The sequence below is a fragment of the Schistocerca gregaria genome, chromosome 6, assembly GCF_023897955.1.
Source record: "Schistocerca gregaria isolate iqSchGreg1 chromosome 6, iqSchGreg1.2, whole genome shotgun sequence".
In the NCBI taxonomy this organism is placed as follows: Eukaryota; Metazoa; Arthropoda; class Insecta; order Orthoptera; family Acrididae; genus Schistocerca; species Schistocerca gregaria.
The window spans coordinates 378,556,369-378,700,547 of record NC_064925.1 but is presented as its reverse complement, the minus strand read 5'-3'; the positions used below and the strand labels follow the sequence as shown (position 1 = coordinate 378,700,547).

General features: G+C 39.8%; 1 protein-coding gene across 1 annotated transcript; it reads left to right on the top strand.

Annotated features, from left to right (window-relative positions):
- The first annotated feature begins 44,952 nt into the window (after window positions 1–44,952).
- On the top strand, window positions 44,953–142,235 carry LOC126278031 (activin receptor type-1). The gene is made up of 9 exons (XM_049977765.1): window positions 44,953–45,628; window positions 45,760–45,971; window positions 60,976–61,189; window positions 74,147–74,373; window positions 87,270–87,484; window positions 122,135–122,357; window positions 128,529–128,716; window positions 128,800–129,025; window positions 135,345–142,235. The coding sequence occupies exons 1-9, from the start codon at window positions 45,568–45,570 to the stop codon at window positions 135,483–135,485; spliced, it is 1,707 nt and encodes a 568-aa protein (XP_049833722.1). The 5' UTR covers window positions 44,953–45,567; the 3' UTR covers window positions 135,486–142,235.
- The last annotated feature ends 1,944 nt before the right edge of the window (window positions 142,236–144,179 follow it).

The following is a 144,179-nucleotide window of genomic DNA, read 5'->3' as shown; positions in this document are numbered from 1 at the left end:
GAACATTTAGCTATTTTTCGTCATAATCACCATTTCTGTCGATGCATGTTTGTAGATGCTGTGGCAGTTTTTGTATGCCGATATCATACCAGCTCGCCGCCATGCTGTTATGACCCTCTTCTTTCACCTCGTAGTCGGAACTGAATCGCTTTCCGGCCAAATGTTCTTTCAACCTAGGAAACAGGTGATAGTCACTGGGCGCCAAGTCAGGACTGTAGGGTGGGTGGGTGATTATGTTCCACTGAAAGTGTTGCATGAGAGCAACGGTCTGCCGGGCGATGTGTGGGCGAGCGTTGTCATGGAGAATGTGTACGACCTTGCTCAACATTCCTCTTCTCCAGTTCTGAATTGCCCGTTTGAGTTTTTTCAGAGTCTCACAATACCTGTCAGCGTTAATTGTGATCCCAGCGATTCAGCGTCCTGAGTTGAAGGATCGCATCAGAACTGCCGTCAGCAATGTCCCAGGGAATAAATTACGCCGAGAAGGAAAGCTTCCAACGCCGCCTAGATGAATGTGTTGTGCCGAGTGGGCATCATTTGAGAGGAGTCATATTCAAAAAGTAGTCCACGTAATGAACAATGACTTACACATTAGCAAGTGGCATACCTTTAACTATTAATTGGCATAAGAGGTAATAAATAAATTACAGTTACTGTCTGATGGTGTGTTTTTAATATCCTACTATGAACGCTGCCGCACCCTGTGTTTTCGCATTCGCAGGAGAAAGTTGGTGATTGAAATTTCTTGAAAAAATCTCGCCGCAACGAAAAACTTCTTTGTTTCAATGATTACCATTCCAGCATGCGTATCATAGACACTATGTCCCCAAATTTGCGATAATACAAAGCGCGCTGTCCCTTGTAATCCTACCCTCCCACACATCACTATTAAAATTGTCTTAGGCTCTTCACTGTTTTCAAAAACTTCGAGAGGCGTAAGATATACAAAAGAAAAACTTCTTACTTGCCTTCATTATTTCGTTATTGTTGTTGTTGGCTCCAAGTCTTGTGTCTGCTACATTCTCGAAGCTGTAATTTTTTAACGTTTCGGCTTCTTGTTGAACTTAATATCTGATGAAGAATTACCTGTTGCTACGAATATCTTTTTATTTTATCCCATTCTTTTGTATCACACCGACTTTACAATTCCATTTCAGAACATGAATTCACATTGTTGTTGACAAGTTTAGAAATTCGTCTACTTCCATCACAGGCATACGCACCACTACTGACATTCTGCGGTACTCACACAATTCCAAATAGTTTACAAAGCAAAATAGTTTACAAAATTTCTTGACAAGGAAGAATATTTACTAAAATATATCATTATTTTGTAAATGAGTCCAGAAATAAATTTAATAATTAGCATTACATGTTCAATTAATAATATGAAATTTAAGTATGCCAGAAATTTCGTAGTTTCAAATCTTTTTAAAAGAAGAGTAATTTTAACTGTCCATACAGAGTACTAACATATTAATTTCTTTTTACACGCTTTCGCCGGAAACATAACTCATCGTATACAAAATCATATGAAGTTCATTCAGTTAGACAGATGATATAACGTTCACCTACACAAGAATCGATAGTATACATGGTATCGATTACTTCTATATAAAAAAGGTAATGTCAGAGGAGTGTGACCCATTACACCCTCTTTAAACTCTTTTGATCTCCGCCGTCAATCCTGTCTGGTAAATGAAAATGTCGTGCGACAAGGGCCTTCCGTTGGGTAGACCATTCGCCGGGTGCAAGTCTTTCCATCTGACGCCACTTCGGCAACTTGAGCGTCGATGGGGATGAAATGATGATGATTAGGACAACACTACAGCCGACCGAAGTGACCGTGCGGTTCTAGGCGCTGCTGTCTGGAACCGCGAGACCGCTACAGTCGCAATTTCGAATCCTGCCTCGGGCATGGATGTGTGTGCTGTCCTTAGGTAAGTTAGGTTTAAGTAGTTCTAAGTTCTAGGGGACTGATGACCTCAGATGTTAAGTCCCATAGTGCTCAGCGCCATTTGAACAACACTACACCCAGTCCCTGAGCGGAGAAAATCTCCGACCTAGCCGGGAATCGAGCCCGGCCCCTTGGGATTGGACATTCTGTCGCGCTGACCACTCAGCTACCGGGGACGGACATCCTGCCCGGTACAGATCCCACAATACATAGCAGTACCGTAGTAGCGGACGGTCATGCGTAACTTGGCAGTCTCTTTAATGGATCTGTTGCATCTTCTAAGTGTTCTGCCAGCAAAACGCAGTCTGTGGTTCATCTTCCTCACAACATTATCTATGTGATCACTCAAATTAACTTGTTCGTAACTGTTATTCCCAGGTATTTAGTTCAATTGACAGCCTCTAAATTGTGTGATTTATCGTGTAATCGAAATTTAACAGATTCTTTTTAGTGTGGAAGACACCACACTTTTCATTATTGAGGTTCAGTTGGCATAGATATCTTGTCCAAATCACTTTGCAGTTCTTTTGATGCTCTGATAACTTTACCATATGGTAAATAACAGCATCAAGTGCAAACAGAAACTAGAACTTTATTCTTGGGAATTAAGAGGAATCCGGGAAACGAGAGATTCTTCAAGTACAGCAGACACGTTTTTTAATGAACTTGCATTTAGCTCGTCACTTTATGTAATCAAAAGAAGGATGTTTACCTTACAGATGCTACAGAGCTATAGTTATGGTGTCGTAAACAACGGTAAATTCGTGTAACATTATTAATAGACGTTAAGTCATGGGCTGCCCGTCACTGTAACCTCAAGATTAGGGATAGATTTTATTAATAATATTCCGTCTTCAGTCACAATATTTTTTTTTCTAATTACTGTCCAGCGCGTTTCGGAGTTACAACAATATTTTCAAGGACTGCATAGACATAGTAGGTGTTACGTCTGCTTCAGTTTTTCACCTAGCAATAACAGAGCGAAACAGTTGATAATTTTAACGAGTAAAATTTCTCAGGTGGGGTTAATGAGAGAAATGCTATAGAAATGAGAGAAATGAAGTATTGTAATATAGCTACTTCCTGCGTCTAGCAACATAGCATTCAGCTTCTGCACTGGTGGAAAGCTTCCACATTTGCACTTACATTTGAACGATTTAACACAGGTATGGCCAAGAATTCTGCTCACGTGTTTATGCACACATTCCAATCTCTCTCTCGACCGAGTGCACACTTCCACGTCTGTCACATCGTGTTTACTGAGTCGGAAGAGGTGGAAACGGGGCAAACTCCGAAAGCTCTACATGTGACATGCGGCTTTGTTTCATATTTCATATGTGGTATAGCTACGATGCCACACCGTAGGTGCCCGTTCTTAGGTTGGCACTACGAGAGCAGTAGATCTTCGCCGACGACAGCGCCCTCTAAGCGGCGCCGTGCAGCTCTACAAGCGCCGCTCCAGATTCAGTCCATTTCGTTCATGAGCAGAAGACCAACTAACATTGATTCATTTTCTTAGTGGGCGAACCACTACAGATTTCGCCTATGTTGGCTTTGGTACATCCGGCTTCGCACCTACATGCTCCTCAGTACAAAGTTATGTAATCACTTATATGTGTTGAATTATAGTAAAACCACTTTTACTTTCCTGGCAGTACCGAGATTTTTACCTCACCTGCTCCTATTCACTTCCTACATTCGGTCTACCCTTCAGTTTACAGGTGCAGACTCACGCTCCGCCTTCCATGCGGGATACAAAACCATATTTCTCAACAACATAGATCACAAACAAACAAATTTTTAGTATCATTTAATTATTATGTCGAGCTGAAGACACAAAGAATTTGTATTTGGCCCATACTGCCGGAGTATGGACAGGCGCACATAGTACCGCATATTTTCGTCACTCATGTTGCTAAGTAATCGTGTCTTAACTTAGGTACATAATCGAAAAAAGGTTTTCACGCTCTTATGTTGATCAAAACATTAATATCACGTTTGCAACATCATGACGGACACGTGGTAACTCTTCCCAAGGAACACAAGGAAGGATTCCTGGACAGCTTTAATGTAAAAGAATTTTTCTTTTAAACGAGAATTACACAGCAGATCGAACAATTCTATCTGGATATACACAGCGTCGCTTTCAGCGTTCTTGAAATCAGCTGAAAAACAAATGTAAGACTCGTAATGTTTCAAAACATTTAGAAAGCTATCCTTATAATTCTTTCAACGCTAAATGAATTTTCCAAAATCCGTTTTTTCTTTAACAGCAGTGAGCATAGGGAAATGGTCGGCGGGTTCTGTCGGAATTTGTCCCTTCCAAAATGCGATTTTCTTTTTAAATGCATCCCCATCAAATCAGAAACAAGCTGTTTCTCATCGGGCAACGTCTTACTGAGGGCAGCCTGCAGTCAACTCTATTCAAAGTGCAACATCTGTAATCCATTCAGAATCTTCTAATTTTCGCTCTTGCTTTTCTTTTTCCTTCAGAAATCGAACAAGAGAGGTCTAAACTGCTTCCTGGCATGTCCTTGAAGTTAACCAATGTACTTTACAGCAATATAAAAAGGCTCCATACTCTTCGTTCAGTTCCATCAAAAACTACTGCAACTAGCGATATAATAATGCGTGCAATTTCAGAAAAATTACTATTCGCACTTCCAATTCCAACACGTGTCCCATGCCTGCGTATTTAACACTAACTGCTTCTTGGTGTACAGAACAATTAATCCTGTACAAGCTCGAGCGATGGGACACAGAATCTCCGAGGTCCCGTACGAGTGTACCGTGAATATCAGGAGTCAGGTAAAAATCAAATGTCCGACATCACTGCGGCTGGAAAAAGATCCTGCCAGAACGGGACCAACGGCGACTGAAGAGAATCGCTCAACGTGAAAGAAGTGCAACTCTTTCGCAAACTGCTGCAGATTTAAATGCTGTGCCATCAACAAGTGTTGGCGTGTGAACCATTCAACGAAACATCATCGATATGGGCTTTCGGAGCCGAAGCCCCTCTTGTGCACCATTGATGACTGCACGACACAAAGCTTTACACCTCGCCTGGGCCCATCAACACCGACATTGGGCTGTTGATGACTGGAAACATGTTGCCTAGTCGGATACGTCTCGTTTCAAATTGTATTGAGCGGGTGGACATGTATGGGTATAGAGACAACCTCATAAATTCATGTGATATATTTTTACGAGTGATTCTAGGCACAACCTTTTATTTTTATTTTAATAACAGCGTAGCGTACAGTACTGCCGTTGTTATCGACCCTCGTACCATATAGGCTTTTCTTTGTTCTGGTAGTGTAGTTCAGTGTTGGATAGACTGTCAGACATGGAGCACCTGCTGCTAATAAGTGGAGGACAACATTCGTCTGTTACGTATTTTTACAATCTTCAAACAGCGACTGCAGTAATGGATAGGAACTGTGACTGCTGTGTACAGATGCTAGCTGAGTTGGCGGCCGCTCCAGGCTGCGTTGGCTTCCGTCACACAGCTTGATACTGCTGACAATGAGTATCACTGTGGATGGTCGGACGCGGGGATGCGAGGGACATCGAGCACGTCCCACATGTCCTCCAATCGGTCCACTGCTGCCGCCACCCCTGTACTAAGGTTGACCACTCACACGCAGTCGAGAGGGAGACCATCCCAAAGTCTGGCAAGCAGCAAAAAACTTTCTGAGGGGCTAATCGTAAGAGCCTCCCCAGTTCGTTTGACGAAAAGGTTTCACGCGTTATCTGTGGCTGACGATGTCTTTAAGCCGGATGCAGCCGTCCACCCTGTTCCAGAGGAAGCTTCTCGGCCTGCAAGGTCTGGGCATTCACAGAGGGTGGGTCTGCTAACAGTTGGGAACTTCAACGTTAGGCGTGTAATGGGGCCCCTTAGGAACTTGGCTGCCACGGAGGGGGGCGGAAGTCAGTGTGAACTCCGTGTGCATTCCGGGGGGAGCCATTCCGGATGTGGAAAGGGTGCTTCCGGATGCCATGAAGAGTACAGGTTGCAGCCAACTGCAGGTGGTAAATCATGTTAGTACCATTGACATGTTTCGCTTTGGATTGGAGGAGATTCTCTCCAGTTTCGGGAGACTAGCGCAGATGGTAGAGACTGCCAGCCTTGCTTCCGAGATTAAGACTGAGCTCACCATCAGCAGCATCGTCGATAGAACCGACTGTGGTACTTTAGAGCAGCGCCGCGTGGAGGGTCTGAATCAGAGGCTCAGGCGGCTCTGTGACCGTGTAGGCTGCATATTCCTTGACGTGCGCCATCGAGTGGTTTCGCTTAGTAGGTCAGGAATCCGCTACACACAGGGAGCGGCTACACGGGTAGCGTGGGCTGTGTGGAAGGGACTGGGCGGTTTTGTATGTTAGTCTCAGGGAACCACAGAAAGGGCGTCCGTCTAAAAGGGGACAGGTTAAACACAATAAGGTAGCTGTAGAAACGATCGGTATTGTAATTGTAAATTGTCGTAGCTGTGTTGGGAAGGAACCAGAGCTCCAAGCCCTAATAGAAAGCACTGAAGCTCAAATAGTTATAGGTACAAAAAGCTGGCTAAAGCCGCAAATAAGTTCAGATGACTTTTTTTCAAACGATCTAACAGTGTTCAGAAATGACAGATTCAACACAGTTGGTGGTGGAGTATTTATTGCTGTCAGAAGTAGTTTACCTTGTAGTGAAATTGAATTAGATAGTTCATGCAAAATAGTATGGGTAGAGGTTATACCTGACAATGGGACTAAACTATTAATCGGATCGTTTTACCGACCGCCCGACTCAGAAGATATAGTTGCTGAAGAGATCAAAGAAAACTTGAATCTCATTCCAAATAGGTACCCCACTCATACAATTATGGTCATTGGTGACTTCAATCTACCCTCGATATGCTGGAAAAATTATACGGTTAAAGCCGGCGGCAGGCATAAAACGTCATCCGAAATTGTAATAAATGCTTTCTCAGAAAATTATTTTGAACAATTAGTTCATGAGCCCACTCGAAACGTAAATGGCTGCGAAAGCATACTTGATCTCTCAGCAACAAATAATCCTGGACAATAGTGAGTGTCGTGACGAATACAGGGATTAGCGACCACAAGGCATTGACTGCTAGGCTGAATACCATTACACCTACAACCATCAAAAAGAAACGCAAAGTATATCTATTTTTTTTAAAAAAGCTGATAAAAATGCTCATGACTCCGTTTTAAGATAAAGTCTCCACTCCGTCCTATCTGATCATATGAGCGTAGAAAAGATGTGGAATGATTTCAAAGAGATAGTATTGACGGCAATTGAGAGATATATACCACATAAATTAATAAGTAATGATACTGATCCCCCATGGAACACAAAACGAGTCAGATCGCTGTTGCTGAAGCAGCGAAGAAAAGCATGCCAAATTTAAAAGAACGCAAAATCCCCAAGATTGGCAAAGTTTCACAGAAGTTCGAAATATGGGGCGCACTTCAATTCGAGATGCTTTTAATAATTTTCACAACGAAATTCTGTCTCGAAATCTGCCAGAAAACCTATAGATATACATAAAGCACACCAGTGGCAAGACGCAATCAATACCTTCACTGCGCTATAACAACGATGAAGTTACTGATGACAGTGTCACTAAAGCAGTTATTAAACACGGGTTTCCGAAACTCCTTCACCAAAGAAGATGAGGTAAATATTCCTGAATTCCAATCAAGAGCTATTGCCAAGATGACAAACATAGAAGTAGATATCCTCGGTGTAACAAAGCAGCTTAAATCACTTAATAAAGCCAAGGCCTCCGGTTCAAATAGCTCTGAGCTCTATGGGACTTAACTTCTGAGGTCATCAGTCCCCCAGAACTTAGAACTACTTAAACCTAACTAACCTAAGAACATTACACACATCTATGCCCGAGGCAGGATTCGAACCTGCGACCGTAGCGGTTGCGCCGTTCCAGACTGAAGCGCCTACAACTGCTCGGCCACCCCGGCCGGCAAGGCCTCCGGTACAGATTGTATACTGGTCAGGTTCTTCTCAGAGTATGCTGATACAATAGCTCCATATTTAACAATTAAATACAACCGCTCGCTCACAGAAAGTTCCGTATCTAAAGACTGGAAAATTGTTCAAGTCGCATCAATACCCAAAAAGGGATGTAGTAGTAATCTGCTGAATTACAGGCCCATATCACTAACGTCGATTTGCAGTAGGGTTTTGGAACATATACTGTATTCGAACGTTATGAAGTACCTCGAAGAAAACGGTTTATCGACACATAGTCAACACGAATTCAGAAAATATCGTTCAACTAGCTCTTTATACTCATGAAGTAATGAGTGCTATCGACAGGGGATGTCAAATTAATTTCATATTTTTAGATTTCCAGAAGGCTTTCGACACCGTTCCTCACAAGCGTCTTCTAACCAAACTGCGTGCATACGGAGTATCGCCTCAGTTGTGCTATTGGATTCGTGATATCCTGTCAGAAAGGTCACAGTTCGTGGTAATAGACGAAAAGTCATCTACTAAAACAGAAGTAATATCCGTCGTTCCCCAATGAAGTGTTAGAGGCCCTCTATTGTTCCTGATCTATATTAACGACGTAGGAGACAAGCTGAATAGCCGTCTTAGATTGTTTGCAGATTATGCTGTCATTTACCATCTTGTAAAGCCATCAGATGACCAAAATTAATTGCAAAATGATTTAGATTAGATATCTGTATGGTGCGAAAAGTGGCAATCGACCCAGAATAAAGAAAAGTATGAAGTTGTTCACGTGAGTACTAAAAGAAATTTCGATTAGGCGGTAAGTCACACAAATCTGAAGGTCGCAAATTCAACCAAATATTTAGAGATTACAATTACAAGTAACCTAAATTGGAACGATCACATAGTAATATTGTGGGTGGAGCAAACCAAAGACTGCGATTCATTGGCAGAACACTTAGAAGGTGCAACAGGTCTACTGAAGAGAGTGCTTACGCCACGCTTGTCCGCCCCTGGTAATCCGCATCAGGTGGAACTGACGGATGACATCGAAAAAGTACAAAGAAGGGCAGCTCGTTTTGTATTATCGTGAAATAGGGGAGATAGTGCCACAGACATGATACGTGAATTGGAGCGGCAATCATTAAAACAAAGGCGTTTTTCATTGCAACGGGATCTTCTCATAAAATTTCAATGACCAATTTTCTCCTCCGATTGCGAAAACATTCTGTTGGCACCCACCTACATGGGGAGAAGTGATCATCACGATAAAATAAGCGAAATCAGGGTTCGCACAGAAAAATGTAAGTGCTCATTTTTCCCGCGCGCAGTTCGAGAGTAGAACGGTAGAGAGAGAGAGCTTGAAGATGGTTCATTGAACCCTCTGTCAGGCACTTTATTGTGAGTAGCAGAGCAAACACGTAGACGTAGATGTAGATGCATGTCAGCAGGGGACTGTCAAGCTGGTGGTGGCTCTTAATAATGTGGCGCGTGTGCTGTTGGAGTGATATGGGCCCCTGATACGTCTAGATACGACTCTTACAGTTGACACGCGCGTAAGCATCCTGTCTGACCACCTGCATCCATTCATGTCTATAGTGCATTTCGCAGGATAATGCGACACCCCACATGTCCAGAACTGCTAGACAGTGACTCCAGAGGCCAGTTTAAACACTTCCGCTGGCCACCAGCAGGAACATGAACATTATTGATTCCCGTACTGCAGCGAACGACCGTCGCAGGCAGCAAGAGGAGAACCGCACCGGAAATGACCGCGGAGAAGCCCTCGGACGTTGGCGCGCCAGGTACATATAGTCTGCGGCCGCGAGCTCGGCTCCAGTTCACCACCGGCAATGGAGGGTGAAGCTTTGACAATGCCAGCCACTCGTGCTGGGTCGGACGAAGAACCCGAGACAGAAGCCAATAGGCAGTTTGTCAACAAGTGGCCACGAAAGCCTTAACAATTTTGTATATTAGGGATAACTTGCAGCTAGCTGTTAAGAAGAGATTTCCACCCTCTGGTACTCCTACGGACTTTTGGACAGTCCTGCAGTGTTCATGATGTCTATTCCTTCCTGCTCTAAGTCCATGCCACGTCGTGTAGCGGCACATCTGCGTGCTCTCGTGGACCCTACACGATATTACGCAGGTATACCAGTTTCTTTGGCTCTAACCTAACCTGGTCATTCAATAATTAAAGAGACAAATTGGCCTGGAGAAGAAAGCGTGTATTTTTACAAAACAATACTTTTTCTATTTCTCAACATAATCCCCTTGAACATCTATGCACTTGTTCCAACGGGCTACAGCTTTTTTTATTCCGGCTGCAAAGAACTCTTTATCTTGATGTTTGAACCAATTTCCCACAAACTTTTTCACGTCCTCATTGTTCTCGAATCTCTTCCCACGTAATGCCTCCTTCGGTACATCAAAGAAATGGAAATCACTAGGTGCTAAATCAGGACTGTAAGGGGGATGAGGCAGTACTCTCCAGCCTATTTTGTCGATGGTTTCACGGGTTAGTTGAGCAATATGACAACGTGAGTTGTCTTGATGGAGAATCATACCTCTCCTCTGAGATTCACGACGTCTCTCTCTCACGGCTGGCTTCACCTTGTTTAAAAGCAAATCCGAATAGTACTGGCCGTTCATTGTACGGTGCTCTTCGAGATAATCACAAAAAACTAGACCTTCGGCATCCCAAAACACCGTCAGCATGATTTTTCCTGCTCATGCTTGTGTTTTGAATTTTTTCTTGACAGGTACGTTGGTGTGTTCCACTCCATGCTTTGTCTTTTTGAATCTGGGTCATAATAGTGAAACCAAGTTAAAATTTTGTTGAGGAAGTGCTCACCTTCTCCTTCATAACGCTCCTTTAGCTCTGTGCACACACTCAAGCTTGTTTCCTTGTGTCCTTGTATAGCCTTGTTAACTCCTTTGGGACCAATCTTGCACATGAATTTCAGTACTTCAGCTTGTTAAAGATAACGTTATGAACTCTACCAGTACTAACTTGAACCTTATAAACTACCACTTCAGCAGTCACACGGCGGTCTGTACGAATAATGTCATCAGTTCGACTTTCAAATGAGGGAGTTGAAACTGCAACTGATCGGCCAGAAAGGTGTTCGTCAGTCACTGGTTGCTCGCCTTCAGTAAGTATAAAAACGAATGACAGAACGTTCAACTTATGTGGACGTTTCAAGCGACTCGCCATCTTGATATGTATTTTTTTGAGGTTATAAACAAACCGATGTCGATATATCAGCTGCTCAGGGCTCATTCCAGGGATACCAACTTAAAGGCATAAAAGTGCCAAATTTGCCCCACTAATAGTTTTTGCCAAGACCAATTTGTCTCTTTAATTATTGAATGACCATATATATATATATATATATATATATATATATATATATATATATATATATATATATAGAGAGAGAGAGAGAGAGAGAGAGAGAGAGAGAGAGAGAGAGAGAAAGGAAGCGTCGTCACGGAAGATATCGAAAGGTTCTTGCCAATTTACTTCAAATTTATAACCGACACTCTAATAAACTTACGGATAGACATAGTCTAAATATTTTTGTGATATACATATGTGTTCAATATATCAAGGAGAAGCATAGTTACAACAATTCTCGAAAATTTCTTGACCGATTTACTTCCAGTTTTTACAAGACACTTACACGATACTCTAATGAACATTTTGATGGACATGGACTATCCATTTCAATAAAATATTACGTACATAAATATGTATGTTATATAGAAAGGCGAAAGGTTGTTGCCAAAAATCTCAAAGACGTCCTGACGGATTTACTTCAAATTTTTATACGACCCTCTACTGAACATTCAGATTGAAATTATACATAGAAGGGGAGAGGAGAAGATGGATGGAGAGAGAGCGGGAGAATGTTATGCACAGAGAGAGGGCAGGAAGAGAAGATGAACATAGAAGGGGGAAGAAGGAGATGGAGAGATAGGGGCGGGGGGGGGGGGGGGGGGGGGAGAGCAGGTTATGCACAGAGACATGGCGAAAAGAGAAGATGAACATAATAGAGAGGAGTGAGTAGGGGAATGAGAGAGGGGGGAGTAGGTTATGCACAGAGAGGTGGCGGGAACAGAAGATGAACATAGAGAGAGGGAATGAGGAGATGGAGAGAGGGGGGAAAAGTTTATGCACAGGGAGGTGGAGGGCGGAGAAGATGTGTGGGACTATTGAACGTTCAGACAGAAACGGACGTAGAGGGGGAGGAGGAGGAGGAGATAGACGCAGAGGAGAGGTAGGAGAAGGATACACAGGAAGATGGGCGGAACAGGAGATGTGCAGAGAGAGATGGAGGATGAGAAGATGAGAAGATGGGCAGAGAGAGGGAGAGGGGCAAGGAATTTAGGATGTATGAGGGTTGGAACTTTAATAGTGGCAACTATTTATTTACAGCTCTTACAAAATAGATAGGTGTTTCAAAGTTTTACTGACCTTCAAAGTAGTCACCAGCATAGTGTATAACCCATTGCCAGCGAAGTGGAAATCGTAGGATGCTGTTAGCAGTGCCAGTTGTGTTTACTGTTCGAGCGGCTCGGTCTCTTGCCCGGCGAATTTGTAGCAGTTCTGAAGCGAATGCCGTGAAGTGTTTCCTTCAATTAAGAAATCGAGTTGAATTCCCGAGCGCTTAAGTCAGGGGAGTGCAGTAGGTTGTATAGCACTTAGCAACCCCATCAGTCAAACAAATCAGTAGCACCTTGCACTGTACGTGCTTGAGCATTGTCCTGCAAAATGATGGTCAGCTTCTGCAGAAAGTATCAGCACTTCTGCCTCTACGCTGTTCATTTTTGGAACACAACCTAAGACCAGCTTAGAGACAGAAAACTTACGCGGAAACTTCACCCACTAGCCATCCAACAGACAGCCCTTAGACTAAGCCAATAGACTAAAACTTTTACTAAAACTACTAACTGCCCGAACATGGAGACTACACCCATTCACTGTCCCTCACACGTACAAATCCTTGATCAGGCCCGTCCTTTGCTACGCAAACGTTGCATGGATGTCCACCCCACTCAAGTTCTGTAAGTCCCTCAAGGTCCTCGAATGCCATACTCTACGCCTCGCTTTCTGCATCCGTTTACCTTCCGCCACAAGGGTCCTTTACCAACTCATCAAATTTCCACCTCTCCTCACTCACACTGAACACCTCCAAATAACCTACACTGTCCGTAAACTCGACCCCAACAGTCCTACTGTGTCCCCTCTCCTTTCCAATCATAGTGTGCTGCCTGGCCTCTACCTGCACATCCCACCAACTTTTTGCCTGCACACTCTCCACGTCCTCTCCCAACGAAATTTCAACCGTTTCTTCTTCCAGACCACGAACTTGGCCCCAACGTACACCAATCCTACCAACTCTGGATCCATCCTACCCTAACCACCCCCTCCCCAGGTCTCTCTCCTCCTCCTCGCCCCCTGCCACACCTCCTTCTTTACTGCTTCCCTGTTGTCCCCTACCCTCCTTTCCTCTCCAGTTTACAGCTCCCAGTACCAGTTGCCTCTCTCTCCTTATCCCACACAGCCATCTGTGCCTCGTCACCACGTCTTACCAGTCTTCCATCCTAATCACCATCATTCCCCTACCTCTCCATAACTTCTCTTCTTTTCATCTACAATACAGGGCAGGTACCTTTCCCGTTTTAGTGAATGTGCACGGTGCTCCATTTTTAGGGGTCAGTGAATCGTCTGTCATGTTCGGTGGTATTTAAGTGGTTTTTCAAGTGTTTAATGTTCTTCAAGTGTCGTTCAGTTGATTTTGTCACTGTTTTTACACAATTCGTGGAGATAGCATTATATTTATTTATATTTCTCCCATTCACGACACATTTTCAAATTATTTTAAATTCATAGTATATATGTCTCCTTGTTTCTTTCCTCAGCATCGAAGTTAACATTAAGTTCTTCTGGCTGAAGGGTGGGTTATTTTTACCGTTGCCAGCCCACGCTGCTGCCTACATGGAGCGAGGGGGGAAGAAATAACAATAAAGGGAAAAAAAGGAAAGAATATGCATTATCATGAATCAACGGAATTTAATAAACACATGTCTATTAACTCAAGCTTAGTACTGAATGAGCAGACACTGTTCCCTTACTCGCTATTTCTAGCTGCAGATACTAGTAATAATACCATCCCGGCCATGTTGTAAATTACCCCTCTTACTCACATTCCCCATTTTCCTTTATTTAGGTTACTATAATTTCTCTCACTGTGTTAAAAAGTTACTGTGTCAGCTGCTTTACTCACCTGCTTAATATCACTACTGTATCTTATCTGTTTGTAATTTAGAAGCTATTAAAGACAAGCTTTTTTGTTCAGCCACATCTTTGGAATATGTCACCAAAGTTTATTCTTCAATTATTTTCTTCTATATACAACTGTTGTTATTTGTCTACAGTTTGTTAGCTAATGTGTCACATATTTTATCTTAATTAAACCATCTTACATCGCATTTACACTGAAATAAACCCTCTTGTTTTATTAATAATTGTAACATTAACGCTTTAATCTCTGGAATTGAAGGTACTCTGTAAATGCACTAGTTTAAGATCTTTAAGCCACAAAAATTTCGCCGCACCGCATACTTATCCTTGTATCTGATGATGGCGTAACAGACAAAACCGTTTCGTGTAACAACTAATAAATATTGTAGAATATTACACCAGTGTTGTGTGTTTCATGCATAAAAAAGTTACTTTCGTTCCTAAGAACAGTACTGTTCTGTTAGACTAAACTTTGAGATAAATGTCACTAGGCCCGTCATCACTTAGCCTACCTACGACCAAAATTGTGGCTATACCACTAACATCAGTCGTTTTCGATACATGCAACCCTGTACCTACTGCAGGGCTTAATTTCGGCCGGTGCGCTCCGGTACGGCGTTACGACATCTCCAAGGGAATTTTTTTGAACATACTTGAATAAATCAGCATCGAAGATTTAAAATTGGTACACAAGTATTAAATCGCAACGTAACTGTAACATGACGTTGCATCGGGACCACTGCACCCGACAATGGGTGACCTACGTGGTGTGACGGGCAGGAGTGTGTGACGACTTACTGTGTGTGTGTGTGTGTGTGTGTGTGTGTGTGTGTGTGACTGAGTGTACCCAAGATAAGTTGAGCTTCGTTCAGAAGTTTTGACCTGTACAGGCTCAGAAGTTGTGACCCGTACATATCTGTAACTTTCGTGTCGACTGTCTTTTATTTATGACTGCCAGCGATCTAGTAGCATGGCGGCGTCCCCTGTTACGTGCGTGGAAGAGGAACAAATAAAGTCAGGAGTGTTTGAATACGAGCGTATGTATAATGTGCTTTCAAGAAATCTTGTTTCTTCCGTGTCGTAATTTATGCCGTAGCTGCTGATCAACTGCGCGTACGGCGCACGCATGGCTAATAATGTTGGCAGCCTTTCAAGCCGATACGTAAACATCCTTGCCCCGACATACCTCTGCCCGTGGTGCTCAAGATCGCTTCCTCTTTCCCTGCCCCGCAGTCTTGTTAGGACATAGTCGGCGCTCAACTTATCTTGGATTCCTCACACAGCTCCCAGCGGAGGCTACTCTTAACTCCCGATACACCTGTTGCTTGTATTAAACATTGTGGTTTTATTGTTTTGATTGTATGAAATTGTGTCTTAAAAACCTGAGTTTTAGAAGAATATTCTGAAAAAATAATTTCTCATTTTAAATGATACTACAAGTTTTTAAAAATCGAAACTTGCGATTTGCACATGGTAGTGGTAGTGGTAGTGATGGGAGAGGGGGGAGGAGGGGGATGGGTCAGTTGTATGTTGTCACAAATTACTAAATATGCAGAAAAAAATGTCGAATTAAAAAAAATCCACGCAGGAATTGAACATGGGCCAAGGCGTGGTAGGCTAATGCCTTCAACGCTCGACCGTCGATCTCGCTGTGCTAGGCGCCGTGAATTGAAAGATAGCCAAGTTACAGCATGAAAATACAAAAACTTTAATATCTCGAACATTATTAACTTTGGCCGTCATATTGTATTAATTAAAAAAGGTTTTTAGACATTCCTTCCATGTATAGCACTGAAAATGCTATTTTACAGAATCAGCTTAGAACACTACAGGCTAGTGCTAGATCAGCAGTACACCGAAAAAGTTATTTTTGTGAAAGGACGCTTATTTGACCACGATCGTGCGTAATACAAAGACATCGGACAATGTTTGTTTATTTAACGATGTCTATTGAAGGCAAGCAGCAGCCGAACAACCGGGAATTAAACCCAGGTTCTATTACTAATAAATTAAAAAAAAAGGAGTAGGTCACCAACCTTAAACTCAGAATAGTGTTCCTAGAGCCACTCTGTAGCAAGTCTGGACGTGTGGGGTGTCGCACTGTCCTGCTCGAATTGCCCAAGTCTGTCGGGATGTCCAATCGACATGAATGGATACAGGTCTCAGACAGAATGCATACGTACGTGTCACCTATCAGAGTCGTATCCAGACGTATCAGGGATCCCATATCACTTCAACTGCACACGCTCCACACCATTACAAAAGTCCCCACCAGCTTGAAGAGTCCCCTGCTGACATGCTGGGTCTATGGATTCGTGAGGTAGACTCCATACTCACATACGTCCATCCGCTCGATACAATGTGAATCGAGGCTCGTCCGACCAGGCAACGTGTTTCCAGTCATCAACAGTACAATTTCGATGTTGACGGGCCCAGTCATCAAGGGTGCACTAGAGGGCCTTCGGCTCCGAAAGCCCATATCGATGATGTTTCGTTGAATGGTTCGCACGCTGACAGTTGTCGATGGTCCAGCATTTAAATCTGCAGCAAGCTGCGGAAGAACTGCACTTCTATCACGTTGAACGATTCTCTTCAGTCGTCGTTGGTGCCGTCCATGGATGATCTTGTTCCGGACGCAGCGACGTCGGAGATTTGATGTTTTATCGGACTCCTGATGTTCACGGTACACTCGTGAAATGGTCACACGGCACCTCGGAGATACTGTGTCCCATCGCTCGTGCGCCTACCATAACACCACATTCAAACTCACCTAACTCTTGATAAACTACCGTTGTAGCAGCAGTAATCGATCTAACAACTGCGCCAGACACTTGTTGTCCTACATAGGTGTTGCCGACCGCAGTACCGCATTCTCCCTATTTGCATGTCTCCTTATTTGTACACGCATGCCTTTACCAATTTTTTTGACAAAAGTTCTATTCTTCCGCAGCTTTCTGCAGATTTCAGTGCTGGACCATCAACAACTGTCAGCGTGCGAACCATTCAACAAAACATCATCGATATGGGCATTCGGAGCCGAAGGCCCTCTCGTGCACCCTTGATTACTGGGCCCGTCAACATCAAACATTTATTTATTTTATAGTCTTGCAGTTTTTGTTGCCTTATTCAATTCACAAAACGCGAACACTTCTCCTGCCAGCCATCGGCTGGCTCTTCCCACTGAGCCCGCATCTCGTGGTCGTGCGGTAGCGTTCTCGCTTCCCACGCCCGGGTTCCCGGGCTCGATTCCCGCCGGGGTCAGGGATTTTCTTTGCCTTTTGATGGCTGGGTGTTGTGTGATGTCCTTAGGTTAGTTAGGTTTAAGTAGTTGTAAGTTCTAGGGGATTGATGACCATAGATGTTAAGTCCCATAGTGCTCAGAGCCATTTTTTTTTCTTACCACTGAGGAACCTTGCACTTAGACCACAAATTTCACCTTTTCTTTTCCTGACAAGCTAGTTTCGTAGGAGAGGGGCTTCCTCCCACGCTTTGCTTGATTACAAATCTACTTCTCCTATGCATGAAGCAGTATTACAAGTATAATTTTATCACTGTCCTCCTTTTACAGAAAATTTTTTAAAATCACATCGGCAGATTCATTAGGTTGACAAAAATAATGAATAAAACGTTCACGTAGATGTTAGATGAAAGACGCTGAGTAAAAACAGACGAAGTAGTTAGGTATTTTCGATAACAGTATTACAAACATTGACCTCGATTTTTTCAAAAGCCAGTGGGTGTCTAGCAAAAAGCTGAAAAAGTGTATATTTATTTTCAATATAGAACGTTTTTGCAAAACTTGATCAATCCAAATGTGAGGACCTCCCCTTGTCAGTGACATTCTCACATTGATTAAACAAACATGACCTTTCAGGCTGCCCTTCCCTCTTTACGTTCAGTATCCTCTGTTAGACCTATTTGGTATGTCTCCCACACACTTGAGTAATATTCTAGGATGGGTTGCACGAGTATTTGTAAGCAACCTCCTTTGTAGGTAGACAGTATTTTCCTGCTTTCCTACCAATGAATGAGCAAACGTCTGCTACCTGTTTCAGATATAACTGAGCTTATTAGATCATTCTATTCTATGCTATTGCAAGTTGGTTCAACCAGAATGTGTTGAATGATTGCGATGGTACTGCACTGACACTGTAGTCACAGGGTACTATGGCTTTTTTTCGTTCTGTGAAGTGCTAAATTTTACGTTTCTGAACAACTGAAGCAAGCTGCCAATATTTGTAGCACTTTGCAATCCTGTCAATATCTTACTGAATTTTGGACAGCTTTTTACTATAATTGCTAGATTAAATGCATCACTGAATAAATTCTGAAGATACTGTTAATGTAATGTTGTCTAGCTGGTCGTTGATATACAACGTTCAAAATTAAAATAAGTAATTGGTACATAATTTTGTTGGCTGATGCATCCATGCACCCAATAATTTTCTTCTTAACCGAAAAGACCTCGAGAGTCAAACTGGCGGTGATACCTAAGTCGTAGAGAACTAGGAAATCAGCAACATCGTGCGTGTATGTATTTCCGGCTGTATATTCTCAGTACACCCATCTGTCGGAGGCTATTGGAACTAGTTGTATCCGAGAAACGTGTCCACATCATCAAAACTGCTTCTCTCCTGGCACAAAAGCGGCAAGATTCTAACTGCCCGGCACGTGACGTAAGAAGGGGCAGATACATCCATGACCATCACCTACATTCGACGTCAACATCAGTAACCACGCAACCACGCACAGCCGGCAGGGAGGAGCACTAACTGTGGAGGGTATATAAAACATGTCATGGGGACACGGAGGACAATGCAGTCATTGTCATAAAATGGAAATAGAACGATTTATCTGATGTCTAAAAGGGCATGGTCACAGACATTTGTCGCAAGGATGAAAACATTTCCGAAACAACTAAGTCTGCATGCAGCCATGGTCAAAGTATACCGTGCATGATAGAATGGTACTCCTTAGAGGACAGGAGTGAACACGGCTATAGCGGTGTCTACAGACAAACAGACGTCCATCAGTTGAGTAAATGACTATCCAGAAGAACCAAGGGGCTACGAAGGCTATGCCGAAAGTTTTTAGCAGTCCGTAAACCGTAAGGAGGAAGTCAATGGGGTTGTTTTCGTTCGAAAGAGCGATGTTTTTCGACCTTGGGACGTGCGCGCGCAGCCCCTGGCTAGCGGTCATCCCCCCACAGCGCGATGAGAAAGCACAGGCAGCGCTGAGTCAGAGACGGTGCCGGATGGAGCTGTCGCGCTGCGACTTTCGCGCCATGATTTTTTACGATTATAAAAAGGGTTTAAGTGCCGAAGAATGCCATTCTTCTTTGCTTCGTGTTTTTGGTGAAGTTTCCCCTTCTAGGGCCACAGTTGAAGAAATTGGTTTTTCGAGTTTTGGAGGGGTCGGCAGTCAATAGAAGATGAACCTCGTCTCGGTCGGCCAGCAACAGCTGTGACTCCTGAAAACATTGATGCTGTGAGGAAAATGATCAAAGAAGATCCACATCTTACATTTTGCGACATTGAAGGGACCCTAAATATTGGATCGACAGCAGCACAGACCATCGTTCATAGTCACTTAGGCCTAACTGAGAGATGTGCCCGTTGGGTGCCACATTCCCTGACAGAAAGCCAAAAGGGAGGGTAGAGTGGATTGCTATCGTTTCATGCACGAAAAATTCAATGGAGGGAAGTTCCAAGACATTTACAATATCGTCACAGATGATGAAACGTGGGTCTACCATTATGACCCTGAAACGAAGAGACAGTCTTCTGTGTGGTGCTTTCCAGGGGAGGAACCACCCACAAAAGTTCGACAAGTTCGGAGCTCTGGAAAAAAGATGGCGGTAACTTTTTTCACAAAGATCGGACATCTCACATCTGTGAGCTTGGACACACGTCGTACAATCAATGCGGAATGGTACGTGAACGATTGTCTTCCAAAAATCATCGCCACATGGACGTCACAGCATCCAAAGTCCTAGAGTGGGCATCACGACAATGCATCTGTGCACAGTGCTGCTAGAACGATGGACTTTCTGGAGAAGGAAGATGTGCGAGTGTTACTCCATCCCCCCTATTCACCTGACCTGGCCCCCTGTGACTTATTTCTGATCTCTAATACTAAGGAAAAAATTGGAGGGCAGCGGTTTTCATCAGATGAAGAGGCCATTGCAGCGTACGAGAGTGCACAAAGTGACATCCCAAAAGAAGCTTGGACTGACACATTTTCTAAGTGGTTTCAGAGAATGGAAAAATATACACATGCAAATGGAGAGTATTTTGAAAAGTTGTAAACGTGTTCTGCAAATAATTTTTTTCACACATTCTGCTAAAAACTTTCGGCATAGCCCACGTACCAACGCCGTCTGCTCAACGATCGGACGCGAAGGAACTTTCCCCCCTTCTTGCAGCGGTGTACCGTAGGTCTCTAGAAAAGCGTAGCGTTCCAAAGGATTGGAAAAGGGCACAGACCATCCCCGTTTTCAAGAAGGGACGTCGAACAGATGTGCAGAACTATAGACCTATATCTCTAACGTCGATCAGTTGTAGAATTTTGGAACACGTATTATGTTCCAGTATAATGACTTTTCTGGAGACTGGAAATCTACTCTCTTCGAAAAAGACGGTCGTGTGAAACCCAGCTCGCGCTATTAGTCCACGAGACTCAGAGGGCTATAGACACGGGTTCATAGGTAGATGCCGTGTTTCTTGACTTCCGCAAGGCGTTCGATACAGTTCCCCACAGTCGTTTAATGAACAAAGTAAGAGCATATCGGCTATCAGACCAATTGTGTGATTGGATTGAGGAGTTCCTAGATAACAGAACGCTGCATGTCATTCTCAATGGAGAGAAGTCTTCTGAAGTAAGAGTGATTTCAGGTGTGCCGCAGGGGAGTGTCATAGGACCGCTGCTATTCACAATATACATAAATGACCTGGTGGATGACATCGGAAGTTCATTGAGGCTTTTTGCAGAAGATGCTGTGGTGTATCGAGAGGTTGTAACAATGGAAAATTGTACTGAAATGCAGGAGGATCTGCAGCGAATTGATGCATGGTGCAGGGAATGGCAATTGAATCTCAATGTAGACAAGTGTAATGTGCTGCGAATACATAGAAAGATAGATTCCTTATCATTTAGCTACAAAATAGCAGGTCAGCAACTGGAAGCAGTTAATTCCATAAATTATCTGAGAGTACGCATTAGGAGTGATTTAAAATGGAATGATCATTTAAAGTTGATCGTCGGTAAAGAAGGTGCCAGAATGAGATTCATTGGAAGAATCCTAAGGAAATGCAATCCGAAAACAAAGGAAGTAGGTTACAGTACGTTTGTTCGCCCACTGCTTGAATACAGCTCATCAGTGTGGGATCCGTACCAGATATGGTTGATAGAAGAGATAGAGAAGATCCAACGGAGAGCAGCGCGCTTCGTTACAGGATCATTTAGTAATCGCGAATGCGTTACGGAGATGAGAGATAAACTCCAGTGGAAGACTCTGCAGGAGAGACGCTCAGTAGCTCGGTACGGGATTTTGTTAAAGTTTCGAGAACATACCTTCACCGAAGAGTGAAGCAGTATATTGCTCCCTCCTACGTATATCTCGCGAAGAGACCATGAGGATAAGATCAGAGAGATTAGAGCCCACGCAGAAGCATACCGACAATCCTTCTTTCCACGAACAATACGAGACTGGAATAGAAGGGAGGTACTCAGTGTACCCTCCTCCACACACCGTCAGGTGGCTTGCGGAGTATGGATGTAGATGTAGATCGTTCAGCTATAGTTACTGTGTATTGTGATACCCTGTAGGCGCACGCTGTATGAGCAGATGCAGTATTTCGCTCATGTTTGTATGTTCTATGACATGAAAAACTTACTTTTACAAAAGTGCAAAAAGTTTGTAACTACCTTGTCCTAATCCATTTCTGATCTGTTCCCGCTTTAGCATGAGACGAGACAACTTGATGATGTGATTGACTGGTCGCCATTGTAGCCGCCTATACGCAAATTTAAGAGGCCAATGGAAGAACCTCTCTTCATTACTTTTTCGTGATTTACTAAGTCCAATTACGACATCTTGAATGCTTTTTTATGCACACCAGCAATGGCGATTCAAACCTTTATTACTGATACACTACCCTATTAATGACTGTCCTCAAGAACCAGCTATGCCGATCGTTTCAATTTTGTTGTTTCCGAGCGTCGTCGTTATAATAAAAATTTTCTCTCTCAAAACAGCATAGATATATCTTTCATTATCAACCATATCAGATACAGAGAGAAAAAAGTTTATTACAAACGGCGACACCGAGACATGAGGTGTGCACTTCTAATTGTTATTTTTTATATTTCATGCAATTCACCTCACCAGTGTGAGATGAGAACATTGTTATTTTCAAATTGAAGAAAAAGATAATTTATGAACAAAACTGCACGGAGGTATACATTGAGGAGCCAGAGAAACTGGTACAGCTGCCTTATATCGAGTGGGGCCTCGTGAACAAGTATAAGTGCCGCAAGACAACGTGGCATGGACTCGACTAATGTCCTAAGTAGTGCTGCAGGGATTGACATCATAAATGTTGCAGAACTGTCCATAAATCCGTAAGAGTACGAGAGAGTGGAGATCACTTATGAACAGCATGTTGCAAAGCATATCAGATATTCTCAATAATGTCCATGTCTGGGGAGTCTGGTGGCCAGCGGAAGTGTTTAAACTCAGAGGAGTGTTCCTGGAGCCACTCTGTAGCAATGCTGGACGTGTGGGGGTTCGCATTGTCCTGCTGGAATTGCCCAAGTCCGTCAGAATGCACAATGGGCATGAATGACTGCAGGTGATAAGACAGGATGCTTACGCACGTGTCACCCGTCAGAGAAGTATCTAGACGTATCAGGGGCCCCATATCACTCTAACTGCACATGCCGAACACCTTTGCAGAGCCTTAACTAGCTTGAAAAATTCCTTGCTGAGATGCAGGGTCCACGGATTAATGAGGTTGTCTCCATACCCGTACACTCCATCTGTTCGATAAAATTAAACGAGACTCGTTCGATCAGGCAACATGTTTCCAGTCATCAACAGTCCAGTGTCGGTGTTGACGAGCCAAGGCGAGGCGTAAAGCTTTGTGTCGTACAGTCATCAAGGGTACACGAGTGGGCCGTCGGCTCCGGAAAACCATATCGACGACGTTTCGTTGAATTCTTCGCACGCTGATACTTGTTGACGACCCAGCACTGAAACCTGCAGCAATCTGCGGAAGGATTGTACTTCCATCGCGTCGAACGGTTCTCCTCAGTCGTCGTTGGTCTCGATCTTGCAGGATCTTTTTCCGGCCGCAGCGATGTCGGAGATTTGATGTATCACCAGACTGCTGATATTCACGGTAGACTCGTGAAACGGTCGTGCGGGAAAATCCCCAATACATCGCTACCTCGGAGATGTTGTGTCCCATCGCTCGTGCGCCGACTATAATACAGCGATCGAAATCACTTAAATCTTGATAACCTGCCATTGTAGCAGCAGTAACCAATCTTACAACTGCGCCAGACTCTTGTTGTCTTACATAGGCGTTGCCGACCGCAGCGCCGTATTCTGCTTGTTTACATATCTCTGTATTTGAATATACATGCCTCTACCAGTTTCTTTGGCATTTCAGAGTATAAAACAACCTTAAATGAGAAACCCATTGTTGAATACAACGTGACAACATCACTGTTTCAGGTACAGACTGATGCTTAGCAAGTGTTCTGCTTCAGAGCGTACGATTGATATTATCATAACATTCTCCCAAAATTATATGATAAATGTAGATTTGGGTTTATTGAATTTAATTATATGTATAACAGATTCACGAACCTGTGTCACAATATGGCCGCCCTTTGCTTAATATATGTTTAGCAGCAACTGTCCAGCTTCGTAGTTGCGCCCTGAAGAAAACTGCTTATGCTAGCCACTAGTTATTCTCAGCTTAATTCTGTAGATACTTCTTCAATCTTGGTATTTGCAAAATTTTTCCAAGTTATTTTATTGCAAATATTTGTTACGGTGAAAATAAAAAAAGTGAAGAAAATTGCTTTACGCTTTAACAATGATGTGAAATGAACGCTGAACAAAGCGAACTTGACACTGTGGATGTAGAAAGATCTCAAGTTTCCCAACTACAACGAAAATCGAGCTCTCAAACTCAAGTACATATTTTTCCTCAAAATCATCTGCCTGTAGACTTTATCTAAGCAGACACTCAAACATTGAATGCAGACCTTGATATTGATGAAGTTCCATGTGAAGCAAATGTTCCGATGGACAATGCTTCCCGTGAATTTGATACGCAAACTAATTATTCGCCTGTCGATCCGATTATGCTAGCGTCAACATTTTGTTATTTGAACAACAAGTTTTACATAAATGTTTTAAGACTGTACGACAAGAGTTGCGTAAAGATTTTTAAGACTTTTCAAACAGAACAGAAAAAACAATCCATTGAATTAGTGATTGTAACTGCCAGTTTTAATATCTTGTCTTTACAATATAATAGTGTAGCAACTAGCGTAACTCAGTTGAAAACAACTCACCATGATGGCTAACAGAGAAAGACACGGGGATAAACGATGAATTAAATTCTGAACACGATCGCGTTGTGAGCCAAATGGTCAATGCCACCGTGTCAAATTGTGACAATTCTGGTGAATCTAAGCAGAGCTCGAACGGATAAAACAAACTTTAAATAAAGAGTTAACAAAATAGCGTGCCCAGATAACTACGTAGATCTCTACCGTACAACAAGAAATATCTGCAGTCGGAGGTTTAGGTCAAGGTTCAGCACCGAGTGCAAATTCAATACGTAATGAAAGTGCTAATACGATAATGCTGTGACTTCTAATGGTTTGTTGTCGAGCGAGAAGTAGCGTACGAAATACCGGGAACCTCTACGTTACACAATGCCTATCGTGTAGAGAGCATTCTCAGATACAGATAATTCCAGCCTCATATCACAGAAAAGAATACTCCACCCCAAATGTATTCAATAAGTCCTTCAGAGATTTGTTATCGTCATCCTGGTCGGAGCAGCAGAAGATATGTTTCACGACAAGATATATACACTGAAGCGCCAAAGAAACTGGTATAGGCATGCGCATTCAAATGCAGAGATATGTAAACAGGCAGAACACGGCGCTGCGGTCGGCAACGCCTGTAAAGACAACAAGTGTCTGGCGCAGTTGTTAGATCGGTTACTGCTGCTATCATGGCAGGTTATGAAGATTTAAGTGAGTCTTAACGTGGTCTTATAGTTGGCGCACGAGCGATGGGACACAGCATCTCCGAGATAGCGATAAAGTGAGGATTTTCCCGTACGATCATTTCACGAGTATACCATGAATGTCAGCAGTCCAATAAAACATCAAATCTTCGACATCGCTGCGGCCGGAAAAAGATCATGCTAGAACGGGACCAACGACGACTGAAGAGAATCGTTCAACGCGACAGAAGTGCAATTCCTCCGGAGCTTGCTGCAGATTTCAATGCTGGACCATCAACAAGTGTCAGCGTGCGAACCATTCAACGAAACATCATCGATATGGGCTTTCGGAGCCGAGGGTCCACTCGTATACCCTTGATGACTGCACGACACAAAGCTTTACGCCTCGCCAGGGCCCGTCAACACCTACACTGGACTGTTGATAACTGGAAACATGTTGCCTGATTGGACGAGTCTCGTTTCAAATTGTGTTGAGCAGATGGACATGTACGAGTTTGGAGACAACCTCATACATCTGTGGACCCTGCAAGTCAGCAAGGGACTTTTCAAGCTACTGAAATCTCTCTAATGGTTTTGCGTGTGTGCAGTTAGTGATATGAGGCCCCTGATACGTCTAGCTACGCCTCTGACATGTGAAACTTACGTAAGCAACCGTCTGATCATCTGTACCCATTCATATCCATTGCGCATTCCGAGCGATTGGGCAATTCCAGGACGACAATGAGACTCCCTATACGTCCAGAATTGCTACAGAGTGACTCCAGAAACACTCATCTGGATTTAAATACTTCCACTGGCCACCAAACTCTCCAGACATGAACATTATTGTTCATATCTGGGATGCCTTGCAGCGTGCTGTTCAGAAGAGATCTCTATCCCCTTGTACTCCTCCATAGTTACAGCCCTGCAGGATTCATGATGTCAGCTCTCTCCAGCGCTACTTGAGACATTAGTCGAGTCCACGCCATGTCAGTTTGCAGCACTTCTGTGTGCTCGGGGGAAGGGTAGTGTCTCTACACGATATTGGGTAGGTGTATTACTTTCTATGGCAACTCAGTGTACAAGGAGATGGTGCTCTATGGGCCACGACATAAACGGCTGAGTGCTGTCAGACTTATGAACAATTTGAACGAGTCTATTTATCAAAATATTGGTTTCGTAGTCATCAGGAGAAACCTGTTTTCAACCCAGAACAATTTAATTTTAAACAAGGCAATAATCGCCTTTACTTCGAAAAGTATTTAAATAAAACACTTTACTGGGTTGAGCCAACCTCATACACAGACAGGCTGGAAATAATCATTATCATTAGATATTCGTGAAAAGTTAGCACATGTACAGGAAGACGGCCTAGAGCACTTTATGTCAGTTCTAGACAACTGACATTTCATAAGAAGATAGCAAAACTAATAAAAACAACAATAATGGCTCTAACAGTGTGGTACACATCAGCAAGGAAATGGCCGATCGCACGGATTGCGTGACCGTGAGGCCCCCGAGAAAGACAGGCCATGGCGCGTCGTCATAGCACATGACACTGCAGGTCTTATGAGTGCCAGCAGCCGTCTCCAGCAAAGAACAAGTTGCTGTTTCAGATGAGTTTATTAATTTTTGATTGAGTGTTTAAGTCTGTACCAAGTTCTCCATAGCACACAACAAAATTAAGACCTTTAGTGCATACCTTTTCAATTAAATATTGGTATACCACGGGCCCTGCATGGAGCCGAGCGTTCGCGAGGTACGGCGGACAAGACGACTAATGTGACATCACAAGTTCGTTGTAGAACCCGCGCGATCTGCCTGTGACGTCACAGTCGGCGTCATACAGGTATGACAAAAAGCGATTTGATCATCACCCGCCGAATATGAAAAGGAGTAATAATAGGGGATACAATAATAACAACAAGTATCATCCCATTTATCAGAAAAATGGCAATGGACGAAATTACAGGAACAGTAATAATGATTACTGACATGCACAGAATGCAAACCAGAGCCAGAGAAATGAAAATGGTACTTACCCACAGCAAATCAGGTACCACCTGGTCCACCTGACAATGCTGGTCCAATCAAGGTAATTCCGTGAGTATCATTGAACTCATGAATGAAATGCCACCCACTGTTCGCATTGAAGGTTCAACAAACTAGATTCGACATCATTAAGCCCTCCAATGATGGTCGTATCATAGGACGGGAGCAAGGTTTATAGTCATGTGAACATGTTGCGCTATAATGAAGGTAATGGTATTAGAGAAGAATTGTACAATGCAGACATCTATAAATACAACTGCAGTAACAATCCTTATCACAATTATCCTAGGTACTGGCGCCTCTTTGAATGTCATCTCACAAAAATTATTTAATACCAATATAAGTGGTATATAACAGGAGCTTTTGGTGTAAGATTGTAGACCGTCAAATGGCGGAGTTTTAATGGGAAGCAGAGTGACTTTATGCACATTCCAAATTGTAAAGGCCGTTTCTAAGGGACAGGAACGCAACAACTGACTTCTCCCAAGGCAAGTGCTACTTGTGCATTGAGAGTTCTAGTTAGAGCTGATAGATACTATCAAGGAATAACAGTACAATTTTTAAAGACTACAAGAGCACCTATTGATACATCTGCTTGCTATAGCAAGTATTATTCTGATAATACTAGTATACTTGATCATGTACTTAAATCACCATATCTTGATGAGCAACGACAAAAATTGAAGGAATCAATAATGACACATTTACATATATTTCATGAAAAACCTATAAAAACCTATAGTGATAAACACTTATGCATACCACATGGATGCAGTATGACTCTTTCTGCAGGAAGTCTGGTCCTAGGCACACGAGCAATTAATAAAATTATTATACCAACACATATACAACCTGTGAATTTTTTAGGAGCAATTACAAAAATTACGCTGTGTACACTATTTACCTAGTCTCAATCTGAGATCTTCCTACTGGCAGAACCCATTAACAGTAGAGTCCAGGAAATATACAGCTTTTGTTGGCGCTGGCAGGAGCTATCAGTTTTGTATTATGCCTCTTGGTCTATAGACAAGGTAACATTAGATGTTGATGACATTTTTATTGTTATTGCCATGTGGAAAGAACCTTCGATTTATTAGATATAACTTTGTGCAACTATTCACAGAGTGGAGTGACACCTACTTTACAAAAGTCGAAGTTTGGGAGAGAGAAAATTAAATTTTTAGATCCTGTCATTTCCCCAAGTACAGTACCTAATCCAGACAAAACACATGCAATCAAGAATTTTCCTACACCATGCACTAAACAACATTTAAAAGCCTTCATTGGTGTATATTCTTTCTTTCATTATTTTGTACACAATCAATTGCTGAACAGCCCATCACTCTTAGTATTCCTAAAGAAGAACACAGTTACGTTTTGGTCAGATACTTGTAAAACAGATTTTGATAGTGTTAAAGATGCACTTGTGAATTCCAATAACCCACATGGCACTGACATGAGGCTAGACTTTAACAATTTCACTGACACATCCTCTACAGGAATTGGAATTTGTCGGTTTCAGGTGGCAGAGAAATGGTTAAGTTGAGACTGACATGATCAGTTTTGCAAGTGGGACTTTATTCGAATGTGAATGTGGATATTCAATTAGTGAGCTTAAAGCTCTAGCTGTCATTTGGGCTTTCAAGAAATCTAATTATTACATTTATGGTAGACTTATCAAGGTGTACTGTGATCACCATGCACTTAGCTCTAATTAACATGTAAGTTACTACACCCTACAATTCCTTCAGGAATTACTTTGAAATAATGCATATACAGGGTAAGGATAATGTCGTCGCTGATGCTTTATCACGTTTGCCACAAGGAGTAACTGAACTTTCTGATATCACTGAAAGACACCTGCTACACACAGTACTGTTTAGACATGTGTACTAATATGGCAACTTTGCAGGATTCAGGTCTTATGTAGCATAAGATAGGACTACTTCTATCATGTAACCCATCAGAGAGGATTCAGCAACATTACAAAATTCACAGTGATGTATTGCTCTACTGACGCAATGTCGATAGTAATAACTGGTGTGTGTGTGTGTATCCCTAGTACATGTAGAGAATCTTTAGTTTAGCATACTCACTTTGATTGGGTGTATATGGCGCTATTAAATGCTTGAGAACACTGAATTTATACTGCACTGAACTGCCTTTAAAAACCTGTCTCAAAAGGGTAAGCTAACAAACAAATGCTGTAACACTGAATTATACTCACTACTACCAACACAACCTGTTGTGGTTGGCAGGAGAGCCAACACCGTGTTATTAAAGGAGGCCGAAATGCACGCGTTTTAGCTCACACAGGCTGGCGTGAGGTCTGGAACATGACAAGGGAATTAGAGTTGAGAAAAACGGACGTAGCTGGTGGAATACTTAACTTTAATCCATTAATGATGAACGTCGCTCGTGACATTACATGATTCACAATATCAATGGTAACTGATAATGGCGCCTTGCTAGGTCGTAGCAAATAACGTAGCTGAAGGCTATGCTAACTATCGTCTCGGCAAATGAGAGCGTAGAAGTCAGTGAACCATCACTAGCAAAGTCGGCTGTACAACTGGGGCGAGTGCTAGGAAGTTTCTCTAGACCTGCCGTCTGGCGGCGATCGGTCTGCAATCACTGATAGTGGCGACACGCTGGTCCGACGTATACTAACGGGCCGCGGTCGATTTAAAGGCCACCACCTAGCAAGTGTGGTGTCTGGCGGTGACACCACACAACCAATGCATTTAGTACCTGTCTGAGCCAGCGCCGACTACACGAGGTGGTGTCAAATATTTACTAGCTTTTTATGATCTTGTCTCTAAATATGTTAAACTATATGTCTTGAAGTAAACAGCAGCATTAACCTGTTGCATTCCTCAGAAAATGCATCGAACTTTACAAGTAGCAAATGGAAAGATTTTCTGAAAGACAGTGACATTAAGCATATTTTGGTATCCCATTTTCGCCCGCAAAGTAATCCCTTTGAACTTTTGAGAATTTAGCCGATATGTGAGAACATATACAAATACACAACACTAACGCAGGGTGAAGCTCGTACAACCTCTCGAGCAAGTAGTAAATTACTTGCCAATTGACACCACACCCTAGAAACTCGCTGAATTCCTGAGCACCAACAAAAAAACAAATGAATGGATGGGATACTCTTTGCCATGCCTCCAGAAAGAAGAAATCACTCTACAAGAAAAGGTGAGAGATACACTAATTGCACTGACAGAGCACGCCAGAATTCGAAAGAAAACTCACGATAAAAAGTTAGGTTACACACTCTTGGAGAAACAGTTTTGCTAAATCACATCCGGCGTCTTCTGTTCTGCATAAACGAAGGAGTAAATGGCAGTGCTTTACACCTGTTCATATAAAATTGTTATCATACCTGACCCTGGCACTTATATTCTGGCTCCTCAAAGATCAGAGAAAATTAAAGATTTGTATGCCCACCAGGATTGGAAGAGATATTGACACAGTTAACCACAAAGTTTTCAAGCTGAGAACCATAATAAAAATAAATCCGTTTGTTACCGGTAGTTTATGAAATGATATAATGGATTCAAGTTTTTGTATCTCTGGCATCATTCTGTGAAAAGATATTAATGTTGGTATACTGAATAACTCGATTGAAGTATTACCCGTGTGAAAGACTGAAGAGTACTTTGATGCTTAAGCATCCATTTTGTATTTCCGTTATCTTGTTTAGCAGGAAAAGACATACACTTACGTTCGGAAATAGCAGTCTCATTTTAACTATTTGTTTGCATTATAAAGAAACTAGTAGTGGCTAGAAGCAAGATTTGTAAGTAAAAATGATGTATTGTCTGTATGATACTAATGTGGAACCAATGTGAACGCTTTGAACAAACACTATATTTGAATAATACATGTAGCGCCAGCTGCCGAGCCCAGAGGACGCGCAGTAGAGCAACAGCAGCATTTGTGTAATAAACTGTACATTAATTTAGTCTTCGTTTTTTGTTCACATGCTAGTGCAACGAAGTGAACTGTACGTGTGTATTTTACTGTGTAGACTAGTGGTTAGAGAATTAATCGTAGTTTTTGTTGTTGCATAAGTCTTATGAATATCCCTGTCTAGGGCAGCTTCCTAATGTAAATTTTCCGTGTAGAGAAATTTATTCCTGTTTAATAGCTTCCGGTCTCAGAGTTCAGTGGGAAATCTGCTCACCAACTTTTAGTGTTTGTAATGTTATGTGAGCCTCACTGCCCTTTTATTAACTAATTTGTGCCTAATTTTATTTTGAGAAGCTCAGTAATGTATGTAAATACACAGTGAAGTGCAGTTGGACAACAAGAAACTCTTTAGCGCCAGTCCCCGCAATGACAGTAGTTGTGAATCTTTGAGTATGGAGTCTAAAAATAAAGACGATTTATTAATAAGCGAGGACTGCTGATCTGTATCTTGTGGAAAGAGGACGTGTTGTTAGGCCGTCGCTCAGAATGTATTGTTCCATGTAATAAAATTGCTTTTGTAGTGATAAAACTGACTAAAGTATGTGTAAGAGTTGCCAAACATTTATGTATACAAATTTTCTGGAAGTGAAGAATAGAAATATCTAGTTTTTGGAAAAGGAGATGAACTTCATTGTCGTCGCCGGCTATCAATCGACAGAATCGTAGGTGTACAGGGTTCACTAAAATACAGGAAAGGAAATGCATTCTCTATAGTTTCCATTCAGTACGTAACAGCCTCTCATAATTTCTTAATAACAGTAACTGGATTATGATATTGTACAATAGTATGGTGCTGAAATCCACTGACCAATTTTGATGTAGCAGGTCGTGTAGTTTGAAGGAAGCTTGTGTGCCAAGCAATCTCCTTTTCTCACAAAAAGCAAATTGCTGTTTGATCTTATTTACTTACAGCAGTGGTCCCTTAGGTATGATAAGCTATGAAAAATTGGGCTCAAAGCTATCTGCAATACGGCCAAGTAACCATGAGAGTCGTACTTTAAGTCTTAAAGAACAATAACTTCCTCCAAATTATAATACGTCACCAGCTGGTGCAGAAGCTTATCATTTAATGAGGCAGCAACCAAAATTCAGGTACCAGTTACGACTTAAAGTAAAGTCTCAATCAAAATCAATCCTCTCCAAACACATATATTCATATTATTAAGATAAAAGTGATTTTATGTTACTTTATTCTCCTTTGGTATATTTTCAAGCACAGTAGCGCCATTTGAGACCTTATATCCACTTTGTACACAGTACGATATGGCTAGGGACTGTGCTTGTCGTGAGAGGACACATGGAGACTTGGCTTCTGTCCGTAAACAGCTGGAAGCTGCGTTGGCTAGCGTCGACAAGCTACTAGCTAATGCTCGAAGTTGCGGTGACGTCGGGGCGCCAGTGACGAGACCTGCGACACATTTGGTGCCACTGGAATCCCCTGATGTCCCGGACGTCGCTGCAGCTTTCGATACGCAACATCTGACCAGTCCCTCCTCACTCCAAAGTGGGTAGCAGACAGTGGTGCGTTAGCGTGTCACTGGGAGGATGGCGAAAGAGGGAGCAGGCCGAGGGATGACTTCCTACGTCTTAACAACAGGTACGAAGTGCTTCCCAGAGTTGATAATAAATCTGAGCTAGCCCGGGATGCCTCTCCTGTTGGGCCATCGCTCGACTTTCCTGCCCAGTCTGGACAAGTACAGAGGATGGGCATGCTAGGCATTGGGAGCTCCAATGTTTGGCGGGTGATGGAGCCCCTCAGGGAGATAGCAGGCAAGGCAGGAAAGTATTCCAGTGTGCATTCGGTATGTTTACCGGGAGGCCTCATCCTTGATGTGGAGGGGGTCCTGCCGGCGGCTATCGAGCGCTCTTCGTGAAGTCGGCTGCATGTAATGGACCTGTCGGCACCAATGTCACCTGGCGCTTGGGTTCTGAGGCCATCCTCGCCTCCTTTTGGCGGCTGGCTGATTTTGGTGAAGGCAACTAACAACTCACGCAGGGTGCAGGCTAAGCTGTCTATTTGTAGCATCATACCCAGGGTAAATCGCAATCCTCTGGTTTGGAGCAGTGGAAGGTCTAAACTAGAGGCTCAGACGGCTCCTCGACAGTATCGGATGACCTCCGCTATCGGGTGCAGACATGTAGGGTTCCCCTTAATAGGTCAGGCGTGCAATACACGCAGGAAACGGCTACTAGGCTAGCGGATCACGTGTGGCGTGCACATGGTTTTTTTTAGGTTAAAAGACCCCTCCCTTGGGAGCAAAGACGATTTGTCTGTTAAATCAGTCACGGCGACCTCAGAGAATCTTGGTCCTCACACATCAGAGATAGAAAAGATTAATATGATTTCAGTAAACTGCAGAAGCATCCAAGGGAAGATCTCAGAATTAGTATCGCTTACTGGAGGTTATAATGCACATATAGCATTGGGAACAGAAAGCTGGTTGAAGCCAGATGTCAATGACAACGAAATCCTAAGTTCAGACTGGAATGTTTATCATAAAGATAGGTTAGTCGCCAATGGTGGAAGAGTGTTTATTGCAATAAAAAATTCGATAAAATCTAGCGAGGTTATCACGGCTTCCGAATGTGAATTCCTCTGGTTGAAATTGAGTATCAAAGAACGGTCAAAAATGGTGATCAGAGGATTTTATAGACGACCTGTGTCAGGATTTGTAATTGTAGAGCGCTTCAGACAGAAGTTGGAGAATATCATTAGTAATTTTCCTGATCATGCCGTTGTAATGGGGGGTGACATCAACTTGCAAGGTATAGATTGGGAGTGTTATACCCTCAAAACTGGTGCCAGAGACAGGGAATCGTGTGGCGTTGTTCTAGATGTCTTGTCCGAAAATTACCTTGAGCAGATAGTTAGAGAACCAACTTGTGAGTGTACCGTCTTAGACGTCCTGGCAACAAGCTGACTGGAACTTATCGAATCCGTTAACGTAGAAGAAGATATCAGTGATCACAAGACTGTGACAGCATCTATGACGACGGTTCCTACAAGGAATGTTAAGTAAGGCAGGAAAGATATATTTGCTCAGCAATGGTGACAGGATACAAATTTCAGAATATCTCAGCAGTCAGCATCAAATATTCGGTGATGAGGACGAAGATGTGGAGAACAAATGGAAAAAAAATCAAAGGGATCGTTAAGTATGCCCTAGACAAGTATGTTCTGAGTAACGTTTTAAGGGAGGGGAAAGATCCGCCATGCTTTAATAGCCACGTTGGAAAAGCACTACGTAAACAAAGAGCACATCAACTCAGATTCAAGAGAAGTAAAGACCTAGCTGACAAATAAAAGGTGAACGAAGCGAAAATGAGCGTAAGGAGAGCAATGAGTGAAGCGTTCAATGATTTTGAAAGTAAGGCGTTCTCAACCGATCTGAGTAATAACACTAAGAGATTCTAGTCGTCTATAAAATCAGTAAGTGGATCAAAATCTTCTGTTCATTCTCTCAGTGACCACACTGGCACCGAAACGGAAGATAAAAGAGAAAAGGCCGAAATACTGAATTCGGTCTTCCGAAGTTGTTTCACTGCGGAAGGTCGTAACACTGTCCCTCCTTCAACCGTTGTGCGAAAGTTGAAATGGCAGATATTGAGATAACTGATTGCGGAATTGAAAAGCAGCCACAAACGCTTAGTAATAGGAAGGCTTCAGGACCAGATGAGATACCTATAAGATTCTAAAAAGATTATGCAAAAGGACTTACTCCTCTTCTAGCAGTAATTTATCGTAGAGCTCTTGAGCAACGGAAGACACAAACGTCTGCAAAAAAAAGCGCAAGTCATTCCCATTTTTAAGAAAGGCCGTAAGACAGATCCACACAATTATAGACCTATACCGTTGACGTCGATATGTTTTAGAATTATGGAAAATGTTTTGTGCTCAAGAATTATTACGCTGTTGGAAAATGAACATCTCCTCTATAAAAATCAACACGGATTCCGCAAACAGAGATCGTGCGAAACTCTGCTCGCTCTGTTCCTACATGAGATCCACAGCGCAGTGGACAGCTGCGTTCAGACTGATGCTGTGGTCCTTGATTTCAGTAAGGCATTTGACACTGTCCCGCATTGCCGTTTAATGAAAAAAATACGAGCTTAGGGGGTATCGGAGCAGACCTGCGATTGGATTCATGACTTTCTTACAGATAGAACTCAACACGTCACTCTTAACTAAACTACACTACTGGCCATTAAAATAGCTGCACCACGAACATGACGTGCTACAGACGCGAAATTTAACCTACAGGAAGAAGATGCTGTGATATGCAAATCATTAGCTTTTCAGACCAGTTACATAAGGTTGGCGCCGGTGGCGACACCTACAATGTTCTGACATGGAGGAAAGTTTCCAACCGATTTCTCATACACAAACAGCATTTGACCGGCGTTGCCTGGTGAAACGTTGTTGTGAAGCCTCGTCTAAGGAGGAGAAATACGTACCATCACGTTTCTGACTTTGATAAAGGTCGAATTGTAGCCTAACGCGACTGCGATTTATCATATCGCGACATTGCTGCTCGCATTGGTCGAGATCCAATGACTGTTAGCAGAATATGGAATCGGTGGGTTCAGGAGGGTAATACGGAACGTCGTGCTGGATCCCAATGGCCTCGCATCATTAGCAGTCTAGATGACAGGCATCTTATCCGCATGGCTGTAATGTATCGTGCAGCCACGTCCCTGAGTCAACAGATGGAGACGTTTGCAAGACAACAACCATCTGCACGAACAGTTCGACGACGTTTGCAGCAGCATGGACTATCAGCTCGGAGACCATGTCTGCGGTCATCCTTGATGCTGCATCACAGACAGGTTCTGCTTACAGCGTCATGATGGTCGCATTCGTGTTTGGCGACATCGCGCTGAATGCACATTGGAAGCGTGTATTCGTCATCGCCATACTAGCTTATCACCCGGTGTGATTGTATAGCCCATTGGTTACACGTCTCAGTCACCTCTTGTTCGCATTGACAGCACTTTGTACAGTGGACTTTACATTTCAGATGTGTTACGACCCGTGGCTCTACCCTTCATTCGATCCCTACGAAACCCTACATTTCAGCAGGATAATGCACGACAGCATGTTGCAGGTCCTGTACAGGCCTTTCTGGATATAGAAATTGTTCCACTGCTGCCCTGGCCAGCACTTTCTCCAGATCTCTCACCAACTGAAAACGTCTGGTCAATGGTGGCCAAGCAACTGTCTCGTCACAATACGTCAGTCACTACTCTTGATGAACTGTGGTATAGTGTTGAAGCTGCATGGGCAGCTGTACCTGTACACGCCATCCAAGCTCTGTTTGACTCAATGCCCAGGCGTGTCAAGGACGTTATTACGGCCAGAGGTGGTTGTTTGGGGTACTGATTTCTCAAGATCTATGCACCCAAATTGCGTGAAAATGCAATCACATGTCAGTTCTAGTATAATATATTTGTCCAATGACTACCCGTTTATCATGTGCATTTCTTCTTGTTGTAGCAATTTTAATGGCCAGTAGTGTAAATCTACAGATGTAAAGGTCATGTCCGGAGTAGAACAAGGATATGTGATGGGACCATTGCTGTTTACAGTATATATAAATGACGTAGTAGAAAGCGTCGGATGCTCTTTAAGGCTATTCGGAGATTATGCAGTTGTTTATACCAAAGTAGCAATGCCAGCAAATAGTAGGATTTGCAGTACGACCTGCCGAGAATTGATGAATGGTGCAGATTCTGGCAGTTGAACCTGAACGTAAATAAATGTAACTTACTGTGCATACATAGGAAAAGAAATCCACTACTGTACAGTTACACTATTGATGTAAAACAGTTGGAGACAGCGTCTACCATAAATTATCTAGGCGTAACTGTCCAAAGCGACCTTAAATGGAATGACCATATAAAACAGATAGTGGTCAAAGCAGACACCAGACTCAGATTCATCGGAAGAATATTAAGGAAATGTAAATCGTCCATGAAAGAAGTGGCTTATAAGGCGCTTGTTCGTCCGATTCTTGAGTATTGTTCATCTACCTGGGATCAGGTAGGACCGATAGAGGACATAGAGAAGATCCAATGAAGAGCGGTGCGCTTCGTCACAGGATCGTTTAGCTGGCGAGAGAGCGTTATAGAGTTGCTTAACAAACTCGACTTGGCAGTTGTTACAAGAGAGGCGTTGTGCATCACAGAGAGATTTACTACTGAAATTTCTGGACAGCACTTTTCAGGAGGAGTCAGACAACGTATTACTCCCCCCCCATAAATCTCGTGTATTGACCACAAGGAGAAAATTCGAGAAATTTGAGACAATACAGAGGCTTACCGACAATCATTCTTCCCACGCACTATTCACGAGTGGAAAATGGTTGGAGGGATCAGATGGTGGTACCGAAAGTAAACCTCCACCGCACACCATTAGGTGGCTTGTGGAGTATGATGCACATGTAGATGTAGACTACAGCGCTCTATGAACAACTAAAAGCGGCATGAACTATACTGTCACTAGCAACTATCACGATTTTAAGTTGAAGAGTAATATGAATATAATTTTATATAGCAGTTTATAAGTTTCTCTATGTAGCGTAATGTCGACTAACATGCTGTACATACATAAATACATTTGACTTTTACGGGGAGTGTCGAAGAAATTTTCTTTATGCAAACATATTGCATTGAAGCAGTATTTTAAATGTATATATTTCATTCTTATGATAATTCATGCAACAAGCTTCAAAGCCTATTTAAGATGTTATTCTGATAGCTTTATGTAGAACAAGAAATTAGTACTATCTAGTGGATGGAAGTTTTGATTTAAGTTAGTTGTATGTACAGTGTCCAGTGATGCTCCATGTTTGAGCTTCCTATGCTTTGACTTAGCTCACGTGTGACTTAAGCACGTTTTCGGCTTTTATTGGCCTGTCATGTGCAGATGTTTCATATGTGATATAGGGTTTGAAATAGTGTAGCGCCGGTATCGTAATGAGTATTCAGAAAACCAGATCAGCCTGTTATTTACTTGCCTTTACTTAATGTAATGAGATACATATTAAATGCTTTTGTAAAGGACAAGGATAGGCTCACAAATGTTACCGTTTCTAAGTAGAACATGCAAAATAAATTTGTTTTCTTGCCTGGATCTGAGGGGAAAAAAACGTGTGCTGTTAGTGTGCCACGTAAGAAACTGTGACAAGCTACAAAACTGAATTATTATATGGGGACTAAAGTGAAAACTAGAGGAAAAGAGAATGAAAAGCTGTGAGGATGGTTCGTGAGTTGTGCTTGGATAACTCAGTCGATAGAGCCCTTGCCCGCGAAAGACAAATGTCCTGAGTTCGAGTCTCAGTCCAACACACACGGTTTTAATCTGCTAGTAGATTGCATATCAGATCACATTTCGCTGCAGAGTGAAAATTTCATTCTGGAAACATCCCCCAAGCTGTGGCTTCCAGGAATGCTAGTCGTACAAGTTTCTCAGGAAAGCTTCTGTGAATTTTGGTAGGTGAGAGATGATGTACTGGCAGAACTGAAGCTGTGAGGAGGGGTCGTCAGTCGTACTTGGGTAGCTCAGTCGGTAGAGCATGTGCCCGTGAAAGGCTAAACTCTCCAGTTGGATTCTCGGTTCGGCCCACGGTTTTCATCTGCCAGAAAGTTTTGTAGGAAACCATTTTACGAGTCTGTGTGCCTACCATGATGTGTTCGTGAAAGTAAAGATTTGAACATAGTCAGGGGCGATCGTTTGGTGTTTACGTTGCTACCCGTGATCGAACTATTTCGCAAACACTCAAATGAAGAACAAACGTTTTGTTTACTTGAACTACGTCTACCAATGGACTGTTTAAAAGGCCATCATCCAGCATTTCTCACTCAGGAAGACGTTACGTACTCTGCAGCTGCACTCAATCCACTGCTCTGCTGTGCCGAGTGACAATCCCAACTACGTGCCACAGGCTTGATTATCGATCTAACTACAGCCCAAGTATAGCCGTTGCAGAGTTTCTAATAACGTGAAGTGCCGATGACAGTAAAGAGAATGAATAACTTGGATGCTGAGACATAGGGCATGTTATGGACATTTATAGTGAATTAAGATGATGGAGACTGCGTTGTGTCGTATGGTAGCCACAGAACTTGCCTGGTTACGCCGCAACGAAATGTAGTTGGCAAAATAAAGCAAAGAAACCTTAAGAAAGATCATGTCCTTTGTTATAAAACTTTATGGACATCCAAAATAAATACAAAGACCATTTTCGTAATATATCTCTAAGCTTGATGTCGAGAACGATCAGTCTGTATTTTGTGTCTAATGTTTTCCTGTCAGCACAACCATCATGCATTGTGCTGAGGTATGACTGATTTTACTGAGTAATTGTTCCATGATTTCTGAACCTACTGTATGACTAACGTTGATGGCACCATCTTGGGTAAAATATTTTGAAGGTAAAATAGTGGCCTATTTGGATCTTTGGGTGGGGACAACTGTGGAGGGTGTTGCCAACAGCAAAAACACAACTGGTGTTCTATGAGTGGGAGTATGAAATGTTAGAGTCGTTAATAGGGGAGATCGGTTACAAAAGATAGGTAACAAGACCTCAGGTCAGGCGAGTACAGGGTTATCAAAGCAAAATCAAATAGGAGTAATCCTATATCACCTTGTGCAGTGTCTCCCAGTCCCAAACCATCTCAATGAAACTATCCAGTGAGCTCTTTTTGCTGGTTTATAATGAGGTACAACATATTCAAAATCATGTTGGACATTCTAACTCTCCATGTAGCAAAGGGTGATCTCAATCTCACAGACATCTGCCAACTGATCAAGACTCTTCTGGTTAGACTACTTTGAGTACAGCAACACCTTAAAACTCTTAATAAACTCTAAACTGTAAGAATTCCAGACCCAATAACAGAAATTGTGTTCAAGAGAAGTAGTCAATATTAAAGTGGAATGTCATCTGGAGACACATCCACAGTCCAAATATATCATCATCTGTAACGTCATGGAAGTATCTAAGTAGAAATGGCAAAACAACCCTTTAACGCCATTCAGACTGTAGGTGACACATTCCACAAGGATTGGGTGGTAATGGTTTCATCATCTCCAGTCACTCAATATGATGTCAACTCACCATGTGACGAATTTGTTTGCTGTGTACGTGGTTGCGGAGCATGTTTCAAGCAGATTTCCACTTGGAACACGCAACCAACTAACTAACTAACTATGAGGGTGTATCCAGAAATCACCAGTAGCCTGATGTAACAAGAAACGTGAGTCATCCGACCAGGCTCATATTTCCATTAACCCACTTCCCAGTCTCGATGATTTCGTGCCCATTGCAATCTTAATTGACAATGTCGTCGCCGATAGCGAGATGCTGGTTTCCAGACACCAGGCCATAACAATGTTCCCACTGTCAAAGTCGCTTATGTCAGTGGATTTCGGTATTTGATTTTTAAACTCCTGAAACAACTTAATTAAGTTACATTTGTACTTCGAATCACTGCAGATCTTGGGAAAAGATAACATATTTTGATCATTTGTTCTATATTGTCAATTGGAATAATGTTCCGGGATAACTGACCTATAAGAAGCAAAAAATAAATAAATTATCCTTGATCACAAACGTGCTGTAAGAACAACATGCAGCGCCATTCACGATCATCTCATAAACATCTTTTTAAGAAGATAGACTACTGCTTCAAAGTATATTTATTCCTTTGTGAACTTTGTTGAAAATAACTCACCCCAGTTCAAAAGAAAGAATGATATAAAAGAAGAAAAATGATTCTTTATTTCACATCAAAACTGTCTTTACAAAATAGGTACACAATGATGCCATCAAAATTTTTGATCATTTATCCAAAGATGCAAAATGTCTGACAGACATAAAAGTTAAATTCGAAAACAAACTGAAAACTTTTCTCCTTGGGAACTCCTTCTACTATGTAGAAGAATTTATATTTATGTAATATGTAAAAAAATGATAGGCAGAAATTATTCAAATTTTTTAAATCCTTGCAAAAAAGTCGGCATTAGTCCTGTTTACATATCATTGTAAACTTCAAATGTAACATGACTCATTCTACACCCTTACAAATGGTCCATGGAACATAAAACTAACTAACTTAAAATGCCCATCGACACGCAAAGATTTATCTGCACAGTAATAGCCACATATGTTGCGCATGCAATAGATTACTGCAAATGTGGGATGTTTATACAGCACAAGTCTCAATCTACTGCTCGCCCAGTATCTTTTGCTGTAGAAAAGAAATTTCCTACACTTCAGTAACCCCAATGTTTACTTCATTTGTGCAGATATGGAGGAAATTCTTATGCAGATGTGGGGGAATTCTGTTATGGTCTTTGTCCGCAAAAAAAGTAAAAATCCAAATAAAATGTGAGAAACAGAAAGACAGATCATAATTGTCTACACAGTGGCTGCTTAAGCGAAGGTGTTTATTTCACAATTTGTAGGGCGAACTCGACGACTTGCACAATAATTGGAGGATGGTTTTAAAAAAGTATAATTATCTTCTGATAATCATAACTCATAGTATATAAAATTTATATAAAGAGAGCCATTTCGTCACACTTGGGACTGATGGTGACATTAAGATTCGTGACAATAGGAGCTATAAGGACCGAGAATTTGCTGCAGCAATTTCGAAACAAGCAGTGAGTGAAATCATACCCTTCACGTGCAAAGCTATTTACTCTGTCCTCATTTCTGGCAAGTTAGAGAAGGTATTTTTACAATTTTAAATGTATTTGAGGCATAGTATATTGTTAGGAGGTATATACATAGCCAATGAGTTCTGTTTGTTTCTAAGTCAAGAATTCCAGTTCCCCACCTGATGTCTACCAGCAGTGTTCACACCCAAAGACAAAGTTCCATTCTTTATATCCATAAAGTTTTACTTCTTGTATTGTGGTAGTGAATTCTGCAGGTCACCTTTAAATTACTCTTGTTATACACCACATATTATATTAAAAAGTAAAGAGTTGTAAATAACTATATCCCTGAAGGCGCTGTTCCAAGATCTTCCATCATCATCTTGATGCAGTATTTTGACTGCACTCTTCTTAAGAACAAATAGGAAGTACTGCTTTTCTTCTTCTTTTTTTTTTTTTGCTATGCTCTTGCAGATCTCATTAAATTATGGCATAAAACCGTACTGAGTGAAAGTATGCTTGCAATCCCCCTAGCACCAGATCGAAAAGATTTCATTGCCTTGCTAACTATTTTCTGTGAACAGTCTACATCGAATTTCTTTACCTACTTGTTGTGGGATAGGTCTACAGTAGCTGTGCAGTTTCGCTAGATCATCATCATAGAACGCTAATGAGGGATCTTCCCCTAAAATGAACAAACAAAATCTTGTTTGTAAGTTCACAATTGGAAGTTTATCAATCTTTATCATGTCTTCAAGATCTTACCGGTGATGATGATGTCTCTTACAGTCTCTCATAATTTTTTCGCACAGATAGTTAGTATGGACATATGTGGAGCATAGTAGTTCTTGTTTCTTCAAAAAGTAAAATTTCACAATGTACATATGAAGTGATCATATGTTTATTAGCGTGCAGTTAAGTAGAAAGAGTCATGGAATGGTCACAATAGTCACAAATATTATTTCAATGAAGCAAAACACACAGTTTAAAACCGATTGCTCATAACTATAAAACAAGTTCTCTCAGTCTGAATTAAACTAAAAAAGAGGGAACACAAATTATTCCCAAGCTGGGCTAAAAGAAGCTGCACCAGACAAAGACTAAGGGCAGACCAAACACAATGACACTGACAGAATGAGTGAGAGTGCAGACTGACTAAAAATTGTGTGAGCTTTGGTCTTATAAAGACTCGCTTAAGAATATTATTGAACTTTGTTAGATCATAATACTTTACAAATTTTGTGTCCCAGAAAGCTGAGCTTTTTCTGGCTATTAACTTTTTGTCATATTTTGTTTCTATATTATTTATCATAAGCAGCATTTATTAAAATATGCAATTCTAATATATGCTTATGCTGTTAGAAATCCAGGGTTTATGACCAAGGGAACAATTTTGACAACTAAAATTTAACTATTGAAAATGTAGTAATTTTTACTTCAGAACCCTTGCTTATTAATACTGGTCTCAATAGATACAGAAAAATCTTGCCATCAAAAGTAGGTCAACAGATATAGGAAATTTACAGTAGTTTGGCAGTAACTGGCAATCTTAATTTGGACCACATGAAATGTTTAACTAACAATATATTTTAAGCTGATGAAGTTGGAGGTGATGTAACTACTTTATTGAGAAAATGAAAAAGAGCTCTTTAATTTGGAAGTGATCTCTCCTTCCGAATTTCCCTATCAGTTCATAAGATTTTCTGTATAGCTAGATGTACGAAATTTTACAATCGCAATATCTTTTCTTAGTCATCATTTCTGACGAAACTAATTAGCTCACTGCAATACAGGACAACAAACTAAATGTTCTAAGTAATAAAGTTTTGTAGGAGGAATTTATTTCTATCATTTTGATAATAGGCTTTCTTTATTGCTTAATGGAGAGACTTTAACATCGGAATCTTGAAAAGAAGGTTAACAACAAATTTACGGAGATCTTAATTAATGAAACAATAGTGCATGCAAATCAGGATGGTTTGAGTCAACCTGCTTTGTCACATACCGTCTCCCTGTTTGTGGTCGGATTAACCTCGCGTAATTTCTCTGTTAAAGTATTATAACAACTGCCTTCTTATCTCTGCATTTCCTGCTTCTAATTTTCCGCAAACATGTATGACTCCTATACAGTTCGAAAAAGTTCGGCAGCGAACGATCTGGAAGACCAACGTGTATCTGCCATTTTAAAATTTACAATGCTCACACAAACGAGAAACACCGGACTGACCAAACAGCTGACTCAGATATGTTTTAGCGTCAGATTTACGCCAAGGTGCAGTCCACACTCTCCAACTTGTTTGCGCAGCCGTGATTTGAACCCACAGATTTAAACAATTTCACTCAAACTTCCAACTCCAACTGCCAGGTTTGCACACATCTCATATCTGCGCAAATCTCCAGTTCACGCTTCACACGCAATGGCTTGTCTGCGCAGGTGAGATGTGCGGCGACATTTACACAAACATATCGTTGCTTGTAAACGGTTCTTCTGACCAAACTGCGGAAGGATAAGCACCAGTCTCTCGATAAGCCACGATTCCGTCCCAGTCGAATTCCGACACGCGCTGATAGACGTTTTTCGTTCATACACAAAACATAACGCGAATCTGCTCACAAACATTCAGATGCGATTTCTGAATGACATAACTACTTTGTGCAGTTGCGCAGAAATGCTAATCATATGCATTGATGCATATGGTACACTCCATGCCAATTTGACGTTTGGAGTTTCATGACGCTTTCATGGTGTTGCAATTTCAATAGCCACAACACAGCAAAATTTACCTCCAGCAGACAGTAAAGATGACGTTTCGCAACCAAACTCCATAGAAAAACTCTATAAAACCTTACTTTGAATTGCTGTACGTACCTGCGTTATGTGTGTTTGAATCCTTCCAAAGCCGAGTTATATATTTGTAAAAAAGAACTCAACAGTGGAACTTTACGTAGTTGATAAAATATTTTAACTGCTACTTCGATACGAATAGATTATTCAACTAAACAGAGAACCAATCGTAAAAATTGCCTATATTTCTTTCTATATGGTGAGTGTTTCTTGAGGGAATAGTATCGAGTTCTTAACGTCGATTGGTATAAACTTAAATCCTATCATCTTTGACTTACAAAGACATTAGGTTGTGGCTAATGTCAGGGAGTTTGTGTTTTGGTCTACTGTGGTGTTATTGGAGCAGTGTAAAATCAGAAATGTTTTTGTGTACGGAAAAATGTAGCATACATTCACTTTCTTAATACAGCGAACGAGGCAGAAGAATCGACGGTCCTGCGATGGGGACGAGCAGAACTCGCAGTTTTGTTTACATATAAGAGTTTTGTTGTTGATATGGCTGATACAACTGAAGCAACATGGCTGCTGCGAGAGGTGTTTCATATTTACTTTTTGTTTTGACGGTATCACTGTGCACTGGTAAGTAGAAAGAAGATGACGTAGCTGTTATAGGTATTTTAGTAAATTGCTCATTTTATAGTAAGTGAACGAAAGCGAAATCGACCATAATGGTACTCAAGATTTGTGTATACTTTGCTCATTTGAACTAGGTAAACAGAATTATCCTACAATCAGTCACCTGAAAGAAGAAGGCATTGACAATGATAGTGAGGAACCTAATGAACCTCCAGATCAGCTTATTGGTGACTTTGGAAATTTTGAGTCGAAGAGACTACGGACAGATTCTAAGAAGAGATTCAAATGTCTTTCTTGTGAACCACCAGATTGTTCAGGACTGACGGAATGCCATGATGCTCTGCAGGTAATTCCATCAATTCACCTTCAGAGCAACTAGGGAAGTGTTGATATTAGCTTTTAAGTGATATAGGAATTGAACACTAATCTTTATCTACACTTGAATAGTTGCCACATGTCCATTTGTTTTATATTGGTGTGTACTAATTGTTTTTGGGTTCTTTGTAGTAAGTCATCACTGCCGTAAAACTGTTATTTCAGTTTTTATAGTTGTTAGTTTGTTGTTTTGTCTTGCAGTGGTGTGGAATCACACACACAAAGTGAGAAATCAACCATAACCGAGTTGTCAGTCAACACATGTGACTTTAAGTTGAATTTTATGTCAGGTAAATACTTAAGGATGCAGAATATCCTGTTTTATTGAGTGTGTTCCCTGTCTTGCGTTATTTCTAACATCATTGCCAAGCGTTGTGCAGTACAGACATTTTTGTCATGAAAATCGTTCTCGACAAAATTTTGTTTATGGATGCTAATATTCCAGTAATGTGAATTGTTTTGGGTCCTTTGATTTACAATGGCAGACCATCTACTGCGTATACAACAAGAAGATAGTTACCTTAATATCGATGTGTGTAACGGTTACTCCACGTTATGAATATGGTTCTCCATTGTGCAGTCTCTTGTGTATTTTCTAATGTGACACACTACATTTATTTTGTTAGATAGCGTGAATACAACTTACCAGGATATTTGCCAATATCTTAATACCTGCCTTCTCTGGGAGAATACTGTGAACTGCATGTCATGAAATAAACTGTTTGACAGTCTTTTGCCCTTTAACATTTGTATACTCTAATTCATGAACTGAAAAAGATGATATTTTCTGTGGAGAGCCTCTTGCTACCTTGGTTGTGAAACTGTCAGGCAACAGCATGTTTGAGCCTGCGTGATAGTGAAGTAGACCTGCTGCGTAAATGAAGTAGACCTGCTGCGTATGTAAGTGAATACATTGCATAGGCATGAAGAATGGGATGCTAGTAATTTACATAAGATACTGTTAGCACTGTTTAACTTTTTGCATTTGAGCGAGTTCGTTTGTAATTTCTTTGACAAAGCATGGATAAATCAGGGTTTGACAATATATATGTGTTAGTGACTTTAATCTTTGCACTCTTCTCTTTATTTTGTCTCTTGAAATGTTCACACTAGCCTTTTCTGCTACTTCCAGGAAGTGATTATTAAATATGTTGGCTACCAGACTGCTTAAAATTATTATTATTTTTCTTTCTTCAATACCCAAAACACACATTCTTTAACTGATTTTCTCTCTCCTGTTTCAACTATTGCTTTTAAAGATTGAATTTCATCACCTTCAGATTTTATACTGTGGTTTTCTTAATTATTTTATTTATTTTTTTATTTTTTTTAAGTCACTTTCCTTAAGACAGTTTAGCCATTTACCGTGACTATTTTACATAATTTCCTTCATCTTGCAACTGATACTGTTGCACAGCCATTTGATTTTTATGCTGTTAACAATGATACATGTGTGAATTCAGATTTTGTGCCCCCAAGTTGCTTTCATGTCAAATGGATTTGTATAGTTGTCAGCACAGGGCTTAGTTTTCTGTGATATATGTACTAAATTGCTAGTTTGCCGCTTGTTTGTGTAATAGTTTCAAGGAAAACAGGAATCACATGTTCAATAATTCTTGTTCCTATTTGTTGAAATTACAATGCCATGTCCACTGCAATTATGGTATCAAAATACATATAGAAAAAGGTTTTTGAAACATCAATGCAATAGTAAGCAAATAAATTAAAGGTTGTTTTTCTTAGTAACTGTTTACAACATTGTGTGGAGGGACCCTGATAGCTATTTTTTAACCATTATTGTTATTAGTCTGCAGTCCCATAAGAATTTGTATTCATTTAGTTGCACATGTGTAAAGTACAGGGTGTTTCAATAAGATTCATAGATTTTTAAAGATTATATGTTCTACCTGAATGAAGGTAGAATTTTAAATTATGCATAGGACTCAACTACTAAGTTTTTGGATATAAAGGAATGTTCAGTGAAAGTCATCAGCTTTGACCACTGACGTAGGGAACATTAGTATCACATTCATTGGCTTCACCAACTTAAAGAAACTGAAACCTTCCAGTCTAACCTATACCTCAGGTTAAGCTAGAAATCAGTGTCACCATAAACAGCTCTTCCCCTCGACCAAATTCGTCAGCTTCGCCAACTGACAAAAAAGCTGTGTACATGTACAGCAAGATGTGACTTGACAGCAGCCATTAACATATTATGCAACTGGTCAAAGCAGACGACTTGTATCGAGCATTCCTCTTGACTCAAGTGTCAGTATTCAGAAGAGCCATTCAGTTTTACATGATCCATATAACCATGGCGTACTTTTTACAATAAAATTTAGGCTCAGTGGTTTTATTTGCCTTTCACTAAAGCACTTTTAGTGGAGGGCACATTGATCGACAACATCCAAACCAGAGTTGGAGACAGAGTCTTTCACAAACTATCAAAATAAAAAATCGTGTACTGTGATATCAAATGGGCATGAATGCCCTGTCCGCTGTGACACCCATACCTCTGTTACGACTGAATCATTGAGACAGCTCACCATTAATTTATGCTCATGCATGCAAGAAGCATTGTAGAGGTGCTCAGTCCCATTAAAAAATTATTGGCATGTTTCTCCAGTTGTGGAAAAAAAGCCAGATCAACATACCCAGGTATTTGATTCCTGTAGCTACCTTTTCCACAAAAAAGAATGGTCCTTAAATCTTTCTTGGGTAAAACACACAAATCATGTGAATCTTTGAAGTGTGTGTATTGTGCTCGGCAAATATATGTGGTAGCTGTATTCTGCATGTTCTCACATTGTGGTGGTTCTCTTTTCCACTTACACTGAATGTAACCACTTTACTAAATACTAAGTGTGAAAGAAAATACAGTAATTGTTTTCCGTTTCCACATCCAGAATGAATCAATAAAGAATTACAAATTTTGTTGGGACAGAGTGATTAACTGTTACTGTACACACAAAGGTTTATTTGATTCTGTCACATGAAGACATCTTCAGATGATTGGTGTTGATGGTTAACACCAGTTCACACTGTAAAACTTGTGTGTAATTGCCTGGTACAAAACTCTGTGAGTTGTAGTTAATCACCAGCAGAAGGCTTGTAATAGTTGAGTCCTGCATGGCTTGAACTCAAACATCACCACAAAACACCCAGACAGATGTACAAGGAATGGCGAATTATCTGCTGGCTTGTTGAGTAGACAGACTTCTGGGTACTTGGTGCAAAAAAAATTTGAACGCTCTCCACATTTTCACTGAGGGGTGACCTGTGTATTTCCCTGATCATGGACAACCAGTATTTTGAAACTACTGGTGCCTTTGTTGAATGTTTTAAGCTGTAAGGGATGCTGTGCCTTGTTCTAAACAGAAATTACTCCATGAAGTTGCAACTGAATTGGGTCTATTGAAATGAAGACCATATACCATCTTTTGTTGCTGTGTTGTTACCATCGTAACTTGACAAATATTGGGTATTCTGTGAGTGAGCTGGCTATACCAGCGAGATCCTACTGGCAACTTACAACTGGTGCCAAGTGAAACTTTTAGTTTTGATGCCTGAGGTGAATTTCATCACAAGCTTTTACACGAATCTCATACTAGCAAAAGATTAGTGGTAATTTTCTCACACTAGCAGTAATGGGAATTAAGTCTAGATTCCTTTATTATATATGTCTGGAGAAAGTAGCTACATTCAGAGAAAGCTACTGGTGCTGCTCTCAGCACTGCTCATCTACTGTTTTTATTTATCATGCTAAACAAACCATTCACGTGACATTATGCAGAACACTATGAGTTGTCTTTGCACTGCCACAAGCTGTGCAGTATGCAGAGCAGTGCAGTGGTTAATGTCGCTGGTTGGTGTGCTGCAGGTCACCAGCTTGAACCGAGCCACTAGCATTTGTTATTTTGTGATGGTATACGAAATTTATTACGTTTACATAATACATGTATATGCATATTTTGGAATAGTCATTGTTTATATAAATAGTTGTGCTCTCGGTGCTGGTTGTATGTTGGTGTTGATAATAAACATGCTTTCAGTGATAACTGTTGCACAAGGTGTCTCAAAGGAAAGTTTATATTTGAAGAAGTCTCCATGCATGTATGCATGCATGACAAATCAGAGGAGAGTGTGGGTATGTTCATTGCTTACTTGGCATTTAGGAATTCAGTTGGTATGGAGTGCTTCTCAGGAACAGACTTTGGGTTCTGTGTGCGAAAATTTTACATACATAGTGGTTCGGCGACTGTAATGCAGAGGAAATTTTGCAGTGATTGTGGATTGGATAGTGTAAATTATGCTCAGAGTGTTCCCCTTGCCTGGAAATGGATCAAAACATTTGAGGAGACTGGTTCAACACTGGCTAAATCAAAATCCAGTTGACTATGGTCATCAAGAATGGGTGAATTCTCGGAGAGTGTGAATAAATGCTTTTGGTGATAACTGTTGTACAGGGTGTCTCAGAGGAAGGTTATATTTGAAGAGGTCTCCATGCATGTGCGACAAATCGGAGTAGAGTGGGGGTATATTCGTAACATCTCCATTTGTAAGCATGCAAGTTCTTTATATGTGCATAGATAATCAATACAAAGAATTCTGAAAAAAAAAACCTTGAACTGCACCGTTAAAAATCCAATTGGTGCTAGAATTAAGGCCTCAGGATGCCAGACATACGCTGCAGTTCGTTAATGATGTGACTGAAAGCTCTCCATTTAACGTCTTCATCTTTTCTGACAAGTCTCATTTTTACCTGAACAGTCACGTCATTGAGCAAAATTTCCACTAATGGAGTGCTACGAATCCTAAACAGAAGTATGAGAAACCCCATCATTCAGCAGAGTTACTGTATGGGCTGCAAGTTGGCACAGAGGTAATTGGACTTTTTCGACGATGAGAGTGGTTGTGTAGTTACAGTGAATTCGGAACATTATGTGGCGATGTTAAATGACTTTTTGGTTCATGACTTGCAATACTTTTCTGGTTGCTAGCAAAGAACATGGTTTCCGTACTAAGACGGAACCATGGCACACATGTCCAGTGTTTCTATACTGCAAGTTTGTGAAATTTTCACTGGAAAATTGATCAGACAGTCCAAATTTGAGCGCCATGGATTTTTTTTCCTGAGATGTGTCAAATATAAAGTGTATGTCAATAATCTGGCTTCTCTAGAGCAACTGAAAGAAAATATCTGCAGCAAAGTGGCAACCATTCCAATGCATACAAGCCGAGATGTCATGCAAAATTTTGTTCATCACTTAAATAAGTGCCTTAGACTTGCTGAATTGCATTTAAAGGACATTATTTTTAAGAAGTAATTCTGAATCTATATATTTCAATAATAAATAAAAAAAAATTTATAGACTTTAACCTCTGTTTTATTTTGACAACTTTACCACTATTTTATTTTGAGACATAAGTATAAACTTTCCTTTGAGATGCTCTGTAAATCATTGATGACTTTGCTTTTGGATTTGAACTGAATTGTGGTTATGACGTAACATTGCTTCATAGAGAAATCAAGTACTTCAAAATATCTGCATAACAGTGGCTCCAATTAAACAATCTAAGCGAACAGGACCTGGAATACAAGCAGTAAATCATTCTTGAGGCCCATATTTCAGGAAATCAATGGCTTCCAGGACAGCAACAAGTTGGCTGTACATCAGACATCCATCAGTGTTTTTAGAGACATTTCTCAGGGCCTGATGGTATGCCTGAAAGGATTTTACCGAGTCACCGAATACAACAGGACATGCTTGGCAAGTTTTTACTTTTACTTGGACTCACAACCCAGCAGTAGTTCGAGAACAGTGGAGATGAACTCAATAATCGAGCACAAATTGCAGCCCAAACTGAAGTTGTTTGGGTGACAATCAGCAGCAAGTGTGCTTAGTGAAAGAACAATTGAAGGACAGGGTCCAACGTCATGTGAGTGATTTTTCGGGATGGCTGTCCCCTTCTTCAAGAAGATGGACAGTAGCCTTTTCAAAATGTTTGTGTTGACATTGCAGTCTTAAGCACCAAGAAAACCATGAATGTGAAATTTAAATTTTACCTATTTAAAAAAATTAAATATTGTTTTAATTTCTTTTTAACAGCAGTTAGCTGTACTTGTGTCTCCACAGTATACAAAGCATCAATCATAAAACAGTGGCTGTGTGTTGACGTACACAAATGCACACACGGGTTTCTCTCTTCATTCTCATCATGTTCTTGGTTTAAATAAAACTTTCTTTCATGAAACAACATTAAAAAGATATTCATGTTCTAATGAAAGACTTGTTATTGATACTGATTATAAAGTTACAGTAAATAAAACTTGCAACACAATATTGGTTAAACACTAAAGTTGGCAGTCTTCATACACAGAGTACAATTGGCACAAAATCTACAGCTTGTTGCCACAAGTAGGTCACACAAACTCAGGGGCGTCCTCGAAGAGTTAGGGTGTGGAAACTGTATCACATTAAGGAGCATCTGCAGGAGAAACGTTTACATCTGACATCAGGTTCTAACAACCAAAAGACTGAGCGAAATACCAACGATTCAAGAAAGCCCATTATAGAGCTGTCCATCTTTACAAATAACTTTGGAAATTGGAAATGACTGTGCAAAGTCACTGTAATACAGTGCAGTGCATATGGAGTGTATTGTGTGTGATTTTTGCTTTGTCCCAAGGCTGACTTCAAGCCAGAATATGGTGCACTTTTTTTATAAAGTTGTATGAAAATCAATGTTAAAGGTTGTGATAATTTCAAAGAAAACTTAAAATGTGGGAAATGTTATAGGCCCATAACACAGAATTGTTAACGATGGGAATGCATTATAGTGAAAGAATAGGACTTCTGTTGGAACTGAGAAAAAAGAATGTAAAATGCGGGAACATAAAAATGGCGTTTCACTGTAATTAGAATTATGTGTGGATGCTCACATGGATAAATCTTGTAGGCATTTCGTTAAACATCTCAACTATTAATCACCACTTCACAGTACGTTTGTTCACTTATGAAATTTATCAACAATCCATTTGAGTTTGACAATAACAGAAATATTCACAAGTAAAATGCTAGAAGGAAAAAAGATCTGCTTTACCCTTTAATGAATCTAAGTTTATCACAGCAAGGAGTGAAATATGCAGCTATAGAACTCATTGATGATCTACCCTCAGAAATAAATGTCTGACATTTAGTGAACTGGTTATCCAGATAGCAAGAACTAACATTGTGACCGAGCGATGTGGCGCAGTGGACTCACATGCAGGAGAATGATGATTCGAACCCGTGTCCGGCCATACTGATTTAGGTTTTCCGTGATTTCCCTATATTGCTTCAGGCAAATGCCAGGATTCTTCCTTTGAAAGGGCATGGCCGGCTTCCTTCCCCTTCCTCCCATATGTGATGGGACCGATGACCTAAGTGTTTGCTCCGCACCCCTAACCAACCAAGCAGCTAACTTTGTGAAAGTAGCGCTCATTATTACCTCGAAGTGTGAGCAATAAAGGTGGCTGTGGAAAATACTTTCACAGAAAGCCATGACAGCTTGCTGTTAATGTCATTAAATTTACTGACAGAGAGAGTAAGAAATGCATAACAGTGCTGAGAGAGCAAGCAACGGAAGGTGCAAGTAAATATTAACTAGCAAAAGTTATGTAAGTCATGATGTGCAAGTTACTGAAGAAGGGACCCAGTACTGAATGGGGCAAGATGCAAGTGTCTGCCCCAACAAAAAATTAGTAAAATGTACACAGTAAATATTTAACTGATAATATAGACAATTGTCTTGTTAGCAGTTTGTGTGATATTATGAACAGTTGAAGGCAATAGCGTATTTGCAGAAACATAACTGTTTTTGTCATACACAAGTGGGCTTCCAGGCTAGCAAAGAAAAGGTGAAAAAAAGCTGTTGCATATATATGTTATTTTATTTTAAGAGGTTTCCGGAATTAACAAGTCATTACACACTGACAAGGGAACATACTTAAATAAAAGAAAGAGCATACTGTATTAGATTTTTTAATGGAAAAATGAAGTATCACAATTAAAGGAGCCTGTCGTTAATTTAGACAAACTGTGGATTCACACACTCTGCAATCTGAATAAGTGTTGCAAATGACAGTGTTCAAAGACAGTTGTCAATCAACAGTACTAGGAAACATTTAATTGTTGTGAATGCAGAGTTTCATTTCGTGTTTATTTCTCCTCTATGACTACAGCAGGAAAACTGCAGACTATCATGTAGAAACAGAGATAAAAAACTAAAAGTATGTAGAGACAAGGATATCTGGACTTCATTCCATTTACAAAATTTTGCAAGAAAATGGTTCCCTTCCTACTGCAACCAAGCTGTGTTGCTGGGGGAAAAAAAATATATATATTGTACATCTGGATAGAAGATGTCATTTTTGATCTGATGATTGCATATGCCACCTGGGGATAATAGAAGTACTATAATACTTTTAACATTATCTGCCAACAAGTAGTGTAAAAGCATAGCTACCAGAGTGCCATCAATGTCTACCTTTTAGTAGGGAATGCTCACAGTGAGAAGGCTCAGTGTGGTCCAAAAGTATGAAACCAGCAGGCAACCATGCAAAGAAAATGCACTTGTTTTTCCTGCAGTCAACTGAGCGATATTGAAATGGCTCGGATTGTGGCCTTCCAACTGGCGGGATGGTTGTTTCGGAGAATTGCCACCCAAGTTGGACATTCTGTGTCATTTGTCCAACAGTGCTGATAACAGTGGTGACGTGAATATTCTCACACCTGTAGATGATGTTCTGGACATGCACACACCTCAGACGCCCACCAGGATTGTTGTATTGAAGGGCAGCAGTAGCAGATTGTACAGCCACCACAGCACAGATAAAAGGACTTGTGAGCCCAGGAATGTCAACATGAACTATTGCAACCCAGTTATTAGCAGTGGGACCAAGTACATGCACACTCACACCCTAGCATCGAGATGCATGACTCGACTGGTGCCACTCAAGAATCAATTTGGAAGATGAAATGGTGTGCCATGGTCTTCAGTGATAAAAGCAAATTCTGTGTGCATGCAAGTGATGATTGTTTGCACATATGACGTAGACCTGGTGAGTGCTGTCTTGTAGAATGCATGTGTCCAAGACACACTGGCCTCATGGTCTGGTGTGCAATAAACTACAACTCTCTTTCATCTTTAGTGTTTCTGAAAGGGGTGCTAACTGGAGCTCGGTACGTTCAGAATGTTGTTAGATAAGTTCTTTTTCCATTTTGTGGCAGGAAGGTTATATGTTGTTCCAACAAGGTAATGCTCGCCCACACAGTACCCATGAAACTTCAGACACGTTGCAAGACATGCAGCAATCTCCTTGGCCAGCATGATCTTTAGGTGTCTCCAATCAAGCCTGTGTGGGATACGGCTGAAAAGTGATTTGCGTCACATGTCAACAAACAACTCTTACAGAACTATGTGAACAGGTCAAGCAGATGTAGCATAACACATCACAGGACAGTATTCGCCATATGTGCGATTGACTGGGTGTCGTAGTCAGCACCTTGATTGATGCCCGTGGAGACAAACCCTGTGCTAGTATGGGTGTTCAGCGTGGGTCGATACCTGTTACATCAGAACTGTTTGTGCTATTAATCTATAAATGTAATCATTTCAGGTACTCGATATGCGCTGTTGCAACAATGAATATTGAGTGAATTGGAAACCTCTAAAAGGGCGTACTAATTTTTTTCCGCAATTTATATGGACCTAAATTGTTTAGAACTGGTCTGGAGCCTTGGCAAGAATAAGGTCTGCAGTCATCATATGCGCCGTACTCTCGAACCTGAAAACATTGCGGCTCATACTTTTGCTGTACATAAACTGTCTGTGTAATGCAGCCTGGTGAAAACTTTAAATATGACCCTACTTCGACAGCTTGGACATTGATTTTACTGCTTTTATATTCAAGCATCCTTTCTCCTGGCCTCACAAGGCTGAGTGTACCTCCTCCCACACCTTGTCAGCAAATTTTGAGATGATCATCTGGAATCAAGCCCCTAACCTCCTTGTTACTAGCAAAAGTGCTAACTACTGGACCACACAGTCAGTGACATTAGCTTTTACTGTTTTGGCACTGGAAGACTAGACATGCCGTGCATCATGCCAAAAAAGTACGTGGTGAATTGTGGAGGATATGTACTTTGATAGACAAGGAGGCTGAAGGTTAGCACACTGGATTCGCATTCGGGAGGATGACGGTTCAATCCCATGTCCGGCCATCCTGATTTAGGTTTTCCGTGATTTCCCTAAATCGCTCCAGGCAAATGCTGGGATGGTTCCTTTGAAAGGGCACAGCCGGCTCCCTTTCCCGTCCTTCCTAAATCCGATGAGACCTATGACCTCGCTGTCTGGTCTCTTTCCCCAAACAACCCAACCCAAGGAAGCTGAAAATATAATAAAATCAGTAGGCACAGATTTGAACGAAGTGTCTGCATTACTATCTGCAATTGGAACAACAGATGAATTAACAGACAGAGCTGTGGGAAATATCAACATCATTGGGGGAGGTAGTTTCATGGATACTGCCAGTGAAGCATTGTGAACAACCAAGGTGAGATGTACGAAGGTAAGTTAAAAATTACCCACAATGTTGACATAAAATCTTCTTATGTTCTTTATAAAGATCTGTGTCTTGTTTATGTTATTGATTTGCTGTTGTGGTCCTTTATGAAAGTTTGATTGTAATTCCTCAATTTCTCTTCCTCTTGTTGCAGGTAGAACATCACTGCTTTGTTAGAAGTTTGCACCAAAGATGAATATCAAGCAGTGATCTGGTTTTTGTGGTTGGAAGGTGTATCGGGGCCATAGTCCGTCAGAGACATGTGGCTCAATACAGAAACAGTGTCTTGCCACAACAGAGTGTTTACAATGAATCACAAAATTAAAAATCGGTCATACAAGTGTTACGCAAGAGGAAGGAACCACAGAATCATCCATGCCACAGATGATGACATCATTGAATGTTCATGTTATAGTGTTCTGATTGACAGATGAGTGACTAGTGCAAGTGCAGTCTGTGCAAGATAGGTCGCAAAATGGCTCACAGTGTTGCTTAAACAAATGCACATAGGGACATACGTGAAAAACATTTGGATCGCTATGGTAATGAACATGACAGCTTCTTAGACTGAATCGTCACTGGTGACACAACGTGGCTCCACCATTACGAGCCAGAGAGTAAATGACAGAGCATGGAATGGAAGCATCCATAATTATCCAGCAGGAAGACATTCAAAACCCAACCATCCACACGAAAACTGATACTTACAGTTTTTTGGGACCTAAAGACCCAGTACTGGAACATTATCAGTATAGTGGCACAACAATAAACAGTTCTCATTACAGTGAGATACTTACTGACAGGCTGCAATTCGAAGCAATCAACGAGGACTACTATCAAAAAATGTCATGATATTGCACGGTAACGCCTGTCTACATACTGCTGCCCACACTGCTCCGGAAACTCCCTTCCAACTACCACGTCTGGTCTTCTCAAAAAGGCATTAAGGGGCTGTAAATTCACCTCGGACTAAGAAGTTAATGTTGGAATGTGTACGTGGCTTGCTGAAGGCATCAGAAAAATTGTGCAACAGTGGACCAAGTGCATTAAAAAGCAAGGGGGCTATATTAAAAAATATATATTAATGTATGTGCCCTATTTGTATTGCAATAAAAGGTATAGCTACATTGTGGATAATTTTTGGCTTACCCTCATACAGTCAAATCTCGCTACAACGAATTTCATGGGACCATGAAAACTAAATTATTGTACAAGGGTTATTGTTATAATGAGGTTTTGTTATTGTGACGCAGAGCGAGGAGCCATGTTTTTGTGACTGAGAAGTACTTTTCTGATGAAAAATAACATTAAAAGCAAATAGTGAAACACATTTTGTTCACTTCCTTTATTAATACTGTACCTGTAGAATATCTTACTTTTGTGTACAGAAAAATGCACTTTTTTCTCAAAAAGATTCTCTTGTGAATACTGTCTTTATCAACCGCTGCATTGAAACACTGGGCATTAAATATGCTACTGGCTGAATTATTTCCAGCTGATCTATTAGCTCCAGCAGAGGAGGGGGATTTGCACTTACCACATCACTATCATCATCAGAATCTTCAGCAGGCGAATTACCCTTTAATTCCTCGATGATAGATTTGTCAGTATATGCTTCAAATACCAATGCCTCATCATCCACTAACAAGTATTCAACTACTGAAGCACCTATGGTTTTACCAGTAACTGCTGAACAAATCTCCGGATCACTTTAAATATCATCCTGCACTATTTCATCCATCACAACTTTCTCACCCACATCTTCACTTTCGGAAATTCTTACATTTTTCCAGCAGGTCACAATCGCATTTGGCTGTACACTGTTCCAGTAACAAGCAATCATGTCACCAGCCTGCTTCACATTGAAAGTGGAGGGATTGCTACACCCTTCTTTCAATGTTTGTGATCACGTGTTGAACTAAACGTGAACGGTATTTTGTCTTAAAGTTGTTAATTATTCACATATCTAGTGGCTGAAGAATTAAAGTTCAGTTCGGGGGGAAGTAGCATAGTTCAGTGTTCTTCAATGCTGGCATGTTGCTATGCGCACTACAGTTATTCACCAGCAATGCAATTTTCTTATTCTTCATTGACATCTCTATCAAGTGAAAGCAGTGACTCACTAAAAAGAGTAGACATCATCCATGCTTTGCGATTTACTTTGCAATTGACTGCAATAAAAGAAATCACATATATAATACGACTGTAGCAGAACATTACAGAAGAAGCTATACTGTACTGAATTAACTTATAAATTAAAGGAAGGTAAAATAAAATGTATGTACTATGTACCCTCTTACCTGGTAAGCTACTTACATTTCTGAAGTACCATAGGTTTGCTGATCACCAGTGGTGTCAATTTATATGTCACTGAAGTGCTGTTGCAGACAACAGTTAGACGTACTTTAGATTGCTTCCCTTCCTTACACTATTCTCCTCTAAAGACCATCGTCATATCTGGATTCATTTTATAAAACAGTCCCGTCTCATCTGTGTTGTACAAATGTTCAGAACTGTATTTTTCTAACAGTTTGCACATTGTGTTTTTCCTCCAAAATTCTGCATCATATAAAGGTGCTGATTTTCTTTCGTCTGAAATCACTTTAAAAATGATGCCATGCCTGTCATTAAATCTTTGCAACCATCTGTTCCTTGCCTTAAAATTATAATTGCCAAGCAACTTAGCGAAATCTAAGGCTTTTTGACATATCAATGGACCGACCATTAAGTGGTACATTCTGCGCATGCATCTCATTAAAACACCCAGTGCAGCACTGTCCACATCGTCAGGAGCAGCCATCATCATTCTACTTCTTGAAGCGTTAAATTTACCACCTACAAAGTTTTCTTCAAATTGTTTTCTTTTTTTTTAAGGAATGTAGCTAACGTTGATCGTAGAAGTCCATACTTCCTTGCCACATCTACGTGTTTCATTCCATTATCAATGTCTTTGAAACCTCAATTTTTGTCTCCAATCTTATTTGTTTCCAACTTCCAGCCATTGTCCAAATCTTAGCGAATTTCAAAGCATTTACATCAACTAAAAAAATTTGCAGACTGCAAAAATCACAGAGATAAGCTTCTTATGAGCCCAACAAAACATTTCTGTCTGCTACTGAAGCTCAACAATGGACAAACTAAACACTCATTCAAACAAAGGAGCTCTTTGACGCCTGCTGCTCAGCAAAGCTCGCCCGTAGCTGTACGCTATTCTCTTTACCGCTAGAATAAATACAGTACTGTAGTATGTAGTGAAGCTTCTGGAAATGAAGTGCCAAAAGTCTAGTAGTTAAATAAACAATACCTACCGCTGTAGTGAGCTTCTTAGAAGTAGGAAATAGTAAATTCCTCGAAATTTTGTCTTTGTTATAAAAGGGTGTTGCTAAATTTACTTCATCATTGTAACGAAGGGTAATTAACATAGTACATATAGGAAATCAGCCAGGGACATAAAAAATTATTGCTGTACCCCGGTTTATCATTGTATTGGTAATCGTTATATGGAGGTTTGACTTTATTATATGTACTGGTTTTGTTCTTATTCTAAGTGAACTCTGTATTCAGTGGTGCATACAGACATGTAGCATGTGACAGCACTCCACTTGTAATACTATTAAAATGTACACTGGTACTTACTACGTCCCCTCCCTGCTTATCAGGTGTAAATATGATGGTGCTGCCATTCTGAAGAGGTTATGAGTTCACTTTGCTGTACAATATTTACATCATTCTATTTTCAACCTCTGTTTTTCATCATTTCTCGTAAAGCAGCTCCATTGTTTTTTGGTCATTGTTTCTCTGCCGTTGTGCTTAAAAAATAAATGTACAGTACCTGTATTTAAAAACAAAATGTGTGAAAAGATTTCAACACATTTATTAATTTTGACACACAATTCACTGACTTCGACACACACATTTCTAAATTTGAAAGCTGACTGAAGAGTTTCAACAGTGGCAGTATTGAAAGACAATCAGTCAGCAGTAGCAACTGATGTTCACGTTGTTCAGTCTGATGAACAAAAAATAAGGCAATAAATCTTAGTGATGTTGCAACTCCTGAAAGCAGGCATGTTTGTCCATCCTAGAACAATCTTTCCATTTTAAGTGATGATTGTGTCATGTGAAAAGAAAAAGAATCTACAAAATTATGTAGTGTTTTGCTGTGATTGAATTAAGTGTTTTCATAAATGTACTAGCCAGTAAGATGTTTAGATGATACACTGATACTAACTGTTGCCTTAAATGGAGGATATGTTTATGAAATAAATTGGATGTAGAGACTCATATTCATTCAGCCCAATCGGATTTAGAGTTCTGGTAGTGAGTATTAGATGAGAAGCAAATCATTATAGAGCTAATATGTTTACAGTGTTGGAAATCTCGAGTCCGTGATTCTGATGGCGTGGAACGAGTTTCACGAGGTTGTACAACTGTTCCTGACCACGTACCTTTCATTTGTGGATCATCTTCGAAGTCTGGCCATACCAAACGCCACACAGGGGGCCAGTATGCAATGGACTGCTGTGAAGGAGACTATTGTAATAATGGCTCTTTTCCATATTTAGCAAATGCAAACTTTGTTGGTGAGTAGCAGAAGTTTTTTTTAAATATACTAACTTGTTTGTGTAGAGATCATTTTAGTTATTTCTTGACTGCACATTTCTCTTGTCATAATACAGGAAAAGTTAACTGAGTTTCATCAAAGGAACTTACTTCATATGACTTCTTGGCAGATACACATTAAGATAAATAAATGTGAAAAAAATCACTGAATAGTTATGTGGAATGAAAATTACAAACTATAAGGGGAGTTCAAAAAGAAACAAGCCAGAGGCATAATTACAGAAACCAGTACCTATATGTCAGAAGTATTGGCTCTGGCTGTTGACGCACTTGTCCAACTGTGACACAAGGCAGCGAATGTCTGTCTCTTAAAATTCCCGGGGCTGTGCTGTTAACAAGTTTCGCACATACAACTGGACGTCGTTGTATGAGGTGAATTCTTTGTACCTCAGAGCCTTGTTAAGGGGACCAAAAATGGCGTAATCACAGGGGGAAAGGTCCAGACTATACGGAGAGTGGCGGAGAACCTCCCATTTTAATTTTTGCAGGAGGGCCTTGACTATGTTGGCCATATGAGGCTTTGCATTGTCGTGGAGCAGAATGACCCCTTGGATGAGATTGCCCGGTTGTTTTGATTTGATCGCTGGGTGAAGGGTGGTCAAGGTTTGTGAATAATGCTGGGCATTTGCTGATGTCCTATCCTGCAGGTAGTAAATCAGTAGAGGGCCATATTGGTTAAAGAAGAATGTCGGCATAACTTTTCCTGCACTCGAGTGGATGACGATGTCCAACTGTACGTACAGAACTTGTTAACATCGCAGCCCCAGGAATTTTATGAGACAGACATTTACTGCCTTGTGTCACAGTGGGACAAGTGTCTCAACAGCCAGGGTCAATACTTATAACATACAGGTATTGGTTTCTGTAATTATGCCTCCAGCTTGTTTCTTTTTGAATGCCCCTTATACGTTAAACTTGTAGTAGTCCAACTTTCCAGTATAACAGTTTACATTGAATTGCAGAAAATAAGTTTTAAATTTCTGAACATGATGGCTATTTGAGAAGGTGTGTTAAAACTGCAGGCTATTGGTAAAATGTGTGTAAGTGGACAGTGTTAATTGGTCCAGGAGAAAATGTTCCTAGAGGATATGATAATCACTGTGATGAATATCGAAGATGGAAAGGGCTAGTAAGGAAAGGAATGGTAAATATGAAAGAAGATAAAAAATGGTGGGAAAGAACATCTACAACACAATAGGAGAGGGATAGTTGATAAGAGCAATAGTTGCAAAGTATCAGAATGCATGAAAAAAGGCCAGTTGGGTTAGATGAGAAAAACTAGACATACGCAGAATAATAAGAAGCTGAAGTAGTTCATATCAAAGATGAATGAGAAATAAGTTCTGATGAGAAAGAGCAGTTGGATGATCTGTCCTGCAATATATGCAATATATGCAATATATGCAATATATACAATATTGTGAAAACTCCTGGTAGATTGAACCTGTGGTCTGGATTGGGGCACAAACGTGGAACATTACCTTTCGCGGGAAATGCTCTTACCGATTGCGCTACCCAGGCACAACCAGCAACCTGCCTTCACAGCTTTGTTCCCACCTAACACCTCTCTCCTGCTTTCCAAGTTTCACAGATGGTCTCCTGCATACCTATTGGAACTAGCAATCGTTGAAGAAAGGATATTGCAGACAGATGGCTTAACCACAGGTGCCCAGGGCTTACCAGAGGTCTGTAAGCAGTAGAGTGTGCAATTTGATGTCACTATGAAATTTCTGCTTTTGCTAAGTCACTCTTATAGCTTAACCACAGGTGCCCGGGGCTTACCAGAGGTCTGTAAGCAGTAGAGTGTGCAATTTGATGTCACTATGAAATTTCTGCTTTGCTAAGTCACTCTTATGGATTTTTGAACTGGAGTATCCACGATGTAATGAACTAATCAGCATTGTCATATGTGGCTCTCTTCATAAAAAAGGGGGGGGGGGGTGCCATATTGGTACATCGTCTCCGTTATTGTGTATTAACTGAGAATGCGTCTTGGGAAGCTGGGTGTCATTTGACACTATCAAACACTCCCTTACCGCCATACGTTTGCCAAAGCAAACAGTCTCTACCACCAAGCATCCACAGTGGGCACTCGGTCGTGTGAGCTAAGATTTTGACAGCAGTAGAAATGCTGGCTGCTTATTTCAACAAAGGTATTCCAAATTAAAGAGGACGAACTGTGTTATATTCTAGTGAATGTGAATATTTTTCATGTCAGGGTTTGAACAATATGATGCAGGTGTGTTGTTGTCACAGCTACCATGATCAACTGCTCCACGTGGCTAACAACAACAGAGAAAATAATAGACAACAGTTTCCTACCCCAGAAGAGAAGTAGGACTCGTGCAGTAGTCATATACAACTTTATTCTCCCTAACATTCAAAAATTTGTTATGGGAAGTTAAAATCTGAATACAGACACGTGAGAATAGTGCTACAACTTTTGTAAATCAGGGAATTTTAAATATGTCATCGAAATTTGAAAGAAAAATGAAAAATGTCATTTTTGGCTAAGCAGATGAAACCATTTGTTTTACGGAGATGCCACACAACATCGCTGGCTGGACACAGCTGAGTAGCTGCTGGGTGTTGTGTGCTCTCTCCTTACTCCGTCCTTCCTACAGCTTGTCCCCTCCCCACTGCTCCTTTCAGCGGCCGCTCACCACTAGCTGAGCAGCTGGCGACAGGAATGGCAGGGAAGCACGAGGAATGGTGGTTTTGGATCCTCAGACTATTTGCACATGTTATTCATTGCACAGATTCATCACCACAGTCTCGTTCATCAATAGCTCATGACTAGCAAGACTAGTAAGCCACACAAGTGGATTTCTGTGACGGACGAGAACTGCATTCCGGTTCTACAGGTATCTCTGATGGACTGGGCCAGCCTATCTGGGGCCCATGATTTTCCACTAACGTGCAGGTTCTGTCTGATCTAGTCTCTGCTATCTCCCCACTGGCCAGGTCCATTCATGTGTGGTGTAAATAGGCAGATTTTCATGATTTATCTTTGAACCCAGGACTATGGAGCATGCACAACAAGCCAGAGGCCCAGGCTACGGATTTCAGGAGTTGTGACTGAGGCTCACTGCTATAATGTTGTACAGTGTGGTGTTATAAGCATTTTATTTGTTGTAATACATTTTTGTACTTTGACAGTAGTTAATATATTTGAGAAAAAGTAAGAATGATACTAGGAAGAAAACTGTGGCCATTGCTGATGGTTTGTAGACTATGTACTTTTGTATTTATCGGGGGAAAAATCAAACAATACTTTTAAAAAAAGGGGCATAACACAATAGGTAATAGTCTACAGTAATGAACACAGTACAAGCAAACATTTTATTGACCCTCACTGTAGTGTTGGATATACAAAACTTGCCCTCCTTTTGTACTTCTTCAAAAGGGCTAAATCTTTTTAGCTCATCTCTGAAATTGTTCAAGGTATTTTAAATCTATCTTTGCAGCTACAAGAATATGTATATTTTTGTCACCAAGTGTGTTTTTTAAAATATCATCAGTGGTCTGAAGTGACACATATTTACAATCTGGCTTGCTTTCTGGATCTAAAAACAGTTTATTACTAAAGCTGTTGATGTTACTTATGATATATTATATCTGATTTTTGCTCACATCCGAAATGCTGTCTGCTTTCACATTTTTTTTTAGGTATTTCCTCATTTAGCACTGTTGTTTCTTTTACTGCAGTTGCAAATATGGATTTAAAATACTTTCGATTATTATAAAGCATCTATGGACAATGTGGTCAAACAACTAATAATTTTTTTGTGAAACTTTATTTCAAATTTCGTAGCTCAGTTTTTAGTACAGTGTGGTCCACAGTTGGAATACTGTCTGGAATTGTATCAATTATCCCTTTTTATACCGTTGTTTACATTCTTGTTTGCGTACTGTTCATATGTCACTTTTGACAAACTAGGTATTTCACGATACAGTTGTATAAGTGTAGTGTGCGTACTGTAACACCTTCGGTACACACACCATCAGATTATTTGACTTGTCGCTCTAACAAAGTAGGCGAGTGTCAGCAATATGTCTATTGGTCTTACCGTGGCGTGTTTATCTTCTGCCGTTAGGTCAGATGATAGAAATGCCACTGGCACGCTTAGAGTAGCAGATTGACGGTGACCAACTTGAAACAGAACTTGATTAATTTTCACACACATTTATTGAAATAATAAAAAGACATAGATATTACGTAACTTGATTCTGGATGCTGTTTACAATTGACAATCTGAAGTTCCTTTTGTCTTGGTATGTTAATCTTATTCTCACATATCTCTGATACTTGACAAAGTGTCTATTCATTTATCTTCGTGGCTATGTACAGGAATATGATAATCTTATTAGGTACAGACTGAAACTTGACTATAGACTGGTACAGACTAATGCAGACTGACTAATCGGAGGTCTGTACACTCGTTATAATACCTCACGCATTCAGGTATCTCTGCATGAGTGTGATCCATGAGGCGAAAAGGTTCTTCGTTAGCAGCAATCTCATTGGCTACCTTACATATTAATACGCGGATTGGTGGAAGCAGAATTTGGTCCGTCTCTAAGACAGTGCCATCTCGTAGTGCGGAGATGGACGAGCGCTGCGCCTGCGCTGTTGTGCTAGCGGGGCGCACTCTAGTGGGAAAGTTGTGTACATGCTAACTACACAGAACTATGTACACAACAATAAGTTTTTCGATGTGGTTGTTGGTCCAGCCCCTTCGGTAGGCTTGTAGCAACGGAAACTTGATGTCACCTGAAAACCACTCATTTATCAGTGGTGAGTTTTGAGTAACTTGTATATTTCCCTTGTTGCCATGTCAAAATTTACTTCCTTTGACACAAAAAGAGAGAGAGAGAGAGAGAGAGAGAGAGAGAGAGAGAGAGAGAGAGAGGAGTTTCCACAGTGCCACCTCACAAACATCCTAATGCAGTTGCGATTGTCACAGAATCCTGGAACACTGGTTTATTAAATGAGGACAGTTCAGATCAAATGTTTATAAAAACTACATTCTTGGTATAAAAATAATTGTATCTTGTTGCAAAGCCACACTAATTCCCATTTCACCAGCTATCTCTCGGACTCTTAAAACATTACATCATTCCATTGCAGAAGTCTGCAGCTACTCATATATCACAGTAATAAGAAAATTTTGCATGTTTATCATGTAGCAAAATACACTCCACTTTCAACGCCATCATTCATCAAAACATTGATTTGATATTTCGAACCGTTTGGGACGCAAAGGAGCTTATGAATATTTCTTTCTCGCACCTGTGTGAGCAGAAGCGAATGCATTATATACAATCCATTTTCTCAGGATTGTCTGCAGCTTGTGGTCTAGTGGCTAGCATTGCTGCCTCTGGATCACAGGGTGCCAGGCTCGATTCCCGTCTGGGTTTGAGATCTTCTCCACCCGGGGACCGGGCGTTTGTGTTGTCCTCATCATTTGGGAAAAGTAGCAAGACTGGACCGTGGGAAGATGGGAACTTGTATGAGCACTGACAACCATGCAGTTGAGCACCCTACAAACCAAATATTATCATTATTTTCTCGAGATTGGAAGTAACGTTTAGTTTGGGTAGACCAAGACAAACGGTATTGTTTATGGATTATCTCTGCACTTTAGGAAAAATGGGCTCACAGCTCTTGAAGGAGATGTAATCTCTTTTGATGAGAGTCTTAACAAGGTGTCTGTTGCAGAAAATGGGTACTGCACTCAGGTATTGCCACAAAGTAAACAAACAGGTTGCAATGCACTACTTTCCATCTACATTTTTAGGCCTTACCACTGCCCCTGATATGTTGGACAGTTTAAAGAAAGAAACTTCAGACCTGACTGTTACTAACATGCTTAAAGTATCAATGGATGGCCCAAATAACAACTGGGCTTTTGTGATGGACTTACGTCTTGATCTGAAGATTATTCATGTGGACAATGCATCAACTTTTAATGATATGGGGGTCTTTAGTCTTTACACAGTTTGTCAGATTTTCAAGACTGCAGCCCTCAAAGACTAACTGATATATTATCTGCCATGAAGTTGGTATGTGATGTACAAGTTGATGATGAAGCTAGTGTTATTCCTGCCAAATAAATTAACTTAGGTCATGCTGTATTGTTTGAGCTGAGAAATTTAAAAGTGTCTGCCAAGGATATTTTATTTTTTAGAGCCGAGGGCAGGGAGTTTGTGATTATAATTTGCTCAGACCTCTTCCTAAAGCCACCGTTGAAGTATAACATTTGTAGATACATAAGCTTTTGTGATCCAGCTGTGATAAGTAGTAGGCAGGAACTAGCAACAGTAGAATCTCAAACACCTTGCACAAATTGATACTGAATTGGATGAGCACTAAAAACTGTGAAGTTAAGAAGGAATTCACACAATTTCTTGGTAAACAAGAATTTTTGGATCTCCGTGCAAGCTACAAGAGAAGTTAGACTAAAATTAATAACTTTTGGAGGTACTGCCAGCATTTGTATGACTTTCTTCAAAAGGTTCTCATTATGATTGATGGTCAAGCCATTGTAGAGCTAGGTTCTTCCGTTGGTAAAGAGTGTATGATAGTCAACTTAGAAACAGAATTAAGTATCTCAAGTGTATGATGACCTGAAATCAGTTGGCGGTTTCTTAAAGATTTTTGTTGACAAGAGAATGGTTTTAGACTATTGCAGTGCTCAAGATCAGTATGGCGAAGCTTTAAAGCAGAAGGGTAGGCGTAAGGGATCCATTGTCCAGCATGTTAATGAACTGAAGGGCAGAATGTCACAGATACTTGCAGAGAGGGCCACCGAACTGAGTGGAATTGATGAAGAGTTTGCTTCTCCCACAAAGAAATTTTGACTGGTTTCATTGATTGATTTTAATTGTTTGTTTTTTACTTTTTATTTTTGACAAAACACTTAGTATTGTTCGGCAGGGAAAATGTCACTGTACATACTCTAGTGCCGTCTTTCTTATTTTTGAAACCTTAATGTTATGTTATGCAACATATTCCTTTTATGTTTTCTGTTCAGTCTGATGCATTATCTGTCCTGGAAAGTTCATAAATCCTGTGTTGGACAAGGAGCAAAAACTTGTTGTTAATTCAGAGTTTGATTTAAATCTTTAATAAACATAGAAAACCTTTAACTAAAGTCACTTTTACTCGCCCAACTTAGCTGTTTACTTATCCTCCAGATCATAAATCTTCTAAAGGAGACAATAAAGTGGTGTTCATTCAGAATTAGAATTAAAAACAACCAATCTAGGTGGCACAGTGGTTAGCACACGGGACTAGCATTCAGGAGGACAACAGTTCAAACCCGCATCCAGCCATCATGATTTAGGTTTCTCATGATTTCCCTGAATCACTTCACGCAAATGCTGGGATGGATCCTTTGAAAGGGCACGGCCGTCTTCCTTCCCCCTCCTTCCCTAATCCGATGAGGCCAATGACTTCATTATTTGGTCCCCTCCCCCAGATCAACCAACCAACTAATTGAAAACACATTCAGAAATGCAGAAGTCATTACATTTTTTTGTTAATTTGCCATTTTCCTTACTCTTGAGATCTCTAAATTTGTCATGTAAAATTGCTAAAACTGTGTCTGGAAATCAGTGAAAAGAAAGTGAATTTCACTTTTGGAAACTTGTGGCAATCCTGAATATTCACCTGCTATTTCCTCCAGTTACACAACACATGTTCACCACTTTCATAATTCCACCATTTTCATCAGAATAAAATATATGGCAGGAGTAATCTGAAACCAAGAACTTGATTCAAAACCATTACACTGTGCACATATTTTGTTTTGTCTGATGGATCTAGTGATGAGTTTGCTTCACAAACTGTCAACTAAGAAATTTCAAGATTCTCACTGGTCATTCACAAAGTGCTGTTTCAGTAAGTTGGAAGTGAAATTGCTGACATTCACAGAGTGAGCAACATAAAATCAAACCCACAATGAGACCACCACTTGACACAATTTATGAAAAACTCTCACACAATTAGTGCAACTAGCAGATGTAAATATTAATACTGATTTTTGCTGCTGTTTGCCAGGTGGTCCTGTATCAGGGCAATATTACATTACATTTCATTGCAGTGCAGTGGTGCTTGTGTAAAATACTTATTCAGTTCAGGACATTTGTTATTTGTATTTGGCACTGGTTTTTTCGAAGGACTATCTATCCTTTGGTTGATGACAGTTGAGTAGACTTTATAAGTAGTCAGTCTGTATCTACAGTTCTCTTTAATATTAGTTTCTTCTCCAGTGTTTCATTTGCTAGATAGGAATGTAATGGTGGTGGTGGTGGTGGTGGTGGTGGTGGTGGTGGCAGCGGCGGCTGGTAATGATATAGGTTCTCCTTGTAGGTCGAGTAAAAATTTCAGTGTTTTTGAGTCAGTCCTATTCTGTTTCTAACAGGCTGTTTTTGCCATAAGCTTGTTTTGTTTGCGTATTAATTTGGAGGACGTATTCTGTGCATTTCAAAAAGACTGTGAGCTTTCAGTTTGAAACTTCCTGGCAGATTAAAACTGTGTGCTCGACCGAGATTCGAAATCGGGACCTTTGCCTTTCGCGGGCAAGTGCTCTACCATCTGAGCTACCGAAGCACGACTCACGCCCGGTACTCACAACTTTACTTCTGCCAGTACCTCGTCTCCTACCTTCCAAACTTTACAGAAGTTTCATATCAGCGCACACTCCGCTGCAGAGTGAAAATCTCATACTGGAAACATCCCCCAGACTGTGGCTAAGCCATGTCTCCGCAATATCCTTTCTTTCAGGAGTGCTAGTTCTGCAAGGTTCGCGGGAGAGCTTCTGCAAAGTTTGGAAGGTAGGAGACGAGGTACTGGCAGAAGTAAAGCTGTGAGTACCGGGCGTGAGTCGTGCTTCGGTAGCTCAGATGGTAGAGCACTTGCCCGCGAAAGGCAAAGGTCCCTAGTTCAAATCTCGGTCGGGCACACAGTTTTCATCTGCCAGGAAGTTTCATATCAGCACACACTCTGCTGCAGAGTGAAAATCTCATTCTGGAAGCTTTCAGTTTTTCTATGAATGTCTCATCAATTCTCTAATTTGATTTCTTCCTATGTACTCTGTCACTATTTGTGATCCAACATCTATATTTATGTTCTGTTGGAGGCTGTTCTAATTTCAGAGCTGTCTGTAGTGTGTGAGATAGGCCATGTCATTCTCTCAGATATCGTTCATATGCATCCTGTAGGGGAGTGTCAGTGTCGTGTTCGAGACACTTGGTGTCTGCCCCTGGAAACAGCTTGCTTTTATGTCTACATCAGTTGTGCTGAAACCTCACTTTGATTTGTATTAAGTAATGACCTGAGTCAAAAACTCCTTTTTGTGCCTTTCAGGTGTATTTTCCTCCTGGAAACTGCAACAGTGTCAGTTTGAAATTCCCCTTACAAATGCTTGATTTTTTTTTTTTTTTTTTTTTTTTTCCCCTCCTTTCGTTTGCAAGATCTTGCAAAGTTTGTGGATATGAGTTTCAAATAAGACTTCGCAATGTTACTGACGCATTTGATGCTGCCTCATTCTCATGGAATTTCATAAATCTAATCTTTCAGGGTTTACTAAGCTATCAAACGGTTAATAGGGACGCATCACAACACAATTGATTTTACTTTTTCAGTCCATTCACATTTACTGTTAGTAAACATGTCAGATAAACCAGCCTGCTGGTAATGTATTATAAACTTCACAACACATATCAGTAAGCTGCACATGCCGCAAGTGGTTTCTAATCTTGTAAGAACTGACCTAGAACTTTTTAAGGTTGCTGCAAGACCATGACCGCCTAGAATGTTACTTTATAGATGCTGTACTTGAAGGCCTATCTGCGACCCAGCATCTTTTGTATATGATGAATAAAAACTATCCTTTTCGTAATATTGTCATTATTCTATCCTGGATTTTCCATTTGTGACTGATGACTATAAGCTGCCCGATAGTGTGACTGCCTGTACCTTGCAATACTGACTAGAAGAATGAAACAGTGTGAAGTCCAGGTTAGAATAACAACAACATTAGGAAAAGGAAAGATTGCTACTCACCATAAAGATGGCACGCTCTCTCTCTCTCTCTCTCTCTCTCTCTCTCTCTCTCTCTCTCTCTCTCTATTGCGCGCGCGCCCACACACACACACACACACACACACACACACACACACACACACACACTCTGTCTCTATCTGGAGATATGTGTGTGAGGTGTGCTTACTTGTGTGGATCTGTCAATGTGTGTGTGTGTGTGTGTGTGTGTGTGTGTATGTGTGTGTGTTTTCTTTTCTTTTCTGTTTTTCTGAAGCAGGTCTTGGCTGAAAGGGCAATATGTAATACTCCATTCATTGTGTCTGTCTCCAACTCAACATGTCATCTATGTGATGAGCAGCAATCTGTCCTTTTCATAATATTTTTGACTACAAGAGTAGATTGTTAATCACAGCCATTGTGACTGTCCAATCAGGTGGCATCTGGAGTCAATTGCAAAATGGTGTGCTAGCTAGTTGAATTCTAGTGTGTGTTCAGTGTAAGTAGTGAACCGGATTAAAAATAAAGTGATGAAAATTCCACCATTCTCATGGGTAAGTGGCTAATTCAGAATGGTAACAAGAGATCCCGTAGAAGTGATTCACAGAGTGCCTCTTCTCCTTTGAAAGCAGGAAATTGGGAAAAAAGATTTTAACACATTTCTTGTAGTGGCCATTTTCGCAGCAGATGTATATAAATTGCAGTTGTTTCAAAGAAAATGCAAAATGCAAAAAAGGCATTTTCTTTTAAACAACTGCAATTAAAAAGATTATAATTTAATCAAAATACTTTCTTCTTTCACATATTATTCTGTTCCTATTAGCACTACACTCAAACCAAAGCATGTAAATATAAAGTTGATTTTCTAATGTTAAGATGTACTAGCATTTGTTTGAATAGTGAGGCATGATCACAATAGGGTTTTTGTTTCGATATTTTAGCCAACTTAGCTTGAAACTTATAACTAAAAGACAGATCTGCAGGCATAATCCATACTGTGTAAGTAAACCTATGAAACTTTGTAAGCTTAATGAGCAACAACTACAAGAAAATGTTTGATTGCTCTAAAAACATATATCAGACCCTAGAAGTGTCCAAAGCTTATCATTGGAGGTATCCTACTTAATTGCAAGATAAAAATCACCCCACATTGTTGGTGAGAAATTATTTCTTTTCATAGCCGTCAGAATGTGTGAAATAAAGCATGGAGAAAGGTTTAAATTTTAAACATGAACACAAAACATATAATGTGAGAGGGACATATACAGTTAAGTAAACTTGTGTCACCAAAAGCTGTTAATTATAAAATGGAAAATAAATAGTATTTTACAAGGGGGATGTTTTAACATGCATGGGGATTCCGAAAGTTCATCAAGAATGTTCAAGGTGTGCTAGTTGGATGCCTACAAATTTTTTTTTTTTTTTTTTTTTTTTTTTGTCCTGCCTACCTACACATTATGATCACTCGATAAGATTTTGATGCTGTTTGTTGGGATATTGATGATGGTGGTCTATTGAGTTCTCAGAAACAGCTTTCTGTTCAGGTTTTCTTATTACTTATGTTGATCAAGTCATTCTCTTTGCTGCTTCTTTTCACTGCAAGTACAAAAATTATTCCAGATGCAGAATTAAAGTTGAGTACTGAATTTACAATCGTTTTACGTACTTCGGAGGCTGAACCAGGTATGGTTGGCATTCCATTGATCTTTATGGCTCATTTTCCCATACGTGTTCTGTAGTTTTCTGAATCAAAATGGGAAACGTGTGTCCTGTAGAACTATGATTTGAATTTGGAATTTGCCAAGTATGTGTAAGCTATTTAACTCATACAATTTTCAGTAGTGTGCTGACATCAGTTATGCCTAAAAAAGGGAGTTTGAGATGCTTCGATCCTTCTCAGCATGATCATCCATGTCTCTCATAGCCCAATGATTGCATGTATTTAGGATGTGAGGTTGTTGCTGTGACGGAGTTTGTTCCATTGTGCCACAGTTAGAAGCTGAAAATACATGCAAGAGGTGATTATTTGGTATGATGATGAAATTGCAGTTTGAGTTTTGAGATTGACAATTACCTCCAGATATCCTCCAGCTAACTACTTTTTAATGGATTCTCTGTACATAAAACCTTGTCCTTTATTCAGACTTGGGTTGTCCTTCATAATGTGTTATACTTTTTTTTCCTTTATAAATTTTGTAACTTTATATGACTGATTTATATAAATATATTATTACATCATCATATTTATGTTTATCACACATCACTTTTGAATCAGAATTATGTAAATATTTGAAATTGATTCTCATGTTACACCTTGTGAAAACATGTTCAACACAGCTATTCAGAGTGATTCAGTGAGAGTGTTGCCCAAGAATGCAGATGTTCTGTTATAGTTTACAGGAAAGTTCGTACATTGCTGCTCATTAGTTTACCAACTCCAGTGACATTTAGCCCTTATCTTCTCATTATTATTAAAAAAGATTTTGATGTCGTAAAGTTAAGTCTGTGCTTACGTTTTCTTAAATATTAGGATTCTTTTGCCCAAATATCACTGAAAAAAATGAACATTTTGAGTCTGTAATATTGCAGTTTCTTTTCCTTTTGGCAAAAGATTCTTTTATATTTCAGGCACAAAACCAAAAGTCTGCAGCAAATTAACATTGCTTTTTCAAAGGAGACTCCATATTGAGTATGAACCAAATCTTTTTGCAGTTCTACTTTTGTTTTCATTTTTTTTCTATAAACTAAGTGATTACATGGTTAATTTCTTATTTCTTTGTTTCTAGTTATCTCGCTGCTCAATTTTATGCACCTTTTGTAATGTGTATGATATTTCTATGATCCATCAACTGTAATTATTGCTTTGCAGAAAAAGTTCCACATGATGTTAGCAACATAGGTTACATAGTGAAGCTGGCCCTTGCTATTCTGGGACCTGTCCTTGCTTTGGGTGCTATTGGGACAATAGTTCTCTTCTTGATGAGGAGAACACATCGCAAAAGATTGATGGCAGCCCGAGCTATGGCGGACCATGATCCATTCTATGCATCAGATGAAGTTCTCCGAGCAACTGCAGCTGGAGACAGCACGTTGAGGGTATATCCTATTACTCTATTAACATTGTAAAATTGTATAAATTATGACAAGTTAAAGATATTAGTCTAAGCTGCTAAAGACAATGATTCTAAAATGAGGAAGGCACCATTAGGACCAATGTAAATTTTCTTAGACTAACTTGTTACTTTCATTGATACAGGTCATCCATACATGTAAATGTGGCAAATGGAAGTTTGCCTTGACGAAGACTCTGTCATTTTTTGATCTTTGTCCTGCTGACAAGTTGCACTTTATAGCAGTTTGATGAATGGATCTGGGAATGACCAGTATCACATGAAAGAATCTATTATCTTAAGAAGACACACAAAGTGACCCAGATGGTGTCTTTCTCCAGTGTAATTACAGGTGGTCACAGTGCCCTAAAACATCATATCTTCAATTATGTAATGAATCTAGTTAGACTAACAGGGCAAAAGGTAGAACGTTGTCAAGGAAAACATTACATCAGTTAGAACTCTTGGACATTTTTATGGGAGAAGAAGAGAACAGTGCATCCAGATACTGTTCAAGAACAGAAGAACAGTTCATCCAGATATTGTTCAACTGCTTGTTGAACATAGATCAGATTGAAGTTGAGTTCAAGAAAAAAAGGCACAATGAAAAGACTGTTACACATTGAGGTTTCAGCCAAAGCCTTTGTCAGAAAAGAAAACACACTTAGACATTTACAGGCATACCTCATGCAAAGATAACTACTGTCTCCTGCCAGTGCAGGCAGAATGCAGCTCTCATGTTGAACGAACACAGCAATCTGGAGTGGGTGGGGAATGGGGAGATATAGCAGGGTTTGAAGATATTTAAAGTATTGCTTCATGAAACAAAGAAACAGAGTAAGAGGGTCAGGGAGAGCCCCAACCACTCGCCCACCCCCAACCTCTGCTGCTCCCTTCAGCACAGGCCCAGTCACACTTACACAGTTCAGGTTGCATACCTGTGCCTTGTGTTCCACGGTGGATGTCGAAAAAGCACAAGTGACATACATAGGTAAAATTGAAACTGAGATTCACTTACATCTTCTGTAAAAATTTCGTCCATTACGCAACAAAACTCTCTGCGCTACATAAATTCCCCTTCACTAAGCTGCTGGACGATCATTATCTTGTACGGGTGAAACTTAAGGTCATCATGTAAAATGCAGTGGAGTGAATGACATGACGTACCCAGTACTACAGCCTGTCATCTAGCTGATCGTTTCGGACTAGCAAGAACTGCCGTTCTCACTCAGTCTACATTTTCCGGAGTGCGAACTGAACAGGGAAGACCAGGTGCTTTCTTTTCATCACAGATCCAGTACTTCTAAATGCTGCAACTTATTGGAGTAGAGTATTTCGATCAGGCACTGCACCTCGACGTCCAACTCTAAAATGTTTTCAGAAAAGACATTCCACGGCAACAAACACATGATTCTCTACGCTCCATAGTGACTGAAACTGCGTTGTATGGGTAGTCTGCCAACATTCATTCAAGGTCAGCACCCCCTGTCGTCCCCGCATACCAGAGGTTTAAAAAAATGTGTATCCTCTGCTCCACCCTTTGTATGCCATGTTCTCCTTTTTGTCGTGAAGTTGGAGAGTTGGGGGGTCATATCTGTTTAGCGTCTCCCTGAAGATCTGATAATAGTTTCTCATGTTGTTCTTAACAAAGTCATCATTTATCTTCCTGAGCAGTTGGTCCTCTTGTGCCTTTTTAGCTTTCTAGATCTCCTTGGATACCATTTTTCCAGCTCCCACAAAGTGCCAGGCACACTCGTCCTTTCTGGTTTGCCACATGTTTAATGCCTTCTTCCTCAGATCTAGTGTCTTATCACACTCATCGTTCCACCGCCTGTGCTTCTTCATCCTGGTAACAGGACCAAGCTGCTCTGCCTCGGTTATAAGACTCTTCTTCATCTGCTTCCAGTCCTGATCTTCTAGGGTGCTGGTTAACTTGTCCCCTTCCTCCTCCTCCTCCTCCTCCTCTTTTGTTGGCTCTGGATCATATCTCCTTTGTGCGAGGTTTTTCCTATGAAAGTTACTCTTGGGGATGATCTTCAGTTTCACTTTAGATTGGTAGTGGTCAGAGTCGAGGTCGGCTCCTGTGAGAACCCTAACATTTTGAGTTTCCTTGTGAAATTTCTGCTTTATCACAGCTTGATCTAACTGGAATTCTCCCTGGAGAGGGTTAGGTGAAACCCATGTCTTCTGCTTTCTTAGCAGTTTCTTTGACCTAATTGACTTTGGGACAAAACTGTGTGCCTGGCACAATTCAATGAACCTGATACCATTGTGGTTTGTCCTGTTACGTGCTGGGTATCTCCCCACTATATGCCTGAACCATTTTTGGATATCTTTTGGATCGTGTCATCTAGTTCTAGAATTGCTCCACCTTCTCCTTATTCTTTTTGTTGTCAATGTTTATAGGGGCATGAACATTTACAACGATATGTACTTTGTTGGTTGATTTAATTGTGAGTGTGGCTAGCCTTTCAGAGGTAGACTCAAAGCTTATAATGGAGCCTAATACTTTCTTGTCAATTACAAAATCTGTCCCAAATTGGGAACATTTTTCATAACTCATGTCCCCGTCTTCCCGTAAGTATCCTGAACCCTCCAGATTCAAAGCTGCCCTCATCCAAGAACTTGGTCTCTTGCACAATCGTAATGATTATTCTGTGTTCGTTTAATGTGTCCATGAGAGTCTTAAGTTTCTAAACTTTCAGAAGTGGATTTGCATTAAAAGTTGCTAAGTAGTTTGCTTTCCTGTATTTTATTTTGTTTACGGTTCCAAGATGTTCAAATTTATCTTTGTGTGACGTTGCAGACTCCCCAGAATCCGAATGTTTGCTTGTGCACTTATGAGCGGTGGATTGACCATCTGGGGTAATTAGTTTCACATCACACTTTTCCATGATTGATAATTCTTAGAGTTCTGAGGGTGACTTTTAGAGCCATAATTTCTTACATTCGAGGTTATTAGCCTCTGAGGATTATTCACAACTGCCCCTTATATGGAGACAGACACTGACCGAAGGGTGCCCAATTTGAGAACAGTCGCTTTTGAATTTTGATTTGATTTTTAATTCCACTAGGCTCTTCCACTCTTTCCGCCATTGGGAATCGTATTCCTCTTCCACCTTCAAGACCGTTCGCCAGGTTTCACGTAGTAACCCTAGGCAGGAGTCCTTACAGGATGCTACCATCCAGAGCCAGATGGACCCAGATTTTTTAACGAGGCATTACTCCTCCCTCTCCTCCTTCCTCATCACTTGCAAGATGAGGCCCTGGGCTTGGGACCGGCAATGGCGGAGTTAGATGAATTTTGTTTATTTTTTATTTATTTATTTCTTCATTACATTTAATTTTTTCACGACTTGTTTTGGGACCGCAGCCCTGGGGCTATTTGTGTATTACACGAATAATGTCGGAACTAAACTTAGCGGAGACGAGGGACATACTACTAACCTGAGCTCTTCAGATCTTTTTCCAGTCAGAACTAGGGAATTCAGGCAATGTAGTAAAGTGCACAATTAGTTGTATAAGTCATGGAAGAGTGAAAAAGATATGGAAAGTTTAATATTGAGTCAAATGTTAGGACTGTAATATACACAGTACTCTTTTGTAGAATTATAAGCATTATATCTTGGTTGTGCAACACGAATCACAATTTCATTTTCAGCACTTTATTCTGGAGTTAACCTAATTAACTTCATTAAGACCATGGATAAGTGTGTTGGTGTGCACTGCTTGATCCCAGTCATACCATACTTGAAATTGATTTGTCAGCCTGGCGACATCTATCAGTAATTCTGCAAAAACCTCTATATTAGATTTTAGTACCGCTTGTGCCATGTGTTATCAATTGATAAAGCCCTTACTGAGTAAGAAGGTTGTAGATGAAGTGCCTATTGTAAGATTGCAGGAGATGCAGTAGTAGTAAAATAACCTTTTCTATGAAGATAATCACTGTAAAACTCCATATTATTGAATTGGCTTCTAAAAAATTCCCACATATAATGAATATTCCTCAGGACACAGGGAAACTGCCATAAGAACAATGTTATTGAACCATATTTTTATGTAATCTTCACTTTTAAAGAATAAAAATGAAACACTCCCAAATTAAGACACTTGTTTGGTGAAATTACTGACGTGTGGGAATTTATTGTTGTTAATTTCATTTTTGACCAGGTTACGATAAAATCCTTACAGAATAAATAATATGAATGATCCGTAGCAGATTACAAGTTGCTCAAAAACTAATTTCACCACATGAATAGTTTGGCCCATAGGTGTCCATTACAAACAACAGGACAAACTACCACAGCACTTTGGAGCATGAGAAAGTGGACAAGGGTATACCTGGAATGAAACCTGGATGTGGATCAGTGTTGTTGGTTTCTCTTTAGCAAGAAGTGCTGGTTTCATTTGACACCAGACAACCATCATGAAGTAGGCGAAAGTGGCCAGGGACCAGTGTGCATATCACATATGCAGTACTACAGGTTCAGCAGGGAAGTGTGCCGGTCATGTTTTGTGCAGATATAAAGTACACATCGGATGCGTCTCATCTATATTGAGGATAGTTTGTGGGTCATGCAGTACCAGAACAGGAATCACTGACTTATTGTCCAAACTTGGTCAACATTTCAGCAGTGGGTTCACGTTTTCAAGATGATGATGCACAAGGCATACTGCCCAACCTTCACTTTCCTAAAGGAGCCAGGAGTCAATAAAATGGAATGGCCTGCCATAACTGATGACCTGAACTCGACGAAGAGTGCTCGGGACCAGTGGAAACTCACAGTGCAATGTCACAGCAACTCTGTTCACACACTGAATGGTGTCAGAATGACAGCAAGTAAGACTGGCTTGAGCTACGATATCCCAGTTGCCTTATGGACAGCAGCCATGAAGAATCTGAGCATGTTACAGTGTTTTCACAAATGTGCACTTTCAGACAGGTTGTCTTTGATTTGGTTATTGTTGTGATTTCTTTCTCAGTTTTCCTTTATTTCTCTCTCGTAGAGTGTTTTCTTTCATATCCTGCTTCTCTTTAGGGCACTGGGAACAATTTGATGAATTCAGTTGATATGTAAAAGTTTGGGTTGGTCCAGAAAGTGTGTAAAGATAGCTGAAGTGGCTAAGGCAACCGGTCATGATAAGTGGGAAACTTGGGTTTGAGTCCCCGCTGTCACAAATTTACACATATCTCTGTTGGGTGGTAATTTTCATATCTATTTGCTCTTACTTTCTCCAGAAGTTAATAAAGCTTTTACTTTTTCAGAAGTTAATAATCACACTATTTTCAAACTCTGGTGAAACTTTCCCATCACAAAATGTCATTAATGACCTTCTATATTTCTTGCTCCACCATCACTATGATGCCTACGAATTGTGCTGTGTTCCTTCTGGGGCTGTGCAAAGCAACTGGAAATTCAGACGTGAATCGCCCCTGTCATTTTCTAGCAACATGTCCTCATTTTTCATTGTTTTCGGCAGAGTGCATGCTGTATTAAATGGCGTCCAGCTGCACAGATGACGTGGATGATGTGGTAGAGGAGGGGCAATAGTAGCGAAGGGGTCTCTCTTGCAGATGGTACAGCATGGTAGGGGAGGCTTAGTTCTACAGCTTAAGCCTTCATACAAATGTGTTTCTTGCAGAACCTTTAAGCTACAGTTAACAAGTCTGCAGTCATCTTAATGGATTAAGCCAGGATGACAAACAATTCAACACACCAGACAGTGGAAATCCAGGATGGAATGTAACAATATTATGAGAAAGAAAGTTGCTGCTCACCATATAGCGGAGATGCTGAGCCGCAGATAGGCACGACAAAAAAACTCTCACAATTAAAGCTTTTGGCCATTGAGGCCTCCATCAACAATAAACACACACACACACACACACACACACACACACACACACACACACACACACACACACACACACAGGAGTGCAGTCTCAGGCAGTGTGGCTTCGATTGCCTAAGAGTGCAGTCGTGTGTGTGAGTTGCATTTGTGTGTGTGTGTGTGTGTGTGTGTGTATTAATGGCCAAAAGCTTTAATTGTGAGTTTTTCTGTGTCTCTCTGCGACTCAGCATCTCTGCTATATGGTGAGTAGCAGCTTTCCTTTTCATAATTCAACAACTCAAACATATATTATTAAATGCACAGTAGGTACAGCATTAATCTGAAGTTGCAACTGGGGGAGAAATTTACTTTGGCCTGTCTTGTACATCTTTCTTCTTCTTCGTCTTTTTTTCATTCTTTATTTATTTTTTCCCCAAGTTTGGCAGTGGATATAGATTTCGTCTCAAGTTCTAAAAAAATTCAGGATGTTAGCTGCATTCTGTACACAGCAGTATGTGATGTAACATGCACCAAACACAAACTCTTAGTGACTGACCTCTGTTTCTCATTTCAAACTATTCGAATTTCATACAGTACCTTACTACATATAGAAATATCACAGTAACTATGAAGATTAATGAAATGAAAGGCAGCTTATCAAGAAGCTGACAAGTGAGGCTATGATATGCAAGAGAATCAATTTTTTCATTGAATAGTTCCTTTAAAAACATTTCAGAGAAGTTGCAGTGAAACCACATGTGCACACCTCTATTCCTGCACTATAGCTGAAACAGGCAGAGAATGTTTTACTTGTAATGAATGAAGCTTGCAGCTCCGTAGCCAACAGGCAACTGAGGTGGTTGCCCCTTTGGAACAGAGAGATGGACTCGCCTAGTACTGAGAATGAGAAAGCATTTGTGATCATGGGCCAAGTAATTTTGCACAAGCTCTACCTATGAAATAACTTCAAATAGCCCATGACCAGTGTCGTTTTAAATAAAATAATTCTGTTCATTATATTGTGTCATTACAAAACAATGAAGCAACTAAATTGCTGACATTTTGACTGACTTGCTGCAGTCCTCTTGAGGGTGGTTAACTGCTGGGTACTGATGAATGTAGTCACCTCTACACTTTCTACTTTGATTATCTGACGGTTGCCAACGTCACATATCTGGGATATCATTGGAAAATTTAAAGAGAGGTTGTTGTAGAGGGACTGGCTATGCAGTAGGCTATTGGCTATGCTACTCTGGTGGCTGGAAGGCAGTTCTGGTAAGTGAATTGTAATAAATAGTGTATCGGCAGGCTATTGCTTGTGCCACTCTAAACAACTTTGATTGGTGATTGGTAGGCAATTGCAGATTGGCAACTTGTGTCTAGGGGAAGTGGTTTACTGAAGCAAAGTGTTAAGGCCACATGGCAGTTCTCTTGTGGCTGTTGTTTATACTGTCAAACCCGAGTCAAATGGTGCTACTGGCTGGTGAAAATGTGCAGTCTGCCAGACTGGAATTGATGGCAGCCAGACCGTAGGTAACTTGTAGCCATCCTCCCTGTCCATGCTGTTGATTATTTCAATAGTGTCTGTTATTTTTCACTGCTGCCTCCATGACTGCCGAGCAAGCACGTGAAGTTCTTGAAGATTGATAGAACGGCCATTTTTCTGATGATGATCAGCTGTAGCTGCCGTGTTGTTCTGTCCGAGTTGTACATAACATCCGTGCTCCGACACATGATTGCTAATAGGTCTTCTGGCCTCACCAGATAGGCTTCACTGTATTCATACCAAAGTTTGTAACCTGGATACGAGTTGCTGATTTACTATTACCTACGAATCACCAAATAAGAGTTGCCTCCCATTACTTACTGAGCAGCATAGGCAGTAGCCAGCTGATAAGCTATTTCTTACCAATCGCCTACTAGAGTTGCCTTCCAATGAGTGACCAGAGTAGCACAGGCAGTAGCCCACTGAACAACCATCCCCATTTACAATGAGATGCCAAAAGTCATGGATGTTACCATGTTAGACCTTCTTTTGCCCAGCATAGTGCAGTAAATCACTGTGGCATAGACTCAACAAGTCATTGGTAGTCCCTGCAAAAATACTGAACGATGCTGCCTCTACAGCCATTTGTAATTGCAAAAGCATTACCGGTGAATAATTTTGTGCTCAAACTGTTCTCTCAGTAATGTCCCACAAATGTTCAGTGGGTTTCAGGCTATGTGATGTGGTTGGCCAAATCATTCTCTCAAATTGTTCAGAATGTTCTTCAAACCGATCGTGAGCAATTATGGTCTGGTGACATGGTGCATTATCATCCATAAAAATTTCATGGTTGTTTTGGAATAAGTCTATGAATGGCTACAAATGGTCAATGATTGGTTCAGTTGGACCAGAGGACCCAGTCCAGTCCATTCCATGTAAACATAGCCACCACAAGCTTGCATAATGCCTTGTTGACAACCTGTATCCCTGGCATCTTGGAGTCTGCCCACACTTGAACCCTACCACCATCTCTTACCAACTGAAATCGGGACTCACCTGACCAGTCCAATCATCTAGATCCCAGCTGATATTTTCATGAGCCCAGGAGAGGTGCTGCAGGTGATGTCGTGCTGTTAGCAAAGTCACTCACGTCATTCGTCTACTGCCATAGCCCATTAACACCAAATTTCACCACACTGTCATAACGGACATGTTCATCATACGTCCCACATTGATTTATGTGGTTAATGTGCACAGTGTTGCTTGTCTGTTAGCACTGACAACTCTATGTAGATGCTGTTGATCTCTGTCGTTAAGTGAAGGCCATCAGCCACTGCGTGTCTGTGGTGAGAGGTAATACCTAAAGTCTCGTATTCCTGGCACACTCTTGACATTTAGGATCTTGTAATGTTGAATTCCCTAACAATTTCCAAAATGCAATGTCCTATGTGTCTACCTCCAACTACCATTCTGTGTTCAAAGTATGTTAATTCCTGTTTTGCAGCCATAATCACATCAAAAATCTCTTCATATGAATCACCTGAGTATAAAAGACAGCTGTGCCAATGTATTTTGTACCTTGTGTACATGATACTACCACCATCAGTATATGTTCAAATTGCTGTCCCATGATTTTTGTCACCTCAGTGTATAGCAGCCGCTCTTCAAATTATCCAATGACATCCCAGGTATGCGATGTTGGTAGCCATCTGATAACTGAAATAAACAGTGTGTATGGCAAGATATTCACCAGTATCCAGCAGTTAACCACCCTGAATAGGGTAGTAGCAAATTGGTCGAAATGGCAGTTTAGTTGCTTTAGTGTTTTATAATGACCCAGCATAAAATCCAAAATTATTTTATTCAAGGCTCCAAATAGTTTTTCCATCTCTTTTATTTTCTGCTTCCATTATTCAGTTACCTTTTTCATCTCTCTTCATTGTGTGGCTTGTTTTATGCTTTATAATGTTGTTGTTTATTAGTCTCTGTGTTACATGTTTGTTACTCTCCTTCAGTGCAGTATCTCTCTCATGACATCTGCCCTCCATCCATTCTCCCTTAGAGTACATTCATGGTTAATTTCGTTTTTGATTTGCCTGTAATGTTGCTATTCTGAATGGTAAAACAATTGTCTTGATTTTGGGTTTCATATTTATTGATCTTTTTATAACTTTGATGTTACCACGCACTTCTATTTTTCAATACTTTGCTTGAAACTCATTTACCAATTATTTCTGTGTACGAGGTCTGTTCAAAAAATTCCAGAATATTTATAATTTCACACAACAGTGGGTTGGAACAAAATGTGGTTGGCATCCCTGCACACACCTGTGTTTAATGTGTAACTGCCGGAAGTTTCATTTTTGTATGTCTTTTAGTTATTGTTCAGCCCTGTATTGAGTTGAACAGTGTGTCACACAGTTTGTGAATTTCGAGATGGCAAAGTTAGAGGAGCAGTGCGTTGAATTAAATTTTGTGGGAAACTCAAGGTGACCTTTACAGAGACACAGTGAATGCTGCTGAAAGCCTAAAGTGATGAGGGCTTAAGCCGTGCTCAATGTTACGAATGGTTCACATGGTTTAAAAATGGTCAGACAGAAGCTAAAGATAACCCTCATTCAGGACACCGTTTGGCTTCTACTAATGACGCTCATGTCAGGAATGTCAATGAAGTCGCCACCATGTTCATCCCACGGCTCGTGAGTCAAGACCAGAAAGACCTTCGCCTCACAATCTGTGAAGAGCTTTTGGATTGTGCAAATTAGAACGAGATGTTTCTTAAGAAAATCACATGGCCCCTGCAAACATTTTTTATATTTCCAAAGTTAAAAACCCCATTGAAATGACTAAGATTTGCATCAGTAGACAAGATAAAAGAAAATTTGCAGATGGCTTTTCACGTGATCCAGCAAGAGGCATACCAAGACTGCTTCTGGAAGTGAAAATGGTGTTGGAAGCAGTGTATCAATTGTAGAAGAGAGTACTTTGAAGAATACTATGCACAATAAGTAAAAGGTAAGCATAGAAAAATTTTGTAGACAAAGTTCTGGAATATTTTGAACAGACCTTGTACGTTGCTTTCCTATGTTCGAATTCCAACAACTTGGAGTGCTGCAGCTATGGATTTGTTGATACAAATTTGATCCCTTTTGCTAACTACTGTTATATACATTTTGGCCTTTACAAATGTCTGCTTGTGTCTGTGTATGTGCGGATGGATATGTGTGTGTGTGCGAGTGTACACCTGTCCTTTTTTCCCCCTACGGTAAGTCTTTCTGCTCCCGGGATTGGAATGACTCCTTACCCTCTCCCTTAAAACCCACATCCTTTCGTCTTTCCCTCTCCTTCCCTCTTTCCTGAAGAAGCAACCATTGGTTGCGAAAGCTAGAATTTTGTGTGTATGTTTGTGTTTGTTTGTGTGTGTATCGACCTGCCAGCACTTTTGTTTGGTAAGTCAAATCAACTTTGTTTTTAGATATATTTTTCCCACTTGGAATGTTTCCCTCTATTATATATCACAATTTCTGGTATATTTGCAGTCATAGACATTACTTTTAGGGCATTACCCAGGGCCTGTTTCAATCCCAGCATTTTTTCTGGTGCATTTCCTAAATCTCTTTTAAGGTAGTTCTATTGGTTTTCCACACCAGTAATCCTTTGTTCTTTCTTTGTTCACATGTTCTGTTTCACTTTATAATTACTTCAGCTTGTCTGGGTTCCAGCTTTCAGTACCTTTATCCTTAACTTCTAGAGTTTCAAATAGAATTTAGTTAACACTAGATTGTGGTCACAATAACTGTAAACACATGGATAGCTCGTGCATTCCTTAACTTGATTCCTGGGTCTTTAATTTACCATAAGTTAATCATCTTAACATTTTATTTCCTACCCTGACATCTCCCACACATACTCTCTTCTCAAAGTGCTTTCAAACAATGTTTTTTGAATGACTAAATTGTGTCCAGCACATAATTCCACCAATCTTTCTCCCCTCTTAAAATTTGCTTGCATGGAATATTCTCTTCCATTTTTTTTTCCTTTCTTTAACCAATGACTGCATTCCATTCGTCTATTACCACTAAATTCCAAACTATTTTGACACTTTTTTTAGTTCAGTAGTCTTAGCTAAAGCTTCAACTTTAGGTCATTCGCATATGTAGTTGACATGTGTATTAATGTTTATGGTGTCTGTTGTAAGTCTGATTTCACCATGAGTGTTCTTTCTGTCAACTGCATATAACTCTATACTCCATTACCAATTTTCCATTTCATTATTACTACTACTACTACTACTACTACTACTACTACTACTCTGACTCAACCGATATTAAACCCATTATAAGTAATCCTATGACTGCCTTTCCAGAAGTCTACCAATTGTCTTTGCATCTTGCTATTTGATAAACATATGCTTCCATCGTTTCCATTTTTATATTTAGGATTTCTAGTTCTTCATATGCTTTGACATTGCAACAGCTCACATGCCCGCTCTAATTAGCATTCTGTCTTTGCCTGACAGTTCATCCCAAATGCTTTTTCATCCTAGGCAAAATATAGAATAGATAGAGGAAACAGAGAAGATCAAAAGAAGAGCAATATGTCTTGTTACAGATTCATTTAGTAAGCACAAAAGTACCACAGAGATGATCAACCAATTCCAGTGGCAGATGCTGCAAGAAAGATGTTCTACCTGACTGCGTGGTTTACTGGAAAATTTCGAAGAACATAGTGCCTAGAGGAGTCAACTAATGTATTGCTTTCTCCTACATATATCTTGCAAAAAGATGTAGAAGATAAAATTAGAGAATCGACCTCACACATAGGCTTACTGGCAACCATTATTCCCGTGAACCATTTGGGACTGGCACAGGAAAGATGGGAAGTGACAGTGGTACATAAAGCACCCTCAAACATACGTACACCTCAAGGTGGCTTGTGGAGTGTAGATGTAAATGTAGATTTTCTTCATGTGTAGTGTATAAATTGCTTTGTAACAATTTTGTCCTTTACAACAGTGTTAGGAATTTGTAAAGCATAATATTAATTTTGTGTTGATTTCTGGATGACAAAAGGCATACTAATGCTATAGAAGCACTCCCCACCCTGTCAAGTATCATTTCGTGTAACCCCCCCCCCCCCCCCACACACACACACAAGAGGGGGGGAGAGAGAGAGAGGGAGTGTGTGTGTGTCAGTCCTTTCCACCTTCGTTTCTGATGTGGTAGTGCATTGATGTGTGAAATAAACACCAGTTTTCTGGTTTGTATTATGCCTCTTGTCTATCATAGCAAAGTGTGCTTGCTGATGATCAACGGTGCAGTTTGGAAATGAGTGAGGTGCCATATGCCTGGGCATCTACATTTCATTTGCTTTTATATTCCTTCACCAGAAAGGAGAACAGAAGAGAGAATGTTACACTTTGTCCCATTTTTCCATTTTTCATTTGCCCTGAGTACACAATTTTTTTAAAATCACAATGTGTACAGAGTTTCCCTTATACATATATACATGCGTGACGTGGTCATACTAGATAAAATTAATATTTGTTTATTTTTCTGCAGGAATTTCTTGATCGCTCAATGAGCTCTGGTTCAGGATCTGGTCTCCCCCTTCTTATCCAGCGAACTTTGGCCAAACAGATTTCATTGGCCGAGTGTATCGGTAAGGGCCGATATGGAGAGGTTTGGCGGGGTGTTTGGCATGGTGAGAATGTTGCTGTCAAGATATTCTTTTCCCGAGACGAGGCATCATGGAATCGAGAAACTGAGATTTACAGGTAACAGCTAACTTAAAGACGTCACTTCTCATTAGCATATGTAAGAATAAATGATATCCTACTAGTTACATCACACACACTCACCTATTCATATCTAATCTTGGCAAGAACAACATCTAAACTTTGTGCATTCTTTTCTTGGTGTCTCATCGTAGAAAGTTCATCAGATTGCTGTAAAACTATCTTTTTGGGAAATATTCCAATAACACCACAACACAATTTTTTAGTTAATGCAGCAAGTTTCACATTTACTGTCGATATTGACAGTGCTATGAGCAGATTCACTTCTCACATTAGATGTTTTTTCACAGGCATGTACTTCAGTATTCTAGTAATCAATATGAAGGTGGCAGATACAGTCCATTTTTGCAATATAGTTCTGACAGAATACTACCACAACACTGGTTTCAGTTTATGTAATCATTTAGCAAAACAGATTTCCAGATATAGGGCACCAATATATAGACATTCATGATGTTTACAGAAAGATGCGACCGGAACATATGTTATCCACTGATTGACTCAAAGAAATTAAAGATAGTATATGTTACTACAAAGGTGTTAATCGAATAATGTGAGCAGCAGATTCTCATGGAGATGATACCGGTGTACAACTTCACAAGAGACTGGAGGTTTTTGGGTTGGGGTAGGCTTTATATAGACTGGTGTGTGAATATTTTAGTACTTCAGAAGCTAGGTAATTATTTGAAAAACTGTTAGGTTATAGTTTACTAATTTGTCTGAGCTATATGTTGTCATTTATATTAATTTCAGCAAATTCTTAAGTAATTAATAAAGGGTGTCACGGTCCAGAAAAATTAGAGCAACAAAAGTATAGTTGGAAGTTGGAACATAACAAGCACAATGGAATAATAGGCCATGTAGTTTTGGGTGTTTCCAAACTTTAATGGCAAATATTTTTTAAGTTAGCTAATTTCAGGAATATTAGAATACATTACTCTAAAATCTGGATTAGTGTCAATCTAGCTCAACTAAGGATTCATTCCAAAAGCCAGCAAGTTAAATGTTTTTCACTTTCAAGAACTGCATGTGGGCAGTGGGAGTAATTTACTGAAATGAACATTTATTTTTGCACATCATTTACTAATGGTAAAGAAGATGGAGTTGTGCCAATTTTCTCCCACCTTTGCAGTATTTGTAATTACTTGTGATTAAAATACAAATACAAGGGACATTCACACAATAATGCAACATGTTTTTCCCTCGGCCCATTTTGGTTGAAAACATGCAGAATATGTGGGGGGCCATCATGAAATATTCCCGCTTCAGTCCGTATTGTTTCATGGAGTTCGAGTAGGTGACAGCACTATAAGTGGCCTTCAAAATCATGTCTGTAATGGAAATGCATTCCAAGCAGAGATCTGTCATTGAGTTATTTTTGGCAGAAAACCAGAGCATTGCAGAATGGTTACGGAGACCTGGCAGTGAACAGAACAAAAGCACAATGAGTCTGTCATCACCATAGCAAGGTCACACAAATTTGTGTGATCACCCGCATGTCAGCTGGCCACATACAGCTGTGAATCCTGCAATGCTGAAATGTGCAGACACTCTCATTCAAGGTGATTGATGGATCACAATCAAACACCTCATTGCTTGACTGAATGTCTCTGTTGGCAGTGCTGACACTCTCATCCACCACTTGGGGTACTCAGAGGTGTGTGTGTGAGGGTTCCCAGCTGCTTAATAGAAGACCATAAAGAGCAACAAAGGACCATCTGTACAAAATTGCTTGCGTGTTATGAGGGCAGTTGTGACAATTTTTGTCGAACACCTACACAGGTAATGAAGCATGGGTTCATCACTTTGAACTGGAAACAAAATGGCAATCCATGGAATGGCACCACACCACCTCTTCTCTGAAGAGTAAGTTCAAAGCCACACCCTAAGCTGGTAAAGTCATGACGACGGTTTTCTGAAGGGGCTATTTTGTTTGATGCCCTTTCTCATGGTGCAATGTTCAACTCTGAAATGTATTGTGCTACTGTCAGGAAATTGAACAAACAACCTCAGAATGTTCATTGACACAAAAATGCAAACAAACTTCTCCTTCTCCATGACAATGCAAGTGTTTCCCAAGTCTGGGGAACCAAGAGAAGCTCACAACACTTCATTGGACTGTTGTTTCTCATCCGCTCTACAGCCTGGGTCTCGGACCTTCCAACTTCCACATGTTTGGCCCACTGAAGGGTGCACTCCATGGTAAGGAGTACATGGATAATGGAGAGGTTACTGATGCAGCAAGGCTTTGGCTCTGATGTCGACCATTAGAGTGGTACCGTAGAGGCATACAGGCCCTCCCAGAAAGGTGACTTAAAGCCATCCCAGTGAATGGAGCTCTTGTTGGAAAGTAAAGTTTTGTGGGCAAAAGAATAGGGGATAATGCATAATTTTTTTTAAATAAAAGTGTTACATTACTTATTGAATGCCCCTTGTAAAAAAAAAAAAAAAAAAAAAAAAAAAAAAAAAAAAAAAAAAAAAAAAACCCCACACAATGCAGCCAGTTGCTAAACTTTTTATTTACAGTGAGTTTTGCAGGATTTGCTCCATCATCAGGTACTAGTCCAAGTGTTCACTGGAGGTGTGCTGCTTCCAGGAAAACCAGCAGTGTTGAAATGTCGATAATGTTTCAAAATAAGGGATTTTCCTAGAAGCAGTGCACTTAAATTAAACACTAGGACTGCCACTTGATGATGGGGCAAAGCATCTGAAATGTGTTGTAAATAAAAACTTAAGTTTAGCAACTGGTTACAGTGTGTTCTTTATTAGGAATCTGTACCTCAATCAGTAAAAACAGAATCCTTATAGGATAACTTTATTGTCTTTCTGTCTGTCTAACTGTTAAGCCCTGTTTTTGACAAGATTGGGTGAGACATCAAGTGGAAATTTATGCCCTGCACTAATGTCTACAGTCCCTTGGTAGGGTGAAAAGTGTAAGCTTCTAAGTCGGAGTGATGAAATGGTATGGTCATTTATGTCACATATTTTGATAATTGCAAACTCACGCATCACATCCTATAGGTTACTTCCTGTTGGTCTAGAATCATAGAATTTCTCAACAAGCAAGGTTTCACAGTACAAGTAAAGGAAAAAACCTGAAAATAGTGAATTTGTAATTGCATCTTTTTTTGCCATTTGTTGTTTCCTATTGTTTGTCTGTCTGCCTGTCCTTCTCTCTTAAGACCACTTTTTCCTCAGGAACAGGTAGAGGTATGAAGTTAAAATTTGTGTCAAATGTGGGATCTATGGTCCATTGACAGTGTAAATAATTTAAGCTTATAAGTCATTGCAGTCAAAAGATAGACAATGTATGTCACGTATTTTGATACTCATCAAAACCTGTAAGATGAATTATCGGTGGTCTAATGATACTGTGTGCCTGGAAATCGAGAGGTTGTGTGACCAAATCATGGCCAGACCATGGATTTTTCAGTGTCTCAGTGACATCAGGATTCACCAGAAAAAACACATGGTTCAGATTCCATGTTAAACTGTGGCTTCCCTTTCCCTGATTGGATAACTCGGGTTGGTTAGGGTCAAGCAATTCACCAAAGTTGCATCCGGTGAGAGACTTGCATTAGGTCATTGAGCCACTTGAAATTATTATTATTATTATTTTTATTGTTGTTGCTAATATTTGTAAACATAACTTAAGTTTATATGAAACCTTCAGAGGGAGAGTCCTCCTTGCACTTCCCCTTTTTCTCTTTTCTTCTTTTCTTCTTCTTCTTCTTCTCTCTCTCTCTCTCTCTCTCTCTCTCTCTCTCTCTCTTTTAACTGAGTCACCAAACAACAGCTTTCCAAACACATTGATGTGTGAAGTTACTTCTGACTGTCCAAGAGTGTTAAACACTAGATAAACTACCAATATTGGGAAATTATCAAAGCACTTGTTCTTACTGTGACATGGTGGACAAATCTAGCCACACAAATGCCTTACATTAAAATGTGGATAAAAATGGCAAACTATAGTGTGACAAAAAATAATTTTAAATTGACTATGAAAAGTTCTTGTAGAATGTAAACAATTTAAGAGTAAAGATAAAAACTCATAATAGAAGCAGTGAGCAATTGTGTATTCAGAGATGGCATAAAATAATTTTATTTGTTTTCTACTTTCCCACTGTATTAAGGAGCTTTTATTGTTTTTCTCCTTTCCTCATTGCATATTTATTATTCCCGTTGTTTCTCTACTTATTTCTAAGCATTTTCATCCTCGTGCTTTCCTCTGATATTTTCTCTCTTTGACTCACCTTCAGTAATTGCTAATATTGCCACGTACTATCTACACAGTATACTGTTAACCAGCATGCTGTAGCTGTTACATTCGCTGATTGACGATTTGAAAGTCATTAGTTCAGTTCCTGCTTCCTGCAAATAATTATGATTTGAAGTTTCTGATATCGTTGGATGGAAATTCTTGCAGGCATCACAAACAGTGATAGACTGTGGATGATTAGAGTTCCAAATTGATTAAGTTACTCCAGCAAGCCCCCCATGAACCATGGACCTTGCCGTTGGTGGGGAGGCTTGCGTGCCTCAGCGATACGGATGGCCGTACCGTAGGTGCAATCACAACGGAGGGGTGTCTGTTGAGAGGTCAGACAAACGTGTGGTTCCTGAAGAGGGGCGGCAGCCTTTTCAGTAGTTGCAGGGGCAACAGTCTGGATGATTGACTGATCTGGCCTTGTAACATTAACCAAAACGGCCTTGCTGTGCTGGTACTGCGAACGGTTGAAAGCAAGGGGAAACTACGGCCGTAATCTTTCCCGAGGGCATGCAACTTTACTGTATGATTAAATGATGATGGCGTCCTCTTGGGTAAAATATTCCGGAAGTAAAATAGTCACCATTCGGATCTCCGGGCGGGGACTACCCAAGAGGACGTTGTTATCAGGAGAAAGAAAACTGGCGTTCTACGGATCGGAGCGTGGAATGTCAGATCCCTTAATCGGGCAGGTAGGTTAGAAAATTTAAAAAGGGAAATGGATAGGTTAAAGTTAGATATAGTGGGAATTAGTGAAGTTCGGTGGCAGGAGTAACAAGACTTCTGGTCAGGTGAATACAGGGTTATAAATACAAAATCAAATAGGGCTAATGCAGGAGTAGGTTCAATAATGAATAAAAAATAGGAGTGCGGGTAAGCTACTACAAACAGCATAGTGAACGCATTATTGTGGCCAAGATAGACACAAAGCCCATGCCTACTACAGTAGTACAAGTTTATATGCCAACTAGCTCTGCAGATGATGAAGAAATTGAGGAAATCTATGATGAGATAAAAGAAATTATTCAGGTAGTGAATGGAGACGAAAATTTAATAGTCATGGGTGACTGGAATTAGTCAGTAGGAAAAGGGAGAGAAGGAAACATAGTAGGTGAATATGGATTGGGGGGAAGAAATGAAAGAGGAAGCCGTCTGGTAGAATTTTGCACAGAGCATAACTTAATCACAGCTAATACTTGGTTTAAGAATCATAAAAGAAGGTTGTATACATGGAAGAAGCCTGGAGATACTAAAAGGTATCAGATAGATTATATAATGGTAAGACAGAGATTTAGGAATCAGGTTTTAAATTGTAAGACATTTCCAGGGGCAGATGTGGACTCTGACCAGAATCTATTGGTTATGAACTGTAGATTAAAACTGAAGAAACTGCAAAAACGTGGGAATTTAAGGAGATGAGACCTGGATAAACTGACTAAACCAGAGGTTGTACAGAGTTTCAGGGAGAGCATAAGGGAACAATTGACGGGAATGGAGGAAAGAAATACAGTAGAAGAAGAATGGGTAGCTCTGAGGGATGAAGTAGTGAAGGCAGCAAAAGATAAAGTAGGTAAAATGACGAGGGCTAATAGACATCCGTGAGTAACAGAAGAAATATTGAATTTAATTGATGAAAGGAGAAAATATAAAAATGCAGTAAATGAAGCAGGCAAAAAGGAATACAAACGTCTCAAATATGAGATCGACAGGAAGTGCAAAATGGCTAAGCAGGGATGGCTAGAGGACAAATGTAAGGATGTAGAGGCTTATCTCACGAGGGGTAAGATAGATACTGCCTACAGGAAAATTAAAGAGACCTTTGGAGAAAAGAGAGCCACTTGTATGAATATCAAGAGCTCAGATGGAAACCCAGTTCTAAGCAAAGAAGGGAAGGCGGAAAGGTGGAAGGAGTATATAGAAGGTTTATACAAGGGTGATGTACTGGAAATGGAAGAGGATGCAGATGAAGATGAAATGGGAGATACAATACTGTGGGAAGAGTTTGACAGAGCACTGAAAGACCTGAGTCGAAACAAGGCCCCCGGAGTAGACAACATTCCATTAGAACTACTGACGGCCTTGGGAGAGCCAGTCATGACAAAACTCTACCATCTGGTGAGCAAGATTTATGAGACAGGCGAAATACCCTCAGACTTCAAGAAGGATATACTAATTCCAATCCCAAAGAAAGCAGGTGTTGACAGATGTGTAAATTACCGAACTATCAGTTTAATAAGTCACAGCTGCAAAATACTAAAGCGAATTCTTTGCAGACGAATGGAAAAACTGGTAGAAGCGGACCTTGCGGAAGATCAGTTTGGATTCCGAAGAAATGTTGGAACACGTGAGGCAATACTAACCTTACCACTTATCTTAGAAGAAAGATTAAGAAAAGGCAAACCTACGTTTCTAGCATTTGTAGACTTAGAGAAAGATTTTGACAATGTTGACTGGAATACTCTCTTTCAACTTCTAAAGGTGGCAGGGGTAAAATACAGGGAGCGTAAGGCTATTTGCAGTTTGTACAGAAACCAGATAGCTGAGTCGAGGGGCATGAAAGGGAAGCAGTGGTTGGGAAGGGAGTGAGACAGGGTTGTAGCCTCTCCCCGATGTTATTCAATCTGTATTCTGAGCAAGCAGTAAAGGAAACAAAAGAAAAATTTGGAGGAGGTATTAAAATTCACGGAGAAGAAATAAAAACTTTGAGGTTCGCCGATGACATTGTAATTCTGTCAGAGACAGCAAAGGACTTGGAGGAGCAGTTGAACGGAATGGAGAGTGTCTTAAAAGGAGGATATAAGATGAACATCAACAAAAGCAAAACGAGGATAATGGAATGTAGTCAGATTAAATCAGGTGATGCTGAGGGAATTAGATTAGGAAATGAGACACTTAAAGCAGTAAAGGAGTTTTGCTATTTAGGAAGTAAAATAACTGATGATGGTCGAAGTAGAGAGGATATAAAATGTAGACTGGCAATGGCAAGGAAAGCGTTTCTGAAGAAGAGAAATTTGTTAACATTGAGTATAGATTTAATGGTCAGGAAGTCGTTTCTGAAAGTATTTGTATGGAGTGTAGCCATGTATGGAAGTGAAACATGGACAATAACTAGTTTGGACAAGAAGAGAATAGAAGCTTTCGAAATGTGGTGCTACAGAAGAATGCTGAAAATTAGATGGGTAGATCACATAACTAATGAGGAGGTATTGAATAGAATTGGGGAGAAGAGGAGTTTGTGGCACAACTTGACAAAAAGAAGGGACCAGTTGGTATGACATGTTTTGAGGCATCAAGGGATCACAAATTTAGCATTGGAGGGCAGCGTGGAGGGTAAAAATCTAGAGGGAGACTAAGAGATGAATACACTAAGCAGATTCAGAAGGATGTAGGTTGCAGCAAGTACTGGGAGATGATGAAGCTTGCACAGGATAGAGTAGCATGGAGAGCTGCATCAAACCAGTCTCAGGACTGAAGACCACAACAACACTCCAACAAGTTCTGTTCTATGTGTACTTTGTGTGCTTTGGTCAATAAATGTGTTCGCAGAGTGAAGTGTTAGTTCGTCTTGGTGACTCTGCTCGCAAAACCAGTACTTGACTCTTTAATCAACAATACTTTTTTTTATTCCAAAGCAACTTATCTTTCTAACTCTCTGTCTCTTTTATTTCTTCATGCCACACACTGTTTTCACTAGACTGCATAAATTAAATGTTACCTTTAGGCATTGATCACTGAAATTCACTTAACTTAAATACTCACTTTTATGTTTCAAGAGGGCTGATCAGAAAGTAAGCTTACGTGGCTCATGTTCCTGGAGTTTCATCTATTATAGAGGAATTAGTAATGTGTGGTAATTATGATACGTACGGTTGGCCACTTAACAGCACTAGTTTTAACTTAAACACACGAAAGGTGATTTGTTTGGAAAACTTGTCTCGCAAAGAAATGTACTCAATTGTTAAATTTTCTGTGGGTGAAACATGTAATTGTGGCTGAAATTCCCCGGCAGCTGGTTGAGGATTATGGAGAGACTGTAATGTCTTGTCAGCATGTTGCAGAATGGTGTTTGTAGTTTGAGGCTGGTAGAGAAAACGTCGCCTGCAACACCCAACACAGCAGCAACAGATTTGAACACAGCTCGCATGGAGGAGCTGACTCAGGACAATAGGTGCATCACATTGCAGCAGGTGATGGTAGAATTGGGAATCTTATTTGGAAGATTCGTCATTTTGTTCATGATATTCTGCAGTACTGGCAAGTTTGTACCCGATAGCTTCCATGAAATCTGTCCAACCAATACAAGGAGGGGTGCATGGGGGTAAGTCTGAAACTCTCACAGTGGTTCTCCATGGAAGGGAATAGTTTTCTTCAATGCATTGCTGCAGGTGACGAAACGTGGATCCACCAATGCACCTCCAAGAGTACGTGATAATCATTGAAGTGAAGCCCGTCTCTCCAAAAACAAAGAAGTGTAAGGTGATGCCATCTGCCGGAAAGATTATGGCCATAATGTTTTCGACAGTGCAAGTGTCATACGTGTGGACTTTCTGGAAAGATGGCAGACATTGGCAGACACTGTGAGACCTTCACACAGTTGGGCAAAGCAATCGGGAGGAAATGGCCAGGACTTCTCGCTGAGGGCTTCAACTTTCTTCATGACAGTGCGCAACCGCATATAGCCAAGAAGACTACCATGCTGTTGAAACAGTTTTGCTTGGATATCATTAACTACGCTCCCTACATCTCAGGCCTCACGCCAAGTGACTTCCACCATTTTCCTCACTTGAAGGAGCACATAGGAAGCTAACGATTCACTCCAGATGAGGAGGAGAAACACTTTCCAACAACATACATGGCACACAAGATCAGAATTTTCACCAGAGTGTATATTCAAACTCATCCAAGGACATGGCAAGACCTAAACTGATATGGAGAAAATTAACCTAATGAATGTAACAATGTTGGTGTATAGCTTGTATGAAATAAAATGTACATGTTTCCTTGCAGGCTTTGTAACCTTATAGTCGTGTTCACGAACATCGACAGTTCCCGCATGTTGTGACACAGACAGGGTTTGCAACATTTCCAATTCCAGACGACAGTTGAAGAAAGCATGTATGCTGCAGATTATATCTCTTGCTTGCGTATGTAGAGTTTGTCACTTACCACCACCACCACCACCACCATCAGTGATGACAACTTGCAACAAATTGAATAAAAAGTCACCAAATAACTCTCTGCACTCATGTTTAATGCTGCCTACGACATTCACAGCAGACTGCTCAGAATATTACTGAACACTCCTTGGCCGTTGGAGAATGCATGCTGTACGTGTGCAGAGAAAACAGGAACTCAGCTGCCATCATTATTGACTCCAACACAGTTCCATATCACCCTTTGTACTTATCATTGCCAAAATTGAGGCTAGCTCCAAGTAAATGAGCACTTAGAGATTAGCTTCTAACAAAGCAGTTTACAAGGAAACGGAACCAGTAATGGTCACCATTGGAAAGAAATGTATTTAATTCTTTGGATGTCTGACCGTAAAATGTAAATCAGTAGACTGAGTTATTCACCTTGTAAATTCTCAGAAACAGATGTTTCTAGAATATAACAGTGATAGTTCCACTTCCAGAATAATAATAATAATAATAATAATAATAATAATAATAATAATAATAACAGATAAAACACCACCACATAACGAACCTGACATCATACTCACCAATAAAAAGAAGAAATTAACACAACTAATTGAAATATCCATACCCAATACAACAAATATACAGAAGAAAACAGGAGAAAAAATTGAAAAATACATCCAACTGGCTTAGGAAGTCAAGGACATGTGGCATCAGGATAAAGTTGACGTACCAATTATACTATCAACTGCAGGAGTCATACCACACAATATCCACCAGTACATCAACGTAATACAACTACAGAAATATGTAATTATTGATACATGTTCAATTACCCGAAAGTTCCTAAATGCAATGTAACACATACCGTACAGTTAAAAGGAAGTCATGCTTGATCAAGGTCTGTGTCACTTTCCATTTCTAACCAGACATAACGCCTGATAAAGGGAAGAAACAACAATAATAATAATAATAATAATTGCCGACACCACCACCACCTTGAACAGTTTCCAGTGCCAGGCATGGTCCATTTGGAACAGAAGCCTTACCATCAAGTTCTGTTTTCCCAACATCTCTCTTTCTTCACTCTAGCCCAGTCCTTGCCTGTGTTTTTTCAACACACTTTTTAGCCGTCTTCCCATTAGTCTTTCCCTTGTACTTTTCCTTCGTGTATCCATTTCATGTATTTTCTTGGGAATTCTCTTGTTTCCTATTCTCTTTAAGTGCTCATACCATCTTAACGTTGATGTTTCTGTCCTGCTCTGCAAATGCTCATACAATCTTAGCCCTGATGTTTCTATCCTGCTCTGCAGGTATTCATCTTTTGCTGTTTCCTGTACCCTTTCATTTCTTGTCCTATCTCTCCTTGTTAATGCTATGAATATTTCTAAGGAATTTCATATTTCTAAGGAATTTCATTTCATGTATTACTTTTTGCTTCCAGAATATTGGAGATATTTCACAAAATTTAAGATCATTCTAAAAATTTCATTTGAGAATATTCATGAAATTTACAGATTTCCCAACAGAATCAGATGAATTCAGCACATTTTGAATCAAAAACGACATAGCTGTCATTTAAATCCTGTAAGAGTAAAAGGGACATCTATTTCTTGCACCACTTCTCACTCTGATAACTGCCACAGTGTCCACCCAATAAAATGCCTTTATGTTTAGTGGAAGATGTGGGGTCACGACATCCACAGTCGTGAGGTTGGGTGGCTGTGGAGAAAGACCCGTGCGTAAGACAGAAGACCTTACTTTTTATGTACATAACGTTCCTTGCAACATTTACAGCTGCCTAGCTTAGAGGAATACTTAAGAAATCCATTTTCAAGGTTTGGGATTAAAAAATAGCAGTTTTTAGGCAAAAGTTGTATTCATCATGTTACCAAGACGTGCACGTAAAGTGATGGACTAAGACAGTGATTCAGTTCAGCAACAAATTGTATTAATTTTACATTAATGAATGGAAACAAAGCACAAAAAAGTGGTAAATAAGAAGGAACTTAAAATGTACCATTGCATCATTAGGAACAGTATTTTACTACAAATCCCTATAAACAATTCAAGTCACTAAAAAAACTATTGAAATTTGGTCACAATACCAGTCACTGTAATCACATTACCATTGTTTTGAATTGCATCCCACCTGGTAAAACCGCATGGACCCTTGCTTTTACATAAAATATTGGAACTGTAAATCTGTTTTTCCTTGTAAAACACAACTAATGCATCCATAGCATAATATTGATGAGCATAGGGGACATCATTGTAATGTAAATCTTCTTTTGAGTCAAAGTTGGGCTCTGTAAGGCTTCATCAGTGTAGTGGAGTAGTAAATGTTCATGTACAAAGTCATACAACATGTCGATTGTCAGAAAGAAATAACTAATTCTTCAAAAGCAGCAGTTATATAAAAAACACTATGTATTATACCGAAACTTGTTCTTCTTTACAATATAAGTACACACATATATGTATATAACGTTCCTAATGCATGCACTACACTGGTTGTTGTGTTAACCATCGGGCAACAATAGTGAATTGTATGACCTCTAGATCCAAGAACCATACACCAACTAACTGTGTCCTATTACCCAGTAAACCAAAGACCACTGTAAGACAGATACACCTTACATTCTCTCGTGGGTTTCTTTCTCAAATTTGGATAGAAAATTTGTAAAAAAAAAAAAAGGTATAAAAGTAAACAAAACTTTCAGTTAATAAATTTGAACAAAAACACACAACTCCTAAAGTATGTTACCTTACCTCTCAAACATTTCACATCATAATAATGTTATAGATAACTCATAAATCAAATAGCATAGACACAAACCATGAAGCAGATATATTTGTATACAAACACTGAACAAACACATTTTACTCACGTGATTCTGTATCATTTGATTTTTAATGTTGCCAAACAGACAAAAGTAAATTTAACCCTTAAACCATACAACTAGATGTGAGACACCAGTCACTTAATGATTCAAATCCACAGTATCCATATTATCTATTACCTTACATCATTAGTTCAAACCCACTAACTCAGAGAAAAACTAAAGATAAATTGACAAATGTAAAGCACGTAACATGGATTACTTTTTCCGCACTTTCACTCACACACGTAAACACTTTTAGTTGACGCATTGGTTATATGCTGCTCGTGGTAAGGCACATGGCCCATCTTGGTAAACAGCTTTTAGTGTGATGTAACCAGCTGGAGGTCAATGGCTGGCGGAGTGGCCGAGAGGTTCTAGGCGCTTCAGTCTGGAACCGCGCGACCGCTACGGTCGCAGGTTCGAATTCTGCCCCGGGCATGGATGTGTGTGATGTCCTTAAGTTTGTTAGGTTTAAGTAGTTCTAAGTTCTAGGGGACTGATGATCTCAGAAGATAAGTCCCATAGTGCTCAGTGCCATTTGAACCATTTTTGGAGGTCAGTGCTCTCGCCTGGTGCTGACTGCTGGTGGTGTCTGTAGCAAATCCCAGCAGATGTGCAGGTCATGCCTGGTAATCCTACATGTTGCAGTGACAGTGTGGACAAACTGTGCTGCCCCACACCTACACAGTGCTGAAATCTGGGTGTGCAGTTTACAGTTACTCCCCACTTTCCAAAGATAGCAAGTCAAAACAGTTTGTGCCTATTTGTTGATGGTATTTCCAATATTTTAACTTGACACTTTCAGCACAAATTTAAGTTCTCTCTCATCTGAGGAATGTGTTCTTATTTGCTTTATTTTCCTTCACACACAAAAGTGTCCAAAAAGGAGTTGCAGACTTTCTCTGTTTCTGTTAAGATGCATCACTGTTGTTCCCATCTTCTGCCACTTCATTTGCTTCCTTTGTCTAGTATCTGTAGACGTTCTTGACATCACCTTTACCGTGAATAATCTTTCTTCTCACCAACTCCAGCTCCACCATATTCAGATCTTCAGTGCTTATGATTCTATACAGAACTTTTTAGATGTGACAAAACTTCCTTGTCTCTCTGTCTAGCTTCTGGGATGTTTTATGCTGTATTCTCATGGGATCACCCACTTTATATATGACTGGGTGCATTAATCAATCATAAGTTGCCTTTCCTCTCTCACTCTCCTTTATCAAATTCTGTTATCTTCTTTATTTTCTCTTCACACAGGAAGTTTTCATTACATAAATCTATAAACACCGCCCTGAAGGTACTTTTTGGCTCACAGTTCATCAATATTTCTACCGCCACAAAACCTGTCAATTCAAGGGGCATATTATTTATCATCACCTCAAACTCGTTAGTATAATCCAACCAGCGTTCATGTTCATGGCTGTAATATACTTGGCATATATTGTTTATATCCTGCAACAACCTCGCTGTTGAGTTTGATACTGGTCTGTATCTTGTAATATATATTGGGTCAGTGTGGTACCTCTCCAATTTCTCTCTCCATATTTTAGATGTGAACTGTTTCCATTATCACTTAATATTCACTTATGTCCATACACTTTCTTAAAGTAGTCCTCTTTCATCCTCTCTGCCATTGCCCTACTGTTTGCCTGACTTAACGGGTAAAATCGGCTTTAGAGAGCAGCTTGATGGCTACTAAAACTTCTGTGGCTCCTGCTGTTGATAGTGGAAGGGGACCCATGTTATCCACGTCCACTATTTCTTTCAACCCAGTGGGTATTATGGCCATATTGTCGAAGACACTTTCCTTGCAGATTTTTTCCTGCATTTCTCCATACCGTAATGTGCATTACCTAGATGCACGTATAAGTTTTCCACTGCATGCTCTAATATGCACAGTTGCTAGTCTTTCCTGTTCACTTGGCTTCACCTCTGTAGAATACTGTACATATTAAGCAATACAATCACAACTTATATTGCCTCATGCACTCATATTTTCTTTTGATCGAGATCAGCCACTCATCTACATTCCGCTCACAGCAAATGTTTTTCAATAGCTTAATCATGAATTTTTCATGTTCCATGCCTCGCATCACATTGGTCTGCATCTCTTATACTTAGGGCTCAGCCACATCTTCCTCTCCAGGACCTATAAGCATCCTAGATAATGCATAGCTACTATGTTCTCTGTTGAATAACTTTCAGTTTGTCGGGGTCAGATGCAATATCTTCCTGTGTTATCATATGGCTACTAAATTCAGGTTTCTCTAAATTCACAGTCATTCGCACTTTATTGAAACAATGTAGTATTTTTGCAGTGGTTTCCAGGTGCTCTCCCATGGCCTTGATGTGATTAATACATCTTCAACATGAATGGTGATTTTTCAAAGCAGCTGTTCCTCTAAAACATTATGTAACATGCAGATGAAGTGGCTGCTAACGTGCTCAGTCTGAATGGTAGTATCCTACATTGGTGGCATCTATCAGCGTAGAGAAATGTAGTGTACTGCCATGATTCTGTGTGTAACTGGATTTTATGATAACCTGCCATGAGATTCTTTGAATTTTTGCAAGAGCTCCTCAAGATTCTCTGGATGATCGAATTCTGGTTCACAAATACAGTTTGCTTTCCTTGAGTCAAGCATGAGTCCTTCACCATTCTTTTTGTCCACTGCAAGCAATGAACTGTTGTGCTGGATGGTAGATCTCTTTGTTGTACTGAGTTTAAGTGTCCTCTGTATTTCTTTCTTATGTGTCCTCTGTATTTCTTTCTCCATGGCTGCTTTCTTGACTTGCGGTATCAGGTACAGTTTTCTAAAGTATAGTTGATGTGGCTTTATTTTTATTTTATACGGTGGTCCTTTGATTACGCCTGGCTTCCCGGAAAATTTTTCCTTAGCTTCCATTAGTAATATGGATAATTTATCCTTCATTCTGCTACATGTACCTTCGTCACTTCCATTTTCCTGGATGATATCCCTGTCTTGACTTGTGTGTTCTTTTTCTTCAATATGCTGTTTCAAACTGCAGTAATCCGTTTGTACGTGCTTCCCAGTCTCCTTCTCTCATAGTGCCATGGTATCTTCTGCACTCCTCTTGTGGCGGTTATTTTTACGTATGTATTGTTGGTATCTGTTTGTTATATAAGGTTGGAGTTAGTGTTACTCTACCTGCTTTACAACTGAAAAACTATTTATGTCATTGACTCTGTTAGGGTACTTCTCACAGTTCGTTTGCCCAACAAGCTGTTTTTATATCAAAAAATACCACCGACACACAATATTCCAGATATACAGCTACATAATTACTTTTGTTGAATTGCAATGCTGAGAAAATTCTCGCAATTTCCGTTAAGCAGAGATTGCAAGACTTACCAAGCGGGAAAGCGCCGGTAGACAGGCACAATAAAAAACACACACACACAAAATTTCGAGCTTTTGCAACCGGTGGTTGCTTCGTCAGGAAAGAGGGAAAGAGAAGGAAAGATGAAAGGATGTAGGTTTTAAGGGAGAGGGTAAAGAGTCATTCCAATCCCGGGAGTGGAAAGACTTACCTTAGGGGGAAAAAAAGGATAGGTATATACGCGCGCGCGCACACACACACAAAAATCCATCCATACATATACAGACACAAGCAGACATATTTAAATGCAAAGAGTTTGGGCAGAGATGTCAGTCGAGGCGGAAGTGCAGAGGCAAAGATGATGTTGAATGACAGGTGAGGTATGCGTGGCAGCAACTTGAAATTAGCGGAGATTGAGGCCTGGTGGATAACGAGAAGAGAGGATATATTGAAGGGCAAGTTCCCATCTCCGGAGTTCGGATAGGTTGGTGTTGGTGGGAAGTATCCAGATAATCCGGACGGTGTAACACTGTGCCAAGATGTGCTGGCCGTGCACCAAGGCATGTTTAGCCACAGGGCGATCCTTGTTACCAACAAACACTGTCTGCCTGTGTCCATTCATGCGAATGGACAGTTTGTTGCTGGTTGTTCCCACATAGAAAGCATCATAGTGTAGGCAGGTCAGTTGGTAAATCACATGGGTGCTTTCACATGTGGCTCTGCCTTTGATCGTGTACACCTTCCGGGTTACAGGACTGGAGTAGGTAGTGGTGGGAGGGTGCATAGGGCAGGTTTTACACCGGGGGCGATTACAAGGGTAGGAGCCAGAGGGTAGGGAAGGTGGTTTGGGGATTTCATAGGGATGAACCAAGAGGTTACGAAGGTTAGCCGGACGGCGGAAAGACACTCTTGGTGGAGTGGGGAGTATTTCATGAAGGATGGATCTCATTTCGGGGCAGGATTTTAGGAAGTCGTATCCCTGCTGGAGAGCCACATTCAGAGTCTGATCCAGTCCCGGAAAGTATCCTGTCACAAGTGGGGCGCTTTTGGGGTTCTTCTGTGAGAGGTTCTGGGTTTGAGGGGATGAGGAAGTGGCTCTGGTTATTTGCTTCTGTACCAGGTAGGGAGGGTAGTTGCGTGATGCGAAAGCTGTTTTCAGGTTGTTGGTGTAATGGTTCAGGGATTCAGGACTGGAGCAGATTCGTTTGCCACGAAGGCCTAGGCTATAGGGAAGGGACCATTCGATATGGAATGGGTGGCAGCTGTCATAATGGAGGTATTGTTGCTTGTTGGTGGGTTTGATGTGGACGGATGTGTGAAGCTGGCCATTGGACAGATGGAGGTCAACGTCAAGGAAAGTGGCATGGGATTTGGAGTAGGACCAGGTGAATCTGATGGAACCAAAGGAGTTGAGGTTGGAGAGGAAATTCTGGAGTTCTTCTTCACTGTGAGCCCACATCATGAAGATTTCATCAATAAATCTGTACCAAAGTTTGGGTTGGCAGGCTTGGGTAACCAAGAAGGCTTCCTCTAAGCAACCCATAAATAGGTTGGCATACGAGGGGGCCATCCTGGTACCCATGGCTGTTCCCTTTAATTGTTGGTATGTTTGGCCTTCAAAAGTGAAGAAGTTGTGGGTCAGGATGAAGCTGGCTAAGGTGACGAGGAAAGAGGTTTTAGGTAGGGTGGCAGGTGATCGGCGTGAAAGGAAGTGCTCCATTGCAGCGAGGCCCTGGACGTGCGGGATTTTTGTGTATAGGGAAGTGGCATCAATGGTTACAAGGATGGTTTCCGGGGGTAACAGACTGGGTAAGGATTCCAGACGTTCGAGAAAGTGGTTGGTGTCTTTGATGAAGGATGGGAGACTGCATGTAATGGGTTGAAGGTGTTGATCTACGTAGGCAGAGATACGTTCTGTGGGGGCTTGGTAACCAGCTACAGTTGGGCGGCCGGGAATTTTGGGTTTGTGAATTTTAGGAAGTAGGTAGAAGGTAGGAGTGCGAGGTGTTGGTGGGGTCAGGAGTTTGATGGAGTCAGGTGAAAGGTTTTGTAGGGGGCCTAAGGTTCTGAGGATTCCTTGAAGCTCCGCCTGGACATCAGGAATGGGATTACCTTTGCAAACTTTGTATGTAGAGTTGTCTGAAAGCTGACGCAGCCCCTCAGCCACATACTCCCGACGATCAAGTACCACGATCATGGAACCCTTGTCAGCCGGAAGAATGATGATGGATCGGTCAGCTTTCAGATCACGGATAGCCTGGGCTTCGGCTGTGGTGATGTTGGGAGTAGGATTAAGGTTTTTCAAGAAAGATTGAGAGGCAAGGTTGGAAGTGAGAAATTCCTGGAAGGTTTGGAGAGGGTGATTTTGAGGAAGAGGAGGTGGGTCCCGCTGTGATGGAGGACGGAACTGTTCCAGGCAGGGTTCAATTTGGATAGTGTCTTGGGGAGTTGGATCATTAGGAGTGGGATCAGGATTATTTTTCTTCAGGGCAAAGTGAAATTTCCAGCAGAGACTACGAGTGTAGGACAGTAAATCTTTGACAAGAGCAGTTTGGTTGAATCTGGGAGTGGGGCTGAAGGTGAGGTTCAAGGAATCCTCAAAACCTTAGGCCTCCTACAAAACCTTCCACCTGACTCCATCAAACTCCTGACCCCACCGACACCTCGCACTCCTACCTTCTACCTACTTCCTAAAATTCACAAACCCAAACATCCCGGCCGCCCCATTGTAGCTGGTTACCAAGCCCCCACAGAACACCAATGTTCCCCTATAAAATTTGCAATAAATTATTTAAGTCACTCACTTCATGAGTATAGGATCTGTTACAGTAAAAAATTAGTGACACCTTTAAGTAATATTTGATTATATTTATACTAAATATTACATGAAACTTACATGTTTTCGTGCCTTATCACAAAATGGCCTCCGAGCAAGGTGGCGCAGTGGCTAACACACTGGACTCGCATTCTGTAGGATGACGTTTCAGTCCCGCACCCGACCATCCTGATTTAGGTTTTCGCTCCAGGCAAATGCCAGGATGGTCCCTTTGAAAGGGTACAGCCGACTTCCTTCCCCGTCCTTCCCTAATCTGATGAGACCAATGACCTCGCTGTCCAGTCTCCTTCCCCAAAACACTCAAACCCCCAATAAAATGGCTACACAACCAACAAACAAAAGGGAAGTGTGTTGATCCTTTTTCAAAAAGAACAGAGATTACAATAACATTCACAGATCATATTAGTTGGTTATATAGTCTTTTCGTTTTTACTGTGATAATATTTATTTTGATAATATTTATTTCGTTACAACGTCAGTTTTGTTATATTTGCGAAGTTTTTCAATATTATTTTTTTCATGTTATGTGGTGTACTGCCACACTCTTCTCTTGAAACATAAGTCTGCCCTGTTTTGCCCTTCCAACTCCTTACAGCAGCCCCTCGAAAATTAATCACCACTTGACATTCCATTATCCATTCTGCCCCTAATATGCAACCCACACATAAGTTTGATACTACTAAAGCCTCCATAGTACACATTTCCCCTTCTGTTACGACATCCAGTAACACTTGGAATTTTATGGCTTTGATTGTAGCTCCAATTGCGCCTATGATTTTGTATCCATTTACAGGAAAGCTTAATTACGTACTTTCTTTTGCTTCTCACAAATTTCTCATATATATTTTTCAAAACAGAAGAAACATTACTTCCTGTATCTAAAATGACTTGCCCTTCAAGATATTCAGTTTATATGTTTATTATTGGTGACCTTTGTTTTTCCTGTACCTCGTTGTCTGACATCAATTCCTGTTCTTCCTCTCTCAGTTTGTCTAAATGTGTTGTTAATACTTGTACTGACCTTGTGTTTCCAGTTCCAGAGTGGGTCTCTTCTAGAGTGCCACTTAGTTTTCCTCTTCCTGAATATGGTCTTTACCTCATTCTTTGCACATTTGGTATGCGTCTCACTGACACGTCATGCTGTGTCCTTGGCAACATCCAAAAGTTCCATGCTGTGTGTCACCTCTCGTGTGTCGCAGCTGTGTTGCTGCTAAGTGTGCTGGCCACACCCATTTATGCTGTCACTGCACCATTTGTACTCTTGCTGTTGATTGTTCATTCGTTCTTTCCACTGACTCCAATATAAATTGTTGTTTGCCTACTGTGTGCTACACATTAAATTTGATGAGTCCATTTTAACTTCTTCTGTGCTGTCTCCACAGATTCCACAACCATTTTTGCTAGCTTGGTTTGCACCTTGCATGGCATCTTATTATTAGATTTAGCACTAAAACTTTCTCTTCAAATCGCTGACTCAGAGACAGATTCGACACCTATTCTTTATCAGTGAAACCCTTTAGTGTTCAGTTTTCTCTTCTGTACCTTGCACCAAACTCAGTTTCATTTCGCTCTGTTTTTCCCATGACCAGTGTTCCTCTAGGAGTGCCGACTTGAAGTGAGTGTTGTTTGTATGCACATGTGTCATGCTACTGCATCCTGTCAGCTTCCTTGACATGAAAGTGATTTTCCCTTGTTCAGTCCAAGGAACAGGACACCCTTTATATTTAACCAAAAACGCCATAGGATAGGTAAAAACTGTGGGTAGAATTTATTGATTCCCCTTAGTCGCAAGTTATTACAAACCTGTTCTTATAGTTCCATTGAGTACTTGGTGTGACTTTGCCTTTAATTCCTGTTTCTTCAACTCTAATACTCTTGTCTACAATTCCTTTCCTTGTATTTTCAACTTGGTCGTATAGTCTGTCAGGCTTTTTGCTTGCTTGTCACCATTTCTTCGATTATAGTTATGTTATTGTGTTGTGTTTGTTGATGGATTCTCTTTAAGTGTCTCCTCGTTTATATTATTCCCTGGTTTCCTCCCTAATAGTGGTGATATTGGCCAGTTCCCCCCCCCCCCCCCCCCCCCCCACCCTTTGTGTTATGCTTCTTTCATCCTCCTCCTCCTCCTTTTTCTTTTATTTTTTTTAATGCCTCACATTTTCCATTATTTTTCCATTAACACTTCCAGTTTTCTTTTGTTTTTACAACATCTTTATTATCATGGATTCACTACTAATTGTTGCTTCCAGTTGTCAACCTTCACATGTGCCTGAAAAAGGTGTGCTGCTGTACATAATCCCCCATTTTAATTTCAATACTGCCTAAAAATCCTGAATCTGTAGATCTCCCTCTTGCTACTCTTTACCTTCCTCCAGTCCATTGTTTACGTCTCCAAATAGATTGGCATTCTGGTCTGAGCTGCCAGAGCTGTGGTCATGTGTGAATGAGGTGTGTATGAATGGTACATGTTTCTCTTGTTTTATGACGAAGACCATGACCAAAAGTGTATATGTAAGTGTCTTTTAAGGGTGCCTCTCTGCAACTTAACATGTCATGTTTATGGTAAGTAGCAATTTATCTTTTCCTACATTGACTCTCCAAATAGATTTTTTGTTTCGGCCATATTTTTAGTTTACCGTGATAATAGCTGAAACAGTTGCCCCCTTATCTCAGATAGATATATAATTTATAGTTTTAACACAGTTCACTCGCAAGTGTGGCATGTTGTTCCACATCTCAAGAAACACAAAAATGAGATGGTGCACAAATACCATATGGCAGCAATTCTATGCGAACTGCTGCATTACTTCATGCACACTTACTTTTTGTCATCTTGCGCTGCTGTTATCCTGTAGTGTCACGTGTCTTGCATTCTTGTAGTTTTGTGCAGCTGTATTCCATTTACCAAATGCGCCATTTGAAAATTTTCCTCTGTTCTGGCTGCACGATCCACTATACTGCTCACTGCTCACCTACATGTCGATCATCAGAAAGGAAGAAATAATACTTCACAAGCAACTATTATATCAAAAACAGTTTGTCTTATACTGAAGCATGCTCTTTTTCACAATATAGAAGAAGTATCAGTGTGAAATTGAAAGGAATCCCACCCACAGATAAGAGTATTGAAATCCTATTGGTTAACTGCCAAATCGTACACAATAAAGCACCAGAGTTCGAAGTGCTCCTGAAAAACAGTGAAGCTCACACAATACATGGTACAGAAAGCTGGTTGAAACCTGAAATTGATAGCAGTGAGATTTTTGGAGAAAATTTAAGTGTACATCAAAAAGATAGGGTAATGGGAAATGGAGAGGGTGTATTTGTCACAGTAGACTGGGCACTCAGATCCACAGAGATAGAATTTGAAGCTGCATGCAAGATTGTTTGAGCAAGACTCAGTATCAGGGGTGGGCATAAAATGGTAATTTGACCCTTCTCTCGCCAACGAGACTCATCTTCTGGTGTAACTGAAAACTTTAGAGAGAACCTTAGTTCACTTGACCAAAGTTTCTCAGTCATAACTGTAATCATTGGTGGAGACTTTAATCATCCAACAATCAGTTGGGAAAATTATGGTTTTGTTAGTGGTGGCTGATAATACATCCTGTGAAACAGTAGCTAATACCTTCTCTGAAAGTATCTAGTATAGATAGTTTGGAACCTCAGTCATGATGGAAATATATTGGGCCTAATGGAACAGTTAGACCTGCTCTCTTTGAGGATGTCTATATTGAAACTGATATCAGTAATCGTGACGTGATTGTGACAACAATGATTACCAAACTACAAAGGACAGTTAAAACAAGTAGAAAGTTAAAGTAGTGCAGTAAAGGAGATGAAAAGTCAGTAGTGTCATATCCCAATGAGGAACTTGAAACTTTCAGCACAGGGCAGGAGCATGTAGAGGAACTAAAACTCAGGTTTAAAAGAATAGTTGACCATGCACTTTATAGATATGCACACAGTAGAACATTTCATAATTGGTGGGCCCCTCCGTGGTATACAGTCACTGTAAAGAAACAGAGACTACTGCACAATAGGTGAAAAACAAAGAACAGAACAATAGATAGAGAAATGCTGAATAAAACATGTTTGGCTGTCAAGAGACCAGTGCTTGAAGCCTTCAATGACAACCATAGCAGAATATTGTCAAATGATCTTTCACAACACCCAAAGAAATTCTGGTTGTATGTAAAGGTTGTTAGTGGCACCAAAGTCTCTGTCAATTCCTAGCGAATGAGACAGGAACTGAAATTCAGGGCAGCAAAGTAAAAGCTGAAATGCTTAACTCTATTTTCAAATGTTCATCTACAAATCAAAACTCATATTAATCCTCAAACAGCTGAAATTGTTGAAATTGATCTCAGCCAAAAGACCTGATGGAATCCCTATCAGATTCTGTACTGAATTTGCGGCTGAGTTAGCCCCTCTTCTAACTATAATCTAGTTTAGATCCCTCGAACAATAAACTGTACCCAGTAGTTGGAAGAAACACAGAACATACCTGAATACAAGAAGGTTATTCGAAATGAAGTGATCCGCAAAATTGCCATCCAATATCCTTGACATTGATTTGTTGTAGAATCTTAGAACATATTCTGAGCTCAAAAAGTATGAGGTATTTTGAACAGAATGACATCCTCAGTGCCAGCCAGAATGGATTCTGAAAACATCGGACATATGAAATCCAACTCACACTTTCCACACGACATACTGAAACCTTTGGACCAAGGCAGACAGATAAATGCAGTATTTTGTGATTTTCAAAAAGCATTTGACTCAGTACCACACCTCCGTTTATCATCAAAAAGTGCACTCATACGGTTTATCAAGTGAAATTTGTGACTGGATTGAGGGCTTTTTGGTAGGGAGGGTGCATCATGTTATCTTGGCTAGAGTGTCTTCATCAGATGTAGAAGTAACTTAGCGTGTGACCCAGTGAAATGTGTTGGGACCCTTGTTGTTCATGTTGTACAATAATGGCCTTGTGGACAATATTAACAGTAACCTCGGACGTTGTGCAGATTGTGCAGTTATCTATACTGAAGTACTGTCTGAAGAAATCTACATAAGGATTCAGTCAGATCTCGCTAAGATTTCAAAGTGGTGCAGAGATAGGCAACTTGCTTCATATGTTCAGAAATGTGAAACTGTGTGCTTCACAAAATGAAACAAATAGAATAGCTTTAGACTATAATAACAATGAGTCAGAGTTGGAACTGGCCAACTCATATAAAGACCACAATGTGACATTTTATAGGGATATGAAGTGGAATGGTCACATAGGCTTAGTTATGAGTAAAGGAGGTAGCAGACTTCAGTTTTTTGGTAGATTACTGCAGAAGTGAAATCAGTCTACATAGGAGATTGCTTATAAACCACTTGTATGACCCAGTCTAGAATATTGCTCTAGTGTGTGGGACCCATACCAAATAGGACTAACAGGGAATGTTGAATATATACAGAGAAGGGGCAGCATGAATGGTCACAGTTTTGTTTCTTTGACCCATGGGAGAGTGTCACAGAGATACTGAAGAAACTGAACTGGCAACTCTTTAAGACAGTCATAAACTGTCTCAAGAAAGTCTACTAACAAAGTTTCAAGAACATTCTGTAAATGTTGATTCTAGGAATATACTAAAACCTCCTGCCTATTGTAATGTACCCTCTTTCGTCCGGGGTGAAAATCAAATATGAAGCGACAAAATTTCAGTTCATTTAAATGCTATTTCAAACCCTGAGATTATGATGATCAATTGATGACACCCCGCCAGCTTGGGTGGTCTGTATCTACAACAGACGATGTTAAGCTTAATATTTAGACAAAAGAATGATACATCACAGAATACTAAAACTAATTAAAATACCTTACCTTTAGATGCTGAATTTGGTCTCATTGTCTTGATTCTCGCCATGGTGCGTTCCATCCATCTAACATTGTTAATATTAGGTCCAGGTCTTTGTGTGCTAATGAAAACTAGTACTCGCTTTTTGTTTTACTGTTGATTCCTCATTTTTATTAATTTAACTTTTTCAAAATAATTTCCATCTTCATATCACATACTATTTATAGATACTCTCCATATCAGACGACAGACTTCCTTCCGTACTCCCATCAACAGTCCACCTCACAAAAAACACGCTCTCCCCACAACCGTCCAACTAACTCACTCCAACAGTCACCTTAACAATGTCCGACTCTACCTTTCACACACGAATGTCTTTGGCTCACAATGGTGCCAACATATTCTCCAGAAATAAACAAATAAAGTTCACATTATAGAATAATATAATAAAAAAAGATTTGGGCAAAATTAAATACTACATACAATAATATTAAATACCAAAAATCATAGAAATGAAATTGGAGCACTGACCCTGCAAGGGCAGATGCTACTACAAGGGTGGTATCGCACTCTTCAGTAGTCCGTTACATTACATTACACTCACATAGGGGTTGTGAGGACAAGATTAGAATAATTACAGCAGGCACAGAGGCATTCAAAGAATCATTCTTCCCATGCTCCATATGTGAATGGCATGGGAAGTAACCCCAATAACTGGTTGAATGGGACGTACCCTCCGACGTGCACTTTACATGTGGCAGAGTATAGATTTAGATGTAGATAGGCACACATGTATGTATGCTTTCCTAATGCATGCACCATACATATTCTTCTGTTAATCCTTTGACTCCCACCAATATGAAAAAAAATATTATTTAAATTTTTTTCACATAATTGACCTTTATTATCATGTTGTTGTTGTGGTCTTCAGTCCTGAGACTGGTTTGCTGCTGCTTTCCATGCTACTCTATCCTGTGCAAGCTTCTTCATCTCCCAGTACCTACTGCAGCCTGCATCCTTCTGAATCTGCTTAGTGTATTCATCTCTTGGTCTCCCTCTACGATATTTATCCTCCACGCTGCCCCCAGTACTAAATTGGTGATCCCTTGATGCCTCAGAACATGTCTTACCAACCAATCCCTTCTTCTAGTCAAGTTGTGCCACAAACTCCTCTTCTCCCCAATTCTATTTAATACCTCCTCATTAGTTATGGGATTTACCCATCTAATCTTCAGAATTCTTCTGTAGCACCACATTTTGAAAGCTTCTATTCTCTTCTTGTCCAAACTATTTATCGTCCCATGTTTCACTTCCATACATGGCTACACTCCATACAAATACTTTCAGAAATGACTTCCTGACACTTAAATCAATAATCAATGTTAACAAATTTCTCTTCTTCAGAAACGCTTTCCTTGCCATTGCCAGTCTACATTTTATATCCCCCCTACTTCGACCCTCTTCAGTTATTTTGCTCCCCAAATAGCAAAACTCCTTTACTACTTTTAAGTGTTTCATTTCCTAATCTAATTTCCTCAGAATCACTCGACTTAATTTGACTACATTCCATTATACTCGTTTTGCTTTTGTTGATGTTCATCTTATATCCTCCTTTCAAGACACTGTCCATTCCGTTCAACTGCTCTTCCAAGTCCTTTTCTGTCTCTGACAGAATTACAATGTCATTGGCGAACTTCAAAGTTTATATTTCTTCTCCATGGGTTTTAATATCTACTCCAAACTTTTCTTTTGTTTCCTTTACTGCTTGCTCAATGTACAGATTGAATAACATCGGGGAGAGGCTACAATCCTGTCTCACTCCCTTCCCAACCACTGCTTCCCTTTCATGTCCCTCGACTCTTATGAATGCCATCTGGTTTCTGTACAAATTGTAAATAGCCTTTCGCTCCCTGTATTTTATCCCTGCCACCTTCAGAATTTGAAAGAGAGTATTCCAGTTAACATTGTCAAAAGCTTTCTCTAAGTCTACATATACTAGAAACATAGGTTTGCCTTTCCTTAATCTTTCTTCTAAGATAAATCATAGGGTCAGTATTGCCTCATGTGTTCCAACATTTCTATGAAATCCAAACTGATCTTCCGTGAGGTCTTTCAGTGCTCTGCCAAACTCTTCATGCAGTATCGTATCTCCGATTTCATCTTCATCTACATCCTCTTACATTTCCATAATATTGTCCTCAAGTACATCGCCCTTCTATATACTCCTTCCACCTTTCTGCTTTCCCTTCTTTGCTTAGAACTGGGTTTCCATCTGAGCTCTTCATATTCATGCAAGTGGTTCTTTTCTCCAAAGGTCTCTTTAATGTTTCTGTAGGCATTATCTATCTTACCCCTCGTGAGGTAAGCCTCTAAATCCTTACATTTGTCCTCTAGCCATCCCTGCTCAGCCATTTTGCACTTCCTGTCGATCTCATTTTTGAGACGTTTGTATTCCTTTTTGCCTGCTTCACTTACTGCATTTTTGTATTTTCTCCTTTCTTCAATTAAATTCAGTATCTCTTCTGTTTCCCAAGGATTTCTACAAGCCCTCGTCTTTTTACCTACTTTATCCTCTGCTGCCTTCACTATTTCATTCCTCTAAGCTACCCATTCTTCTACTGTATTTCTTTCCCCCATTCCTGTCAATTGTTCCCTTATGCTCTCCCTGAAACTCTGTACAACCTCTGGTTTAGTCAGTTTATCCAGGTCTCATCTCCTTAAATTCCCACGTTTTTGCAGTTTCTTCAGTTTTAATCTACAGTTCATAACCAATAGATTGTGGTCAGAGTCCACATCTGCCCCTGGAAATGTCTTACAGTTTAAAACCTGGTTCCTAAATCTCTATCTTACCATTATATAATCTATCTGAAACCTTCTAGTATCTCCAAGGTTCTTCCATGTATACAACCTTCTTTCATGATTCTTGAACCAAGTGTTGGCTATGATTTAGTTAATCTCTTCGCAAAATTCTACCAGGCAGCTTCCTCTTTCATTTCTTAGCCCCAATCCATATTCACCTACTACGTTTCCTTCCCTTCATTTCCCTACTGTCGAATTCCAGTCATTCGTGACTATTAAATTTTCATCTCCCTTCACTGCCTGAATAATTTCTAATATCTCATCATACAGTTCATCAATTTCTTCATCATCTGCAGAGCTAGTTGGCATATAAACTTGTACTACTGTAGTAAGCATGGGCTTCGTGTCTATCTTGGCCACAATAATGCATTCACTATGCTGTTTGTGATAGCTTACCTGCACTCCTATTTTATTATTCATTATTAAACCTACTCCTCCTATTATCATAGTAAGCAAATAATTGGCTAAAAGTGATCAGTTGTTTTAAACAGGTGTTGTGCTTTGGAATATAAATGTAAAATTTTTCACAAAATTAATCTTTATAATCATTGTAAGCAACAAATATAAGATGAAATGGGCAGAAGTAAATGATCAGTTGCTTTAAGGAAGTTAATTCACTTTGGAACCACAAGGAGCTACAGTTTCCAATCACCCATCATTTCGTGTGAAATATTTGGAAGCAAATTCACAGTTTTCCTGGACAAAATCCCACGTTTCGAAACTTTCATGAACTCATAACGGCTAAAACAAATTTTAGTCCTGAATAACAAGCAAAGATGGGCCTGAAATTTTATAAATGTTGTGTCACACTGCTCCATTGGTTTCCTTGTGACAATACTCATAAAAGCTGTAGTACAAACTCAGATTTATGTTACAATAACTTAGACATACTTTCACTGTCAGTGATCTCAATATCGCCACTATAAAAAAACTGCATGTCAGAATTTCCTACTATCATGTAGCATATCTCCACACTAGCTGTTGCTTCGATGCTATAAGGACTGCTACAATTTACTACATTTGTAGAAGTACCTCAGTGAGTCACTAAAAATTAAACGACGAATAGTTCTGAAAGCCGTGCACCAACTAACTGCGCTTTGCTTCCAAGCAAACCTAAGATCACTGTAAGGACTAATACCTTACAACATACAGTGGTTATCATCTTTTTAAGATGAATCAACAGTTTGCCATATTTTGTTTTGGCAACTGCAGTTTTTTCCAGCTGTTGCTGTTTATATTTCTCTTACTTTTTCATTTTACTCCTTTTCTTTGTTTGAAAAAGTGCTGCATTTGCCAGAGTTCTGGTGAGGGAAAATTTCTTCTTTAGTCTCTTAGATTTCTTACTTTGCAAGATTAAAAATCATACTTGATTCAGTTAAGGATGACCAGACATTGTTAAAACTCCATCTGGTAGAAATAGAAGAGAAGGTGGCTCTTTTGATTTAGAATCATTATCCAAAACTGAAATTGGTTTCACCTTCTTCAGGAAGTGTCTCAATTGTGATGGAAGGTGCAGAATATTCCTTGGTGGAGATAGTGCTGTTAGATAGCTCAATTTCTGCAGTTAAGATGTACTTAATAGCTGCTCCTATGTTGGCAGTGCAGGCACGTGCTTCTAAATTTTTTGCAAATTGAGTGAGTGTGTAAATGGATTAACTTCACAAAAAAAAGCATACTCATGACTGAAGTGGTTCTTTAGTAAACAGACAGAATTACTCTTTAGAGTGCTGTGGAAAATCACAAAGTGGTGAATACAAGAGTGTGTGCGTGAAATGTTTTTGTGACTTTTCAGCATTTCAAAACATATTCTATTTCTGCAATTGGAGATCAGCCAGGCTAAGGCCACATGACAGTGGGAGATGATGATGATGATTTGATGATGATGATGATGATGATGATGATGATGAACTTGGCAATGGAGAATGAGGAAACTTTGCATCTCTTCACTTTTGTGAGAAATTGTAAACCTATATATGTAGCAAAACTGCTGAAAATGTGTTGGAGTCTGTCAAGAGGATATCATAAAAAAGGTTCTCAAAATACATCAGTCATTATTCTCACCATTCCAGTGAGATGTACAGGTTTTTTTTTTTTCAAACAAAGAGAATTATGTAGCCGAGTTCAATCATCTGTAAGAAAAGGAATGCGAAGGGATGTGAAGTATAAATCCCGCATCAACAAGTGTGGTAGATGGATTGCTTCATTAAACAAAGAAATAGCCCTCCCTACCTGTAAGAGTTCATTGGGGTAAAGCCGACACAGTTTTTGCTTTATTGAAAATATTCAAATTCAGATACATAAAGTGAAAAGCCCCCCATGAACCATGGACCTTGACGTTGGTGGGGAGGCTTGCGTGCCTCAGCGATACAGATGGCCGTACCGTAGGTGCAACCACAACGGAAGGGTATCTGTTGAGAGGCCAGACAAACATGTGGTTCCTGAAGGGGGGCAGCAGCCTTTTCAGTAGTTGCAGGGGCAACAGTCTGGATGATTGACTGATCTGGCCTTGCAACATTAACCAAAACGGCCTTGCTGTGCTGGTACTGCGAACGGCTGAAAGCAAGGAGAAACTACAGCCGTAATTTTTCCCGAGGACATGCAGCTTTACTGTATGATTAAATGATGATGGCATCCTGTTGGGTAAAATATTCTGGAGGTAATAGTCACCATTCGGATCTCAGGGCGGAGACTACCCAAGAGGACGTCGTTATTAGGAGAAAGAAAACTGGCGTTCTACGGATCGGAGCGTGGAATGTCAGATCCCTTAATCAGGCAGGTAGGTTAGAAAATTTAAAAAGGGAAATGGATAGGTTAAAGTTCGATATAGTGGGAATTAGTGAAGTTCAGTGGCAGGAGGAACAAGACTTTTGGTCAGGTGAATACAGGGTTATAAATACAAAATCAAATAGGGGTAATGCAGGAGTAGGTTTAATAATGAATAAAAAAATAGGAGTGCGGATAAGCTACTACAAACAGCATAGTGAACGCATTATTGTGGCCAAGATAGACACAAAGCCCATGCCTACTAAAGTAGTACAAGTTTATATGTCAACTAGCTCCGCAGATGATGAAGAAATTGATGAAATGTATGATTAGATAAAAGAAATTATTCAGGTAGTGAAGGGAGACGAAAATTTAATAGTCATGGGTGACTGGAATTCATCAGTAGGAAAAGGGAGAGAAGGAAATATAGTAGGTGATTATGGATTGGGGCTAAGAAATGAAAGAGGAAGCCGTCTGGTAGAATTTTGCACAAAGCATAACTTAATCATAGCTAACATTTGGTTGAAGAATCATAAAAGAAGGTTGTATACATGGAAGAATCCTGGAGATACTAAAAGGTATCAAATAGATTATATAATGGTAAGGCAGAGATTTAGGAATCAGGTTTTAAATTGTAGGACATTTCCAGGGGCAGATGTGGACTCTGACCACAATCTATTGGTTATGACCTGTAGGTTAAAACTGAAGAAACTGCAAAAACGTGGGAATTTAAGGACATGGGATCTGGATAAGCTGAAAGAACCAGAGGTTGTACAGAGTTTCAAGGAGAGCATAAGGGAACAATTGACACAAATGGGGGAAAGAAACACAGTAGAAGAAGAATGGGTAGCTCTGAGGGATGCAGTCGTGAAGGCAGCAGAGGACAAAGTAGGTAAAAAGACGAGGGCTGCTAGAAAACCTTGGGTAACAGAAGAAATATTGAATTTAATTGATGAAAGGAGAAAATATAAAAATGCCGTAAATGAAGCAGGCAAAAAGGAATACAAACGTCTCAAAAATGAGATCGACAGGAAGTGCAAAATGGCTAAGCAGGGATGGCTAGAGGACAAATGTAAGGATGTAGAAGCTTATCTCACTAGGGGTAAGATAGATACTGCCTACAGGAAAATTAAAAGAGACCTTTGGAGAGAAGAGAACCATGTGTATGAATATCAAGAGCTCAGATGGAAACCCAGTTCTAAGCAAAGAAGGGAAGGCAGAAAGGTGGAAAGAGTATATAGAAGGTTTATACAAGGGCGATGTACTTGAGGACAATATTATGGAAATGGAAGAGGATGTAGATGAAGACGAAATGGGAGATAAGATACTGCGTGAAGAGTTTGAGAGAGCACTGATGGACCTGAGTCGAATCAAGGCCCCCGGAGTAGACAACATTCCATTAGAACTGCTGACGGCCTTGGGAGAGCCAGTCATGACAAAACTCTACCAGCTGGTGAGCAAGATGTATGAGACAGGCGAAATACCCTCAGACTTCAAGAAGAATATTATAATTCCAATCCCAAAGAAAGCAGGTGTTGATAGATGTGAAAATTACCGAACTGTCAGTTTAATAAGTCACAGCTGCAAAATACTAAAGCGAATTCTTTACAGACGAATGGAAAAACTAGTAGAAGCTGACCTCGGGGAAGATCAGTTGGAATCCGTAGAAATGTTGGAACACGTGAGGTGATACTGACCTTACGACTTATCTTAGAAGAAAGATTAAGAAAAGGCAAACCTACGTTTCTAGCATTTGTAGACTTAGAGAAAGCTTTTGACAATGTTGACTGGAATACTCTATTTCAAATTCTGAAGGTGGCAGGGATAAAATACAGGGAGCGAAAGGCTATTTACAATTTGTACAGAAACCAGATGGCATTCATAAGAGTCGAGGGGCATGAAAGGGAAGCAGTGTTTGGGAAAGGAGTGAGACAGGGTTGTAGCCTCTCCCCAATGTTATTCAATCTGTACATTGAGCAAGCAGTAAAGGAAACAAAAGAAAAATTTGGAGTAGGTATTAAAATTCATGGAGAAGAAGTAAAAACTTTGATGACATTGTAATTCTGTCAGAGACGGCGAAGGACTTGGAAGAGCAGTTGAACGGAATGGACAGTGTCTTGAAAGGAGGATATAAGATGAACATCAACAAAAGCAAAACGAGGATAATGGAATGCAGTCAAATTAAATCGGGTGATGCTGAGGGAATTAGATTAGGAAATGAGACACTTAAAGTAGTAAAGGAGTTTTGCTATTTAGGAAGTAAAATAACTGATGATGGTCGAAGTAGAGAGGATATAAAATGTAGACTGGCAATGGCAAGGAAAGCGTTTCTGAAGAAGAGAAAGTTCTTAACATCGAATATAGATTTATGTATCAGGAAGTCATTTCTGAAAGTATTTGTTTGGAGTGTAGCCATGTATGGAAGTGAAACATGGACGATAACTAGTTTGGACAAGAAGAGAATAGAAGCTTTCAAAATGTGGTGCTACAGAAGAATGCTGAAGATAAGGTGGATAGATCACGTAACTAATGAGGAGGTACTGAATAGGATTGGGGAGAAGAGAAGTTTGTGGCACAACTTGACTAGAAGAAGGGATCGGTTGGTAGGACATGTTTTGAGGCATCAAGGGATCACAAATTTAGCATTGGAGGGCAGCATGGAGGGTAAAAATCGTAGTGGGCGACCAAGAGATGAATACACTAAGCAGATTCAGAAGGATGTAGGTTGCAGTAGGTACTGGGAGATCAAGAAGCTTGCACAGGATAGAGTAGCATGGAGAGCTGCATCAAACCAGTCTCAGGACTGAAGACAACAACAACAACAACAACAACAACAACAAAGTGAAAAGTGCTGATGTATGACTTAGAAGCATTGACACTCTAAAGCTCTTAAATGAAACAGTATTTTATCTGGGATAGCTTCTGGCAACTAGAGGGAGCAGTGTGGTGCTGGTGTGCTTGTTCTCTGCCAAGCATTAAAATCTGATATTAGTTCCACCACAGTTCGCTGCCTGTCATGTTTTACTGGCTTGCCCAGCCTACAACATCCAATATCTCTGAAGAGTGGCCTCCCAACCCCAAAATTTGCAATTTCTGAAATGCTCGTGCTGAGCCTTTGGGCCATCACAATCTGCCCTCTGTCAAACTCAGATAGATTGTGTACCTTTCCCATTCTCCACACAGACAGCACACTCACTGATACTACATTCATTGTGCATGTGTGCGACTATTAGTCATTCCTCGCCGGATGACACTGCTGTCGCCTGGAGGGGTTTATATCGATAGTAGGTCAATGGTCATAATGTACTGGCTGATCAATGTAAATATGGCTTAAAATAAATATTCTGGAGTTTATTAGAAATAATAATGGTTGTAAAATAAGATTAATAATTCTGTTGGTTTGGAAGAGAAATGAATGAATGATTTACCTCTAAAAATGTTTGGCCACTTATCTAGTTGCATGAAAAGTTTAATAGATTATAAAAATAGCTTCTTACATAAACTAAAATCCTATCTACTCTACATCTATTTCTGTTTTTTAGGGACTTTCTGAACATGTCATGCTTTGTGTGTGTGTGGGGGGGGGGGGGGGGGGCGGCGCGCGCGTGCCCGTGGAGCTCTATCCAGGTAGATAGTAGACAGAGATGGCATTGGCGTGCTGATAAGGTGACCAAAAAGCTCAGTTCTGCCTGCTTTGCCCATAGAAGTCTCCCACATTGTGTTGATCTGCATCAGTGTTGGTAACATTTGATGCATGCTTTCACTCCATACAATTCTATTCTATGGCATTATCTTCTGGACGATGCAGCAAAGGTGAGAATAAGATTTAGTGTGCAGAAGCCTGTGAAGTTGATAATGAAACATCTTCTGGAAGTGTCTTGAGAGAACTACGGATTCTTAGAATTGAGCATCGGTACATATTCTTCCTAATGGTATTTATGGTTAATAACAAGGGTGAACAGAGACTCTTCATACCTCTTGTAAGGTTCAGAATGGAGTTTTATAGTCAGATGCAAAAATTTATAACAAAGGAAAAGAAAAAGAAAAAATTTCATTAGCCACTCCTACAATTTATCTAACATTGAGATTCATAGATTTAAGTTCTGTGTAACTCTAGCATTTGTATTAAACAGATGATGACTTTGCCTGTATATAGACAGCTGATATTTGCCTTTGTAAAGTTACATAAATGTTTTTTTTTTTAATATTTGATAAAAACAGCAGTAGTTTTCTGCAAAGTAACTGTCTTTTCCCCTACCGTGCATGTATAAAGTAATTGAGAAATAATTACCATAGTTCTCAGTGTGGGTCGATTAGCAGTAGTCGTAATTTGTTTTTAGTGTAGTACGCAGAAGTACCCAGCAATGATTCTTTCTGCCTATTAATATACAACTTGACGAGTTCCATACCCTTGAAGGTTCTCCTTCATGGTGGGACTTAAAGAACATGATGTGTGAATGAATGTAATTACCTGTGGTTTTCTATGTGGTTATATATAGAATTAAGTTTAATTTTTTAAATATGGACTAAACTCATGCAGAAGTCTATCTGTACAGAAAAAAATGTGTTTTTAAACCGATGTTTCACATCATGCAAATAACGAACTGTGATATTTTTGTTATTCTGTGACTGTACTTTTACTATTTGCAATGTTTTTGTCTCAAAAACCATTGTGTGTTTGTTCCAGCACTGTCCTTTTGCGACATGAGAATATTCTTGGCTACATAGGATCAGATATGACTTCAAGGAACTCTTGTACTCAACTTTGGCTGGTGACGCACTACCATCCCTTGGGTTCACTTTATGATCACCTAAACCGCACTACACTAACTCATCATCAGATGATGAAAATTTGTCTTTCTGCCATTAATGGATTGGTTCATCTCCACACAGAAATTTTTGGAACTCAGGTAACAATGCACAGTAGGACACAGCAACTTAAGTGCGTGTTCGGTAGTGATAAAAATGAGTTAACCTCTTGTGAAATTAACTTTATTTATATTATTATTCACAATTTGCTTGTGCTGTTGCAGTTAATTAGTTTTTTCTTGTGGGTTTTATGGCATGTGTATTTATGAAACTTGTAAATCTCACTAAAGATTACAAAAATAAATGTTTCTATTTTTTGAGTGTAACTTGGATATGCAGCAGTTGAATATATACAGTAGTTCACATAGTGAAGTCATTGTGTTGCAGTTGTATGTGTGGGAGGAAAAGACAGAAAGTTATTAGCAGATATTTTTGAATATTTTTTGCAATATGTTTGAAAGTGAAATCATTATACTTTTAAACTAGCAATGTAACAACAATATTAAACCAAAGGCTTGTTTTAAAACATGAAGAAATTTTAAAAAAATCTCGATTAAAACGATGTGTTGTAATTTTTGTCTTATATTTGCTTCTTTGTACATTTGCAACAGTCCTCGTGGAATAGTTTTCTAATTACTTGCATTGGATGTATTCTCATTATGATTTCCTAATGTGATGCACTATTTGGATGGCTAGTGTCATTGTATGGAATCTGTTTGCAGGTGTTGCTATAATATTGGTGGATAATTCATCATACACAAGGTGCTTGTTTTGAACGAAATAGGCACCACATTTCTGACATTTGCTACCTTACTCACTGGGAAAGCATTAATGTAGTCATTTGTATTGCAATATCTGGGAAATTTTTCTGGAGCAAATTGTCGATGTCCACTTAGTACGGGCACCATGACAGTAATGTCAGATCTGTTAAAAGTTTCCTGAACGCTAGTTTTTTAACCCTACCCCCATGAACCATGGACCTTGCCGTTGGTGGGGAGGCTTGCGTGCCTCAGCGATACAGATGGCCGTACCGTAGGTGCAGCCACAACGGAGGGGTATCTGTTGAGAGGCCAGACAAACGTGTGGTTCCTGAAGAGGGGCAGCAGCCTTTTCAGTAGTTGCAGGGGCAACAGTCTGGATGATTGACTGATCTGGCCTTGCAACATTAACCAAAACGGCCTTGCTGTGCTGGTACTGCGAACGGCTGAAAGCAAGGGGAAACTACAGCCGTAATTTTTCCCGAGGACATGCAGCTTTACTGTATGATTAAATGATGATGGCATCCTCTTGGGTAAAATATTCCGGAGGTAAAATAGTCCCCCATTCGGATCTCCGGGCGGGGACTACTCAGGAGGATGTCGTTATCAGGAGAAAGAAAACTGGCGTTCTACGGATCAGAGCGTGGAATGTCAGATCCCTTAATCGGGCAGGTAGGTTAGAAAATTTAAACAGAGAAATGGATAGGTTAAAGTTAGATATAGTGGGAATTAGTGAAGTTCGGTGGCAGGAGGAACAAGACTTCTGGTCAGGTGACTACAGGGTTATAAACACAAAATCAAATAGGGGTAATGCAGGAGTAGGTTTAATAATGAATAGGAAAATAGGAATGTGGGTAAGCTACTACAAACAGCATAGTGAACGCATTATTGTGGCTAAGATAGATACGAAGCCCACACCTACTACAGTAGTACAAGTTTATATGCCAACCAGCTCTGCAGATGACGAAGAAATTGAAGAAATATACGATGAAATAAAAGAAATTATTCAGATAGTGAAGGGAGACGAAAATTTAATAGTAATGGGTGACTGGAATTCGAGTGTAGGAAAAGGGAGAGAAGGAAACATAGTAGGTGAATATGGATTGGGGGTAAGAAATGAAAGAGGAAGCCGCCTGGTAGAATTTTGCACAGAGCACAACTTAATCATAGCTAACACTTGGTTCAAGAATCATGAAAGAAGGTTGTATTACGTGGAAGAACCCTGGAGATACTAAAAGGTATCAGATAGATTATATAATGGTAAGACAGAAATTTAGGAACCAGGTTTTAAGTTGTAAGACATTTCCAGGGGCAGATGTGGACTCTGACCACAATCTATTGGTTATGACCTGTAGATTAAAACTGAAGAAACTGCAAAAATGTGGGAAATTAAGGAGATGGGACCTGGATATACTGAAAGAACCAGAGATTGTACAGAGTTTCAGGGAGAGCATAAGGGAACAGTTGACAGGAATAGGGGAAAGAAATACAGTAGAAGAAGAATGGGTAGCTCTGAGGGATGAAGTAGTGAAGGCAGCAGAGGATAAAGTAGGTACAAAGACGAGGGCTGCTAGAAATCCTTGGGTAACAGAAGAAATATTGAACTTAATTGATAAAAGGAGAAAATATAAAAATGCAGTAAATGAAGCAGGCAAAAAGGAATACAAACGTCTCAAAAATGAGATCGACAGGAAGTGCAAAATGGCTAAGCAGGGATGGCTAGAGGACAAATGTAAGGATGTAGAAGCTTATCTCACTAGGGGTAAGATAGATACTGCCTACAGGAAAATTAAAGAGTCCTTTGGAGAGAAGAGAACCACGTGTATGAATATCAAGAGCTCAGATGGCAACCCAGTTCTAAGCAAAGAAGGGAAGGCAGAAAGGTGGAAGGAGTATATAGAAGGTTTATACAAGGGCGATGTACTTGAGGACAATATTATGGAAATGGAAGAGGATGTAGATGAAGACGAAATGGGAGATACGATACTGCGTGAAGAGTTTGACAGAGCACTGAAAGACCTGAGTCGAAACAAGGCCCCCGGAGTAGACAACATTCCATTAGAACTACTGATGGCCTTGGGAGAGCCAGTCATGACAAAACTCTACCAGCTGATAAGCAAGATGTATGAGACAGGCGAAATACCCTCAGACTTCAAGAAGAATATAATAATTCCAATCCCAAAAAAAGCAGGTGCTGACAGATGTGAAAATTACCGAACTATCAGTTTAATAAGCCACGGCTGCAAAATACTAACGCGAATTCTTTACAGACGAATGGAAAAACTGGTAGATGCGGACCTCGGGGAGGATCAGTTTGGATTCCGTCGAAATGTTGGAACACGTGAGGCAATACTGACATTACGACTTCTCTTAGAAGAAAGATTAAGAAAAGGCAAACCTACGTTTCTAGCATTTGTAGACTTAGAGAAAGCTTTTGACAATGTTGACTGGAATACTCTTTTTCAAATTCTAAAGGTGACAGGGTTAAAATACAGGGAGCGAAAGGCTATTTACAATTTGTATAGAAACCAGATGGCAGTCATAAGAGTCGAGGGGCATGAAAGGGAAGCAGTGGTTGGGAAAGGAGTGAGACAGGGTTGTAGCCTCTCCCCGATGTTATTCAATCTGTATATTGAGCAAGCAGTAAAGGAAACAAAAGAAAAATTTGGAGTAGGTATTAAAATTCATGGAGACGAAATAAAAACTTTGAGGTTCGCCGATGACATTGTAATTCTGTCAGAGACGGCAAAGGACTTGGAAGAGCAGTTGAACGGAATGGACAGTGTCTTGAAAGGACGATATAAGATGAACATTAACAAAAACAAAACGAGGATAATGGAATGTAGTCAAATTAAATTGGGTGATGCTGAGGGAATTAGATTAGGAAATGAGACACTTAAAGTAGTAAAGGAGTTTTGCTATTTAGGAAGTAAAATAACTGATGATAGTCGAAGTAGAGAGGATATAAAGTGTAGACTGGCAATGGCAAGGAAAGCGTTTCTGAAGAAGAGAAATTTGTTAACATTGAGTATAGATTTATGTATCAGGAAGTCGTTTCTGAAAATATTTGTTTGGAGTGTAGCCATGTATGGAAGTGAAACATGGACGATAACTAGTTTGGACAAGAAGAGAATAGAAGCTTTCGAAATGTGGTGCCACAGAAGAATACTGAAGATAAGGTGGATAGATCACGTAACTAATGAGGAAGTATTGAACAGGATTGGGGAGAAGAGAAGTTTGTGGCACAATTTGACTAGAAGAAGGGATTGGTTGGTAGGACATGTTTTGAGGCATCAAGGGATCACGAATTTAGCATTGGAGGGCAGTGTGGAGGGTAAAAATCCTAGAGGGAGACCGAGAGATGAGTACACTAAGCGGATTCAGAAGGATGTAGGTTGCAGTAGGTACTGGGAGATGAAGCAGCTTGCACAGGATAGAGTAGCATGGAGAGCTGCATCAAACCAGTCTCAGGACTGAAGACAACAACAACAACAGTTTTTTAACAGCATATCATGCAAAATACAAAAGGGAGTGTCCTCTACCGAATGCAAGCAGAAAATAAACAGGATAGTTATTGTCGAGCTCAGTACATATCCACAGAACACTCGTGTGAACTACAGTAACAACAAATTCCAAGTAGGACTGTTGTTTTCAAAGCAAATGAATCTAGAGAAGAGCCCTCATGGTTCAAAAATCAGAAAACCTGTAATGTTGGCCAGCGGAAACATAATATGGTCTATATGATCTATTTACACTGTTTTTTCGTATGTTTACATGGAGAGAACAGCAGGAGTGGTTAGCAACTTTGTAGCCTGGCAGTGGTTCTGTAATGGTCAAGGGATGTATGAAAATTACTGCCTAAGAAGTCATTTTAGGTGAACAAGTTCATTTAGTAGAATTGACTTTGTTCCCAGCAGGGAATGATAATGCCACCGCTTGACTGCATAAACCCAGGTTTGATTTTACTAGCATGAGAATGAAATTCAGTGTTGTAGATTTCTCATTCACTGGTTTTTTATATCATTTTGCGATTTCAGTTTACATTGGAAAACAATTAAAGGCCTGTAGCCATGATCCTGCTTCTCTGAAGATTCATTTCCTTTTTTGACAAATGAAAAGAAAATCCCCTCGATCATCATTTATATATAGTAAAACTTCATTTATATGTTTTTCTTACTTATACTTTTTTTGTGGGTGTGTGTCCTGCCGAAATATCCTCAGTGTGCACAAGTTATGTTGCAGTGTTTCAAAGTGGGTTGCCGGGAAGTGAATTGGTAAGGTCAATAGTTAGACATTGGTCAAATTTTCTTTGATCAAATCTAGTGCCTCGCCTTACATTTGATGAAAGGAAGCATTTGTCTTATGTTTGCTGCATGGAGAAATCGACCACCTGGAGTGCTAGTATCTCTGACACACAATGTTTATCAATATGACTCCCAAATTTACATGGTGTGTCGCATATATAACGAAATTGTTAGAAATATTTGACGCAGATGAAGCACTGTGTAGCTTACAACATTCCAAATACAAAAACAGAATAAAAAGTGAGAGCTATAAAAAAATCCCAAATTTATCCGTGAAGTATGGCCAGGATATACTGATGATATTTCAGCTAATGATGAAAAATGGAATAGACTTGAAGGGCAGGCATCATTTGAGGATTACATGAACATTGATAAAGACCTCTTGACTACATAATCCATGACTATTGCTGAGATAGTTCAGTGTGCATCGCACAAGCTGGATGAAGAAGAAACTGACAATGAGGATGATACAGAAGAGCCTCAGCATTCCTCTGTGACATTTAACGCTGCAGTAAATGCGTTAGAAGTAATTACACAAATTGTGACACACCACAATGTTTCTGATAAAATAATGATAGAGTTATGCCATTTTAAGGGTACAGTGTATGCTATTGCTGCGTCAAAGAAAAAAACAAGCAAAAATTGCAGACTTTTTTACGAAATGACGTTTTCTTCTGTGTAGAGGTTTACATTTTTCTTTATATCTTTGTTAAGTATTGTACCTAGTAAACCTATATAACGTTTTGTAGAATGTTGCTTCTTATTTACTGGATTTCTCATTTGTGTTTGCCAATTAATTTGATATAATGGTGCTATATTTCATAGCACACGTTTTTTTCTGTAGTCTGTTGAAAAACGTATAAACAAAGTTTTACTGTACATCAACCCATAAGAAGATTCTCACATATTTAGGTGTCAGAGTTGGCCTTGCAGCATATCAGATCAAAATTTGTATTATTTTGTCCAGCTATTGTGCAGTAAATATTCCGAATGTCCAGGCTAATGAGAATCAGAAGTGAATTTATACGTAAATGGTCTGATTGCTAGTAGGTGACATAATATTAATGACAAACTTTGTTTTATGTGATAAATTAGCATGTGATGGAAGGAATTATTTGTCAACACCTTTGAGTAGTTCAGTCTTTGTATGTTTATCTATATGAGTCAGACAGAAAATGATATAATTTTTTCCTTACATATCAAATTACAGGGAAAACCAGCCATTGCCCATCGAGATATAAAGAGCAAGAACATTCTCGTTAAACTGAATGGCTCCTGTGTGATAGCAGATTTTGGGTTGGCTGTAACCCACGTTCAGTCGACAGGAAAGATGGATGTAGGCTCCAACCCTCGTGTTGGAACCAAGCGATACATGAGTCCTGAAGTTTTAGATGAATCGTAAGTCCCAAAATTTACCCATTTTACTCACAGCTCATTATAAAAGTAAAACAGTGACACATCTTTGATATCCTCTGTTCCAGGATCAACTTGGATTGTTTCGAATCTTACAAGCGTGTGGACATTTATGCATTTGGTCTTGTTCTATGGGAGGTCTGCCGACGAACAGTGTCAAATGGTATAGCAGAGGACTATAAACCTCCATTTTATGACCTAGTGCCAAGTGATCCCAGTTTTGAAGATATGAAGAAGGTGGTGTGTGTGGATCAGCAGCGCCCCATTGTGCCCAATCGATGGGCTTCGAATGCTGTGAGTAAACTTATTGCAATATCTAGAACTCTTACCCTCAGGACTGTGCTTATTGTTAAAATTGTCTCTTACATTCTTTTCTCACCATGTGAAGCTGACTCCAATATAATTATATTACTGTATAAGAGTAGTCAGCCACGTGCAAAGACTGCTTAGTAGTCAACAGTAATGGTATTGCAAGTAAGCTTACATGAAGAATGATTGACAAAAAGCATACTTGCAGTACAGGAGTGAAGACTTGGCTGAATGTGTCCCTTGTGTGATCATTCTGAAATCATGATACCTCATCTTGGTTAACTTACCTATTCTTAGTTTGATTATAGTTCATTGTTTTATTGTACCTTACCAACTTCTTACCTTTCATCCAACCTCTCTCTCTCTCTCTCTCTCTCTCTCTCTCTCTCTCTCTCTCTCTCTCTCACACACACACACACACACACACACACACACACACACATCGTCGTCTATTTTTTACCTATGTGTATTATCCATTGGAGTATCCATTGCAGTATACTCCTTTCTATTCATTACATTGCTCACCTTTTCAAATACTTTCAAGAGAGGAATTCTTACTGACCTTGAGTGTGTCACTTTGAACTGTTTGTGGAACTCTTCCACACTGTTGTCATATGTATAAAAGAAATATTTTTACAGTGAAATGTTGAAGGTCTTAGAACAAAAGTATGTATATGTACTATGTGATCAAAAGTATATGGACACCTGGCTGAAAATGACTTACAAGTTCGTAGCACCCTCCATCGGTAATGCTGGAATTCAGTATGGTATTGGCCCACCCTTAGCCTTGATGACAGCTTCCACTCTCGCAGGCATATGTTCAGTGAGGTGCTAGAAGGGTTCTTAGGGAATGGCAGTGCTACACTGAGGAGAGGTATCAATGTCAGTAGGTGAGGCCTGTCATGAAGTCGGCGTTCCAAAACATCCCAAAGGTATTGTATAGGATTCAGGTCAGGACTCCGTGCAGGCCAGTCCATTACAGGCATGTTATTGTGATGTAACCACTCCGCCACAGGCTGTGCAGTATGAACAGGTGCTCGATCATGTTGAAAGATGCAGTCACCATCCCCGAATTTCTCTTCAACAGAGGGAAGCAAGAAGGTGCTTAAAACATCAATGTAGGCCTTTGCTGTGATAGTGCCATGCAAAACAACAAGGGGTGCAAGACCCTTCATGAAAAATGACCACACCATAACACTACCGCCTCCGAATTTTACTGTTGGCACTACACATGCTGGCAGATGAAGTTTCACCAGGCATTCCCCGTACCCACACCCTGCATCGGATCGCCACATCGTGTGCCGTGATTCGTCACTCCACACAACATTTTTCCACTGTTCAGTCATTCAATGTTTACGCTCCTTACACTAAGTGAGGCATCATTTGGCATTTACCGGCGTGATGTGTGGCTTATGAGCAACTCCTCCACCATGAAATCTAAGTTTTCTCACCTCCTGCCTAACTGTCGTAGTACTTGCAGATGTCTGCCTGTTACACATTATGACCCTCTTCAACTGTTGGCAGTCTCTGTCAGTCAACAGAAGAGGTTGGCGTGCGCGCTTTTGTGCTGTACATGTCCCTTCATGTGTCCATTTCACTATCACATTGAAAACAGTGGACCTAGGGATGTTTAGGAGTTTGGAAATCTTGCATACAGACATATGACACAATTGACACCCAATCACCTGACCACATTCGAAGTTCGTGAGTTCCGCAGAGCACCCTACTCTGTTTTCTCACAATGTCTAATAACTACTGAGGTCGCTGATGCGGAGTACCTGGCAGCAGGTGGCAGCACAATGCACCTAATGTTAAAATGTATGTTTTTTTGGGGTGTCTGGATACTTTTGATCACATAATGTTGTACAGTGGCACTAATGTTGCCTGAAAAAAAAAAACCAAGGATGTGCCATCAGTCCAGTCCTCTTTGAGATTCCTAATGTGTTTATGGCTCCATGATGAGATTTATGTTCTGTTGAATGGGAAATGGTAGCTGGAGAGAGACACCATATGTTCCATTTAAGAAAATGGTTAGACATTCAGTACTCTGGTATCCACATTGTTAATTGTGTTCAGTCATCACATCTCACTGACCACACATAATTTATCTGATAACATCCCCATCAACTGGGGAGTGTGTGAGATAATGTCAGTGAGATCACTGTACAACTGTTTAACACGGGGGAGACATTTCATGAGAAGACTGAAAAGTTTGTCCTTATTAACAGAAGAATGCTTATCTTGTGTGCAGAAATAGATACGTTAGAGTCTAGGTGACTGTAAAAGCATAGCTTTGACCCGTGTTGCAAAATTTCAGTTGGTACCATTGATTGCAAGACTTGAAGTGCAGATGTCCTTAAGCAGTAAACTCCATTTGCCTCCATAGCAGTTACGTGACTGAATGCTTCTCTGGTAACACTAAATCACTCATTCATTAACCATATGCGCATATGAGTATTTACAGCTACACAAGTACTCCACAAGTCGCCATACAGTGCATGGCGAAAGGTGCCTTGTACCAGTCAGTCATTCCCCTTTCTGTTTCACTTGCAAATAGAGTAAACAAGTAGAGTAAAGAACAAATGGCTGCCTATTTGCTCCTGTAGGAACCCAATTTCTCTTACCTTGCCTTGGGTGTTCTTACACAAGATGTATATTGGTGGCAGTGGAATTCTTTTGCAGTCTGTTGCAAATGCAGTTTCTCTAAACTTTCTGAGTAGTGTTTCAGGAAAAGAACACATGTTCCAAATCCCCACCACCACCACCACCACCACCACCACTCCTCTTCCCCCTTCTGGAATAACAGCATATAATAAGAAATACAAAAGTATGCATCCAATTACTTGAATGTCTTCTGTAAATGTGACGCATTGGGGATCCCAAACAATTGAGCAGTTCTTAATAATGGGTATCACAAGTGTTCTGAATGTAGTCTCCTTTATAGATGAGCTACACTTTCCAAGTCTGTCATTCATTTTCCCTACAATCGACTTTACAAGCTCGTTCTATTTCATGTAACTTTGGAGTGTTCCACCTAGGTATGTAATCGACAGAACTGCGTTAAGCAGCACACCAATAATACTGTTTTTGAACTTTACAGGATTGTTTTTCCTACTAACCTGCATTAATTACATTTTTCCACATTTAGAGCAAGTTCTCTTCCAGCAGACATTCGTAGATTGCTGCTCACCGTATCTGTCAGATCGTTTATGTCTATAGCAGCACACTTCCCCAGGCACTCTTGACATTACCCTTGTCTCCGATGAACACTCACTGTCCACAGCAACATACTGGGTTTTGAGAGATTTGTTGCACCAGATGTCTACGCAAAAGTGACATAACTCCTGTAAATTAAAAGATGGTGGTCTTGGAGCACAGGGCTGGCACCGAATAGGGTCCTATGTGTATAATGTGGACCTCTGGTGAGTAATAAAATTTCTGCATTTACTTGCAAAGGCGGGTCAGAAGCTAAGGCAGAGCATAGACTGGGTGCAGATCGGGCAGCACTGTTTCTTGTGGCCCTAATGGGACAGCCTGTATACAGTCACTACATAGCAGGCTTGGCAACTGTAACTGGCTGTGACACTGGTGCAGTTCCCTGTATTCTGTGCAGCACACTTGATCCACTCTATATCTAGGTGCTATAAAGTCAGAAGAATTATACAAGTGCTGTGCCCTTGGTATGATAGGAGTCGTCGTGATCAAGTGAAAAAAATATAACAATGTACTTGAATGAGAAGTAAACCACTTTCAATTTTAAATACTGATCATAGTAAATGAAATTAATACTGGCCTTGGTAAATTAGCTTTGTAATGACCTTTTGGAGAGCAAGAGATTGAAAGCATTTGTGTTGGGCTGGTATGGAAAGATGTTGAAAATTGAGTGGAATGATAAGAAATAAGGAAGTTCTTTGTAGAATAAGGGAAGAAATATATGGAAAACATTTCAAGTTACCCTACTGGTACTGTAATGTTATGGTGTGACGTCATACACGTGCAAATGGGAAGGGAACAAAACACTGATGTGTATCCTCCTATACCCCCTTTTTTATGTAGGTTTTAGTTACAGTCTGGTCCGTAGTGTAGCCCAGGGTATAGGTTACATCTGAAGAAAAATGCTCCTATCGGAGCACAAACAAGGCTATTAGGCTTCTTGTTTTAAAATATTCTGACTGAAAAGTGGGATACCAGCTGCCTCATTCTACTGTTCTGAGCACATTTAAAAATTGTAGCATCCGAACATATTCACACTGTTTTTAATGTGTAACTCGCATCTTACTCTCACAAGTTCCCCTAACCGTAACGTGTTCACACATTAGTCCATCACTGTAAGTTGCTCACACTCATCTACTCCCATTTGCCTGTTCCCATTTACTCATGCCAAACTTGTTGTCATTGTCTCCTGAATCACAGCCACAGTCCCCACCGTCCTATTATCACAATCTCCTCTTACGGCCACTGTCTTCCTCTTGCGCTCTTCTACTGCCACTGCTGCTATCTCTTGTCACTTTCAGTATCTCTCTCTTCCTTCTTGTAATTGTCATTGACTCTGTCTCTCATTACCACTGGTTCTCACCCACTTCCACTTTCTCCTTCTCTTTAATGTTCTTCCTCTGGCACTATCTCCTTCACCCTCTTCCTAGTTCTATTGTGTCACTGTCAACTTTGTTCCGCTGCCACTGTGTCACTCCCTTTCTCTCACACTGTCATTGTCTCCTTCGCTCTTTCCATACCACAGTCACCATCTACTATCTTCCAGTGGCTCAGTTTTAGCATCCAAAAACCAGGTTTTTGCAGTTTTTCTCAATAACGAATAAATATTTATGAAAATAGAGAGATGGTACTTCTAGATAAATGCTTAGAGAATGTATTGTTAAAATATGAGCACTTTTCTGCTGGTATTTATTATTTAAATTTTACCTCGCACCAGATTTTCTTCTGTATGTTACATGTACAACTAGGGTAACTTTGAACATCTGTAGCTTGGAAACAGATAAGACATCAAGAAAAATTTAATGTTTGGTTGAAATCAGGCTCTAACAAATATATTGTAAAGATTTCAGCCGTCTTTGAATCTGTGGCTCAGTTGTGGAATCCAAAAATCATGTTTTTTGAGTTTTCTCGTGAACTGTCCATGAACTAAATGGTGCCTCTATAAGCTTCTTAAGGCGTACCATAGACAATATGTAATGCAAAAAAGTAAATTAATAAATGATCTGATTTGCTCCTTGCGTAAACTGCAGGAAGTGTGTAACAGTCAAAATTTGGCCCTATCCCATAGGGTAAGTACACTAAGACGATCCTTCTGTTGGCTATACAAATGGTCTGCAGCCCAAGGAATAGCTAGGACATTTGACCTTTCCTTCCCATCACCAATGGAGTCCAAGGTATGAGCTCTGGAAAAATCCCGTGTTTATGCACAGCATTTTGGAATGCCGCATGCGTACTGATTGAAAAATAACAATTTGGTTGTGAGTTGGCAAAGCCAATGGATGTGAATAGGAAACCTTAGTCCTGATGAGATACATACCTGTAGCATAGCCTGAGGCCTAGATTATGTTGAAATGTGACAGTTTGCTTTTGAGTTGAAGAAACGTATGACAAATTCTAAGATATCAGAGATAAACTTTCAAGATACTTTAGGGCAAAAACTGGAAGAAAAAGATTATAATATATCCAATAAATAATTGTGGACAAGATGTAAGTGATACTCTTAGATGGATGGTTTGGTGCAGGAGAGGAAATTGCGGTTAGTCACAGCAAACTAGTCAGAAGAATGATGACTAAAAAAGAGAGTAGATACCTTTTCTGTTAGTTGAGTCTGCTACAACAGGGCTATTGTAGTGTTTTGAAGTAATTCTGTATGCTGTTTCTTACAGTGAAGACATGCGTTACAGCTCCAACTCTGAATGTGCCACAATGGACAGAGTTGATTTTTAGGTATTTCTCACATCATTTTAGTGTCGCAAGACGGGAAGATCAATTTGTAAAACTTCCATTTTTTGTTTTGTTTTGTTTACCTCATTGATTCATTGTTCTTGAATATTGGGTGATGCCCCCATTTTCTTCCCCTTTAATCTCCAACATATTTTGACACTAATGAGCATACTGATAATACAAAATAACAAAAAAGGTATTGTATGTCAACAGAAAATAAATTACATTTTATTTTGCTTCTACAGTGTGTGTGTGTGTGTGTGTGTGTGTGTGTGTGAGAGAGAGAGAGAGAGAGAGAGAGAGAGAGAGAGAGAGAGAGAGATGAAATTGTAGTGCATTGTTCTCATAGGTCTTACTTTCTTTTTAGACACTGAGTGGAATGGGGAAACTTATCAAGGAATGTTGGCACCAGAACCCAAATGTCCGACTTTCTGCTCTTCGTATCAAGAAGACTTTGGTAAAACTGGCTTCTTCCGATGTTCACGTTAACTTGGACCTCGATTCGTAGTGATTCTCTACACATGGTCGTATGGAGGCCATATTTGCTCAGTGTATTGTTATGGTGTGAGAATTTACTTATTGCCCATACTTGCCAGTTAAATGTGTTTCATTCATAAACAGGCCAAATACCAACCTCTCCAAGATTCTTTGTTCTAAAAGAAATAAGGAAATTTGGCAAAGTCATAATCATTGTGAGATGACTGGTGATTTTTAAGTGACATTCAAAAATGAATGGGAGTGGTGTTAAAATCATATTTTATTTAAACTCATAAAGAAGACATTCTTCATCAGAAATTTTGCGAAGAATCATAGTTTGTATAGTGTGCCCATAAGAGATGTTGCTGTTGATGTGTTTGGGGAAATAAATTGTTACTGTTGCAGTGGTTCTTTGTTCCATTTAAGAATGAACAAAGGTCCACTAAGTACTTGTTCATGTTTTATTGGTATGAATTATAATAAAGTTTACTTTATTAGTTTTGAATTGTTTCTGATATTAAGTGGCATAAATATGCTGCCATCATATCTGGGCGATTCCTTCCAATGGCAATATTGTGTGTAATGTGCCTGATTTCCTTGCTGCTTGAAAGCAATGTGAATTTTGTTCATATTGTACTTCAAAATAAGTACTTTTATCTTTACAACTGAATGTGCCATAATTAATTACAGTATTGTGCCACAGTTACAACTCAGTGGTCATGTCGAATGTGTGTGCATGTTTCAGTTAATGGAACTGTTCTAAATGTTAAGTATATTTTTATTTTAGAAACATTTTTAGAGTTGCATTTACAGTATATTTGTTAGTGACATGTATTGTGCAACCATTAAATTTTTTGTTAGTTAGAAGTTTAGTGCTAACTACCTTTTTGTATTGTGCTAGTGTGCTGGAGTCTTTTTCTTCTTACGTAAAAACAAGCTGCTAAGGAACTGAAAGTTTTATTAAGTTCAGTTTTGGAGGTATTGCAAGAAAGTGAAGATTTGTTTAGACAATAGACTTTTGGAAAAAAAATTTAAAGCATTAATTGCTCTTTCAAAATCATGCAGTAAAATTCAGAGGTGGTAGTTATGTTTATACTTCATAAGATAAAACCAGTTATATTATCACAGATTGTTTGTGAAGTTTCCGAACATTGTTTTAGATTACCTGCAGTGACCTTGTATCTTGTCTGTTGTCTTTTCAGTGAAACTAATTTTTTTATGTTCGTTTGGTCTTCTATTAATAATGAAGCATCATTTTTCCCTCTGGGATAGAATGCAAGCATACATCTTTGCATGCAGGCTTCCATTAAGACATTTTAATTAATTTCCTTCCCTCCTGCTTGCTGGCCATGGTGTGGGAGTCAGTCTTGCAATTTGAGCACTTGTAGATCTTTTGGAATTTTACAATGAATTATGAACACATAAGAGAAATATTTGTAGTCTTAATTTGTAATCCTAATAGCCAGTGCTGTAATTCACCAAAAGTGCTGAGATTAAGAAATATTCTCTGTTGTGTTATGAAGAAGACAGAGTATTTATAAATTTGCGCAAGTTATAAAAGTTTATGTCTTCAGCAAACATCTTTTGAATTTAAAAATAGTGTTGTTTTATGGCCGATCAAGTGTAGTGTTGATTGCTCATATTATGCAGTGTGTAATTTAACAACCCTTTTAATTGTCACATCCTCAAAAACTTTTTAGACAATCATTTCTACTGAGTCAACCCAGCAAAACTTTGATTATACTGTTATGGCTAGCAAACTAGCATTATTTTGGATACTGCTTTAGTGTGTTATCACCGGACACAAGCAGAAGACTCAGATAAGCAGTTCAGTCTCTGACCAAAGACTTGCTATTGTAGAGAATTGTACTACTGTTGTAAGAGATTATAGGGAAAGACAAAATATGAAATCTGGAAAATGAATGTTAAAAGATTGAAGGCTATGGTGCAGTCTCTTTGCACGGTTGAATAATAGGTATATGTAATATTTGTGAGATGGGTGAATGCAGAGGATGACTGTCTTATGTGTCATAAAGACAAAACAGTATTATGGAGATTGGGGGGGTGGGGGGGGGGGGGTGATAAACCAAACAGATTGTTTACAATCAGTGAAAAAGGCAAATTAGTGTTTTTATTGTTGGTCTGAAGCTGATGTACTTGTAAATTCAGTGTCAATTGCACAAAATTGTATATTTAATTACAGTAGCCTCTGCAGGTATTTTGAAGTATGAGGAAATGTGGTCTTCACAATATTGTTTGAGAATGAAAGTATTGCGTCCCATTGTCTTTTAAAAGTAAGAGAAGCTAAGAGGAAATGAGTAGTAGACAGATGAATCTAAACAAAAGTTTTGTACAGAAGTTGCAATAAGAGTGAATGATACTGATAACTGAGATATTGTGGATAATGAAGATATTATAGTCTTTGTTTCAGACAAGTTTAGCCACATCCTGCTAAGTGATGATGATTTTAAGTTGACTCACAAACCATAGATGATTTTTTAAAATATTTATTGTAAAAGTAGCAGATAGTTATGATACTCTGTGATGATAAGTTGGATGCAATCATTGTTGCAGATCTCATGAAACCTATTAATTGGTGTTAAGGAAATGGTTGAAACACATGTATGAGAAGTGACTGCATTCTGTTGACAAAGGATACAGTAGCAAGAAGACTACTCACTTTCCTAAGCGTACTAGCTGCTAGAAAACTGCACATGATAATTTTTCTCCTGTCTTTTTGTTGTGACATAATTATGTTCTCACAAACTAATGTAAGTATGTGGGAATATAAGATACATGAATCAGAGTTACCGTACAGTGAACAAAATAAGTTTTAACTTTGAAACTTACTCGTGTCTACTTCAAAACAGTAGATTGTGTTGTGCAGTCAGTTACTCTTCAGACATAACTAGCTCAATAATCAAAAGTTTAATCTTTTTTGATAACCCATTGAATTGCAATGTACAGTAATCGGTTCTTTACAAGCTTTACCTTCCAGTGTTGTTATACTTTTGGCAGGTGTGCATATTTGAAAGAGAAATGTAAGGCCATTTATTGACGGTACAAAGTATCCTTAGTGTGAGCAAATTATTGTGCTAAAAGAGCTGAAAATTAATGTGAATTTTGCTGGCATTCAATGCTTGTTCCACTTCAGTAGCAGTGATGCTCCAAAGGATTTAGTGTGAGAATCTGTAGCACTGACACAAATAGTTTGCATATGCACAATGTTACATTATACCAGTGATGGTGTTCAATTTGTATATTATAACTTATGTTCTAATTGCTTATTGATAAACTAGTATACTCTACAAAAAAAAGTTTGGTATAATATGTGAAATATTTGCTTGATATCAGTTATACATCTGGAACTACAAATAGCAAAAGCAATAGCTTAAGGTATTTAAGTTACATTATTTTCACATGTAGCCACTTCTGCTATGTCACAAATATCAGTTATTGTTGAATATAGAGATATACTGAAAAATAATGAATTATTGATGCAGTATGACCACACTCCTTAATTTTTTTATTATCGTTTGTCTTTCTCAGTTAGGTTGTCTTTTTTACCCCCTTCACTGTGCAACTTACATTTGCAAGGAAAAGGGACAGTGCTCGTGCGTGGATGGGTTGTCCATTTTCTTATCAGTTTTGTCAAGGAAGTATGTATGTGGCCAGTGTTGGGATTCATTATGGTATTTGCCTGCTGTTGTAGAAATGTGTTTGAGGTTTCATTTAGTTAAAACTCACATTTAATTTTTCATGAAACAAATATAATTAAGTTTAGAATTGTTTGTCTGTGAATATTCTCTTAGAATGTGTTCATTGCTTGCTGCTTTTTATTGGTTAATATTTCTGTAACTATTTGAAATTGGAATTTGGACATTAATTTGTACCTTAGTTATCAAAACTTTTTCTTCCTTCATTAGCCTTGCTTAAATAATAATTGCATATTTATTGTATACTGTGATTCATCACCATTGTCAAAGGTGTGAACTGCTGTATCAATTGGAACAACAAAACTAACAAAATGCATCAGTTTGATTTTTGTTCAGCGCACCTAATATTACTAAACTTTAATTAACCATGGTTTTTGTGTACAATATCCTAAGTAGTTAACTGCACACTCCATTAGTATGAGTTAATATTTTGATGACGGGTATTAGTATTGTAGCTACAAAAGTTCAGTATTTTTTGTCATATAGTAATTATTGTGTTTGCCCCATGCCATTCTGGAATATTTATTATATTGTTAGCTTTGCCCTTATTTGCTTCGTTCAAATATTATGTCCAAGAAAATAATTTTTTTCTTTCTTTTTTATCATTTTCTGGAACAATGTGATGCAATTTGTTGATTTATTGTTCTGCCTCGGTGTGTATTTCAGGTTTCTGTTATTCACACAAGGGGTGAGATAATATTGCACACCTCTGTTGTGCACAACTTAAAAATTTGTGTGCCACCAAAATTTTCAGAATATGGCCTGATACATAGATATAATGGGATTCATCAGTGGGGAGTTGATATCAATTTTAGAATGAACCATATCTTTTAAATGTACAAACATTAGCCCCCATTAGTTGATTAAATAACAGAAGTCATATCATATATGTTTTTATGAATAATATTTTGTTTTAAATTATTTATCAAATGAAAGTAATATGCTCACTGTGGCTAAGCATACTGATCAGACATGATTTTCTGTGGATTGCTATTTCCAGTTTATCAGAGTGATTCCTGTTCATTCTTCTGGTTTTTTATATGTAAGAGAATATAGAACCTTATCAATGACAAGAAAACGGCAATATATTGTCAAACCTTTTGGTCTTCATGATGTACTTATCCTCCCAATATTTTTTGAAATGCATTAAAATATTTCCGAGAAAAACACTTATTAGCTCGTACCGTTAAATTAAATTTTATAGACTCATTGTAGTTAATGTTAATCATTTTTGTAAGTAACAAGAGTGTGTTCTGTGTTTGAATAGTTGTCTGTCATCTGACTTCCATTGCTAATGTGTAGAAAATCGCATGACATGCATAAATCGAAAGGTGCACCAGATAAAGTAAAATTAATTTATTTAATAAGCAAAGCATTATGAATGAAAGTCATCATTGCTTTGGTGTGAAAAGAAAAATGGATCTGTTACACAGACCTATGTAAAAGGCCAAGCATTGCAAGTCTTTCCATCAAATAATGCAAGTGCTACCTAAGTGTTCGCCTTTTCATAAAATGTTTATTTCATTCTGTATGTTTATAAACATTTAAATGTTACTCTTAGCATGTTTTACTGTTCATTGCATTTGACAGAATATATTTGTTCCACCCATGCATAAAAATATAATGAATATAAAGGTATATAACTTTTTGACGATTGATTATTAATGTTTGATGTTTAGAACATTTATTTGTCTAGAGAAGAAGTGTGTGTGTGTGTGTGTGTGTGTGTGTGTGTGTGTGTGTGTGTGTGTGTGTGTGTAGGGTCAGGGGGGAGAAGGGGGGTGATTCACTATTTTGTGAGGGGCTAGGGAAAGCTGTATGTAATTGAATATGTCTGTACTTACTCCTATCACTGTTCAGTTTTATTTTTCCTTTCTGAAGATCGCCGTAAATTTTGCTCATAGTTCTTGAAATGTATATATGGTTGTTGCCGTGAAATGCATCAGTGTGATGTAGAAAACATATTTTTAGCAAAATAGTTTAATATGAGGTTGTAAATTGACATTTCAGTTGCTTTAGATTCCTGTGATTCCCATAATTAAAGGTTCATATTTGCTTATCAGAATGGAAGCGCTTATGACTATTTCCTTCACACTCTGTTTTACCTGGCTAGCAATGCAATAGTGACACCTAGACAGTAGGAATCTTCATGAGTGATGCCTGTCAAATGCAGTCTCTAACGTATAGTCTGGTCTACTGTATGAGGGATGATCTAAACTGCACTGGTTTCAGTATTTCTGAAGCATAATCAGAATACATATCTTCTGTTTAGTACCACTATTTAGTGGTGACTTATAATTTTAAAAGCTTCTGATATTTTTATAATCAAATATAACAATAAATAATAATTTTAAATATAACATGTCATATCGAATGTTGTATCATATGAGAAGTCTGATTTTGCAGTTGCCAGTGTAGTGGGTTAATAACTAATCATGCTTGCATTACTAGCCAGTATAATATATATATATATATATAATCATGTAAATTTAATATTTTGAGGTATTGGACAATTTTGTTCCTCAGTAATCAGTATTAAATTTACATTGTCCTATCTGATGCGAAACTCAGATTTTATTGTATAACATTGAGATTATGTCTGTATTAAATGTTGTTCACATTTTGTAACATTTACTTTATAATGTATTTTAAATTCAGCATTAATATAAAGTTACATATCAGGTTAATGAAATTATATTAATTTTGTTTAAATAGTGTTTTTTATTTAATTGTTATTCATATCAACAGAATCAATCAATTATAAATATATATCATCCACAATATAAAATTCTTAATTTTAAAATCATACAATAAAACAACGTATCAGATTCCTGTACAAAAAATTAATGATTAATATTAATAAAAGTATTTGTACATGAGAAGTACCCTATATCAGTCTCCTGTTTAATACTATTACTGCAAGTTATTTTTATTAAAACATTTGTTTGTTGATTTCATTCTTACATAATCACTATTGCAGTTGTTATTTACTGTGTATAGCTATAATCCTTGTATCATACATAGTTGAATAAAGAAAGCAATATGTGAGTTCTTAAATACTTATATTCCAGTTGTGTAATTGCTAATCCTACTACCAGCAAGTGATACCATGTACATCCTGTTAGTTTCACAGGGCATATTTTGCTTATTGAGACTAAATACACTTTTGTAACAACAGATTATATATCATCTGTTTTGCAGAGAATATTTCTGCAGTTTTATGTTTGTTAAACTCATTTGACAACACAGTTGTGTACTTTGAAAATATATTAACTCACATGCAATCAGTTTCAGGATTTGTAAATCTCACTCTGGAGCACTTTTAGAGAGTACAGTGCTAATCAACCCCAAAGTCTGCACGTGTCCCAAGAGCACAACAATCGCCAACCAACTGAACGACCATCAAGTGAGGTAAAACGTGCCCAGTGGCGGGATTTTTGTGTCCGAAAATTGATTATGCAAGAGTTAATAAATTTTGATCAAACACAGCTGTATTGATAAATGAATTTAATAAACAGAACCCAGTGTTACTGTTGAGTTACTCCCTTTCAAACTCATTATTCAATCTGCTACATTTGTGTGTCATAATACCAAGCTACTTTGAGATGTGAGAGCTAGACACGCATAGCAAAAATGGCTCGAAGGTTTTCATCACCTGCCTATCAACAAAAATGTGTAGGCCTTTATTGAAGGGGAGCTGGGAATCAAAGAATAAGCCTGAAGAAATAAATAAAAAATAACATGAGTTAAAGACGAAACAGCAAAAATAAAAGCAGTGAGTTCAAAAGCACACATGCATTAAATGAAAACAGTCTGTCAGGTTACCATGCTGCTCCACCTAATGCCTTGCAATGTGCTTGGATTCTCCTTGGCATACTGCGCAAAATGTGCTCATGACATTGCTGCTTGAGCGGCCCTCCTGAGGATGTCGGACGAGTCAGGAAGGTCCCTGTGGTGAAGTGCTGCAAGTCTCAACAGGTCCCAAGTGTGCTCAGGTGGGTTCGTACAAGCAGGTATTGGAGGCATTCGATTTAATCAATTGCTGTCCCTGGAAGGAAAGTATTCACAGTGTAGAGACAGTTTACTCGTGAGGAGGACATCTTGAAAGATGACCTCTTCACTGAAATGTTACCTATACAGTTAACAATAGGCTGCTAGTTCCTGTTCTAGTACTGCTCTTCCCTCAAATAAAAGACAAAGACCCATACACAACATACAGGCTCAAACCGTGACTGTCCCACCTCCCTGTGAGCCTGCAAACCTTGGGCTTGCTTCGTAACTGGCCACCTCAACACATTTCTGTTATGACCACCAGGCACAGACAGATTTTGCAGTTCACTCAACAAAACCTGTAATCATTGATCCAAGTTTGTATTTCAGGTGTTTCATTGCATAACTCATTCTCACACTTAGTGCTATGAGTTCTGCACTGGATTTAGTAACAGAGGCCAAGAAACTAGAAGCAGTAGTAGTCCCAAGTGAAATACAACCAGACATACTATGTAACAGTGATCATGATCTAGTTGAAAGTCAGATAACTAAATTGACAATAAAGAACTATATCTTATCCATATACTTCTGTAGATGTAAACGTGAAACTGGTGGAGTTCCTATACATTTAAAAAAAAAGAAAACAGGAAAGCCCATAAAGACTGCCAACAGTAAAGCTGTGAGGTTATCCATAGCTAGAGAAAAAGATTTTGAAATTACTGGTGTAGTGACTGATGGCGTTGGACAGTTTTGTGTGTGCAGATCGCCAAGTGACAAGATTAGCATCTTTCTGAAAAAAAAAAAATGCCAACTTACTAAGAATTAATATGAAGAAAAACATCGATATATGTGGAGACTTCAATACTGACATGGGAAGAAGAGTCAAAACCAAATGGTACAAATGGCTCTGAGCACCATGGGACTTAACATCTGAGGTCATCAGTCCCCAGTACTTAGAACTACTTAAACCTAACTAACCTAAGGACATCACACACATCCATCCCTGACGTAGGATTCGA

Bases quoted from the DNA above. Each gene is read 5' to 3' on its own strand.
- LOC126278031 (XM_049977765.1), top strand. From the start codon at position 45,568: ATGGCTGCTGCGAGAGGTGTTTCATATTTACTTTTTGTTTTGACGGTA. The intron at 45,629-45,759 runs GTAAGTAGAAAG...CATTTGAACTAG, and splicing joins GACGGTATCACTGTGCACTG to GTAAACAGAATTATCCTACA. The intron at 122,358-128,528 runs GTAACAATGCAC...ATCAAATTACAG, and splicing joins CAGAAATTTTTGGAACTCAG to GGAAAACCAGCCATTGCCCA.